Source organism: Arvicola amphibius, chromosome 11 (genome assembly GCF_903992535.2).
Source record: "Arvicola amphibius chromosome 11, mArvAmp1.2, whole genome shotgun sequence".
Classification (NCBI taxonomy): Eukaryota; Metazoa; Chordata; class Mammalia; order Rodentia; family Cricetidae; genus Arvicola; species Arvicola amphibius.
In genome coordinates this window covers 116,068,158-116,190,053 of record NC_052057.2, presented here as the reverse complement: position 1 = coordinate 116,190,053, position 121,896 = coordinate 116,068,158, and the positions used below count along the sequence as shown (strand labels likewise).

Sequence of the window (121,896 nt, the reverse complement as noted above, 5' to 3'; positions counted from 1 at the left end):
GAAGCGATGTAAAGGGAAATTGAAAACATTCTGTGGCTTCCTCAAATGACAGTCCTGGGCTCCTCATCTTCAGCCGTTATAATATGGGGATTGAAAAAGCCAAAACAATGGAGCTGTCCAGTGGGTAAAGGCACCTGCTTCTAAGCCTGATGACCTAGGTCTGATCCATGGGACGCACAGGATGGAGAGAAAATGGACTCTGTAAGTTTGCCCTCTCTTTCACATGTTCCCCATGGCAACGGACATGCACGCACACACACAAATACTTATTGTTTAATAAGGGTATGAGTGTCTGTGCACCACATACCTGCCCTATAACTGAGGACAGAAAAAGGTGTCAGATCCCTGGAACTGCAGATCCGTGAACTGCCATGTGGATGCTGGGAATTGACCCTGGGTCCTCTGGAAGAGCAGTCCAACTTTCCAATAATGTTTAAAAATCAGTTGGTAAACACATATGAAAATATTTTCTATTACACAGAGAAACCCTGTCTTAAAAAAAACAACAAAAAAAGATTTTTTTTATATTTAAAAATAAAATCACTAGGGTGTGGGTGGCTGACACTTGTAATAACCCCAAAATAAACGGCAAAAGTTCACAGTTATCCCAGTGAGTGATACATGAGTAATTGTGAATAATGAAAATTTCTAGCATTTGAATTATTGATTCTTGTAATTAAACTGTCTTTGTGAGCTATTGAGAAAATGATTGGCATGTAGAACTTAGCGGGAGTGAAGCAGAAACAGCAGCAGCCATGTGCTGCAGTCTGCAGTCGGCCCTGCAGGTAAGTCCAGACTTTGCCCAGCAGCTTTCCCTTGGCAGTCCATGCATAACCACGAGTTTATATAGAGTAACATCATGTTACTTTGTTGTGTGCCCAACACTGTGCTAAGCATCCTCTTCGGTTTTCTCAGACACACGCAAGGGATTGCTGCTGTGTCTGTTTGATGTAGCTGCTGGGATGACTCAGGTTTGAAAAACTCCAACTGGTAGGTGTGGGTGAAGACCTGGATTCCTGTCCCAGGTCCCCCCCAATGACTATGCCTTCGGTTACTCACCGAGCAGAGATACCTGTGGAATGGAGGGTTTGTTTCTCGGTTTAAAGGTTAGTAGGTTGTTTTTAGTTTGGTTTTTATGCTGGAGGTGAACCCAGGGCCTACCCTGGCTGACTCCACCACTGATCCACTCTCCCAACCAATCACATTTCAATTGGGCCTATTGAACAGCTACTTCCCTTTCCATTAACCCTTGCATTTTCACTGAACCTTATCACAATCTACGTTTTTCTACAGAAAGTCGAGCTTCTATATTTTTTGTTGTATTTTAAATCTGAGGGTGTGTGTGGGGGTGTGTGTGTGCAAATGCTGAGGCTCGTTTGTGGGGGTCAGAGGTCATCTAATGGAGTGGATTCTCTTACATCTTGGGTTCTGGCAATTAAACTCAGGTCATCATCTTTTGTAGCAACTGATTTTTGAATGCTGAGCCATTTGGCAAGCCTGTTCTTTTTTTAAGACAAGGTGTTTCTTACCCTGTGGTCAAGCCTGGGCTGAAACTCTGTAATCCAAGCTAGCCTTAAATTTGAGGTAATTTCTTTACACTACCACATGGCCCTTAGTCATCCATGTTTTCTTTTTGGCTTTTTTGGGGGGGAGGGGTTCAAGACGGGGTTTCTCTGCAGCTTTAGAGCCTATCCTGGAACTAGCTCTTGTAGACTAGGCTGGCCTCGAACTCAAAGAGATCCACCTGGCCCTGCCTCTCAAATCCTGGGATTAAAGGCGGGTGCTACCACCGCCTGGCTGGCTTTTTTTTTTTTTTTTAAGATTAGCTTTATTATTTTTTTAGGTGGGTGTGGGTGTGGGTGTAGGCCAGCAGATAGTGTCAGATCTGCAGTCAAGGTGATTGTGATCCATCCCATAGGAGTGGGTTCCAAACGTACATCCTCTGGGAGAGCAGCAAGTGCTCATAACTGCTGAGCTATCTCTCCTGTCCTGTTGTTTTGCATTTGTTACTTTGAGACAAGGCTTTGGATAGCCCAGGCTGGCATCAGACTCTGTGTAGCTGAGGATGGCATGATCACCTTGTCTCTGCCTCTGTCTCCCAGACCAAGGGTTACAATTGTGCAACACCACCTTCAGCCCTCAGGCCTCCATGTAATTTATGTACAGAAATCCCCTTCAGATTTGAGTTCTCTCAGGCCTTGTGTGTAGATCATTGACATGAACTCAGGCACACAGAAATTCTGGTGATGTCTGCTCACTTCTTTCCCGCCTCTTCCTGAAGACTTTCCAGATGAGTGCTGTATGGACTGTATGCTGAGGCTGGTGGGGCCCGTCATTCCGGTGCAGACCAGTGCTCACAGCTACCCTTTTAGAAGATGAGGCAGGAGAAGGGAGAGCGGAGGTCGCTAGGCAAGAGTCTGGGGATCAGTTGCACTCGCAGGCATAACAGCCATAAAATATTTAAGCTGACACAGGATTGCGCTTGTGTTGTTTTGGAGACAGAGTCTTCTGATCCCAAGCTGGCCTGACACTCACCATATGGTTCAAGCTGGCCTTGAAATTTCTACCCCGTACCTCAGTCACCTAAGTACAGGACTACAGACTTGCACCACCAGGCCTAGCACACTTGATGTTTCCTTGTTTTTTTCTCAGTGTGTCCCTTGACTGTGTGGCACATCTCTAGTGACCAGAGTAGGAACAGCTGTGCCTATTCCTAGTCTGCAGTGCTCATCCGAAGCTCTTCCAAAGATGGGTTGAAAGAGGCAGGTTCAAATCAGTCACGATGGCTATGTGTTCACAGGGGTAAAGTCGGCTCAGAAGTTAGAGATCAAATTGTGAGGCTGTTGTCAATTCATGGGCTCATGTGACTTCTAAAGCACATGACCACCTGGAAACAAGCTCTGTTCAATGTCCATGAGCATCTTCATGTTATTACCATAGCTGTGATAAAATACCTCAAGAAAACTTAGAGGAGAAAGGACTTCTTTTAGCTCACAACTCCAGGTCATAGGTCACCATTGCAGAGAAGTCATGGCAAGGAGAACCTGAAACAGCTAATGACATCTGCCATCAAGAGCAGATACTGAGTAAAAACATGCTCACATATTGGGCTCTCTCTTTGCTCAATAGTACAGAAGCTTCTGCTTAGGGAATGGTGCCGCCCACATAGGAAGAGCCCTCTCTCTTCAATTAATATAATTAAGACAGGCTCCCCCAGGCCTACCTGATCCAGACAGTCCCTCACCGAGGATTCTTTTCAGGTGATTCAAAACGGTATCAAATTGATAATTAAAACTCGCCTTACAACTCCGCACCCTGTCAGCTTGTCACACAGATATGTTTCTTTAATCCATAAGCCATCTCCACTCTCTCCCATCCTGAAATCTCACATTTCTCTCCTAATGTAAAATACAGTCCAACTTCAAAAGTCCCCTTAGTCTTTACACATTCCAGCACCTTAAGATGATAAACTCTCGGAGCCTGGAAAGAGAGCTCAGTATTCAGAGCCTTGCTGCTCCTACAAAAGGACCAAGGTTTGGTTCCCAACACCCACCTGTGTACAATCACATGTAACTCCAGCTCCAGGGTGTGTGTCTGACTCCCTCTCCTGGTCTCTGAGGGTACCTGAAGATACTCACACACACACATGGACATAAATAAAAATAGTCACAAAATTCTTAACTGCAAAGACCTATAAAATAAAAACTAAGTGACAATTTCAACATATAAGGGCACAGAGGAAACTTTCTTGTTCCAAAAGGGAAGAACTTGACATAAAACAGTCACGTCATAGTAAAACCAAAATCAAGCAAGGCAAACACGAGTCCTAACATTCCATGTCCAGCATCTGGGGCATGTGATCTAACTGGCTGGGCTCTAAGAGGCTTTGACAAAAGGCAGTCCCAACTCTCCGTCTCTGCTACGAAAAGCACACACAATTTCTCTCTTAGGCCTTAGCCAGCTCCATGCCAAACTTGCTGCTCTCCTTGTTAACGTCCATGAGTCCTAAGAGCTCCAATAGTCTGCTGTCTCCAACCTTAGCTCAAGCCTTCCCTTTAGGGCTCCACACATGGCGGGAATCTAAATCAAGTGTCTGCCCAGGCTGTGCTGTGAACCCCACCTCCTCAACCTTGCATCTTTCATGCCTTCAAAACCACGTGGGCAATGTTTATGGAATTGCCAGGTTCTGCTGTCAGCTGAACATGTAGCCTCGTCCCCTTACGCCACCGTGGTATTAACTTCTGCTGTGGGCCCTGAGAAAACACTTCCCCAGGCAGCTGATTTTGAGGAGCAGGGAGCTCCTTCAGCTTAGACTTTGTTCCATCTTTCTGAAGTGGAGCTTTGGTGGGGTTGTCAGGACATCCCTCCTCCCATCCCAGGGCAGTTCAGGAGATTTCACTACAAGGATGCTGAGCCCTTTATCAGTTACGGCTACTTCTGAAGAACCAGCCCAGAGACCGTCCTGTCTTAAAACTTCCTCTGTAGTTCAGGCTGGCCTCTAACTCACTCTGTAGACCACCAGGCTGGCCTCTAACTCACTCTGTAGAGCAGGCTGGCCTCTAGCTCAGTGATCTGCCTGCCTCTGCCCGCTGAGCTCTGAGAATAAAGGCCTGTGTCTCTACTACTTGGCCAACCCAGAACTCCATGGTAAGATGAAAAAGCCTAAGGCAAAAGTCACAGTCAGTACCTCTGACTTGCTGGTCACCAGAGTTGTTCTAGTTAACTTTCTGTTGCTGGGATAAAACACCCATGACCAAGGCAACTTATAAAGAAAGAGCTGTTTGGGTTTTGGCTTTTCTTTTATTAAATTTCCTTTCGTTTTTTGGCACAGGTTTTTTTTTTTTTTTTTTTTTTTTTTTAAGGCAGGGAGTGGATGTGAGGGGACAGGGAAAGGAGTGGGAGTGTGATTGGAATACATGATGTGAAACCCACAAAGAATCAATAAAAGTAAAAAAAGAAAAGAGTTTCCTTGGAATTCTGGTTGCAGAGGGCCAGGAGTCTATCATGGTGGGAACACATGGCAGCAAACGGCAGGCACTGAGAATCCAGGTTTGCGTCATCAGATGATTCTTTCTCAAGATCCCCTGCAAGCTTTGCAGAATGCAGTTGATTCAAGACTGAAGTTGTCTTTTTTCCAACCTTCGTGTGTTTAAGTAGATCAAATTAAATCCTTTAATTGGTATTTACATGTAAGCATGCTTTTACCGAACAGTGCACAGAGACATGCTCCTGAAAGTGAATTAATATTGGTAATATTAAAATGCAAACTATTTAACCATATAATGCAATCTTTTCATTAGCGGCAAGCCCCCCTCCCCCCGCTTTGTTGTATGGCAAGTAAAAAGATTTACTGGGACATGTCATTTTTCTCTCCTTTCCCGTTGTAAACTAGAAAATGAAGACAGTGGGGAGCTGGGGTGGTGAGTTTTCTACCACGTGATTCCACCGTCTGTGTTTTGGATGGGGGGGGGGGGATGACTTCTCCCAGCCCCGCCTTATGTTTCCCTTGCTCCAGCAGCGCATTTTCTGTAATTGCCTTTCCATATTTGTCAGAAGTCTCTTTCCTTTTAACATTCAACATGTTTGACAGAAGTCCCGTACGGTTCCAAAAATAATAAAGCCAGTCCCAGGAATAAAATGGCAAGCGGCACATTGGTTTGTTTGGGTTTTGGGGGGGTGCCGACAGTGTGGCTTTGGTTTTGTCAAATTCTCTAAAGTTGTCTTTAGTGTCACATCGTGTGGTATAAACAGAAATATTTTTCTCCACAGTAGCACGAGCAGAGATGTGATTGTTTAATTGTGCAGGAGCGGCAGAGGAGGGCTATCTGTCCCTGGAGGGTGGTGGAGGGTGGCTGGCGTGGGCAGTCATGTGGTCTGCAGGAGACTCTCTCAGTGTGGAGTGGAGAGGTGGATTACACAGACCCTGGGGGTCCCAGGAGGAACGAGAGTTTCCCCATGTGTGATGGATCACAAGAACTGTCCTGGATCCAGTGAAATCCATTTCTCTCCTTGCAGACATGAACATAAAAAGCAACATTCGATTATCTTTTTATCTTACCCGATGTCACTCCTAGTAAAACAGCCAAATTGTCCCGACAATAAATTTCTGGGCTTTAGTAATTAGATGTTGACAAGTTAAACAGATTAGGCTTCCTTTAACAATGTTGTTTCATCCGAACATCGCAATTAAAGCATTACTAAGTGTTCAGGGTGTCTGGGCGCTTTCACCAGCACAAAGAGAGGCTGTAACTGGGGAACTAACAGCAAAATATGTTTTTGTGTGAAATATTTTTAAACCTTCTTTCAGTAGTAAATTGGAGTAAAAAAAAAAAATCCCGATGAGGGAATGTGTCCCTTAGGCACTGTTAGGAAGCATCCCTAGCCAGCGAGAATCCGTCAGCTGATCCACACTGTAGCAGCCTTGTCCCAGACCCGTCCCTGGATGAGCAGGATCAGGATGTGGAGTGACAGCCTGACCCAGAAGCAGGCAGCAGCCACATATTGCAGTCTCCGACCTTCTTAACCGGAGGGTACATCTTTTTCTTTGCTTGTCTGGTTTTCCAGACAGGTTTTCTCCGGTTACAGCCCTGGCTGTCCTAAAACTTGCTTCATAGACCAAGCTGACCTTAAACTCACAGAGATCCGCCTGCCTCTGCCTACAGACTGCTGGAATTAAACGTGTGTACCGCCACGCCGTGCCTGAGTGTACATCTTAAGGAGATACAGGGGCTGGTGAGCACACCATGGTGAGGATGCAGGCAGCCCTGTCCTCCTGTGAGGGGACGGCAGCCCTGTCCTGTGAGGTGATGGTCATCCTGCCCACGATGTCTTCTTAAGAGAAAACTACATTGGATAGTCTTACAGGCAAGGTCACATGGCACAGTATGGAGATAGGGACATCAGAATGTCCTTATGGTGATCACAGCTCAACCCTTAAGAAAATTCTCTTCCGGTCTCTACAGTGAACTTCCACACATTCTTACCAATTATGGGGAGAGCAAGCAAACTAGTGATACCAGAGAAAATGGTCCCTAACTCCATGTGAGTCTCAAGGAGCTAGATGTGGGCAAGATGGGCTTCTGGTTCCCAGACAGCAGCTTCCATTCAGAACCCATGGCCCCAGGATGTCACCCACCAAGTGACAGGCGCGCAGAGATGCAGTTTCCCTTGAACCCATAACACGGACTTTAGGGTACCCGTTAATCCCCAACTCTGGGCATTAGGATGCAGGAGCGGTCGCCAACACTCCCCAGCCCTCACTCCCTGGTCCAGCACGCTTCAAATATCCACGTGGACACGTGATTAGAGGATGTGAGAAAATAAGAGCAAATGGTGCAGGGAAGTAGGAGATGTTGTTGGGCTCAGTGTCACGAGGGACACTTACCTTCATGAAGTCATACACTAATAAATACTCATCAGATCATGAGAGCCAAGTGCATGTGAGCCCCCGATTCAGTGCTTTGGAACTTGGGAAATTAAACAAATGTAGGACATTAATATTGGATTGAAAATTATTTTTTTTGTCCCTGCCAGTCAGTCATAAGGAACTGGAATTGGTAAAATACTCAGGCTCCAGTGGTCTTTTACCTAGAGCATGGAGATCGGAGAGAACAAAGCAGCGAGGGTGGCCTCTGGACAGGCTTGCTAGAGGGGTTCAGCTTTTCTGCAGATTCCTGGGGCTCCTTCCATGTTGCAGCTGTGGGAGCTCTCTGCTCTCTGGGCCTGTGTCTCAGACAGGCCCAACTCAGAAGACCACAGGGCTCAGCAGGCTGTACAATCGCTCCGCTCATCTTGCATTGGTTGGTCCTGTGACACAAGCCCAAGATCCTCTGTCATCACACATTTCCTTAGGAAAGATCCGAGGAAGAAGGTTTCTGGCTACAGCCTTTGGCAGAAGCATCAGTGGTTACAGTCCTTAGGGATGCTCACACAGCATCAACCCCCAAGACAGTGTGAATATGACGGCTTCCACACACAGCACCCACCACTTGAGGGCACGATTGGAAGGGAAGGATTGTACCTCAGACCCAGACCGCCCCCAGTTGCTATCAGTCTGCAAGGAGGCAGTTAGGTTGGCTGTGTGGTCATTCACTGTATCCCATAGCATGAATTCTTTGCAGCACGCTCTCTCTGCGGGACGGTAATGTGGCTATTTTAATTTAAAATTAATTGACAAACATAAGACTACATTGGTCTTCTCCAAGGTAGTCATCTCCACTCGTCGTTAATGCCTGTGCCTACTTAGCAATATTTGAATCACCCCGAAGGATGTCAGGATCTCAAACAAGAAACACGACATGCTTAGCCCACAACATCTTACCATCCGTTCATACTCCTTTCTTCCTGCCCCGGGATTGAAATAATTTCTCCATTGTCAATGTTATTTTCCTCATACTCAGGTGCATTTTATACTGTGCCTTACAGTCATAAAAAAAAAAAATAACGCCAGGTGGTGGTGGCGCGCGCCTTTAATCTCAGGAGGCAGAGGCAGGCGGATCTCTGTGAGTTCGAGGCCAACCTGGTCTACAAGAGCTAGTTCCAGGACAGGCTCCAAAGCTACAGAGAAACCCTGTCTCGAAAAAACAAAACAAACAAACAAATAATAAATAATAAATGCTGGTGAGGAAATGGACAAAAGGAAGCCCTTCTACACTGCTGATAGAGATGTCAACTAGCCTAGCAGAGGTCAGGAGAAAGGTATCTTTAAAAAAATGAACAACAGCGACCATACTCCAGCCCACAACCCCGACTGAAGCCCCCTGCTTTACCAGAGACCATGCCGGTACCCAGAACCCCAGGTAAGCCTATGCTGGCTGACCACAAACACCCTCAGAGCCTGCCCAGCCTCCCCCCCAACAGTACCCCCTCTTCTCACCATCATATCCCAGCCCCAAATTCTGGAGCATCCAAGAGTGACCCCCAACCACAAAATGTTTGTTCTTCAATCTGTCCTGCCTGCAAGACGTGCTAGGGCAAAAGGGATGCAGAACTTGTGGAAGTGACCAATTCATGACTGGTCCAACTTGAGGCCCATGCCATGAGAAGGAGCCCATGTCGGACACTGCATGGACAGCCAGTCCCAGAGGCAGGACAGTGCAGAGACCCAGGATAGAACCAAACATGACTGGAATAAAGGTCAATGAAATAATTCCTAATGATTTTTCCTGCTATACAGATAGACCAGAGACTAGCCCAATTGTCTTTGGAGGGATGACATTCAGCAACCAATGGGAGCAGATGCAAAGACCCATAGCTAAACACTAGACAGAGCAGCCAGGGGAACCCTGCACAAGATGGGGAGGTAGGGGTCAAGGACACCATGAGAACATGGTCCATAGAATCAGGGGACATAGCGGCTCATAGGAGCTTACAGAAACTGAAGTGACCAACCCTGATGGGTCTGAGCTAGGTCCCCTGCATATACCTTATGGTTGTATAGCTTGGTGTTCTTGTGAGTCTCTTGTGAGTAGGGGTTGTCTCCAACTCTTTTGCCTCCGCTTGGGACCCTTTTCCACCTACTGGGTTGCCACGTCCAGCCATGAAATGAGAGTTTGTGTCTAATTTTGTTGTATCTTGTTAGGTCATGTTCGGGGATATCTCTAGGAGGCCTGCTCTTCTTATTGTTGTTTTGAAGGGGAATGGGGGAGCTGATTCTGGGGAGCGGAGAGATGGGAGGAGGGACTAGGAAGAGGGAAGGGAGGGAAACTGTGGCTCAGATGTAATGTATGAGAGAAGAATAAAACTTAAAAAAACTGAACAACAATGAGCTATGCCATTTCTGAGTATGCCAAAAACTCCAAGTTAGCTTGTCACAGAGGCTCTTGCCCCTTTGGGGCATCATTCACTATAGGGAAGATATGGAACTAGCCAAGTGTCCATCAAGAGAAGAGCAGACAGAGAAAAACATCTGCTTTATATACAGAATGGTAATTTTTTTTCAGTAATAAAGAATGGGAAAAATGAGACTAGAGATGCCCATGAACATGAATTAAACCAGTCCCAGAAAAAAGATTTTTGGTGTGCACCACCAAATAGGCCATGTTTAGCAGGTCCTAAGGACTTCCCTTCAGGCCTTTGCGGATGTTGACAGAGTGAGCATAGAATGGAGTGGTCATCAGGGCTCAGGGGTTGGTTCAGCAGGACATCAAGATGATGACATCATGGCGGGTCTGCAAGCTGCACCAGTGTGGCGGAACTGTTCTCGGCTGTGACGCTGCAGCTCTGCCTCCATGACAAGCTGCCCTCTCTAGTTACTATGGACCTTCCGGTTCAATGTTCTCGCTGGCATTGCATCAAAGGCATACACACACACACACACACACACACACACACACACACACACACACACGACATATTTGTGCATATGTATATGTGTGAAATGTATTACTATGTTTCTTTTTCATTATTAGAGATTAAATCAAGGACTCTGTACATGACAGAGAAGCACTCTATCACTTAGCTACATTGCAGACTCACTAGCTACATTGCAGACTCACTAGCTACATTGCAGACTCACTAGCTACATTGCAGACTCACTAGCTACATTGCAGACTCATTAGCTACATTGCAGACTCACTAGCTACATTGCAGACTCACTAGCTACATTGCAGACTCACTAGCTACATTGCAGACTCACTAGCTACATTGCAGACTCACTAGCTACATTGCAGACTCATTAGCTACATTGCAGACTCACTAGCTACATTGCAGACTCACTAGCTACATTGCAGACTCACTTAGCTACATTGCAGACTCACTAGCTACATTGCAGACTCACTAGCTACATTGCAGACTCACTAGCTACATTGCAGACTCACTAGCTACATTGCAGACTCATTAGCTACATTGCAGACTCATTAGCTACATTGCAGACTCACTTAGCTACATTGCAGACTCACTTAGCTACATTGCAGACTCACTAGCTACATTGCAGACTCACTAGCTACATTGCAGACTCACTAGCTACATTGCAGACTCACCTTTAAACTCTGCTGGAAGCAAGGTCTCAGTCACTTAAGTACCAGCTGACCTTGAAGTAACTCCGTGGTCTAAAAACTCATACTTGGTATTCTCCTGCTTCAACCTCCCAAGCAACGATGATTACATGCTTGTGTCAGTGGCCAGCTAAGTTTAACGTATTTCAAAAGATATTTATCAAGGAATCATGTGTGTGTTGGTTTGGGGGATCCCACCCAGGGCCTGTGTATATTCGACAAGTACTATGCCAGTGAGCTATATACCTCAAGCCCCAAGTTCAACTGTCTCTGCTATTGTTTATAGACAGACTCTTGACAGGGACCCAGGCTGTCCTTGATTTCACCATCCACTTCTGCCTCCTGAGTGTTGATCATGGGCATACATCATCCTGCCTGGATCAAGTTTAAGTTTTAATTATACAAATATATTTGACGATACAATCTGCAGAGTAGCTGCCTAATTTAATTACAGAGGTCTATAAAACGTTTTCTGTTTTGATCTTTCTTATACCCAACAGAAGTTACTCGTTAATTTTATGTGTATGGGTAAACACTTTGCTTGCATGCATGTGTGTGGTGGTGGTGCCCATCAAGGCCAGAAGAGGGCGTCAGATCCCCTGGGGCTGGAGTTACAGGCGTGAGTCACCATGTGAGTTCCGGAAGAGTCACCAGTGCTTTGAATCCCTGAGTCAGGGGTTCTCAGCCTTCCCAATGCTGCAGCGCTTTAACAGTGGCCCTCGGGCTCCCTCATGCCGAGACCCTTGAATAAAGTTCTTTGTGTTGTGGTGGCCTCCAATAATAACATTTTAACTGTTACTTCAGAACTGCAATTTTGCTGCTGTTATGGATCATATTGTAAATATCTGTGCTTTTTCCTGATGACCTCTGTGAAGGGGAGTTCAGTTTCAAAGGGGCCATGACTCACACGCTGAGCACTGCTGCCACGGGCCATCTCTCCAACCCCTATCTACTTCTTTTTTAAAAGTTTAGTAAGGGTGAGAGATGTAGTTGAATGGAAAAGCACTGGCCTAGTATACCCAGGGCTCCGGGTTCAGTTCCCAGGACTGCAGGCGTTGAGTGGTTTAGTAGAAACCACTGGTATGTCTTGGTATCCCTGAGAGGAGTGTGTTCAATCCTTCTGCACACCCAGTTGTATGTGTTTTGCTGGGGTTTACAGTAGGTGCTAGGAGCTCTTAACAGCTAGAGAGAGGCAGAGAGTCATTTGGCAGCTAGTTTTTCCCTATGCCACGGAGTTTTTAAAAATCTGTTCTTTAACTGTATATACACACATGCTCACATCTCAGTGATGTGGTGTGAACTCACTGAGATGTGAACACATGTAGGAACATGATGAGGGGACTTGGTCCTCTTCCCCAGATGGCCACAGTGACTTCTGTCTGGCAGAGCACTGGCTCTTCGCTCATCCCGCAGCCTCACCACACCAGTCCTGTTTCTTCTCATTTTCCCTACCCCCACTTCCTCAGCTTTCTATTAACAAGAGATCCAGTTCTGCCTGCCTCTAGGGTCCCTCCTAGCCAATGGAGGACGAGTTTGATTTTGCACGGGGCACTGGCCCATCTGTGTGTCCTGGTTTTCTGTGCTTTCTTCCATTTATGGTGAGGGCCCGGGGAGGGGGCTGCTTCCTTTGCATAGCATGGGCTCCAGCTCCTTCGGGATGAGAGGCTGTTGATGTGGTGGCACATACTTTAAACCCAAGACTGGGAAGGCAGAGGCAGGTGGAATTCTGTGAGTTCAAGGCTTACCTAATCTACATAGTGAGTTCCAGTTCAGCTGGAGAGAGAGGGAGAGGGAGAGAGGGAGAGGGAGAGAGGGAGAGGGAGAGAGAGGGAGGGAGGGAGAGGGAGAGAGACCCTGTATCAAATAATAACTAAGAAATTAAGTTTGCTCATCAGTGGACTTTGAGATGAAAGAATTTATCTTGGATTATCTGGCTAAATCCATGAGAGTCCTTATAAGGGAAGAAGAGAGAAAAGAGAGACGGTGTTAGGGAAATGTGGTATAAGAATAATTTAACTGGCCATCGGTGTTTGAACATGGAGGAAGATATACAAGCCAAGTGATACAGGCTGCCTTTAATTTGGGGAGGCAAGAAAATGGACCAGTCCTAGAACCTCAGAAAGAAACACAAACACCTTGATTTTTGTTTACTGACACTTTGAATCTGTAGTCCTGTTTGATATAATACAGGCTTTAAGTCCTACTTGTGGTAATTTGTAAGAACAGCAATAGAAAAGTACTGTACTGAATAAAAAAAAAAGATGGGGAGCCCATTACACTCTTAGAGCAGAATAATTATAACAATTTAAAGCTAAACACGGCTTTAGAAGCTCCACAGGGAAATACTTTGATTCTACAATACTTTGAAAAGAATTTGGGAAAGAGTATGTTCTTTCCTTCCTTTCTTCCTTCATTTTTCTTTCCTTCTTTCCTCCCTCCCTCTTTCCTCCTTCGTTTCTTTCTTTTCCTTCCTTCCTCTTTCCTCCCTTCCTCCTTCCTTTTTCTTTTCCTTCCTTCCTTCCTTCCTTCCTTCCTTCCTTCCTTCCTTCCTTCCTTCCTTCTTTCTTTCCTTCCTTCCATTTTTTCCCACATAGGCTTGGTGGCGGAGACTGTTTTCAGTTACACTTTGTGTCTGCTAGCTGCCATCTGCTGCACAGAAATATGGGGAGTAGAGGAGCCCTGAGTGAATGATGTCCTAAATGAAATTGTTGACATAGCACGGCCACATTAAGGAATCCTGTGCCTCAGCCCGACGGGAGAGGCCCGGATGGCAAATCCTTCCTTGGATCCAAGTGTGGATGTTGATAGTGTACAGAAATGTCCACTGGAGCTTTCTTATCCTGAATCTTTAAGGTCTGAAGACTGCTCCTACCAAGATTAGCTAAGCCTGTCTCCTTGCTCAGCTGTATGCAATAGTTTGCCTTTCTTGTTGAACTGCATATAATAAACTTTCTAAGACTCTAGGTACTGTGGCTTCTTCATTGGGGAACCCAAGGCCACCTAATCCCAGCTTTTGTGTGCCCATGTCTGTACTGGCTGGTTTTGTGTGTTGACACAAGCTAGAGCCATCAGAGAGGAAAGAGTCTCAGTAGAGGGAATGCCTCCATGAGATCCAGCTTGAAGGCATTTTCTCAATTAGTTACTAATGGGAGAGGGCCTAACCCACGGTGGGTGGTGCCATCCCTGGGCTGGTGGTCCTGGGTTCTGTAGGAAAGCAGGCTGAGCAAGCCAGGAAAAGCAAGGCAGCAAGCAGCACCCTCTATGGCTTCTGTATCAGCTCCTGCCTCCAGGATCCTGCCATTTGAGTTCCTGTCCTGACTTCCTTCAATGATGGACTGATGTGGAAATGTAAGCCAGATAAACCCCTTCCTCCCTAACTTGCTTTTTGGTCATGGTGTTTCATTCAAGCAATTCAAACTCTGAGACAATGTCTTTCTTTCTTCCTTCACTCACTGCCCCCGTAACGTCAACCCCCAGAGTGGTGCAAGGGTACAGAGGAGGCCCCTCCACACTAATTCATTTATTTGCATCATTAGAAGCTCACAGGTATTCTGTGGTTTACAGTCCATTTCCAGCATTAGGTTCTTAACTTGCCCATGTTGGCCAGAAGCAGAGAGGGCTCCTCCATCCTCAGGCATGCTCCCTGCTTCCATCTCTTAAATACTTTTTTTTTTCTTGTTATCATAGGATATTCCAAGTGCATTTATAAATTTGTATGCCCAATCAAGAAATCATGGTTTTCATTGTTTTTCACTGAGCTATACACTTTTCTCCGCTCCCCTTCTCCCTCTCCCCTTCTGCTCTCTCCCATGATCCCCAGCAGGAATCATATTTTTCTAATGAGCTTTCCTTATGGAAAGATGGAATTTAGAGATTGGCATCTGGGCAGGTGTGCTACTGGAGTGTGTTTCTAGGGCATCTTGGACAAAGATGGGAAACATGTACACACAGCTGCATATCTGTGGTGTGCATCTGAACATGCAAATTCCAAAAGCCTTCTGTCTTCATGCTGACACCATGGGCTCACTTTTGCCTTTGAATATTTGCCCTCTTCCTGAGGAATCACTCACTATGTTTTCCTTGGTCAACCTTAAGAAAAGGCAGCTCTAGAATCGCCAGCCCACACTCCCTTTGTACAGTGTGCATAGTTCCTTTTGTCTTTAGCCTAAGCCATGCCACTGTTTCCTAACCCCTTGTATGTTGGGTTTGCTTCCCCACTCTTTCAGAAAGTGTGCTAATTAATGCTCTTTGGAAAGGTAGCTAGGCTCATACATTAGTTTCTCACCTTGCATCCCTGGGGTGAGCATTGGTTTTGGTTGTCTGGGGTTTAAGAAACATGACCACATCTGGAATCTGCACTATAGGAAAATGTGAACTCAGAGTGCCATTTCCTATCCTCTACACAGCCCGATTCCCAGCCCTGACCTGCACTCCATATGCATCCAGTCTTTGAAGGGAATCAGCTTCCAGTTCATCGAGCTTCCTTTGTACAGATGAGTGGGTACATTTGTATTTCCTTGACTTGCCTTACCGTAAGAATGGTTTCTCAATTCATACTGTAAGTCACAGTGGTTCCTAGAGATCAAGCGATAGTGGTGTAGGGATCTATTGTGAGGATGTGTCCATTGTTCAATCTGTCTTATAGGGCATTTCCACTAGCTGCAGTCACTCCCAGCACCACAGGGTATCTTGAGCATACGAGCTTCTGTATTTACTATCAAGGTGGGTCTCAGAAGAGACCTGAATTGCTGCTACAACAGCAATATAAGGGGGCTTTATTATCCAAGTGATCCAAGGACATCTTGCGGGAATTAGTTCTTGCCTTCCACCATGTGCAACCTGGGATTGACCTTAAAATGGCAAGCTTAGTGATAGGTGCCTGATGTGGAATATTATTTTAACTGGGCAAGGGATGTGTTACATTTGTTCATGCTGAGCTATCCTACTTTAACTGTGAAAAGGTGTGTTGCATTTGTTTATTTATGCAAAGATGTGTTGCTGTTTTACATTGCCTACCTAAGGCACTTGATTTGTCTAACAAAGAGCTGAATGGCCAGCAGCTAGGCAGAGAAAGGATAGGTGGGGCACGTGGGCAGAAAGAAAAAGCAGGAGAAGAAAGTTAAAGAACGAGAAGAGAGGAGAGGAGAGGAGGAGGGAGATGTCTGGGGCCAGCCAACACAGAGTAGGACATAAAGACAAAAAGCCCAAGACAAAATGTAGATAGTTAAAATAAATCTGAGCATTCATACTAATAAGAAGTCTCCATGACATGATTTGGGAGCCTGCTACATGTGTCTTTACAAGATGATCCATTTTACTGGTCCTCTGAATCAAAAACAAAACAAAACAAAAAAACCTCAATCCTGTGTAGTAAGGTATACGATGTACGGAAGATTGTACAGAATTGGATCCCATAATCTCGTCGAGAGTGGCACTATTAGGTGTGGTTTTGTTGGAATGGGTATGACCTTGCTGGAGGAAGTGTGTCATCGTGGGAGCTGGTTTTGAGGTTTCCTATACTCAGAATACTGCCCAGTGTCTCAGTTAATTTCCTGTTGCCTGCAAGCCAAGATGTAGAACACTTGTCTACTTCTCCAGAACCATGTCTGCCTGCATGCTACCATGCTCCCTGCCTTAATAATGGACTGAAGCTCGGAACTCTGAGAGAGCCACCCCAAATAAATGTTTTCCTGTAAGAGTTGCCATGGTCATGGTGTCTCTTCACAGCACTAGAAACCCTCAGACACAAAGCTAGTAGGGTAAAAATGTTAATATGGTGAAGTAAATCGACATACCCTTCAACTTACTTTATGTTTAAAAACATTTTTTTGGGGAGGTTCCCAGGGATGAAACTCAGGCCTCACATTTGCTAGGCAGGACCTGTATCACTGAGCTACATCCCTAGACTCCATGTTTGCATTTAAATTTATATAAAATTAAATTTAAATAAGTTATTGTTGCTTTTCAAGACAGGGTTTGTGTGTGTGTGTAGCTTTGGCTGTCCTGGAACTCTGTCTGTAGACCACGCCTGACTGCCTCCCGAGTGCTGGGATTAAAGGCATGAGCCACCACCGCCTGAGTTAAACTTTCTAAAAAAGATTTATTTATATGTGTAAGTGTTTTGTTGGTATGTATTTATGTGCACCACTATGTGCCTATAGAGTTCAAAAGAGAGTATCAGATTCTCTGGAATTGTTGTTACAAATGGTTGTGAGGCCTTACGGGTGCTGGAGCAGAGTAGTAAGTACTCTTAGCTGCTGATCCATCTCCCCTCACCCCCACATTCACATTTAAAAGGTATACAATTTCCTTTATGAATTATCAAATTTCACTTTTTTCTCAGATTTTTGGTTCTTGCCCTTTAATATTTAGGAGCAAGCCTCACGACTATAAAAATAATGAATACTAATATGTATACTGGCATTTCAAGTAAAGTTGCACGTCATGACTTCAAACAAGTCAGTAATGTTTTCTATTATATGGCAAAGGCGGGAGCCATGCTGGGCTGGCTCTATTAATCCCAAAGCCCATCTAAACTGCTTGCCTATCTGCCTCAATTCAAAGAGATTGTTCCTAAGCCAGGAAAAATCATTTTCCCGAAGAATCAGATACATTGTGGTATGGTTTACCCCGCTACCTAACCCTTTGACAAACACGATTACTTTCCTGTTTTAAAGTTTTGTTTTAGTTTTATTAGCTGAGAGATGATGGCAGGCACATGCGGCTCACACTGCATGTCTTCTCTTCCCACCTGCTGAGGCAGTCTCACTTGTGTTACATGCCAGACAGAACATAAATGCCCAGGCAATTCTCTGGGACTAACGTATGGCAGGCAGTTTTGTTTATAAATTTATTTTACTGACCCACATTTTCTGTTAATTGGTTATTTTAGAATGTCCTTAAAAACAAATGGGAAATGTCAGCTGGGTGTGGGTACACACAACTGTAATTCTAGCTAGCCAGGAGACAGGTTGTGAGTTAACAGCCAGCCCAAGATGCAGAGAGAGAGGTTTCAAACAAAACTGAAACAGATTCAGCTGGGTTCAGCTGGACAGCACCTCTATTGTACGGGACTCCTTCATCCAACTGACTCAAGATAGAGGACAAATGGCAACATTGAAGACTCTAATTTTGGAATGCTACATGTTGACCACTACAGTTGTATTTCTTTCCATGATTGATTCTTGTTATTAAAATGTAACCATACATGCTATAAAAATTGATCCAAAAACAAACAAAAGCACAATTATAGTATGAGTCAACGGGGTCCCAACACTACATTAGTTGTAATAGGCACAAAAAGCTAGCAAGAGTGGAGGGCACAGACTGCACTTTCTGTGAGTCACGAAGTGCTCGGGCCATATGCGCACTCCTTGGTGGTCGGCAGTGAAAGGCAGCCGTCCATCAGGTGCCGCTGTCTGTGTCTGGCGGGGACGAGAACACAGGAAATACCGAGTCTTGGTACAGCCATCCTATCACATTTGATTCAGGAAAGAATCGTGGTTAGAGGAGAGAGATGTAAAAAAGCACTTCAGGTTCTGACAAGTTAACAAAGCTGTTAATACATGTGAGGGCCCATGGAATACAGTGGGAGTCTGGCTATCTGGGCTTTTGCTGCGCAACAGTAATGAGGAAGCAGCACCGTCAGTGGACTGCTATGCCCACTCTGAGGGGGAGAGAGCTCAACTAAAAAGGCTCATAAAACTCCAGGTCCTCGTGGCATAGTGGTATATGCCTTTCGTCCCAGCACTGGGGAGGCAGATCTCAGTGACTCTGAGGCCAGCATAGTCTACAGAGAGAGTTCTAGGACAGTCAGAGCAGCACAGAGAAACCCTGTCTTGGACAACAAAAAACAAAACAAAACAAAACACCCCTACAAGTTCTTGCTTCCTTCTCTGTGCCACACACAGCATTTTAACAGCATCTGGTGATTCCCTGTGAGAGCAAGGACAAGCCGGGACAGGGCTGTTGGATCTCTAGGGAAAGCCAGCAGGAGGTAGGAGCACAGGGTCTCACTCCGGGCTTAAGTTCTCCGGACACACATGTTCTTTTGTGCAAGGTGAGAAGCAAGAAGGGTCCCACCAGTGAGGCCTTCTACACCTTCACAAGGGTGACACATTCCGACCTTCTAGGAAAACATGCAGGAACACATGTAAAAGGTGTTAATGGACTATCAAATATATTTTAAAATGTGATCATCATGAAAAGGACACTTTTATACATAGGATTTTATTTTGCACTGCTGAAACAATTCCATTCTAGACCAAGGGAGAAAAAGAAAGGATAAAACCACCACAGAGAGTAAACGACTAAAGCTTTTCTACTTGAACAGGATTTCCATCTGGAGGATTTATTTTCATCACACCCCTCAGAACAGACAGTGAGCTTACCACAGTTGAAAGATTATAGATAGATTATAGATAGATTGCCACTGAAAGAAAAATTTCACACAGTCACTGTCCATCAAGGCCGACAAACTGTCCTGCATGAAAAACATCCTTAGAAATCGTGTGACTGGAAGGGAACATTATTGTGTCTTAGGGAGGGTAAAGTGGCATGGCGCGCCCTCTCGACGGACTCACTCTTGGAGTCGCTTAGTGTTGGGATTTCCCGCTTCCGCCCTTCCCACCCACCACACTGTTTCTACCCAACAGCACTCATTAAGGCAAACAAATCCTTCTGTGAAGCCGTCTCAAGAAATTGTGGACAAATAGCAAACTTTTGGCATTAAAACAGGATAACACACACACAGCCTTTAGTAATACAATAAGCTTATTTTTCTTGGACTAGTGACAAGAAGAGATGAGCATGCTCATTAGCGATGTCAAAAAGTTTACAAGTCAGTGTCCAAGCAATTCCTAACAATGCTTCTGTAGCTTCAAGCTCCGAACAGTGTAGGGTTTATGCAAATGCATTAGACTTCAAGCTTGGCAAATCACACCCAAGCAGGTTATTAAACTATATATACAGAAAGCAAATGATAAATACAGAATTCAAAGAGTCCTTCTGCTTTTCCTTATATCCTTGAAAACTGACAGACCTTCTGAGGACAGTCCTATCATATTAAACATTAGGTAACCACAGATGTTGGGAAACCTAACTACACAAACTGATTTAAAATACTCACCATGACTTTGTAGTGTTTAATACAATTCAGCTCGTAGTCAAGGGCACAAGACAACATTTAACAAAAATAATCACATCAATTGACCTAAAAATCAAATGCAAATAGATATGAATACAATCTCCAAAATCTGTCTTTTTAAGTGAACATTAACCATTTATTCAAAGTTATACAAGAATCTGAAGGATTAAAGTCTCCTGTGACATAAAGCCATTTCGGATAGTTTCATGTCTCAGCTGGGCACGAGGAAAGAGGGGGACAGAGTGCGTGGCTCCACTGGGCAGCTAGCCGGTGACAACAGACTCAACAGCAGCCTCCCCCTGCCTGCTGTCCGCCTTGGTTGCCTGCGTGTGTTGCATTGGTAGCAGCGTGCTGAGGGCCAATTTTAATGCCATTTGCCTAAAGTAAAAGAGACCATAAATAAAATCAGACCCAACCAGGAAGTAGACTAAGTAGATTTTTCTAAAGAATTCACCTAATTCAGAATGATTTAATTTTGCCAACAACTCTAAAAAATATTTCAAGTAGATTTTTGAAGCCAGGTGGTTCCTTGTTGTGAAAAGAAGACAGAGGAAAGAGGCCAGAGCAGAGTGTTACAGAATCAGTCAGTGGAGTTCAGACCACGCTGCCTGTCAGAGTTTCATAATGAAGACATGTAATAATTAGTACAGGGGATGATTATTAAAGGGTAAAAATATCCGAAGTCTTTGCTGCCTGGAGGACGTAAGATCTTCCCTCTAGACAGCATTTCTGCTCCGTGTTGAATCAGCTGTGCAGGCTCAGGGGACATGAGTGTTCTGTGTCGTCAGTAGTTTCTATGAGCCCTGAAGACGTGGCACGTCGCCAGGAACCCACACACAGAGTGGTTCTTTCATTCATCAGACTCACACTCATGTCTTAACCCTCACTCCCTCAAGTGGATTTTACCTAAAAATACAACACTTTGAGAAAAGTAATACAGTAGCTCCAGAAATTAAGCTCTTAAGGAAACTTTGCGTCACAGTAAATCTCAGATTTATGGTGCTTGGCAGTTACTCTGCAGCAGTAGCAGCCTTGGGGCTTCTGGCACTGGCTCCACATGGACAGTGGCTGGTGTGGTTTCTTTTCGCTCTTTGACTCCTCTTTAATAAAAAGCATGCCCTATGGCTCATTGGTTCTGCCCCCCTGCCCCCCCCCCCCGGGCTGCTAGCAACTTCTTGAGGAATCAAGAAGTCAACCTTGGCATCAGGCCAAATAAATAGCATGGCCTGTTGGCTCCTGACAGCACATTACAGTCAAAGCCACAGAAGACACAGCAAAGCAGTCAGCTACTCTAGGAAACCAGACAGAAACAGCATGTGTGCCCTATAAACAGAGGCCCAGTTACTATTCAGTTTATAGGGCATTAGTCTCTGAATGGTGTCACCTTTAAATTAACTCAAGAAGTATTGCCATGTAAGACTAAAGAAAAGATTTAAAGCTGAGCTATTCCACATTAAAAACATTAAGTACTTTTTGGAAAGCCAAGGTGTACAGCTGATTGCCTCGAGTAAGTATAGGCCAAGAGCATCTCTTAGATGTCGTAATACAAAGTAACAGCAATGCTTATGTGAAAGTAACAACATGCTCTATTTGCATAAACATTTTGAAATAAGGATAAACGCAGAGAGGGCAGGGAGTTAAATGAAAATGACAGCTAGAGGACACTCTCAATCATCTAAAATGTCACACTTTATCCTAATCATGTTGACCAATTATGCTCAAAATAACACTAGGGAAAGCCATGCCAACTATTAATTAATTATATGCATTTATTTGGTCTCCTGAAAAATGTGTTTTGCTTTAATAGTCATTTCCAAATTGGGAAATGCCTTCTCTCCAGCCAGAAGAGAGCATGCTGCACACAGGACATGCATTTCCACGCTAGGACGGCATTCCCCAAAGCATAAGCACATTGGGATAAATGCAGGTTTTCTTTACAACTAAGGGAATTTACATTATTCTTCATTGTTTACAATGAATAGTCAGTACCATTTCCTTTAATCAAATTTCATAAAGCCGTCCTCTACTAGAACATGAACACTTAATTGCTGAACTATACTCATCAGGTAACATAAGCACCTGCCTACTGTAATACATGTACCAGGATTTTAGCTAAAGGATTGCTAACTAATGTGGCAAAGAGTGATCAATGCACCCATTTTAGGAAAATTAAACAAACAAAGGCTTCAAATACTAAGTAGAAGTCAACTCAAAATTAATGTCTGGTCAACAATATTTGCATGTACATACCTCATTATTAATGTCAAAGACCCCTTCTTGGATTTTTTCATAAATTTCTTTTGCTGTGTTAATAAATGCCTGAAAAATAAAGTAGAGAAATAGGTCTGTACGATTCAAAATCACAACAGTAAAAGAACATTATATGAAAACTCTATAGGGGACTGAAGAGATAGCATAAGGGTTAAGAGAGCTTGCTGCTCTTCCAAAACACTTTTGGTTCCATAACCCATACGGGGTTGTTCACAACTACCTGTAACTCCAACTCCATGGGATCTGATGCTCTGTGTGGGTGCCCTGCTCTAACCATGCTGACGATGGTGATGAAGAACTCTGGAGGACCAGAGCTGGCTCAGAGGGTAAAAATGCTTGACATAAAACTTGACAATCTAAGTCTGATTCCTAAAAGGAGACAACAAACTGCTGGAAATACTTTCCGAACTCTATAGACAAGCGTGTGTGTGCACACACATACAAAATGTTCTCGAGACTATCATAACATTGGCACACGAAATTATTTCATATCCTTAATACATGACAAAAACCATGATTATCTCAATATAACACAGTGGTCCCCAGCCTCCGTAACACTGAGACCCTTAACACAGTGGTCCTCAGCCTCCCTAACACTGAGACCTTTAACACAGTGGTCCTCAGCCTCCCTAATGCTAGGACACTTTAATGCAGTTCTTTGTGTTGTGGTGACCCCCTAACCACAAAATTATTTTGTTGCTACTTCCTAACTGTAATTCTGCTACTGTTATGAATTGCAATGTAAATATTTGACATGCATCTCCAAAGGGTCATGACCCCCAACTGCTGATCTAAGACAAGGCACATCTGACAGCATCCTCACTGGTGAAGATTGCAAGTTTTTCCTCTAACCTGAGGGAAGCAAAGATGCATGCCAAACCTCATTTGCATCATTAGCTTTGTTGTTCATAACAGCCAGAACACAAGAACAACATGAGCTCTCACCACAAGTGAGTGGAAACTAAAACGTGGGCTAGTGACGTAACACACGTAGCCATCTAAAGGACGAAGGTCTCGGCTACAATATGGGGGACCCTTGAAAACATGCTGCGTAAAACACATATAATTCAACCCCATTTCCATGAAATGTCAGAATGGACAAAGTCATAGACAGAAAATACATTATTGGTTACTCAGGGTTGGAGAAGGAAATGAGAGCAACTGGCAACTGGGGGATTTTCTTGCAGGAGGATGGACATGTTTTCTAATTATTAGACAATGGTGATAGTTGTGCAACTCTGTAGATAATTAAAGCTTACCTAAATGTATACTTGAAGAGTGGATTTTATAAGTGAATCCTATCTCCAAAGCAGAAATGGCTAAGGAGGGGGAGAGTATCCTAATGTTAAGTATGTACAAGAACCCAACAACTAGGTATCTTACATGTGCCAATATGTTTGCACTAGCTGACTTTAGAGGCACTGCTTCTGCCATACTATGGAGCCTGAACGACAGAGTCAGAGGCAGGCCAGGAGATGGTGCAGCAGGACAGAGTGTTTGTCAGGAAGACTAAGCACCTGAGCTCAGTCCTGGGAACACAGTTCAAAACCCAGATGTGGTGGCCCAGCTCTCCAACAGTGAGACCAAAGGGAGGGCACATCACCTGGGACTAATGTATGCAGCACAGTGGCAGAAACTCACTTGTGTTCTCTCTCACAAACATTCTCTATCAATAAATCTTTAAAAGAAAGAGGAAGAGAAGGCGATTCAGATGGTAAAGGCACACTGTTCGTGGAACAGTTCTGCCCTCTCCTACCCAGTTCACTACTATACTATATTCAGAAAATTAGTGTATGAGAAACTATTCACGAAATTAAGTCTGTAAATTACCCACAAGTATCCTATGTTTATGTAGACTATTTAAGGTATTTTATGTAAATATTACCAGTGCTACAGAGGGCATACAAATTCTGGTAGAGTCTAAACTATCAGATTTGAGGGAAAAATAGATTAGAGTATTAATCAGTATTCTGCAGGAAGGCATCTTCAAGTGGCATCTGATGAAAATTCATAGGTTTCTTCCTGAATCACCAGTACAGATTTGATGGAAAAGCTGAGAAGCAAAGCGCTCATGGAGAGAAAAAAATCATAACTCCCCTCTTTTCAACACTGGAAACATTTGACGGCTGAAGTTGCTATCATAGCTTTTGTTTCCCAATTAACAGGACTGATACGTTTTCACCTTTAAAAGCCTCACCACGCCTGAAGTCATCGCTCTACAACAGCTCAATTACTGCACCAAGCCACCCAGTCAGCAAAGGAGACCGGAGTGGCTGTGCCAGGGCACAGAGGCATGGATAGGCACAGATTCTAAGTGGCTGTGTGAATCATCACAGAGGGTCACGAGAATTTACTGCAAAATGAGAAGGATTAATCACTGATGATCACAAGGCACAGCCTGCTTTTCATGTGTGTCCTGGTATTGCAGTGGTGGGAGAAATTTTAATGGAGATGGTTCAATGGTTAAGAGTACTTGGTGCCCTTGCAGAGAACCCAGGTTCAATTCCCAGAACCTATATGGCAGCTCACAACTGTTTGTAACTTCTAATTCCAGGGGATCCAGTGTCCTCTTCTGACCCCTGCAGGTATCAGGCACAGACACGGTAAACATATACACATTCATGCAAAACACTCATACACTTAAGAATAAATATATGTTGAAAAATTCTAATTTTACTCTTCATTTCTCTTCAGTTGTCTTGGGTATTTTCCAAGTGTTGGTTCATACTGTCAATCTGACAAGATTTAAAATTACCCAGGACACAACCTCTGGGCAGGCCTGCGAGGGATAATCTGGACTAGGTTAGACTCTGGGCAGGCCTGCGAGGGGTCTTCTGGACTAGGTTAGACTCTGGGAAGGCCTGTGCGGAGTTATGTAGAGTAGTTTAGGCCCTGGGCAGGCCTGAGAGGGGTCATCTAGATTAGGTAGCTGAGGTGGGAAGAGCCACCATGAACTGGGCAGCACCATCTTACGGGCTATTATTGTGAACTGAATAGAGGAAAGGACATATACACAGCTGCAGTTTGAGTCTCAGCGAGCACCAGATTAAGCTTATAGAGCATCAGGGCTGCCTCAAGCTTCTATCCCCTAAGACCCCTGCGAGAATGCACTTCCACACTGTGCGCCTGAATAAACCCTTCTGTCCTTAAGTTGCTTTTGTAAGGCAGTTTTTCCTAGCAACACGGGAAGTAACTACAAACATAAACAGCATTTTTGGCTTTGTTCTGTGTGTCAGGGTCCCACTAGGCAGTCTTGCTTGTCTTGTGATTCTCTGTCCAGCCTCCTGGGACTACATTCAAATGGCACAGTGCCTGGCTGAACTATATATCTCTTTGAGGGAAAATTCATTTAAGAACTTACTAAGAAGAAAGGGTCAAGCAACAAGGAAAAACTGATATTGCTACTGGGCAAAGATTAGCTGAGAAAATGACGACAGATCCATTCTCTGTAAAGCAATGCTCTGCACATACGTGCTTATGAACACAGACAACTTCCTTACAGCCAGTGGATTTGGAAATCCGTGGCTTCTGTGCAGAGCACCCAGATTCAGCACTGGAATCTTGCATGCTCTCCATCACCAGTCTTTGATTAATTGCTACAATCAGTCCTTTACATTCATTTTCTTCATTAGCCATTCATTTTCTTGTCTTCTACTTCAGGCACTAACCTTTCAACCCTTGGCAGCAGTTAGCTGAGTGGTACTAGAATAAGGCAAGTTTTCAAGGGCTGTGCAGGCAGCACAGATTAAGTATGTAAACCACAGAGCATGATGGATGCAGGGCTGTGGTGGCAGCTGGAAGAAGCGTGCCTAGCGTACACACTACCCTGGGGCTGATCCTCAGCACCACAGACACTGGGTATGGTGGTCCCTTTAATCCCAGGACACGGGTGGTGGAGGCATGGAGATCAGGAGTGGAAAGCCATCCTTGGCTTTAGAGTGGGTTTGAGCCACAGACAGACAAACCAGCCAACCAACCACCACCACCAAAGCCACTACAAATGGGGCCTAGGGTCAGGTACAAGCTCAGCTAACACACAAGCTGCTGTGCATCGCACACACCACTGACAAGGGCATCTGGTAAGTGTCGAGCACAAGATACAAACAAGAAAGAACATAGTTTCTGATGGTTGGGAGAATCTGAGCACAAGAGCTCACATTTTAGGCCAAGGTAGTTAAGAAAAGGGGCTTCCTGCATTAACTGATAGAAGCTGAGTGCTAGGTGACAGTGGGTCCTAGCCGACAACATGCATAACATTCTGAGGGCTGACTGGAGAGAGGCAGGGGTGTACAGCATATTTTTATTATGGCTTTACAGCTTTTAAGTTAAAACACCGAAAATAGTCTTCAGCAGACTTACATTGATTTCCTGTGTACCATACTGCCACCTGGTGGCAGGACAGAACTGACACCATCTGCTAAGTCTGACTTCAGAAAAACTCTTCAAGTACCCTGAGCAAATGCTAGAGAACAAGCAAATGGCCTGTAGTGTCCCCTTTGAGCTGGGAAACATGATGCAACCAAAACTGTTGTTTAACCTTCTTCTCAAATGTTAACAGCAACTACATGTATCAATTTGCCTGTGCTAATAACCATTAATTATGAAGTGCTTACTATGGGTAAGTCACTACACTGAGTATTTTATATAGCTTTATATTGTTCCCTAAAAGAAATTCAAGTTATGTTTAAAAAAATTGAAAATTTAAACTTCTTTGAAGAAAGCTTATGGGTTTGGGATGTAATTACGCCTCTGAAACTAGTATACCACAGACAGCAGAACCAGGTTCTTCTGGTTCAAACTTTAGCACCATCCCTCACTAGTGTGTGGCTTGAGATGCACTGCTCTACAGGAGAAACCCTGCAAGTACTGCAGAGTGAGTGAGTGATGGGCAATGCTCTTCAGCCAATTAAATACCTTGATTAAGTACAAAAAATATTAAAAAGTAAATCAGCTGCAAATCATGCATAATGTGAGTCCTAAAGGGTAAGACACACTGAGACAGGACAGACAGATATTGACAGGGTAGTCCTATAAAAGCACTGGGCAAATTTTACTATTATGGAGCTTAAATAGAGACCTCCTATGAATTCTGTTAACTTTATCTGGATCCTGTGTAATTTACTCCAAGAGGCTTTCAAACCCTAGTAAAGGCAGTGCTGCTGGGGCCACTCTGGGATGAGGTAGAGGACGGACAACCACTGGAGGCTAGAGCCAATCCGGATGCCTTAGCTTGTTCCGGCTTCCTGCTTTCCACAGTGGCCACACTACTCTACATCCCAAGCAGCAGTGGAAAGGATCTTTTCTTCACTAGCATTTGCTCCATCTGTGCCATGAAGATCAAAACAGAGCACTGTAAGTCAAGGTACTCCTTTCCACAACTCTAAGGGTTTCCCTGCTTTTCTAATTTCTAATTTTCTAGGCAAAATGAATATATGGGAGAAAAAGAATTAACAAGTAGTAAAAAGACTAAGAAGAAAACTGGGCAGTGGTGGCACTCGGGAGGCAGAGGCAGGTGGATCTCTGAGTTTGAGGTCAGCCTGGTCTACAGAGTGAGTTCCAGGACAGCCAGAACTACACAGGGAAACCCTGTCTCAAAAAATGGAGGAGAGAGAGAGGAAGAAGAAAAATTAAAACTACTCGGAGACTCCCAACCTTCCCCAGGTGGGGAGGAAGAGCCTTACCTACCGCTGGCGGGCATGGGAACTAGACAGCTTCTGTGAAACTATTATTGGAGGTTTCTCAATACGCTAAAAACAACTACTATATGACCCAGCCAAAGGACTCCTGGGCATATCGCAAAGTCAGATGTACTTACTTACTTGTATGAATGTTTTGCCTACATGTATGATGTGCACCATATGCATTCCTGGTGTCCAGAGAGGCTCAGGAAAGGGTGTCAGATGGCCTGCAGCTAGATCACAAATCACTTAGGCCAGCATGTGGGTATTGGAAATAGAATCCAAGACCTCTCTCTACAAGAGCAATAAATGCTCTTAATCACTGAGCCATCTCCCTGGCCTCCAAAGAACTCCAAGTTTCTACCAGAGACACTTGCACACCAGTGTTTATGCCGCACTGTTCACAACAGCCAGGTAATGGACCGCCTTAGATGTCTACCAACAGAAGAATAAATGAAGAAAATGTGATACACAAATGAAATTTTACTTAACTATGAAGAAAAATAAAATCAGGACATCTGTAGGATATAAATGTTGCTTATATAAAATATCTGGATTCAGAAAGTCAGATTTTGTGTTTTCTGCCGTATGTAGAAGACTGAGAGTAGAAAGTGGTCTTCAGTAGGGGAAAGAGAGATAGAATACATGTGACACAAAAGCAGGATGGGGAACCTAAAGCCTAACCCCAGATTTGGTGTGTACACATGTGCACGGGCTGGCAGTGGGGGAGACGCAGCAAGTATCATAGAGAGTACTCCCTAGGAGACCAGACCCAACCATATCCTTGAAGAGAAGCATTTCAAAAGTCAGAGCACTTCTGTGGAGGAGGAGATACACTTCACAGATGATTAGTTCCTACTTTAATAGAGAGGACATTGTGGGGTGCTGGCAACCGAAGGGCCTTGGCTGTCCCCGAAGCTCAGAGTGTGGGGACACTACAGTTTTAAAGAGATGGAGACTGAGGATCATTGTTCACTTTTTGGAAGAGCTCAGGCAACAGTGTAGGAGACTGGAAAATGAAGACAGGAAGTCTAATGATGAAGCCACAGGCGGACAGTAATAGTGATTCATGAACTGGGGGACTCGAGGGGTAGAGGGGAAACATGCAGGACAAACTGGAGGCTGGACTAGAATGGTGAGGACTCTAGGTCAGTGTCACCAGTCTAGGGCCATGGGTCTGAAGAACACTCATGAAGAGCTCTCTATAGGAGCTGAACTTACTAACCTAAAACAGTAACTAACTAAACTGGTGTTGACTCAAGTGGAGCCTGCAGTGCAGCGGGAGTCTCGGCAGTCTGCACAGTCTCAAGGGGGCCGCACTCGTCTAAGACAACCCATCTTTACAGAAACACGGAGACACCTCAATCAGAAGACACAGTAGCTTTGTGCTGTCAGCACATGGAGTCAGGGGGAAAAGAATGACGTACTGGGCTGTGTTAACAGATTCACAATTACCTCAAATACTTAGAGAACTAAGAGGTTTTACTCTATCTATCCCTAGGCTGCCTCAAACTTACAGCAAACCTCCTGCCTCAGCCTCCTGAGTGCCAATATTACAGGCATGAGCAACCACACCTAGCTTCTTCAGTAGATTTCTGTTGGGGAATATTATTTTAAGATGTGCTGCTTTTGTTTAACTATGTGAAGCTGTGATTCTTTGCCTGCCTAAAACACCTGATGGCCTAATAAAGAGCTGAACGGCCAATAGCAAGGCAGAAGTAAGGATAAGCGGGGCTGGTAGGCAGAGGGTAAAAACAGGAGAATCGGGGAAGAAGAGGACATTAGGGGCCAGCCATCCAGCTACACAGCCAGCCACAGAGAAAGAAGGAAATAAACATACAGAAATAGAGAAAGATGAAAGCCCAGATGTAAAAGGTAGTCTAGATAATTTAAGAAAAGCTAGCAAGAAATAAGCCAAGCTAAGGCCAGATATTCATAACTAAGAATAAGCTTCCATGTGTGATTTACTTGAGAGCTGGGTGGAGGACCCTCCAAAAAGCCAAAAGAGTAAAGCATCATACAACAGATTTCTCCACAGTGGGCTCTCAGGCATTAATACACTACTACGAATTCTGGTTCTTGAAAACAATGAATATTACATATGACAGCACTTTAAGAAAAGACCCTCTCGGGGCTGGAGAACTGGCTCAGAAGTTAAAAGCATTGCCTGCTCTTCCAAAGGTCCTGAGTTCAATGCCCAGCAGCCACATGGTGGCTCACAACTTCTGTGAGCCTTCTTCTGGCCTGCAGGCATACACACAGACAGAATATTGTATAATAAATAAATAAATAAATATTTTTTTAAAAAAGACCCTCTGAATAGCTGACAGCATTACTTGGACATTACTGAGAGCGTCAACGATGAAATATTAGGGGAAAATAGAATAAGAAGGAACTTGCTGAAACTGATTTTCTTAGTCAGGTTTCTTATGCTGTGCTAAATGCCATGGTCAAAGGGAAAGAAACGGATTTCTTTCCTCTTACAATTCAAGTAGCAAGCAGCCCATCACCGAGAGGAAGTCAGAGCAGGAACTCTGAAGTAGGATCTGTAGCAGAGACCACAGGAGAGTGCTGCTTACTGGCTTTCTCCCATAGCTTGCTCAGCCTGCTGTTTTTCTTCTTCTTTTGTTTGGTTTTTGAGATAGAGTTTCTCTATGTAACAACCCTGGCTGTCCTGGAACCTGCTTTGCAGACCCGGCTGGCCTCGAACTCACAGAGATCCGCTTGCCTTTGCCTCCTGAACGCTGAGATTAAAAGCATGTGCTACTCAGCCTGCTTTCTTATACAACTCAAGGCCACACCCTCAGGGGTAGCACACATTACCAGCGGTAGTCAACTAAGGGCCTAAGGCCCATCTATATCCATCATTAATCAAGAAAATATATTACTGATTCGCCTACAGGCAATCTCATAGAGGCATTCTCTCAACTGAGGTTCCTCTTCTATAACTCTAGCTTGTCAAGTTGACAGAAAACCAACAAGCATCCTTAACTTTATAAGAGCAATGAACTCTTATTATAATCTGCTATGTGAAAATTATAACTTGGAAAATAAATGCATGAAGCCAGTAGTTTGCTAACAAAGACATGTTTGTAATGAAGAAAGCTTCCCATGTTTGTGCATAATTAATAATTATATAATATTTACATTTATATCTGTGTGTGTATGTTAGTATGTGATCCCCCTTCACTTCTCCTTCTCCATAGACACACCTGAGAAATTTTTACCTTCATAAGTAAAATCTAATTTAGACATAATGGGGCCTAACTTTTGTTTTCATCCTCTTTATAAATTAACTTGAAAGTATTGTTTAGGTGCTGTTTTAAATTTAAAATTCTATTTAAGAAAGATGGCCTCAGTTCTGGTAAGAGCAAAACAGTTGGCTCATCAGAGACTATTACTAAAGAAAACACATACACACAGAGTGCTGTTGAAGAATGATGCTGGGGCACTTGCACTGAAAACAAGTACAGTAAGCAGGGGAGGACATGGATCCTTGGAGCAGCATCACGAGGACGAGTTATACTACGGAGGTTACTCACTGCAGCATCCACGTCAGAAACATCCCACTGAATAGAGCGGATGCTGTCTTTGCTCCTTCTTTCAGGCCATCAGGGAAATAAAGCACTTTATCAAAATCATAGTCCTATTACAGAAGGTCACATAAAACTCCTAAGTGTCATACTTAACACCATTTCCTAACTTAATAATGTGAAAAGTAAATTTAGTATTCAACAACTCATAAAGTTAAAGTATACTTTAACCTTTATAGCCTACTAATAATACTTTATAAAGGACTAAATTTAATTAAAGTCAGTTATTACCATTTTTAAAAACGATTTATATTTTGTGCGTTTAAGTGTTGTGCCCAAAGAGGCCAGAATACGGCATCAGTTCCCCTATAACTGGATTGATAGATGTTTGTTAACCACCACGTGGGTGCTGGGAACTGAACCCAGGTCCTCTGAAAGAGCAGCAAGTGCTCTTAACCTTCAGGTGGTCTCTTTACTATCAGTGACCTCCTCAGCCACAAAGTTGATTGTTATTTTCTGATCAGTCTTTCTGACACAATTGTCAACTTGTATAAAAGTGTATGAAGAAATATAGTCACCTAATATGGCTTTTCCTTAGTTTTCCCAATGGTGGCTTCCTAGAAAACCATAGCACAACGTTACAACCAAAATACCCAAATCAATAAGAAAAGATTATTGCTGGAAGGCTCTGTGGTAGTTGAGTAAGAATGGTCCCAAAGGCTCATATATCTGAATGCTTAGTCACCAGGAGGTAGAACTCTTTGATAGGATTAGAATAAGTAAGATATGTCCTCGCTGGAGGAAATGTGTTATGGGGGTGGGCTTTGAAGTTTCAAAACCCCATTATCAGGCCCAATCTCTCTCTCCTGCTTCCTGCAGATCAGGAAGCAGAAGTCTCAGCTACTTCTCCAGCACCATGTCTGCCTGCCATGTTCCCCACCATGACGACAATGGACTAAACCTCTGAAACTGTAAGCTAGGCCCCAATTAAATGCTTTTCTTTTAGGAGTGCCTTGGTCATGGTGTCTCTTCACAGCACTAGAACAGTGACTAAGACAAACTGTTAACTTTTGTCTTTTTATAGCCACATGCGCTTCCTCCCATGCAACACCCTCCTGGGCCCTGGTAATGACTCATCTTTCTATGGACTCTAATTTCATCACCTCAAGGAAAGGGGGCAGGAGGAATCACACAGTTACTAGGCTTGGTGTGTGACTTCAGTGAGCTCAGGTGCCTGGAGGTTCATCCAGTATTTTCATATATCAACTGTTTTTCCCATTTTATTTTTTACTAAGGAAGTTTTCTTAGACCCAAAGGCACCAGGTTATTTCTACCTTGGGACTATTATGAATAAAGATGTTATGAATACCAGTCTCTGGTTTTCTGTGTAGATACTTTCTCCTGAGTAAGTGCCCAGGAGTATGACTGTTAGGTTGTCTGGTAACTCCATATTAATGTAGACTGCTACAATGTTTTCTAGGGTGGCTGTGTCACTCAGTCCCACCAGCCACGTGTGAGTCACCTAGAGTCTCCGTTCATTCCCCACCTGCATTTGGTGCTGTCACTCTCTCTCACTGGGGTTATTTTGGTAGGTGTAGTGCTATCTCCTCGAGGACAAGGTCTCATCATGGAGCATTATCAGGCCAGGAACTTACTCTGTAGACCAGGCTGGCCTTGGTTCAGGGATCCGCCTGCCTCTGCTTCCTGAGTGCTGGAACTAAAGGTGTGATTTTAAATCCAGTTGAGATTTTAAATTTTCATAGTGTAGATTATATAATCTTTTATCACGTCTGGGCTTAAAGAGTGATTTCTCTTGGTGTACAGAGCTGACTTTTTAAATCCATAACAATCCTTTACAGTTCTGGAAGGTCAATTTATTAATTTTTCCTTTTAAGAATTATTCCTATGTGAGTGAGAGATTATTCTTTTGAGGCAAGTATGCCTAGGTACCAGGTGTCCTGCCTTTTTCTCTGTTTATCTTTTGATAAACAGTTGAACATTTTATACTTGATTTTATTGTCCACTCCCAGGACCTGCCTTCCCCTCAGCAGTGCCCTTTGTTATTAGGTGGTCTCATCACTGACGTGCCCTGCGCCTTTGTTAAGTCAGCTGTATCTGTGAAAAGATTTCTAAGCTGCAGAGGTTTAGTTCATGCAACCACGGTGGAGAGCAAGATGGTACACTGGCAGACACGGTGCCAGAGAGCAGTGAGTCTGCATCCAGATCTGCATGCAGCAGGAAGAGAGTGGGCCTGGTGTGAGAGTCTGAACCTCAGAGTCCACCCCCAGAGACACGCCGCCCTCCTACAAGGCCTAACTTTCAAATAATGCCACTCCCTATCAGATTACAGGGGCCATTTTCTTTTTATTTTTTTTATTGAGCTATATATTTTTCTCTGCTGCCCTTTCTTCCTCCCTCCTCCCCCTTTTCCCTCTCCCATGATCCCCATGCTCCCAATTTACTCAAGAGATTCTGTCTTTTTCTACTTCTATGGGGGCCATTTTCATTCAAACAACCACAGTTATCACTAAGAAGCTAAATATTCCCAACAAGGAACATACTATGTTTCTCCATCTACTTAGATCTTTTACTTTATTAGTTTTTGAGGTTTTCCACACACAAACACTTACACACATATTTATTTTTGTGTGTGTTTGGTAATATGCACATATGGTGTCACCATCCTCAGTTGCTTTTCCACCTTATTTTTTAAGCTTTTTTTTTTTTTGAGATGGATTTCTCTATGTAGCCCTGGTTGTCCTGGAGTTTGCTATGTAAACCAGAATGGCATGAAACTCAGAGATCCTCCTGCCTCTGCCTCCCAAGTGCTGGGAGTAAAGGTGTGCTCCACATGCCCAGATCCATCTTAATTTTTTGAGACAGTACCTCTCACTGAGCCCAGTGCTCACCTGGCTAGATTAGCTGGCTCCTGGGATCTGCCTCTTTTTATGCTCTCTCCGCCCCCAAAACTGGGGTTGCAGGCATGTTTGACAGTGTCTGACTTTTCTATAGGTCTAATAATTTGTACTCAGGCCTTCTGTTTGCCAAGTCAAGCACTTTACCCACTGAGCCATATGCCAAACCTATACAGACTTTCAGTTTACATCTAAGCATTGATTTTTTTTGTGTAATTATAGGCAGTTATTTCAATTTGAAGTTCATGTTTCATTGCTAGTATATAAGAGAAATATAATTGATTTTTGTGTTTATCATGTATCTGCCAACCTTGCTAAACTACCTTAATAATTCTAGACTTTCACCTTGCAAATTTCTGGAGATTTTCTCACTGATGTAATTATGACACTCACAAATACACTTTTATTTGTTCTGTTCTGAGCTGCACATCTTCATTTTTTTCTAATAATGGTGTGCAGGCTAGGCCTTCTGTCAACAAGTTCAATAGAGCAGAGACAGGTATTTTTTCCCTGTTCCTGAACTAAGGGGCATGACATTCGTTTTTTTTTTTTTTTTTTTTTTTTTTTTGTAATGAAGGCTACCATTAGCTTTAGTTGTATGTGATATGTGTGTGTACACACTCTTTAAAGATTTGAGGAAATTCTCTTCAATTTTATTTTCTGAGATCCCACCCCCTCTAAAAGAAAGAAAGAAAAGAAAAAAGTAAAATGCATGGTTGAGTGATGAGTTTTATCAAATGCTTTCTCTGCATTAATTGCTATGATCTGGTTACATGATTCAAATTTGGATGCCAAAATTTGCAAGCACCAATTATTTTAGAGAAATTCATTTGGCCATGATTGTATACATTTTATAAATATGCACATACATGTATACATACTGAAATTCTACTTGCTGGGATTTTGTTGAGGACTTTTGTCTATGTCTGTATAAAATATTAGTCTGTATTTTTCCTTTACTTGTATTGTCTTTGGTTTGGTGTAAGAGCAATGTTATTTTCATAAAATAAAAAGCAAAGTTTTACTTTGTGCTTTCTGGAAGACAGTCTAAAACTGTCTTCTTTATTTATTTCTTTAAACATTTAGACTTCCCCAAACAAAACAAAACAAAGCAATCTGGCCATACAGATTTTTTCTGAGGATGCCTTTTTTGTTTGTCGATACAGGGTCTCTCCCTGGCTGTCCTAGAACTCACTATATAGACAGGGACCTCAAACTCAGAGTTCCACCTGCTTCTGTCTCCTGGGATTAAAGGTGTGGGTCACCACGTTTGGCTCCGAGGAAGCTTTGAAATTATAAGTTCAACATCCTTAACAGTTTAAAGGACTACTCAAATTAGTTACTTCAAGAGCTTCTGCAGAGCTGAGCACATGAAGTTCCTGAACTGTGGTGGTGGTTTCAACCTTCTTCCTAGACTATGAGCTATACACTTCTGCATCTACTGCACCGGTTTCCCTAACAAATAATTCCATGTTTTGTCTTGTTAGGTTAATCATAGTGAAAAATATGCAGGCAAGAAACTGCAGCTCTGGCAAAGACCATCCACAGTTCAACAATTCTTGCTAGCACTCACCCCAGCACAGCTCTGGATCCCACAAGGGAGTCAGAAGTCTGTATTGGCTCAGTGGTTCCTACGTTCTGGGTTTCCCAGGACCATATTTAAACCTCTCAATGTCACCAAATGACTGTGGGATATTTAAGTACTGTTAGATATGATCACAAGGCTGAGGATACAAGGGCTGAAGAGCGAGGAGCAGGATAGAGAGAAACTGGTTCTTAATGATGTTGCTGGGCTGCTGAATCGTGTCCAGGAACCACTCTATCTGAATTTACAGGAATGGGTGGGTTGAGATGGTTTGCTTAAGAGAAACTGGGTCACTTCATCTATGTGGGTATGACTATTTACAGCACTCTCTTATCTTTTGTACCTCAAGATCTACAGTAAGCCAGTCTTCTGTTTGTTACGAATGCTGGTAGCTTTGTGTCTCCTGGACAGTCTTGCCAGAAGCTTGTTAGTTTTATTGATGCTTTAAAAAAAAAAAAATCCAGCTGTCTGCTTCACTGATTTTTGTTTTCAATTAAGATTTTTTTTTTCTTTCTCCCTTTCATATAAGATTATACTACAGGGGCTGTAGAGATGGCTCAGAGGTTAAGAGCATTGCCTGCTCTTCCAAAGGTCCTGAGTTCGATTCCCAGCAACCACATGGTGGCTCACAACCATCTGTAATGGGGTCTGGTACCCTCTTCTGGCCTGCAGGCATACACACAGACAGAATATTGTATACATAACAAATAAATAAATAAATAAATAAATAAATAAATAAATAAATAAATAAATAAATAAGTAAAAGATTATACTACACACCCCAGATTGGCCTTGAAATGATTATCCTCCTGCCTCAGTCAGGGAAGTTATTTGCCTACTTTTTTTTTTTTTTTTGGGTTTTTCGAGACAGGGTTTCTCTGTGGCTTTGGAGCCTGTCCTGGAACTAGCTCTTGTAGACCAGGCTGGTCTCGAACTCACAGAGATCTGCCTGCCTCTGCCTCCCGAGTGCTGGGATTAAAGGCGTGCGCCACCACCGCCCGGCATTTGCCTACTTTTTATCTTTATTTTCTTTCTCTCTTATCTTGCACTGAGCTCTTAAGGAAGGATCAGGCTTGGAGACCTTTCCTCCTTCTGTGTGCATTTACGCTATCCATCATCTCCTACAGGGCTGCTTCAACAGTTTGCCCAAATCACCACACTACAGTTGCATTCAAATTTAGTTCATCGTGTTTTTTGTATTTTGAGAGCTCCTCTTTGACTCATAAGATTAGAGCCATACTTCATTCATTTACAAGTGTTTCCAGCTATGTGCTTTTGAGTTCTAGTTAAATTCTACTACATGGCTTCAGTACTTTAAATTCTATTTTTTATTTTATGACCTAGTATTTTGTCTACGGTCTGAAGGCCCTTAAAGGAGCTTACATTTTCTAACATTAATGTGGACACAACTAGTTCTCCTTTCGGTTGTACCAGTTTCTGTCTTAGGTATCTTTTTTTTTGAGACAGGGTTTCCCTGTAGTTTCTAGAGCCTGTCCTGGAACTAGCTCTTGTAGACCAGGCTGGCCTCGAACTCAGAGATCCTCCTGCCTCTGCCTCCCGAGTGCTGGGTGCCTTAGGTATCTTAAGCTATGTCTGGTAAATATAAAAACTTCTACGTCTTCCTGATGAGCTGACTTATTATGGAGTATATCCCCCTTTGTCTCTGGCAATTATTATTTTTTTGATCTTATCTTTACTTCATCTGTTACTAATATAGCCATTTCCACTTCCTTTCCTTCCTCCCAAGCCCCCAAGACAGGTTTCTCTGTGCAGCCATGGTTGTCCTGGAACTCACAGAGATCCGCCTGCCTCTGCCTCCCAGGTGCTGGGATTAAAGGCGTGCGCCACTACTGCTCAGCTTCCACTTTCTGTTATTAATGTCTAAATTAATTTAATTTTCTTAATTACTTCAGTTTCAGTCTCCCTATAATGTTATATCTGAAGTTTCTTGTAGGTGCCTTGTAGCTGAGATATATTTCTCTCCCCTTATCTCTATCTTTTGATTAAGTTTTCTATTAAATATTATTGACAAATAAAGCCCAAGTCTATCACCTGCCCCCCACCCCCACCACCTTTCTCTCCTTTCCATCTTTCCTGTGTGTATGTGTTTTACCAGGGCTCATTATATTAGGCAAGAAATTCTACCATTATGCCAGTTCTCTGAAAAGCCTTTATTTTGAAATAGTGCCGCCCCTAAATTATCCGAATTGACTATGATCCTCTTGTGTCAGCCTCCCAAGAAGCTGTGATTATAGGAATGCATGACCACACCCAACTTCCCCGCTTCCTTTTGATTTAAACATTTGTTAAACTTAAAGTTGATTTATATAGTTTCTGGTGTCTCTTTATAAAATCTTTCAAGTACAGCACAAGTATTATACCATACATACAGAATTGACCACTGTCTACTAGGGCCTTTGTTTTAACAAACCTAGTAAAGTTTAGAGACCTTCCTTTCTGTAATGTCCCTTCATCACCTATGGGCTAAGAGATTTCCAGTTGCCTACACTGATAACTACACTGAGCAGGCCGGGTTGCTTCAACCATCAGACACACTTTATAACACTCAGCAGTGTGTCATATTCAGCTTTATTTTTTGCTGTTTTTCTTTCATTACAATGCTCTGAGATAGTTTTTCTTTTATCATTTCATTTCCTATAGACATTCTTCTACGGTAGATCTGCAGTTGACAAACTTATTTATCTGACAATGCCTCGATTTTTCTTTCATTCCTAAAAGTCATTTGTGGTAGGTAAAAGATTCTAGGTTAACAATTCTTCCTTTTATTCAGTTCTTGAAAAACATGCCACTTTCTTCTGGTTCCCAGGAGTTCTTTTGAAAAAAAATCTTAAGTGTATGAATGTTCTGCCTGCATGTACACATGTGGACCACATGTGTGCAATACTCATAGAGGCCAGATAAGGAAGTGGGAACCCCCTGGAACTGGAGTCACAGATGACCGTGAGCTGCCACATAAGTGACAGGAACTGAACCCTAGTCCTCTGCAAGAGCAGCAAGTGGTCAGAACCTTGGAGGGTTTCTGATGAGAAATCTGCCTCTGAACTGCTGTGTCCCATACTCCAAACACCCTGCGGTGTTGTCTCTCATTGCTTTGAAGTTTACTTTTTCTTTTACTTTCAAGACATTTGACCATTCAGAGCTTTCGTTGCTATGGATTTATTTGGTGTTATTCTGTTTGGTTCAGCTTGGCTTGATTCTGTATGTTCCCTGCTCCTACCTTCATAATGTGTGAAGTTCTCAGTCATTTTGTTTGTTTGTTTGTTTTGAGTATCTTTTCAGAGACACATTCTTTCCCTTCTTCTTTTAGGACTAATGATACACGACTACTTTTGTTATAATCCCACATGTCTATTTGGTACTATTCATCTTTACCCCCAGCCTATTCTTTTCCTGCAGTTTTGAAACCTCTTTGGAACTTATTTTTTGGGATGCCAGGGTTCAAAGCCAGGGTTTAATGCATACGAGGCGAATGCTATATACCACTAAGCCAAATCCCTAGTCTATCTCTGCAGTTTAAACTGGATACTTTATATTGTTTAAAGAAGATTTGTTTCTATGTTATGTATAGGTGCTTTGCCTACTTGTAAGCCTATATGTAACATGCATGCACTATGTATAAAGGCCAGAAGAGGGCAGCACATTCTCTGGAACTGGAGTTAAAAGGTTGTTAGCTGCTACATGGATGCTGGCGATTGAATACAAGTCTTCTAGAAGAGCAGTGAGTTCTTGTCACCCCTGAGCCACCTTCCCCAGCATGAGCTTCTGTTGTTTAATCATGTCATTGCTATTTCTTTTCTCAATCACACCCCTATCAGACTTACTAATTTCAATTACTATACTCTTAGGTTCTAAAACTTTTTAAATAGTTTTTGGTGGTCATATCTCAGGTTTACTTATGTAAGCATCATGTACCCTGGCTTCATGCAGGTAGCAGTCAGTCCTGGGGTGACACCAGTCCTCTACCCACTTACAGAGTCTTCACGTGACTAAGCCTGAGCAGGAACTAAGAATGTTGGTAGTTCATACTTCTCAGGTGTGGTGGGTAATGCAGGTATGCTGACTGAGCTTATGACTGATACCCTGTGGAGTCCAAGAGCTTTAGCACCCCCGTGGGCTTTATGAGACACACATCTTATGACCTTGTTGGCCTGTACCTCCTTCACTCTTGGCATATGCACATTCCTCAGGAACTCGGGTCCAACTCTTTAAATTAAAGACAGCTAAATTTTTATGACTGGGTCCATTTATGCTACTGTAATGTGTGTGCTATGGTTCTTGAACTTGGCTACACATGCTGCATAACCTGCTTCTTCCAATTCCTTAGCTAAAACTTTAAGACATTCCACCTCAGTAATTCTCTTTTCCATCTCAGTGGTCTTTTGCTTTCGTTTCAGGCAGGGTGTTACTCTGCATCCTACGCTAGCTTGGAACTCACTCACCAGTCCACGCTGGTGATCACAGAAACTCTATTCCAGTCTGCCGAGCACTGCAATTACAGGTGTAAGCCACCACACCCAACCTCTCTTGCTCATCTAGCATAAGACCTTCCTGGTCTAGGTATACAGAGAACCTTCTACTAGAACCTAGGCATATGAGGACTATGTTGTGAGACTCAGGACTGCATTTAGGCTTCTACTTTGGTGGGCTTCCTCTGACACTGCTCTAAGTGGGAAATGGTGGTACCATTTCTTCACTGCTAAGTAATGCTAGGAAAATCTCAGTCTAGTGCAGGTGGATATGGCACCTCTTTTTTTCTGTAACATAGATATCTGAGTAGTGAATTTTTGCCCCCCCCCCAGATCTATTTACTTATGTACTTTATGTATATGGTGTTTTGATGCATGTACAATTGCATACCAGAAGAAGCATCAGATCCCATGGGACTACAGTTACAGATGGTTGTGAGCAGCCATGTAGGCCCTGGGAATTGAATTCTGGACTCTGGAAGAGCAGCCAGTGCTCTCCATCTCTCTGGCCTCCTCTTGTTTGTTTTTGAAGTAGGGATTCACTACGTAGCAGACTGGCCTGAAGAACTGGTATTACAAGTGGGTGTCACCACTGACTTCTGTCCTTCCCTCCTCCTTTCTTTCCTAGCAGTACTGGGGATCTAGCCCAGGCCCTGTGCAAATCAAGCACTTTATCATGCCCTAGCCTAGAACAGCACCCTATGGCCCACAAATCCTCTAAGAACTCTCTGTTGCATCAAGGTGTTCCTTCTGGGACTCTGGCTTCTTTTTCAGTTGTACTTGGCAGCAGGAGAGATTAAACTGGTCTATTTTCTCAGTAGCCGAAGTTAGACACCAGGTCAGTCTCAAACTCATGCAATTCTGAGTCAGCCTTCGAGTGCTGGGATTACAGGCATTAGTCACTATGCCCCACTAGAGTCTACCTTTTTTAGGTCACAATATAGTCACCATCTTAAAGTACTTCATCATAGTATGCTTAGCTTTTGGAAGGCAAATTAGTTTTCATTGTTAAGGAAAATGCCACTTTCTTATAAGTAAGGCAAATTCTTGCTCAGATAAAATTTAAACAATTAGTCTATAAATCATATAGATTTTTTTGTGCTGCTCATCTACTCCAGGAACACAGTATTTATTTGAATTCTCAACCAACAGGAAAACAGCAACTTACACAATGGACACTGTTTGTTAATTAAGAAAAAAGTACACAAAGGCATCAGAGACAGAATTAGAAGTCTAAACTTTTCACATAAATCAAAGCCTTGTTATGTGACCTCACGGTGTGATTCTTCATTAATGCAGATATGCTTCAGATATCTTGAAATCCTTCCCCACCAAAGACTGGCCTTTATGATTTCAAATACAATACCACCAAGAGAGGAGATGCTCCCTGAAGGGGATAGCTTCAGATATATGTGTGTATTTCTACTGGAACACACAGAAAAGAGTGGAAGAGATTTCTCACCAGTGTTCTGTGTGAAGCGAAGAAGTGTGTTACCGAGCTGTAAACACTGCCCCTAACAAGCACTAGTTAGCTGGAGGAAACGCATTTAGAATCATCACAGGGTACCTCACCAAGTATAAATAAGTGTATCTTACCAAGGAAGACGTCTTCATTGAATAAACCAGTGCCACAGAATTACTACAGTTAATTTTTGAACTCAAGGGTTAATCAGAAGAGCACCAATTATTAATATTTACTAATGAGATACTATGTTTAAAGTGCTATGCTAGGTGATGCACAAGTCCCTTTTCTTGGCTATACTTAAGACAATGAGCTTTTCCAGACACTGTTTTCCTGGGTCTCTTTCATTTCTATAAATTGTTCACACAGGAGGCAGGACTTCAGCATTACTTCAAGTAAACTGCTTTCTTAGTCTCAAATTTCCTCTTTTGATAAAATACAGACTATAGTAATTCTGTTCATCTATGTATAGATGTATATCCAAATAATATAGCATAAAAATGTGTCCAGAAAACTAACAGTTCGGACTGATTAGATCAATAAAAAGTATAAGGTAATGTAATTTTCACCCATTAAAGACAGCAGGATTCTCACACAGAGCTCACAGATATTCTGACACATGCAGGCTACAGGGCTTCAGAAGACAATGCAAGAGCCGGACAGAAAATACATGTCATAAAGATTTAAAAGAAAACCAATTGTTCTATTTTATTATATTCAACAACTACTAGAAACTTAAACTTACAAAATAAAGACCAGTCAATACAATGTTGAGGACTATGGAATACAAAGCCTGCAGTTCAGGCAAATGGATGAGGCCCCTCATTTACTTACCTCTTCTACATTGGAAGCAGTCTTGGCAGAAGTTTCCATGAAGATAAGTCCGTGCTCTCGTGCAAAAGCTTCACCTTCTTCTTTTTTCACTTCTCTCCTGGATTCTAAGTCACTGAACACAGGAGAGAAGGAGTCAGATTAGTAACTAACCCAGTTCAAAGAGGAATCAGTCAGCAGAAAATGCACCATGGGACTCGACAGTGACCGTTTCTTCAACAATTGCATACATACATAATTAGCTGCATTATTCATGATGTTGTGAAGGTCAAAGTGCTTGAAGTACATTGCCTACTTTCAAGTGACTGAATTCCGGCAGAAAAGTATTCCAAGTCGGAGTTCCAGAGAGTTAATGCTGAGAGCAGGAGCGGGAAGGCAGCTAGAGGACAGCGCTCCATTTCCAATGCAGTGGCTACCAGAGCAGAAGGTCACTCGGCTAAGAGTAAGTTTCAACAAGGAAGGCTAGCCTAATCTCCTCATCCACCAGCCACAGTGTCGGAGTTTCTAAGAATGGAATCAAAATATCTGCCATTCAATTTCGCCAATTTGTAGGAAATCCAGAGTGTTAAAGAAATACGAATTAAGATTATTTATCTTGGCTTAATTCTCACAGCAAAATCACTGGGAGATGGGTAGGGACAGAAAGCTAAGCTATGAGGCTGGTGTCTCCTTGCAGTTTTTTTTTCTTTCATAAAGAACTCGCTTAGTGAAGGAAGGAGTTTCTTTAAGCATACTTTATTATAAAAGTTCAAAACCATTCCTAGCACTGTCTGTGTAAATGCATGCACATGGTTGGCTGGTTGACCTGCTTTACTGCCTTTCACTCAGCATAATTATTCTGAGTATATGTCAATAGTTCATTCCTCTTTATTAATGAGTTACATTCCTGGTTTTGCTTCTGGGCCACCTCACGGTGACTAGTTTTTTTGTTTTGCTAACAGCTTCTGCCACAGTGTAGTTAAGAGCTACTGTACTGTTGTAGACCCAAAAAGAGAGCACTGAGCAATCTAATGAAACTTTTTCTCACGTGAATTTGATTTTCAGTCAGGCATTTTCTCATAATAACAATAAAAGATGACTAAAGTACTAATGCAATTATAGGAGCCTTATTATAACCCTTGCTAAGCATGGTGGCGCATACCTATAGCCCCGCATTAGGAAACTGGCAGAGGTTCACTGAAGTTCAAGGATAGCATGTTGTCTATAGAGTAAGTGCTAGCCCAACTATAGAGACTTTGTGAAAAAACAAAACAAAAACAATCAGACAACACCCCATTCAACAACACATAACAACAAAACTCTTAAAATCTATTAGTAAGACCAGTAGATCTTCCATTTTTTTTGGAACTATGTCAAAGTTGCTATGGTTAGATTACATTTTCACATAAAAAAATTCTAAAAACATACTGTAACTAAACCCCTTAAAAATCATAAAATTTTGGTTGGGGTTAGAATAACTTTTAAGACAAATGTTGAAGAAACTATTATGTTTCATAAGCATGGTGGCTCACGCTTGTATTCCCAGCATTTGCAGGGTGGAGAGAGGAGAATAAGAGTCATTCCTGGCTACAGAGTGAGTTTGAAGCCTTCTTGAATGTGGTGGTTTGAAAGAAAATAGCTCCCAAAGGAAGTGGTACTATTAAGAGATGTGGGCTTTGTTGGAATAGGTATGGGTTAGTTGGAGGAAGTGTGTTACTGTGGAAGTGGACTTTGAGGTCTCATATATGCTTAAGATACCGCCCAGTGTGACCTACCACTTCCTCAGCACCTTCTCCAGCACCATGTCTGCCTGCACACTGCAGCCTTTGAGCAGACATGCTTCCCGCCATAATGATAATGGATTGAACCTCTGAAACCCTAAACTGCTACCTGAATTAAATGTTTTCCTCATAAGAGTTGCTGTGGTCATGGTGTTTCTTCACAGCAACAGAAACCCTAATAACTAAGACAGTGAGGTACACGAAACTTGGTCGCAAGACCCGTGAATGTGGCATACACTCTCCAGTCTGTGCAAAACAGTTACAGGTAGATCTGCAGCAATGCTACAGTTTAATTTCTGATTCTGATAATGTGATCCTCATCTATTTTACTTATTTTCCAAAAATTAGTTTTTGGAGCCATGCATGACGGTTTACCCCTGTAATCTTATTACTAGGAAAGTTGAGACAGGAGGATTGGCAGTTGCACAGTAAAGACCTTGTTCTCAATCTCCCCAAACAAAACCACTAGCTTTCAATGTCAATGTTTGCCTGTTCTTTCTTATGCTGGTATTTGTTTTAAAACAGGGTTTCACTGTGTAACCTGGAGTGGCAAAGGCCGGTGATCCTACTGCTTCAGCCTTCTGCAGACTGGGACTGTAGGCACATACCACCACACTCACCCAGGTTCTCACTTTGATAAAAAAAAGATATGATTCCCCCCTAATATATACATTCAGTGTTATAATCTCCCTCTATTGTCACCATATTTCACGTTTTTCAAAGACTGCAGAGACAGAGGTTTATTTGTGGAAATGGATAATAACATAACAGTTGCAATGCTGGAGGCGTGAATTACAGTTATCAGCCTGTGAATAGTCTTCACTGTTCATCAGTCTGGAAATTCATCTGGTGGCATTCCTTATCTGACTAGCGTGGTACTCTGAGTTCTCTTTTGGACTGGACATATATCTAACTGGTTTCTTCACTAATTAATGAAATAAAAGCTTTAACAAGTTTGTTATTAAATGAGTCAATTTTTTACTTTTCTAAATATACTATCTGCTTACAGTATATATTTTGAAACAAGAACAATCTGCAGATTCTCACCTTTCCCCCTCCTCCAAATCCAATCCTCTAGCTCATCCCTAGCTCTGCAGCAGACCACCTGCCAAGGCCACCTACCCCCTCTACCCCTATCTCCAGTGGACTATACAGATCTTCCTCCAAAGCACCCTCCCCTGCTTTGTCGCAACCCCCAACTCCAGGAGGCATCCTGGAAAGGCGCAGGCCTCCAGTGAGGGAAGCAGGTGGCTATCTGCTGTTCTTCACCCCTCCCTCTACACTCAGACTCCAGCCCCAGGTCCGCAGCAGACCATCTGCTGCAGCCTTCCCTCCGTTCAGCTCCACTCCCAAGGAATGGTGGAACGCCCTACTTTCCTCTCTCCTCTGGACCCCTTCAGTCCTCCACTAGCCCATCCCTATTCCTAAGTGTCAGGTCACAATACTGAGAAAGACATTTTACTTAGAACCTACAGCGGCCACATCTAGCAGAATCCCATAGTAATGGCAACACACAGCCACCACACTTTCCTAAGACCAGAGAGGGAAACAGGAACCAAGGAACAAAACCCCACCAAACAAAGACAAGACCAGATATCAGCACCTATGATTATAATCTTATCAAACCCAGTCACAAAGACCCTAGCATAAAAACACAATAATAGCCATGCCAGTATGTGACCACTAGAGCCCAGCAACTCTACCACAGCAGACCTTGAATATTCCAACATAGCTGAAACAGACACAAAAGACCTTTAAAAAGCTTTTATGAATATGACAGAGGTCCTTAAAGAAGAAATGAACAAATCTCTTTAAAAAAAATCTATGAACACACAAACAGTTGGAGTAAATAAATAAAACTGTTCAAGGCATGAACATCAAAATAGAACCAATAAAGAAAACCCAAACTGAGGGAATTCTGGAAATAAAAAATGTAGGAACTCAAACAGGAATCTCAGAGACAGAATCTCCCCAACAGAATGCAAGATATGGAAGAGAGAATCTCAGACATTGAAGACACAACAGAAGAAATGGGTATCTCTGTCTAAGAAAAATTTAAATCTAAAAAACTCCTAGGAACAAAACTTGCAGGAAATCTGGGACACTATAGAAAGAAACCAAATCTGAAAATAATAGGAATGGAGGAAGGAAAAAAGACCTATATAGGTCAAAGGCACAGAAAATAATTTCAGCAAAATGATAGAATAAATTTTTTCCTAACCTAAAGAACATGCCTATAAAAGTACAAGAAACATATAGAACACAAAATAGGCTGAACCAGAAAAGAAAGTGCCCTTGGAACATAATAATAAAAATATCGTATATACAGAACAAAGAAAGAACATTGAAAGCTGCAAGGGAAAAAGACCCAAGTAACATATGAAGGCAGACCTAACAGAATTAAACCTGACTTCTCAATTTCAATGGAAAGTATAAAAGCCAGAAGGTCTCTAACAACTTTAAGAGATCCCAATGCCAGCCCACACTGCTAAACCCAACAACACTTTCATTCACAATAAATGGAGAAAATATACATTCCATGATAAAACTAAAGTTAAGCATTATCTGTCTACAAATCCAGCCCTACAGAAGGTGCTAGAAGAAAAATTCCAACTTAAAGAGGTTAACCACACCTAAGAAAACACAAGGAAGAAAGATTCTGAGACCAGCTTTACTGGTAGATAAGACAGCATATATAAGTGACTGTCTGAGGGTTCAATTGCTGTGAAGAGACACCATGACTACAGCAACTTTTATAAAGAAAAACATTTAATTTCAGTGGTCTATAGTTTCACAGGTTTAGTCCATTATCATTGTGGAGGGAATCATGGCGGCATGCAGGCAGACACAATGCTGGAGAAGGAGCTGAGAGTTCTACATCTTGATTCACAAGCATCAGAAGTGAACTGTGATACACTGGAAATAGCTTGAGCATAGGAGACCTTAAAGCCCACTTTCACAGTGACATACTTCCTCTAATAAGTGCTACTACCTTTGGGGGTATCTTCTTTCAAACCACTACAATGACTAAAAATTCCACCAGGGAACTCCAACAGCTAATAAATAAAGTAGTTAGATACAAAATTAACTCAGAAAAAACAGTAGCCCTCCTATATACAAATGTCAAACAGAGAAAATCAGGGAAATAGTACCACCTGTCATAATAGCATCAAGTAATATAAAAAGTATCTTGGGGTAACTCTAAACAAGCAAGTGAAAGACTCATACATTTACTGAATAATACTACTAGTGCTTTAGAACTAAGAAATACATCTAACTAATCTACTAATTACTATATTAACAGATATGATGACTATTTTAAAACGAGAAATATTTTTCTGAATTCTGTACAGATACTTATTTTTATTTTTAACTGTTTTAAATGAATGGGACAATACAATTATGAACATGTTATTTTTCAAGTGTTTTAGAAACAGGATCATGCTATGGAATGATTACTGCTTCAGCCTCTCAGATTACTGCTATGAGCCATCACACCCAGCCTAGTATGGATACCTTAATAGTTGTCTTCCCAACAAATCACTGCGTTTTATTTTATTTTGTTTTTTGAGGTAGAGTCTCACTAAGCAGACCAGGCTGGACTAAACAGAGATATGCCTACCTTTGTTGAGTGCAAGAATTCAGGAAACTTCCTGGGGCTGTTTTTAAAAAGTGTACCTTTGAATAAATCGTATCTTAAATAACAGTAAATTTTGGGACTGGAGAGATAGCTCAGAGGTTCAGAACAATTGTCGGCTCTTCCAAGGTCTTGGACTCAATTCCCAGCATGAACATGGTAGCTCACAGCCACCAGTTCTAGGGGGCTGATGCCTTCCCTTGACCACCTTGGGCACACACATGGTGCATGTAAACACATTCAGGCGAAACACCCATACATATAAAATAAATTAACTACTAAATAGCTAAACATAATGGTAATATCTAAAGAAATATCTTAGGATATAAATGAAACTTTAAACTTAAGAAGCTAGTACCTTCATGCAGACAAATCTACAAAAGAAGCAGTCACAACTGTAAGCACAATGTTCACCATGAATGCAAGTTAAGCTCTAGGTCAGTTTTTTTACCTTTTATTTCCAATAAGCATGATGACCATATTGGAATTGGAATGCTGACGGGCATCTTCTAACCAGGTTGTCAAGTGGTTGAACGTGTCTCTCCTAAACATAATGAATGGTATGTAATTTCAGTTTTCAGTATTTCTCTTCAAAGTGCACAATCAACAGCCTACACACACCCAACATTAACCATGTTAGCCATAGCCACTTATGAGAACCATACTTAAAGCAGAAAATTTGGGTTTAGAGCTCACTGATAACATTTCAGTTAGGATAAACACAACTGTTAGTATAGTTTAGAAGTTCCAGTGACTATGTAATACTATCAAGTTGGTCAATCCGGGGGATTATTTAAATTAAGCTGCAGACTTTGAGAATAAATTTAAATTTGATTCAAGATAGAGTTTTCAGGGTGAGTAGCTAGAGCATAAAGGTAATATACCATTGTTACAGGTAACCACTCTCCTTGTACAGAGATGAAAACGTGACAATACTCACCTTGTAATATCATACACTAGTAAAGCCCCTGCTGCACCTCTGTAATATGACCTTGTGATAGAGCGAAAGGACTCCTGCCCTGCCTGTGAAAAACAAAAGGTTGAGAAGTCTCCTTAAAACAAATATCCTTTACATTTTCATATCACACCTACACCACACACGGAGAAAAGGAGGTCATGAAGAGAGGAGAAAACTTCACCAGTCTTCGGAAAGAGACACACAACAGCACCAGTGCCAGTCACCAGGATGCACAGGCGGCCATTCCCACTACCCTCCCACCCCCAAACAAGACCCCTAACCTTTTTTGGCAATCCCTGACAACCCAATTTACTGAATGGCTTCACAATACATGAATCATTATTAGAGCACAGAATGGACTCCTAGCAACTAAGCTCTGAAGACAAATTTGAAAGGAAGCAAATAACCCAGAGCCTCACATTTGAATTCAGTAACCCACTCCCCAGGGCAGCTGTTGACACTAGAATAAATAAAGCCCATTGTAAATAAATGATGAATGACATCTTTACGCCCACCATCTGCTGGTGGAAAGGTTGTCAGAAGGCCAAGGATGCAGATCTGATCAGTTATACCATAAACTGCAGAGGGCTTTCAACAGCTTCAGGATGGAATTCTTTGAGCAATCATTTTATGAAAAACAGAAAAAGGTTCTGAATTGAATTTATATAATTTTTCTTCATACAATCAATTTTCTCTGCATTTGATATACAATGCCTGTCAAGAGGCAACCGGATGTAAAAGTCATCTTTATATCCTGTGAAACAGGCAACAGAGATTATATGTCAAATTCAATAATTTTCTATCTTGTGGTATTAACATTCTACTAAGAAAGGATGGGGAAGGCTATGAGTATAGCAGTAATTTTGTACTGCTATATATTAAATATATTACCTTGAAAAATATTCAGAGTTTCCATGTTCTTAGTCCTGATTTTCTGATGTAAACATAAAATCTGTCACATTTTGCTTTGTTCTAAAATGCAGTCAGTCAGTATGTTCCAGCATCTTCTCTTGTTGACCCTCCTAGAAAATTCTCCTTCTCGAATATCTTAGTGCCTAGAACTGGGTCTTGGTATTCATGTGGCACTCATTGAGTAAAACTGTATACCCACATGTCTCAGCTACACGCACAAAATGGTTAGTATTCCACTGCTCATAGCAGACACACTTCTCATTCAATGACAATAACTCCCAGATCTCAGTTAACAAGTCTTCCCCCAGGAGCCAGTTCTAATAGTTAAATGTTTTATGCTGAATGAGAAGACAAAAGGCATTGCACGAAAAAAACAACTTGTACAATCAGCCTGTTCCTTTCACATAGTTTGAGGTTAAAAACAAAACAGAATCTAGAAAATCAGCCAATTACAGGGGCTCATGCTGTTATCCCAACACCTGGGAGGCTGAGGTAGGAGGAGGGCTGGGAGTTTAGGCTAGCCTCAGCTACGTAGGAGGGCATGCCTCAAACATAGCAAAAACAAAATAAAACATAACAAAAAGATCCTAGATGGGCTTACAGGCGCATTTACTGAGATGTGTGTTTCAACTCTATTTAACAATGAAACTGGGAAATCTCTTCAATTGCTTAGCGTGGGAAAACTATATCTTTAAAACATTCATTTTATTGTGAATCATGTATATCGTGAAAAAATTGTATGGCAAATAATACAAAAAGGGTATGTATTACAATTTCAAAACAAAAGTTGTGTGGCTGGTGACAGCTTAGAAATGTGAAGACCAGAGTTCAGATACCCAGCACCCACGCAAAGCTGACAGACTGCCTATAAGCCCAGTTGTTGGTAGGAAAAGACAAGGAGATTCCCAGGGCAAGCTGGCTAGCTAGATTAGACTAATTGCATCCCGCTCCCAGTTCAGCGAGAACCCTGCCTCAGTAAAGAAAGCAGAGAGCCATCAAGGAAGACATTCAGCATCAACCCTTGGCATCCTCATGCACACACGTAGGCACATGGATGCTCCAACACAGGCACCTATTCAAACTTGTATACAAAAACTGCAGGCAAATATACATGTAAAAATAAAGTCCCATTTAAAACAGCAAAGAAAATCACTCTTGAAAACAGTGGTTCCCAACCTGTGGGTCACAACCCCTTTTTGGGGCACAAATGACCCTTTCACAGAAATCCTGCATATCAGATGTTCACATTATGATTCATAACAGTAGCAAAATTACAGTTATAAAGTAGCAATTAAATAACTTCATTTTAGGGGTCACCATGAGGAACTATATTAAAGGGTTCCAGCATTGGGAAGGTTGAGAACCACTAGCTTTAGAATGATTTCTTTGGAACATTCTGTGGAATGAATAAAAATAAACATATTGATAGAAAAATATTACTATAAGCAAAAATGTCAAACTTCAGCTCAGGCAAGATACAGTCAAAAGGAAGTAAAACTAAGCATGAAAGCAAACTTCTATAAATTATCCCCATTCCTCTCAAATTGCTTTGCAAATAACAGGTTCCCAACAGTAGTAACTTGTATAATTTGCCATTTCACACTGAAGTCACACAAACAACAAAAACACATCACATTCAAAGACTACCAATACATCTTTGTACTTTATCATGTTCTAATAAGCAATTTTTAACTCGTAAGTTTTTTGGGTTTTGATACCTAACTCACAACAGAAAAGTATGAGAACACTCTGGCATGATCTCTGGAAATGGCACTAGCAGCTGTAAAATCCATGTGGCCTAAAGTGTCTTATTATGGCTTCTCCAATTATAAACAAACATACATACATTAATGGCATAAAACTAGCCCAATGGTTGGTTAGTTCTCTTGATCATATTAAAGCAAAGTAATCTAGTTTTAAAAAGTAGTTTAATACTTAACGATCTAAATTCTAAGTGAACTAGGAAATACACGTCCTCTTCATAACTAAATAGGCCAGATTTTTGTAGTAAGGGATTCATGATAGGTAAAACTATAAAAGGGAATGACAATTTAATCCATCAGTTACCACTCGCTAAGTGAACTGTACCACCAAAAAGCAAAACCCAATCACATGGGGTAAACATGGGAACTACAGACCAGGAATTTCAATTAGTTCACAAAGCAGCTGACTTAACAAACAAACAAACAAAACAGCCAAATATCTAACTATGTAGGAGGGGCAGAGAAATGCAGGGTAAAGTAGGAGCAAAGGGAAAGTCAGCCAGAACTGATACTTGATAAGCTAATTCAAAACTAAAACATAGCTAAAGAGATTGCTTGTCTGGTAAAGGCATTTGTGACACAAATCTGACATTTGAGTTTGATCCCCAGAATCTACAAGAAACAAGACTTGGTGGCTTGTGTCTGCAACTCCCACAACAATTGTCTGGAAGCACACAAAATGGCTAGCCTAGAGTACATAGCAAGTTCCAGGTCAGCCAGGGCTACAGGGTAAGACCCATCTCAAATGATTTCATAAAGTTGAAAAGAGGCATTCTGCATGAGTAAATAAAAGTGTTCAGAAGCCATACATTACTAGGCAAAAACCCTAGTGCCAGGATGGCCCGCCTCCAAAGGAGCTATTGGGTCAGAAAAGCCCCTGAAAGAAGACAAGCTATTGCCACAGCTGTTGGCTACCCAACATAACTAGATGGCAAAACCATCTACTGCTAAAGATACCACATGCTTCGACTGTAGGACACAGTTACTGAGCAGTAACTAGGCTGGAAGCTGCCTCTCTACTGGCTGGCCCAGTAGCAGAAGGTGTTATCTATCATCCCCTTCAATGTTTGGGAAAACTGCAGATGATGGGAAGGGAAGAATATCAGAGCTGGAGGAAGAGGTGGAGTGCTGTGTGTACCTTCTCTGGATGTGGCACTGTACTCCCGAACTCTCAGCAGCTGTGGCTGTCAGCACACGACTGCAAAGACTGAACCTACTATATAGAGTGGGTAGGACTCACAAGGCCCCATCTGTCACTAGGATATAAATGTAGTCAGTGGTTGCTACGAAGAGAGACGATTTCTTCACTGGTATAGCTACTGGTAAGGTGCTAACGCTCCTGTAAGCAGATCCTTACTCAGGCTCCTGCCAGCAACCTCAATTAAACTCAGGGTGCTCCCTGCTTCCCTCTCCCTCACACACATAAATGGAGATATTCAACTACAGGGGTTGGTGAATCCAACAGACCAAGCCTAATTTCTTGAAGAAGAAAAAAGAGACACTATAATTAAGGCAACTCATGTAGAAGAGGAGTTTACTGGGGTAGGGTTAGAGCGCTAGTTCACGTCCATCACTGTGAGGAGCATTGGCAGGTATTCAGCAGGCATTCAGGCAGGGCACTAGAGCAGTAGCTGAGAGCTTCCATGTTGAGACAACAACCATGAAGGAAAGAGAAAGAACTAACTGGGAATAGCATGGGCATTTGAGATGCTAAAGCTTACCCCCAGTGACACACCTCCTCCAACAAGGCCACACCTCCTAATCCTTCCCAAACATAGTCCACCACTGGCCTCTAGTTCACCATACAGTTCATACAACTGAAGATGATCTTCAGTTCCTGATCTTCCCACTTTCACCCCCTGCCCAAGTACTGGGATGGCAGGTGTGTGCCACTGTGCCCAGGCTTTCCTAGCAGTTTTGATTGAAGTTATGTTGGCCAAGAAAATCTAAATCAAAGTGTTGGGCCAGTAACAACTCAGCTGGTAAGGTGCCTGCCACACCAAGTAAGAGGAGCTGAGCTCAGATACCTAGTCCTCATGTACAAAACTGGGTATGGTGGTATGTTTATGACAATGGTACTTTAGGGGTAGAGAGGGATATGGACAGTGGAGCCCTGGCTCTCACTGGCCAGCATAGTACAACTGATGAGCTCCAGACTCTGACACACAAAGAAACCAATGTGGACCATGACCAAGAAAAACACCTGACAACGACCTCTAGCATCCCCCAATACACACATGTACATCATCATGTACATATATCATATGCTGCGCTAAGACTCTTTAGGCTCAAAGAGGAAAGTCTTAAGAAATAGGTAAGTCAGCTCTCCACTGACGAGGGGTGAGAAGGTCTAAGAATGCACAGTCCCAGGGGGAACTCCAAGACGGAGCAGACAGAGTCAGTGTTTATCATATGAATGACAGCTGTGGCACACATGGGAAAAAACAGGAAATCACAATCCCACAACCACCTTCAGCAACTCGCTTGGTCTCGGCGATGCAGGCTTAGACTGGGTATTTTCTTCGATTAATTTCTCAATAGCTTCTGCACTGTCAAGTGAAAAACTAAAACGAGTGAATAGAAGAAAACAGAAATGGGTATATGATAATTACATCCCCTGTATTTCATAAAGTCTTGTGCCAACTCGTGATTTAGCCACTTACTTGTATGAAACTCCAGCTAAACACACCTCACACTTGATACAGAAGGAGACTAGGGACTCCAGTATGTTGTACTAAGCAGATAGAGAGATGTTCAAAACTTAACACTATATCAATCTGTGATGGAGGAGTGTCTATGTGTTACTTTTATTATTAATAAAGATATTGCCTTGGCCCTTTAAGAGACAGAAAATTAGGTAGGCGGAATAGACAGAACAGAATTGTGGGAAAAAGGAAGCAGAGTTGGGGAGACGCTTCAGGCAGTCGCCATATGCAGTCGCCATGCTTCTCTCCGAGATGGACGCAGGTTAAGATCTCTCCTGGTAAGCCACACCTCGTAGTGCTATATAAATTACTAAATATGGGTTAAAGCAAGATATGAGAATCAACCAATAAAAAGCTACAGATAAGGGGCCAGTATTTAAATGAATACAGTTTCTGTGTAATTATTTTGGGTCAAGCTAGCCGGGTTGCGGGACACAGCCCGCTGCTCCATTTCTACAGATTGGCGCCCAACGTCCTTCTACAAATCTGAGCTGATTATTTTTGCTTTGGGAAAGTAAGATGAACATTCACAAGTGCTGTATTGTTTATCCTAATAAATAAACAGCTTATTAATATTATTGTAAGATGAGGATATAGCTCAGTGGTAGGACACTTGCCTAATATACATAAAGTCTTGTAACTTTATAAGCAATGAAAGCAAAAAGCCTGAGTATTTACTAAGTTTCCCAATTTCCTTTTAATGTAGCACTAACTATACTGACACTCCATAAAAGTTAAGTGCTCTGTGGTCCTTTTTAAGTATATAGGGGTCTGAAAACTGCTGCCTTATGGCATTCACTGTAACTTCCTTTCATGCATCTAAAAAAAAATCACTCATAAAAAATTTTTAAGAGCCGGGCGGTGGTGGCGCACGCCTTTAATCCCAGCACTCGGGAGGCAGAGGCAGGCGGATCTCTGTGAGTTTGAGACCAGCCTGGTCTACAAGAGCTAGTTCCAGGACAGGCTCCAAAGCCACAGAGGAACCCTGTCTCGAAAAACCAAAAAAAAAAAACCAAAAAAAAAAAAAAATATTTTAAGAAGAAAAACCAGGTTACTGAGTATACTGCTGGAGGGCTCACAAAGCTGGGCAGTAACAGACTAGTGTTTGCAGTTTCAAATCATTTGCTTATTCTGAGTTCATATTAGGAAACATCACTTCAAACTATCTAGATGACATGTAATATTTGCTCATCAAATGGGGATAGTGATGGAAATAGGATTATTAAGTTAGGAAACTTCAAGTGATCAGGATGAATCAAACTTAAATTAGTAAATGAAGCTTCTAGGATAAATAACTATATAATAGTGGTATTTTTATTTTACATCACATTTACTTTTTTATTTAGTTCGGTGATTATTTTTCTTAAAAATATAATTTCTGGGGTTGAGAGTAATTGCTGCTCTTCTAGAGGACCCTAGGTTTGGGTCCCAGGATCCACATGGCAGTTTAGAACTGCCTGTAACTCGACTTGTTCTAGGGCAGGCGATGCCCTGTTCTAGCCTCCACGATGAATACTGCATGTGGGTGGTGTACATGTACTCATGCAAATTCACAGAGACACATACACATCAGTAAGCATGTAAAAGTGCACTACTAGCCACATACACATCAGTAAGCATGTAAAAGTGCACTACTAGCCACATACACATCAGTAAGCATGTAAAAGTGCACTACTAGCCACATACACATCAGTAAGCATGTAAAAGTGCACTACTAGCCAGACCACAAAGGAGTCGCTCGGATTGTCTGCCAATCCTCAGTTCTTGCCAGCACATCCACATAGCGAAATCACTAAATAATAAGAAAAATCTTATCTAGTCCATTTCATTTCAGGGCTGTAGAAATACTATGTCTAATATATTTAACATTAAATAAGCATGCAAGGTACTTTTATAAATGCTACACTTACGGTATCCCAGATCTGGAGTTTTATCTGTTTCCCATCAATCGTTATCATTCGAGCACCAAACTCTACACCTGAATAGAACAGAAAATAATCTGTTAAGGGACTAGTGAAATACTTTACATTCAACTACTAAAACACAAATGTTTGTTCAGGATATGTGATAAACAAGCTGCTAACCTTGGAAAACATAGAAGCTGAGTCAGAGGTACTCTGTGAACTTGCTATCACTTAACTGGAGCCACCTGACTCTAGATAGTTCAACATGGGCCAGGAGTGACACTCAGGCCTGTATTCCCAGCACCTGCCATGAGTTTGAGGCCATCTAGATTACACAGCACCGTTTAAAAACAAATTACAGGGCTGGATTGGAGGCATGCGCCTTTAATCTCAGCACTTGGAAGACAGAAGCAGGTGGACGACTGAGTTCAAGGGCAGGCTGGTTTAGAGTTCTAGGATAATCAAGGCTATATAGAGAGATCATGTCTCAAAAAATAATTTACAATTACAGTCAGGCACGGTAGCACATACTTGTAATCTCTTGTAATCCTGACACTGGGAGGCTGGAAAATAAGGAGTTCAAGGCCAGTCTCAGCTACATAGTGAGAGACCTTCCAAAGAAAACAAAACAAAGAAAAGCCCTCTACAATCCATCTAGCTGTGACCATGAGGGTGAGACAGAAAGGTGACCTGCCCCCCATGATATATATTCTATTCTTGGGTTGCATACCATCAACACATAGGAACTTGGTGATACTCATGCTTTTCGGGCTCAGTAATACTGGCACGCTAGAGAAAAGAGACCCAGGAGTTATGATGGACTAGAATAAACAATGCAAAATTGAAAAATTATGCCACAGAAAATATAATAGTGTTTATACATCTGCTCATCTATGCACATATGCATATTCATAGCATATGTACTTTTTCATCTGTTCTCGCTACAGACATACATAAAACTATCACCCAATGGCACAAAAGCCCTTCAAAGAAGCCAACAGATAAAAAAAATTTTATTTACTATGTATGTGTGCATGTGTGTAAATAGACATTTTGTGTGTGTATGCGTGTATGTCACAGAGTGCATGGAAAAGATCAGAAACAACTTCCAAAAGGTATTTCAACCACTTGAGTCCTTGGGATCAAACTCAGGTTGTTAGGCCTGGCCGCTGAGCCTATAATCACAGAAACACTTCATAGTCTACAAAATATACTCATATTCACACAAAAAGATTAAAACTGACAAGATAATGATTACTTTTTGTTGTTCTGTTCCTCAAACTTGGTAAACAGTAAGCTGCACAAAAGCCAGGGTGCAGAGGAAAAGATTCTTTAACACACCGAGATGGAAACCATTTGGGATGTCTCAGGCGTCTATTCACCTAAGAGAGGTGTGTATTTAGACATGTGGCTTGATATACACAGGGGGAGAGGGGTCTAATGACAGAGTTCAAGGAAGATCGTGTAAGAACTGGGTATAGTAGTGCAAATCTTTAATTCTTTCACTTGGGAAGCGAGACAAGAGGATCAGGAGTTCAAGGTCATCCTCAGCTACGCATTGGATCTAAGACCATACAGGACTATATGAGACCTTGTCTCAACAAAACCACCACCACTATTAAAGAGGAAAGGAGGAAAATAAGAGGAGAGACAGGTGGAGGAGGGGGAAGAGAAGCAGAGACATCAATCACAGTAGATAATTTTTTGTGAAGAATTTTGTTCAAATGAAAAAAATGATTGAAAAGAAAACAGCCATAAATAATAATCACCAAAAAAGGGAAAAGTTAATGCTTGCTGTGAGAAAAGAAGAATCGCTAAGGCGGGCGGGCGCCTGTGCATATGTGGTTAGGATCTCCGAGGAGTAAGCAAGTAAGCAGTTCCTAGGCACAGTGCTCTTAGGTGGGGCTGCTGGGAACCTGTGAAAAAGTTCCTTGACTTGCCCTTTTTTTCTGAATGAAATACAAACCAAGGTAATCAAACGGAAGTGAAAACAGGAAAAGTACTGCATGGTTAAATACAAGAAAACAGGCTGCAGTTTTCCAGATGAATGGAAATAAAGTACGACTATCAGGAAATACAGAAGCTTCCCCTGAAGCTGGTGTCTAAGAAATTAAAAACAAGACTTGTTAGCATGTTTTTCTCCATCCCTGTCTAATGATACACATGCAAAAATGGAGCAGATAGTCAGATTCAACCTATGTTTGTTTACAAAAGCAAAAGGAAACGAGAGGGGACAGGAGGGCAGAGTGCTCATACGATGAAGTTAGCCTGGTATGCAGGGAAGTGAGCGGATGAAAAGATGGTGTAACCAACGGGTTCCAGGTGGCACTGGAAACCGAGCTGGAAAGATGAGATGCACGAAACTGAAATTCTTGAGGGGTTCTAGACTTCAGTATGAACAAAGTCCTGGCTGTGACTGGCACACGAGGCAGCTGATATAGAGGATCCAGGCTCACTGTAGAGGAGGAAGGAGGGACTGAGAGACTATGATGTGTGCTTGTGCTCATGGCAGACCCAAGTAACCGTGTAATCGGTATTTACATCACTGTTTAAATTTCCATATCACATTGATGATGGTGGTCCAGGCAATCCTCTGGATTGTCAATATAATTCTGTTATGAAGCTATTTACTTTTGGTTGTGAGTCTAGCCTTTAACGGCTGAGCCATCTCTCCAGTTCATTATAAAGCTATTTATAGACAGCTGTTTCGGTTCATCTTAACAATTCTCAGAGACAGAGGATAAACTATATATAAGGATATTGTCTAACTGTGATGGATATTTTGGTTGTCAACTTGACTACATTGGGAATTAACTAAAACCCAAAAATGACTGGGCACACCTATGAGAATTTCTTCTTCTTCTTCTTTTTTTTTTTTTTTTTTTTTTTTTTTTGCCTGTCCTGGAACTAGCTCTTGTAGACCAGGCTCGCCTTAAACTCATAGAGATCCATCTGCCTCTGCCTCCCAAGTGCTGGGATTAAAGACATGTGCCACCACTCCTTGGCCCTGTGAGGGATTTTTAATTGGATCATTTGAAGTGGGAAGATCCACTTCTGATCTGTATATTTAAGGTGTAAAACACACCTTTAATCCAGATCTTCTGAAGTATGAAGATCCACCTTTAACCTGGACCACATCTTCTGCTGGAAGCCTATTTAAGGACAAAGAAGGAAGCCTTACTCTTTGTTTCCTTGCTCTTGCCCTCGCTAGCAAGCCCAATTCCTTACCGGCATTAGAGCCTACTTCTTCAGGATTCCAGCGTATACTTAGGATTGACTGAGACCCCCAGCCTTGTGGACTGAACAACTACTGGATTCTTGGACCTTCTGTTCATAGCCACCCATCTGATGGATGAGCCGGATCACAGCCTGTAAGTCATTCTAATAACTCCCCTTTATATACGTATGTGGAGATTCATTCTAAAGAACCCTGACTAATAAACTAACCCAATCTTTTATTTCCTCTAATTCCCTAACCTTTTACTTTCTTCTATCATTTAATATTTAACAAAAGAAAGATTTTATTTATTTGTGTGTAAATGTATGGATGTGTGGGTGTATGTAATATATATGCAGGTATGCATGCCTGTGTAGGCATGGAAGTTCAAAGACAGTGTCAGACCCCTCAGAGCTGGAGTTTCAGGTGTCTGTGGGTACTGGGATCCAACTCTGGTCCTCATGACTGTACAGCAAGTACTCTTAATGATGGAACCACCTCTCAAATACTCTATCATTTAACACTTTCTTGGTTGCTCTGGATTATCTATCTATCTGTCTGTCTCTCTGTCTGTCTGTCTGTCTGTCTATCTATCTATCGATAATTTTTTTGTAAGAGACATCTTGCTACATAGCCCTGCCTGGCCTGGAACTCACTATAATGACCATGCTAGCTCTGAACTTGTGGTGAACCTCTTGCCTGTTTCTCAAGCACTGGGTTTACAGGAGCATACCATCATGCCTGGCCATCAATATATTTTTTCAAACAAACTGTGACTCTCTAAAATTCTTAGTTTTTTTTTTTTTTTTTTACTCATTTTAAATTTGCAGTTTTGCATACTGACAAAAAAGTAGTAGTAACACTATGCAAAATAACAATAATTAACACTGGAGGTCTACTTGTTACTAGTACCTACCTCATTTACAACCTCATACTCTGCTGACGGTCCTGGTTAATAATTACAGCAAGCATGCTGGATTTGCCACACTGCAGGGCACTGTTCCTATGCTTTACACTTACTGTTCATTTCCTGATCACAGTAACTTGGTGGAATTCTTAGTGTTACTCTCACTGTAGAGACAGCAAGGCTGAAAATACGGAGAGGTGAAGCAGTTTGCTCAGTTACTAATAGACTTGACTTAATTCCCAATGAGTTCCTACCATGATGCAGTACTGTCTCTTAACAGTATGATTCATAATTAAATTTAATTAAAATTTTAAGTAGTTTTGCATTTTAACCCTGTATGAAAAGTTAGTTAATATCTATTTTTACTATATGTATTTCTAACATGTACTGGAGACTAAATTTTGTACAACAAACCTAGTTTCACTGCTTTCATACAGTGGACCCACTAGCACACAGCACAAAAGCGACTGAAAACATTAAATGTTGTGTTCTTTTCTAAAACTTACCAATTGTGAGGTCATGCACTGGCTGGAACCTCTTGTCTGTAAACTGTAGCAATAAGCACGATTTACCAACACCTAGAAATTAAAAAATGAACAAATAATCAGAGGAAAATAAAACCCACAGAAATTAAGACTGACCTTACAAAAGCACAGAAAAGCAGCAGCAAGGGTTTCTGCTGCTGTCATCCCGTCAGCCAGTATTCACAGTTCTCGAATTTTTAAAATACCCTTTGCCCTTCCTTATTCATTAGTTTTCCACGCCAAGGAGGCTGGCACATAAACTTCTAGAATAGCAACTAGGTCTTAGCAGTTCCTACCAAATCACCACCCAGGAAGCTGGAGAAGACGTGTCCTTTCTGTCATTTACAAAATGAGGATTAGAATGCATCCATATCACAGGGCAGGGAAAACTAAATCAGCTAAATTATAAAGCACTCAGGACACAGAGTAACTTTAGAACTCATTTATTATTCTATTTAACTAAAAAGTCAAAATCCAACAGATTTTTACAACACTTCACTTCTTCCCTCCAAGCTCCCTCTTAGCTGTGCCACCTGAGTCCTTTCAACACTACAGCAGTGTCCCTTTCCTTTAAAGGCCGGGCTCAGCCTTTGCTTTAAGTCCTGAGAACTAGCCAGCCCTTTTCAGCTCATGTTTATGCTTCTCTTTGATCAGGTCCTCTTCTTCAGTGGACAAATTTTCAAGAATCTCACATTCAAAACATACCGGTGCCTCTTAAAGAATTTAAAGACTAAGTTCTTTGCAAAAAACTTAGTCTGTTTCAGCAAACTCAGAGCTGCCACATGTAGCAGTCAGCTAACCCTCCCTCACCCTCAGCTCTATCTGCGATGGCTTCAGAGAAAGGGGAAGTCTAGAGCAGCAGGACTTGGAGAGTGCAGAAAGGATGGGTGTGTTCAGAAGGCAAAGACACTACTTTTTTTTTTTTTGCTTTCCTTAGCAAACAAAACACTACTGCCCCCTCCCACTGCTCCCTGAGCTCTGTGGAGCCAATCACCTCCATTCACAAAGGCCTTTCTTCCATTAGCTGGATGTGATCTGTAATGGACTTACTTTTATTTCTGGAAAGGCATTTATTACTAACATTAATGTCTACTATCGTTATTTAAATGTCTGTTTTCATCATTTTTATAAAAAAAGTTCCTTGGGGACAAGATCTGAAATGTATTCATCTTTCCTTCCTCCAAAGCACCTGATGAGGTAAACACTACTGTGCTGTGTATGTGCACACATGTGAAATGTGTGCCATGGCGTATGTGTGTTATAGCAGGGCAGCTTGTACAAGTCACCTTTCTGCTCCCTCCCACCATGAGGGTCTGAGGCATCAAACTCAGGTTAGCAGGCTTGGTGGAAGGTATTTACCTGCTGAGTGTTAACTGGATAATCAATCCTACACCTTAAGGCCTTGAGTTAGGCATCACTTCCTCTCTCCATTTAACACAAACGATACATCTAGCAGTGCTGCTATCATCAAGTCTGTTTCTTCTCTTTCCCTGCCCTGGTTTATGTAGCACAGGTTGGGCTTGAACTCAAAATACTCTTCCAACCTCAGCCTTTTACTTTTCTCTCTTTTAAACCCAGGGTTCAAGTCTGTTCCCTCTGTAGCATATCGTACTGTGAGAACCGAGTACCTAAAGACTATGTCAGTAGTCAGGCTAAGGTGGTTTGATGGACTAAGATCCCCACTCAGAAAGGTCTCCACAACTCCAGAATTATTCCACCCAACAAAAAGCAGAAAACAGTTTGGACAAAACTATGCCCAAATTTCCAAATATTATTTATAAATTTTTGTTTACACTTAAAGGGGGATATGCTATAGAGATGAATATTTTGCACTGGTATGGATTTTGGTTTACTGATACAAATTTAAGGTCAATTTTGTTATATTTATAGCTCTGCTCTTGATTAAGGCATTGTGTTTATCCAGCTCATTTAAAAATGTAATGTATAATTAACAAATACAGGTTAACAGGTAATCATCTATAATAGTCAAGCTTGTAGTCATGTTAGTTAGCTTTTCTAGATGTACAAAGATATATTTCAGATAGGTAAGTAGTCTTTAAACCTTTCAAATATTAACAGAATATAGCATTTAAAATGTTTTAAGAACTTAGGACGTTTCATGACAATGAGACACATCTGCTCCTGGCAGCACCAATCTACTTCAAGAGGATGATGGGCATCAAAGAGGCTTCTTATGGAGTTTGCTAGCCATTTGGACAAGAAACTGTTCTTGCCTGGCCTGCTTGACATTATGTTGTATGTACTGGACATGCAGGACTCACAGAAAACTGACTTCTGAACTTGCCTAAAGGTAAGACAGTCCTTTAGGGTTCCTGCTTCATGAAAGAGTCTGCCAGACATTCTACAGGACCCAGAAGAAAGTGACTGACAAACTGCCAATATAGGCAAAACTGTCTTTGAAATTTTTTGTTTCATGAAAAAGTCTGCTAAATGCTACGGGCCTGTAGGCTGCAGATGGATGCCCCAATGTTTCAGAAGAATTTTGGGTGACTGTCCAGGCAGCAAGATGTCTCTGTCAATTCTAGAGTTTCAGAAGTTGCTTATAATGCACTTATAATACTTATAACTTAGGTAAAATTATATCCTTCTGGAGTCTTTGATGGAGTTGAAGAATAGACAGTTATAAGTATAGTATAGTGTTTCTTAGTTATGATTAAAGATATATAGATATAAATATTGTAACTATAATTCTTGCTTGATAGCTGTTTTGTTATATGTAATTTTTACTATGTTAAAGTTAAAACCTTCCTTTTTAATTGGACAGAAAAGGGGAGGTGATGTGGGATTCCCCTCTGTTTGATGTTAATATGTTTTATTGCCATTGGTTAATAAAGAAGCTGCTTTCGGCCAATGGTTTAACAGAGTAATGCCAGGCAGAAACTCCAGAGATATATAAGAGAGTAGGTGGAAGCCGGGCGGTGGTGGCGCACGCCTTTAATCCCAGCACTCAGGAGGCAGAGGCAGGCGGATCTCTGTGAGTTCGAGGCCAGCCTGGTCTACAAGAGCTAGTTCCAGGACAGGCTCTAAAAAAGCTGCAGAGAAACCCTGTCTCGAAAAACCAAAAAAAAAAAAAAAAAAAAAAAAAAAAAGGAAAAGAGAGTAGGTGGAGTCAGAGAGATACCATGTAGCCACCAGAGAAAAAAGATGTCTGTGTGCCAGTACCGGTAAACCATGACCGTCGTGGTAATATATAAAATAATAGAAATGGGTTAATTTAAGATTTAAGCGTTAGCTAGAAATATACTTAAGCTATTGGTCAAACAGTATTGAAATTAAAATAGTTTCTGTGTGATTATTTCAGGTCTGGATGGCCAGGAAACGAATGTACAGCCTCAGCCAACAACTGACCACCCTGGAAATAAAAAAAAAATCCAACACATAGCTAATCAAAGATGTCATCCATACTATTTTTGTTATGATTCATGATAAAATAAATCAGTTATGAGGAATCTAGAACACTTCTCTTTTGCTTAATTGAAACATCAGTTGGGCAGCCTAAGTGTCACATTCCTGTAAGCCCAGTACCTGGGAGGCCAAGGTCAAGGCAGCAAAACTGCAAGTTTGAAATCTGCCAGGCTACATAGTGAAATCATATCTCAAAAATAATAGAACAGGAAAAAAAAAGTGTGTTCTACTATAGACCTCTTAAATAAAAACTAACCGAGTTAGGAAATAAAGCAAAGGAAACAACACAAAAATGTGTTCAGCTGGAACCTCCCCATGACCTCACTCCTCCCCTATTCCAAACCCCATCCTTCTCAGAAAGCCCTCCAAGCAGTGGTTCTTCCCCCTGGAGTTGCTCATGACCATGCCAATAGGGTATTTAAGCTCTAGTCCTTAGCCCTGCTATGTGATTTCTCCTCCTCCCTCCCATGCCTCAATTTTGAGGAGCCTGAGAGTCACCTGGGGCAGTTCTCTCATTAAACCTGGTCTTTTTGATTTGGCTTGATCTGGCCTATTGCATCAGTGAAGAAACCCACTACCAGGGATCCAAAAATACTTATCAAAGTGGACGTAAGGTTCCATTCCTGTAATCTCAGAACACAAGAGACAGGGTAGAAAGGATCATTAAGGTCTCAAGGTCAGCCTGGGCTACACAGAAAGACACTGTCCTGAAAGTAGCTTAAATAAAATTTTTTTACATGATGCTATGGAAAAAAGGTAGATATATATGTGCAATATTATTACTATGGAACAAAATCTACTGCACATGACCTATAAAAATATGTTACGTGATAAGCAGTTTGTCACAAAATTAAAAGCTGTAAGCAAAGTAAGCTATTTCATGTAATTGACAGATTAGGCTAATAAAAAACAAAAGAGTAACAAAACCAAATTGCTGAATTAGGAAAATACAGCCTAGGTAACTAGTCCACATAAACAATTAATGCTAAGGTTAGCTTGCTGAATTTAAGAACATGAAATGTGCAGGAAGTTAAGGTTAAACACCCTGAGACTCTGTGAAAGTCATTAAGTAACATTTATAAAATTGCAAATGCAAATAGCAGCTGATCTGGAAACCTGGCTTCTGACACAAATGCACAGATTACCAATAAACAACACTGAAGACAAAAGTTTAAGTGGCTGGGTGTGGTGACATACATCTTTAATCCCAGTGCTCTGGAGGCAGAGCAAGCAGAACTCTAAATCTGAGGCCAGCCTGGTCGACAGAGTGTGTTCCAAGGCCACATAGTGAGACCTTGCTTTAAAACAAAACAAAACAAAACAAAACAAAACCCAAGGCCAGGCACCTTTTATCCCAGTTCTTGGGAGGCAGAGGCAGGTGGTTCTCTGTGAGTTTGAGGCCAGCCTGGTCTACAGAGTGAGTCCTGGACAGTGAGGGATAGACACAGAGAAAGACTGTCTTTAAAAAAAACCCACCAAAATAAAACAAACAAACAACACAAACACCAAAAAACTAAAACAAAAACTAGGGAACATCTGTTTTTGGCAACCTGGCATCCTGAGTACCCTTCTCTGATCTCTCTGAAAGCGAAACCGACAGGCTGTCAATCAGCTGCTGCTGCTCAGAACCAGGAATCTTGGGGCAGGGGGTGGGGGCGGGGGGGGGGCCTTGAGCAATAATACCAAAGGTCATTTGGATAACAGAGATGGAAGAGCCCAACAGAAGTCACTGGGTGTGCCCAGCATCTTCTTAAGCAGGCTGTAGTCATACCATGAATCTGGTTGTGTCTATCTTCCCTGATCTTGTCCATTTTGAAACTTAGTTCACAGAATTTGCAAGAAGGTAGTAGAACTATCTAAATTTTTCAACTAAAATCTTGTTTCAACAAAGTTGGTTTCTAGTAGATAACACAGAAGTAGACTATGAGAAGCAGAAACAGATTTATATGATTGAATTACATAGAAATTAAAAAAATAAGACTTAAATGTAGTGTTACAGAACACCTTAAAAGTACAATAATAGTAATATTGCATAATTCTGTTGATGAAATTAGGATACAAACATCAAAATACAATTATTTAAATTTATAACTGACAGCTCTTTATGCTATTTATTTTTCTACTAAATGAAGCAAAGTTTTGAGTAGAAGTGATTGGGGCCATGCACACTTTTACTTCCCCCTTTGAAATGGAAGGAATGATACTTTAATCAAACAGATGGGATAGCTTTTTATTATTGGATTCATTTCTACAAAATAGGCCTGCAGACTATAGAATAGAATGCAACTTCATTCTTTCAAAAATGAGAGAAATCCTTCATGCAGTCTCAGGATTTCTATTGCTCTGATAAAAACACCATAAACAAAAGCAACTTGGGGGAGGAAAGGGTTTATCTCTTGTAGTCACCATCATCCAGAGAAGTAAGGGCAAGAACTCAAGGTAGGAACCTGGAGACAGGAACCAGAGCAGAAGCTGTGGAGGAGTACTGCTTAATTAAGGCTTTGTTCCCTCATGGCTTGCTTTGTCTTCTTTCTTATGGTACCCAGGACCACCAGCCTAGAGGTGGTTCCACACACAATGGGCTGGGCTCTCCCACATCAATCACTAAGAAAATGCACTATAAACTTGCATTTATGGTCGCAATCTTACAGTTTTTCTCAACTAAGAGCCTTGTTTCCCCAAGTGATGTTTCCTTAAGTTGATATAAAAGTAGCCAGCACAGGCAGTAGCATCAGAGAAGTAAACAGAGAAGTTCAGGTAAAAGAAGGTAACTACTGTGTGTCTCTGATTTCCTGAAGACTAGTGAAAACTAGAATATCTTCCCTATCTTGAGTGACTCATGAAAACTTTTTTTTTTTTTTTTTCTGGTGCCTGTCCTGGAACTAACTCTTGTAGACCAGGCTGGCCTCGAACTCACAAAGATCCACCTGTCTCTGCCTCCAGAGTGCTGGAATTAAAGGCTGTGAAAAGGTTCAATCACTGCCAGGCTGAGTACAAAAGATATCAAAACCAAAAGAAACTATTTTGTGATTAACATGTGATCTTGTTTTCTTAAAGTTAAGTGGTTTGAAATCAGCAAACTAAATAACCTTTTTGAATAGGAACCCCCCCCCCCAATTTAATTCTAGGAGGCTCAACGAAGGGGACAATTAGCTTTAAGTACCATTATTAGTAAACCACTTTGCCATTTATAAGGCACCTGTACACAGTTTTACATCAAGCTCAAAAAACAAAACAAAAAACCCAGTAAAGTCAGCTAAGCTTGGCATTACATGAGAAAACAGAAGATGAAGAGGTCATACAATGGAGACACCATACCAATCAAAATCTTCTAATTATAAATAGAGACTCTTGGAAAATGTTCAAGAGTGAGGTCTAGGTCAAAATAATCAAAGATGGACTTGTGATACCATTTGACTTCTAGATGCATAGCAATTATTGCTAAAAATGGACTAAAGCCAAAGTCTTTTACAAATTTTATTTAATTAATAGTAATTATCTCATTTTGAGATAATGTCTTAATATATTCAGGCTTGCCTGGAACTTCCTATACACCCCAAGATGACTTCTAACTCATAATCTTCCTGTATCAGCTTCTTAGATGTTGAAATTACAGGCATATGCCAACATACCAAGCATGAACATACTACTTGCACTAGCATACCAGAAGTAAATAAACAGCACACTTAACTGCCACTTGAATTTCAAATACTACTATGAAGTTAGAGAAGAAATGGGTGTTTGAACAAGCATTTGGCAGACATTATACCAATTTTAGAGAGAACTGAGAAATTTAATGATTTAATTCCACAAGCAGTAGCCATATCAATGTTCTATAATGCACAGGTGACAACACATCTTGGGAAATTTGGCATTCATATCGCTTCTTATGTGGGATGTGCCTCTATAAAGGCTCAAGATGGGCATGCATGTTTGTCATCTATGTCTTGATCCTTTCCTATCTGACTTAGCCAAATGGAACCTAATGGCAGAAATAAATTCAAATTCTTCAATGATTGCAATAGATATGAAAACACTAAATTTTTCAAATTATAGACTCAAAATGAATTTTAAAATATTGCAATAGGTTATATTAAAATTACATATAGGAATTCATAACTAGTCAAAATGTAAAGAACTGATCATAAAGTAAGTACCCAGCCCCAACTGATACATCTACAACATAATCCCTATTGCTAAGGCTCAGGGGTCATCACCAAAGAAGGGAGTAGAAAGATTGGTAAAAGCTAGAGACAAAAATGTCTGCTGGGAGACACTGTCTTCTATATATAACAGGAGCTTATCCATAAAATTTTAACAATTTGTTGTCTAAACAAGATCCGAATAATACTGCCAGCTGAAATGCAAACGAAGATGGGAACATTCTCACAAGACTCATCTATGCTTAAGATGAAGGAAACTAAAGGTGAGAGAGAGAGAGAATAAGTCTTCTCCAAGGACAAGCCTAATTGGTTATCTAACACCAAGTGCTCAGCTCTAAATATATACATAGGAGCAAAACTAAATGGATCCAGCAGGTTGTACATATATTTATGTATGCATATAATATGTAATGAAAATAATTAAATATAAAGTCTGAATCTGAAAGGGAGTTGGGGGCACAGAAGGAATTAGAGAGGAGAGGAGGGGGTGGAAATGACATGGTAATTCTGAACTCATATATTCATAAATTTTACTTAAATTATATGTGTACACACACACACATTCTATTTTTAAAAGATATGCACTGACATCACCACCCATGACTTGGAGCTATACTAGAGAGCTATAGTAATAAAAAGAGCTTGGTATTGGCATAAAAATAGATATGTGGATCAATGGAATTGAATCAAAGACCTTGACAATCCACACACCCACGAACACCTGATTTTTGACAAAGAAGCCAAAATTATACAATGGAAAAAAGAAAGCATCTTCAACAAATAGTGCTGGTATAACTGGATGTCAACATGCAGAATACATAGATCCATATCTATTACCATGCAAAAAACTCCAGCCCAAGTGGATCAAACATAAATCCAACTGTAACTACACTGAACCTGACAGAAGAGGAAGTGGGAAGTAGCCTTGAAAGCATTGACACAGGAAGCTACTTCCTAAGTAAAACATCAGTAGCACAGATGCTGAGAGAAACAATTAATAAATGGAACCTCCTAAAACTGAGAAGCTTCTATAAGGCAAAGGACATGGTCAACAAGACAAAATGGCTGCCTACAGAATGGGAAAAGATCGCCACTAACCACACATCTGACAAAGGGCTGATCTCCAAAATATATACAGAACTCAAGAAATTAGTCATCCAAAACCAAAGAATCCAATTAAAAAATGGGGTACAGATCTAAAGAGAGAATTCTCAGCAGAAGAAACTCAAATGGCCAAAAGACATTTGAGAATGCTCAACATCCTTAGCCATCAGGGAAATGCAAATCAAAACAACTTTGAGATACCTACCATCTTACAGCAGTTAGAATGGCTAAGACCAAAAACAGTGATGACTGATAGCTTATGCTGGAGAGGATGTGGAGTAAGGGGAGCACTCTCCCATTGTTGGTGGGAATGTAAACTTGTACAGCCACTTTGAAGATTAGTATGGCGGTTTCTCAGAAAATTGGGAATCAACCTACTGCAAGACCCAGAAATATCATTCTTAGGCATATACCTAAAGGATGCACACTCATACAAGGACATTTGCTCAACTATGTTCATAGCAGCATTATTTGTAATAGCCAGAACCTGGATACAACCTAGATGCCCCTCACCTGAGGAATGGATAAAAAAAATATGGTACATTTACACAATAGATCATTACTCAGCAATAAAAAAATGGCATCTTGAATTTGCAGGCAAATGAATGGAAGGAACTAGAAAAAAGCTATATTGAGTGAGGTACCCCAGACCCATAAGACAAACATGATGCACATTCACTCTTAAGTGGATATCAGACATAAATAAAGGGTAACTACCTTACAGTCCAGAACCCCAGAAAACTAAGAAACAAGGAGGTCCCTAAGACAGATATACATGGTCGTCCCTGGGAAGGACAATATTTTATACAACAGCCATTGCAAATAATTCATAATCATTTTCCTCAATCTGTAATTTACCATTATATGGCTGATATCTTACTAGCTGATTTAGAGGCAAATACCTTAGAAAAATGCTTGAAAAAGCAAAAAAAAAATTTTGCATTGTTGGGGATTACAAATTGCTCCTGAAAAAAATACAAAGAGGAAACTCTATTAATTATTTAGGATATAAGATAGGTTTACAAAATAGTCAACCACAGAATGTACAAATCAGGAGAGATTGAGAACTCAATGATTTTCAAAAAGTTCTAAGAGGGGATTAAAAACTTGAGAGCTAAGTAATTTTTTTCAAAGCTTACAAGTTATAAGGATTTAAATAGTTCAATAAAATTATCAGCTGAGACTAAGAGGCAATTGGCTTAGGTAGAAAAAAACTACAAGATGCAAATGTGGTTCACTTGAATCCATAGCTTGATTCTATCTGGGTTAAACTACCTTCTATGCATTTTGCTAAAGGAATTTTTATGCAAAGAGAAGATAATATTTTAGAATGGATATCTTTGCCACACAGAGTAAAAAATTAAAGAACTATGACTAAAGGTTTCTGAATAGAATATGAAAAAAAATGAGACTTCATCAATTAACAGAAATAGACCCAGCAAAAATTGTAGTTAAGTTTTTACTAGTGCTGAAATTGCCTCATTATGAACAAAAAAATGAACATTGGCAAAGAGCTTGTAGTAATTTCTTGGGAGATTAGAACAAATATCCCGAAAGCAAGAGACCAGTTTATAAAAAGAACTAATTGAATTTTTCCTCACAGAATGTGAGCAAGAATTTCTGGAGCCCCTACATTCTACAATGATGCAAATAAATCAGTAAGGGATATAAGTCAGAAAAATTAAGTAAAGTGGCTCAAAGTCCCTATGAGTCTTTTCAAAACTCAGAATTATATGCTATTTTTATGGTACTATTAGATTTTCCAGAACCTCTTAATATAGTTACTGATTCTCAATATGTAAAAAAGATTTTTTTACATATAGAAGCCACTGAACTTAGATAATTTAGGATTAACTTTGTCATTTATTCAATTACAAGAAATAATCAGAAATAGAAACTATTCCTTGCATATAACATGTATCAGATCCCATTTGGGTCTACCCTCTACCACAAGGTAATGATGAAATTGTTCAGCTACTGATAGGAAATGTGTTGGAAGACTCAGAATTTCAAAAGAAACACCATGTAGCAAGGGTTTAAAGAAAGATTTTTCTATCACTTGACAAGTCAAGGAAGTTAGGAAATGTCCTACTTGTTCTTTGTATAACCAAGCTCCACTATCTGCAAGAAGTATCCCAAAGGGTATTCAAGGAAATGAAATTTGGCAAATAGATATGTTTTATTTTGTTGAGTTTGGAACATTAAAGTATGTGCACCATACCACATATACATATCAGGATTCCAAAGGGCAAAGCTTCGAGCTCTGAGAAGGCTGATTTTGTAATCACAGACTTTTGAGTTATGACCATTGAGGGAATACCTGTATAAACTAAAACTGACAATGCCCCAGCACGTGTCTCTAGTAAAATGAAACAGTTTTTTGCATATTATAACATTAAGCATATTACAGGTATACCACACAGTCCTACAGGGCAGTTATAGAAAGATCTAATCACACTCTAAAAGATATTTTAATTTAAAAAGGGGAGATAATAAAGACCCCCAGGGATAGAATGCACAATGCTTTATTAACTTTAAATTTGTTTTGTTTTGGTTTGTTTTGGTTTTTCGAGACAGGGTTTCTGTGTAAGAGCCCTAGCTGTCCTGGAACTAGCTCTTATAGAACAGGCTGGCTTTGAACTCACAGAGTTCTGCCTGCCTCTGCCTCCCGAGTGCTGGGATTAAAGGCATGCACCACCACTGCCTAGCTTAATTTTAAACTTTTTAAATACTAATAAGTAAGGAACCATAGTTGTGGAGAGACAATGGCTAGTAGGGAAAAAGAGCCAAATTAAATCAGCCTGTATACTTTTAAGGATGTGTTGACCTCAGAATGGAAACCAGGATAAGTGCTACATTGGGGAAGAAGTTTTGCTTTTGTTTCCACAGGAGAAGAAAGGCTATGGATACCATCAAGATTGGTTAAGATTAGATTTGAACAAGAGAGACCTCTTGATGAGAAGAGGTAGTAATTCATCAAACAGTGTGGCTATTCAACCTGCCAAGAAGGGAAACTCCCCAGAGTTAAGGTTGGGGCATGGTTTTGTTTTTGTCTTTCCAAGAGAATAAAATCATGGAACTAAGGAATCTAAAGACTACTGGACAAATAAAGACATCTGAAGAAGGACAAATCATCCAGAAAAATGCCCCCCACAAAGAGTAAAATGGCCTAATGGCATGGCACTATTCTCTTGCCATTAATCTCTTTAAAACTCTTCTTAAGGTATAAACATTACCTCTAAATTTTTAAGATTATATGTACTTAAACCTTCTGCTGTGATATTAATGGTCATATAGAGTACTAACTAACTAATTCTAGAAATAAGCTTTATCTAGCTTCCTGTATGTGGTTTTAGGCTTGAGTCTGAAGGAGGCAACTAAGAATTAATATACAGTGGTCCATTAAGCTCTCTGCTATCTGATGCATATGACCATTTAAAGTGTTTAACTTTTCTGCAGTGAACCATTCCTAACAGAAACCTTTGAAGTCTCCAAAAGGATATTGTGGCTCAACAATGATGAATCCACCTGGATTGTTCTAACTCTAGTAAGCTGAAAAACACCACCCAAAAATCATCTGTGGACTACAAACTGCTCAGGACAACTTCAAAGTGGTTAGCTAAGAGGGCCCAGTCTCATAAACTACTAACAGGACTTCAGATAAGCTCTGCACTTTCCCACCACACAGAGACTGGACAACAGGCAGCTCTCCCAGGACTTGAACATTATATCCCAATTTTCTCAGGGTCCCCTAAAGATGTCATTGTCCATAGACAGTAGGAAGTAATTTTAATAAAATGATGACCACATTCCCAAGAGGTGGGTTGTGTGGTTTTTGATCTTTGGTGATTTTATAGATGTTTGACATTGTTTGGCGGGTTAATTGCAGGTTGTTTTTGGTCATGGTCAGGGAGAAAACTAAACAAGGGAGGTTTAGATTCTAGGATCCCTTTCTGAACAGAAAAAAAGGGAGATATAGGAATGACTGAATAAAAGGGTAGGTTATGGGATCTACTTTTAAGCTAAAATAGCAACTACTAGTCTCAAACATTTTACATTGGTATATGTTTCTACTCAAGATAATTTTGTATACTGATAAAAATTTGTTTATTTTTGTTCTTTGTGTTACATGTTTTATGTCTTGTTTAAAGTATTGTACTTATGTAGCTCATTTAAAAATGTAAAGTTCTAGTCCTTGAAAGCTATTTAGGATAATAAAGAAACACAGGTTAGTAGTTAGTCAATCTATAACAATCAAACTTATAGTCATGTTAGGTATGTTTTCAAGGTCAATCAGAGATATATTTTAAATAGACAGTCTTCAAACACTTCAGAGATCTACAGAATATGGCATTTTAATATTTTAATAACATAAGGCTTTTCATGACAGTGAGACTTGTTTGCTCCTGGCAGTACCAATTTACTTCAAAAGAGGATGATGGTCATTGAAGAACCTCCATATGAGGCTTGCTATCATCTGTGGCAAAGTTAGCTACTGGGCAAAGAAACTGCCCTTTCCTTGACTGCAGACAGTATGTTGTCCAAACTGGACAAGCAGGACACAAAAGAAGCCAACTGCTGAATTTTGCCAAGGCAAGGTAGTGCAGTCCTTCAAAATTCATGCTCATTGAGTAGTCTGTCAGATACTTTAGTCCCACAGGCTGAAGAAAGATGCCCTAACGTTATAGAGGAACCTTGGGGTGACTTTCCAGACAAGTAGATGTCTCTGTTATTTCTTAGTTTCAGACGTCACTTGTTCTGCACTTCCTGTTTATTCAGTTAACAGTATGTCCTTCTCAGGTATCTGAAGGGGTTGAAGATTGATAGTTATAGTTACAGTTTTCCTTAGTTGTGATAGAAAAAAATTAGGTACAAAACTTTGTACTCACCAAACTAGGATAGATAATAAAACATTTTCTCTGAATTTGCCAAATACTAATGGACTGGACATTGTGTATGTATTTTTTTTCTTCTTTTTTTCTTTTGTTTTTTTTTTTTTTTTTTGAGACAGGGTTTCTCTGTGTAATGTTGGTGTCTGTCCTGGAACTTGCTCTGCAGACCAGGCTAGTCTCAAACTCACAGAGATCCATCTGCTTCTGCCTCCCAAGTGCTGGAATTAAAGGTGTGCGCCACTACTGCCCAGCATGAATATATTTGATAATTGTTTTTATTATATGTACTTTTACTATGTTAGAGCTAAAATATTTCCTTTTTATTTAGACAAAAGGGGGAGGTGCTGCAGGACAATTTTTCTTACAGCCATTCCACTGTGCTGATAAAGCCATCTTGAGGCAGTTATTAGCTGACTGGGATTAGTCATAGAGTTGTTGGAGAGTTGAGGAAGTTTGCTAGAGAGGGATGGGAAGAGAAAAGAGGGATTTCCAGGTTTGGTGGATAGGGGAAACATAAAGAGAGGGTCAGCCATTTGACTCTCCACTGTTCCTAAAATTTATCAGGTCTTTATCTCAATTTCTGACTAATGAGTTTTTATTATATTGAAACAATTTAGGTATCATTTCACACAAATACCTCAAGGATCAAGAAAAAAAGCAATACTTTCTCAGTAAACAAACACCCACTTGCAGTTTTTCTTGGGTTCTATAAGCCTATTTTTGGTAGTATTAGTTTTAGTGTTAATATTATTTTGAAACAGTGTTTGACTACATAGCCCAAGCTGGCTTCAAACTCACAATAAACTCAGAATGTCCTAAAACTCCTGATCCTGCCTCGATGTCAAACCTTCTGGGATTATGGGCATATTGCACCCTGTGCTGTGCTACCACCTTTACAATTTAGTTCCTTTACTCAGCTAGTTGAAGAGGGTTTCTATTTCTTGTAACCATTTAGGTCTGTCCTAAAATAAAATCCTGAGTTTTTGTAGGAAAAAAAAAATCACTAGCGGAAGCTAGGTAGACAGCTCAGCCAGTAAAGTTCTTGCCAAACAAGCATGAGACCTCATATGGTGCCAAGTGTCTGTAATATAACGCTGAGGCAAGGGCAGGGAGAAGCAGACAGCAGAGATAGAGGATCCCCGGAACTCGCTGGCCAACCAGCCTAGTCAATAAACAAAACACAATCTCCCAAGAAAATCTTAGGTGAAGAGAGATGAAGACATCCAGCACTAACTTCAGACTTCAACATGCAGATAGGTAGATGGATGGACGGATGAACCAAGATGAACAGATACAAAGGATAAAATGACAGTTAACAAACCATCTTTATATAAGGAAGCTTATACACATCATCTAGATAAAAAAACATGGAAGCAAAAGAAAACACAACACAGGCTAGGAATGCTAAAGACAAGCCATAGCAGATTATTAAAAAGTACCACTTGGCCATAAATATGCAAGGTAAGCAGAAATGTCCTGGGGCAGGGGAGCTGGTGAAAGAAATTCATGTATTAAGACACATAGAGGGCAAAATGTTTTTAAATCTATATTATTTGGACACTAGGCAGCATGGTCAAATCTGGGTTGGTTTTTAAAACAAATAGGTAATTACAGAAACATTCAAAGAAACAAACAAAGTGAGGATGGGTTATTACCATTTCTTACGCAATTCGCAGCCACATATTTTGAATGAGAAAGGCGCTCACTGGTGTCTACTTTGAATAGTTGGCACTCAGTTGGTGGAATTCTTTGAGAAGGATTAGATTAGAAGGATTGTTTGAAGAGGTATTTGAAGGGGCAGTGCTCATGAGCTCTCTGTAAGGTCTCAGCTGTTTCTGCTACCATGCCTTTTCTCTGTCATCACGAACTTTAAATTTAACACTGAGATAGAAGCCCAATTAAGCACTTTCTTTTATAAGTTGCCTTGGTCTTAGTGTTTTGTAACAGTAATAGAAAAATATCTAACACACATATCTAATCTAATGTCTTCATTCCCATGTTATAAAGGCACTAAGACTCAGAAAATTTGCACAGTAATAGATGCAGACGTCGAAAGTCCTTGATCCTAACTTTGGACAGACCTACTCTGCCCTGACTGTACACTGTATTTTCTCTTTAAATAGAGGACTATGCAGCACTCAGCAGCACTCTACAAACCAAGAGATTAGCAGACCCACAGCAGACAATTTGATTAAGGAACTTAGAAGAACCAAAAGAATCTGCACAACACAGGGGAGAGTGCAGACTCTAGAGTCAGAAAGACCCAGGTTTAAAATCCAGCTTAGTCAGTTATTAGCAATGTTGTGCTACGGCAGCTTCTCGTTCCCCAACTAAAAAACAGAGTCTCTCCATGGATGTTATTGCTCAGACACAATGAGTTACCACACAGAGAGACTGCCTTAGACAACCAGTTACAGCAGCTGGGCACAGTGTTAAATGCTTCTAAGTCCAGCAGTTGGGAGGCTGAAGAAGGGGGACTGCTGCAAGCTCAAGACCAGCCTTGACTACATAGCGAGACCTAGAAAGAACCAACCAACCAAGAAAAACGAAACAAAAGTCAAGACCTAGGGAAGAAAAGGTTATTTTTGTTATCCAGTTGAACCCAACCTAATTACATGCATCTTTAACAGTGGGGACTCCTCAATTAACCTGAGATGAGAAGACACAAGAAGATTTAGAAAGATAGGACACAGCCCAGGGGTGGCACACACCTTCAATCCCAGCACTGGGGAGGCAGAGGCAGGTGATGCTTGAATCTCTGTGAGTTTTAGGCCGCCCTAGTCTACAAGATGAGTTCCAGGACAGTCAGGTTTGTTACATAGAGAAACCTTTTCTTGGAAAAACAAAACAAAACAAAAGACAGGACACGAGAAAAATGTGGACAACTGTCCGTTACTATCTTTTAAGAGAAAGAAGAATCAGTGCCCCTCCCTCGTGTTTGTGTGTGTGTGGTTATTATGCATATATGAATAAGTAAAGTTGGGAAAAGCCCTCAGATGACATCTAGCAGAGACAGGAATAGGAGCCCCATAGCTACAGCTATTGGAACTAAGCCAACAACCTGAATGAGCAAGGACTCTCCAGAACAGAACATAGTCTTGCCAAAGGTTTGACTTTTGCCAACACAGACACGTCATACACCTGAACTGTAGAATGCTAAGATAAATTTGTCTTCTTTGAGCTGCTAATTTTCTGGTAGCTTATTACAGTAACAACAGAAAATTAATATATCCTATATCCTTCATTTACATAAAACTCAATTTCTGTGCCCTTTACTATTTCTGCAAATGAAAAATAATTTGGTAAATGCCATGCTGCCTGCCCAGCAAAACCTACACATCACATTTATCATTCACGACAGTACTGACTGTGCCAGGCACCATCCTGCTCCTGCCTTCAAGAAGTTGGCTGCAATAACACAGCCATCAATATTCACTTTCTCTCTCTCTTCCAACTTGGTCCCAGACAGTCACCATCAGCTATACCAGAAGATGAGAATATTTAAGATAATTGGGAGAAACCTAAGTTTTTTGTTTTGTTTTTCAAGACAGGGTTTCTCTGTAGCTTCAGAACTCTCTGTAGACCAGGGCTGGCATCAAATTCACAGAGATTCACCTGCCTCTGCCTCCAGAGTGCTGGGTTTAAAGGCGTGTGCCACCACCAGCGAAACCTCCTAAGCTTTATCAAAGCTATAAAAAGCAAAACTGAGGAATCTTGCATGGTGGTACACCCCTTTAATCCTTGCACCGGGGAAGCAGATGCACGCAATCTCTGTGAATTTGAGGTTAGCCTGGTTATAGATCAAGTCCCAAGTCAGACAGGCCATATAATTATCTTTCATTTCTCAAAGAAGAAAAACCAAAGGTAAAACTGAGGTAGAAGAGGGATGCCAGGTCACTAGATATCACAATATAATAGACAGTCTGAGTTCTTTGTTCTACCATGTACTAAACATAATTCCTTCTAAACAACATAGCTTGTTTTTCTTTATATGTAAAATAGAAACCTAGCAAATTTGTTGAAGGATTAAAAGATAAGAGACTCAATGGAACAAACCAGCATTCAGAGACAAGAGGATCTGAAATTGAGGCCAATTTATGAAACAAAATGGAGACCATAACTATAAACAAAACCTCCAGGTGGTGCCAAGTGGTTCATGAGGATCATTTCAACATCATCCTTCCCCACACCAATAAACAGAACCTGCCTGGGCTATGTGAAAACTGTCTATAAAAACAAACAACAACAAACCCAAAACAAGATCCCCCTACCCAAGAAAAATTCAAAACAAGGACTAAGGACTAGATGATCCTGTAATCCCAGCACTGAGCAGAAGAATTATTTGAGGCCAGCTTGGGCTATTTAGTGAGATTCTACCTCAATAAATAAATAAGCAATAAAATAAAATAAAATAAAATAAAAAATTTCTCAAACCAAGGGCTAAGGGTAAACCACATGGCACTGATATTACGTAGAAACTATAAACAGCGTGAAGAATTTTTTATGGCATCACTAACTAGAAAGTGCTAGAACACTAATGTGATAGACAAGTCCACATAAACCTAGTCTTGCTATTCCTTAGGGAATACTCAAAAAAAAAAAAAAAAAAAAAGCAAAACAAAAAACCCAAAACAGAAAGTCTATCAGCAAGAAAAGAAAACCAATTCAGAAAATCTATTACAAACAACCGCCACTGACCAGGATCGGTATTTTAAAGTACTACTGCTGCTAACAAAAACTTTTAAGAATAAAAAGTCATTATGGAACCAGCAAAACATCCTCAGAAGAGAAGATCCAAGTACGGGGTCTGAGTAAGAAACGGGTGCAGGAACTAACAGGAAGTGACTATCTGGCTGTGGCAACACAGGGACTCCAACATCTTTTTGGCAAACATCTTTTACTTACAAGCAAAGAACAACAGCTAAAATATAGTCCTTCTACAATAGTCCATTTTAAAGCTTGTAAATAAGCAAAGTGATAAAATTAAATGGGAAGGTTTAACAGAAAATTAGAACTTAGAGACAGTCTTGGAGGCCCTGTCCTTTACTGCAGAAGGACAGGGCCTCCAAGACTGAGGATGAGCAGAGACACGAGAGGGCACAAGCTTTGTGCATGGCAGTATAGTAGCAACCCATAAGGTTTGTTCAAGGACTGATTATTGCTAACTGAAAACTTTCCCCAAACACTCAGTGCCATGAAATCACCAACTACAGCAAAACTGATAGGCATTTGGAAATTTGGTGGGAGCACACACACAGGGCGGAGAACACCTGGACCCTAATAAGTACAATGTTAAAACTTATAGGATAAACAAATAAAACACTACAATACTGAAATTTAGAGGATAGCTGGACATGGTGACACATGCCTATAATTCCAGCACGCAAGAGACTGAAGCAGGGGGACTCCCACAAGCTTGAGGCCAAAATAGGCCACACAGTACCAGGCCAGCCAAGATCCTGTCTCAAAAACAGCAACAAAACCAGAAAGTACAGAAACCCTCATTTCACCAATACCAGCTTTCCTAATACAAGCTGAATTCCCTCCTCTCTAGAAATAACTGTTAACCGCAGGGTTTAGGATTTTCTGCATATATGCACAATATATGGTCCATCCTGAAGTACAGAGCCACAGAGAACACCTTTCTACCCTCAAGAAGTACATAAGCAAACGCAGATGCCTATACAAATACCTATAAAAATCAGTCTGGAGTTAGCATCAGAAAAAAAAATGATACAAATTGAGAAATATAATCCAGAAAATAAGTAGTCAGTACTAACTGGAGGACACTGGCACATATGAGGTTAAGATAAGCTGATTCTGCAAGCATTTGGAAGACCTGGGCAAGGCTTTTATTAAAATAACAAAATTTCATAAGGAAAGACTGTGGCAGAAGACAGGCCAAGCCAGAGGGAGGAGGAGGGATCAAGGCAACCTTCAAAAACTAGCCTTTGGGCATCCCAGGCAAGAGAAGGAGATGCAGTAGGAAAGAATGCCAAGAGAGCAGGCAGGTACTTTAGAGTTCACTGAGGGTCAAGCTAAAAAGGCAAAGGCATGAATGAGCAGGGGCTTGGTCCTGACACAGGTATTTCAGGAAATTAAGTTCATGCTAAACTGTACTAGTCGAAGAGGAGTGTGGGCAAAGTGCTGCTCTACAGCCCAGTGTCAAGCATCAAGTGCCTAAGCTAGGTCAGAACAGAATGCCAAGAGAGGAGTGCCTTCATTTAAAGCACAGAAACTGTTGTGGCATGGGTACAAATGTCACCAGAACAGAGCACCAGCTCTCTCACATCTGTAGCCCCATTATTCCCTGCATATTGCTTTATCAATCCACAGGAGATCCCCAGAAAAAAAAAAAAGACACTGTGCAAATTCTAAACCTAATTTTCGCTACTGCTGAAACAACCAAGTAATCAGTCATTTCTGTTCCTGGCTACGATATCTCCAATTTTATTTTTTATATCTCAGTGGTCTTAGATTCCTCCTTTTCCAAACAGTTTAGAAAATATGGCTTTACCCAGTACCTTGCATAGAAAACGATCAGGTTTCTGTACACTTACACACACACACACACACACACACTAACCTTGCTGAAAAACTGTATTCACAGAAGGAAGATTTTATTTTAGGCAGCAATCAACATACTTCCAGTTACTTATAGAACCTACTGCATTACAGGGCCACCTCAAGTTGCTTCTACATCGCCGAAGTTGTGCAAAGGGTCCAGGGTTGTGCAACAGTCACCACTGAAATCAGACTCCGGTGTATTAATAGTTTTAACACCTGAACAAGCTTTAGGCTTATTATTAGATTCGAAGTGTGGCCCAAATCGCAGGTATTCGAAGTATTTCATAAAGGCTTGTTAATTTGTTTGAGAAATGTATTAGGATCATATCTTTAACTGAAAATTGATTTTTTTTGCTTCAAATGCACACGAGGTCACCTGAAAATCAGCAACTGTGACTTGACACAACTGGAAAAAAAAAGTCTTATCACGGTATGCTCACGCCCTGATCACTGACCCGCCTTGCATTACTATCAAATCCAATAACCCCAGCTTACACGTGGCAAAAGTCGCCAGGGCTCTACAATGCTTTAATGACCCCGAAAGGAACAGCCCAGCCATCAAGTCATGTGATCTGACTTATTCGGACTTGGAAGTTGAGAACGTTTAAAAAAAAAATTCTTTTAAAAATAATCTCTCCGTAACAGGCTGTCCCACTTCAGGGTGCGCCTTGCGCAGGCCTAGGCGGAAGCGTGCAGATCGGGGAGGTGGGACCGGGGACAAAAATCCGGACCGGGGCCCGTCACGCTCTGATTCGCTCGGCTTCCCTCTCCCTCCTCGGGCTGCGGAGACAGTCCAGGCCGGGGTCCCGGGCAGGACCGCCCTGCTGTCACCCTCTCCTGGAGCCGCAAACGGCTGTCCTGGGCCCGGCTGCAGCGGGCCCGGGCCGAACGAGGAAGGCCCCAGCCAGGCCGCGGCCGCTCGCAGCGCCCACGTCATCAGCGCCAGCACTGCGGAAATGGAGCGGCGGCCAGGGGACCGAGGGAGGATGGGAGGAAGGGAGGCGCCGCGCCGTGCCGCTCCGCGCCGCCCGACCCGCGCCCGCCGCGCCACCGCCGCCGTTTGCCCCGCCTGCCCGCCCCGGCCCGCCACAGCCCGCCGGCGGCCTCACCTGTGTCGCCGATGATGATGTACTTGAAGAGATAGGCGTACGCCATGGCCGCGGCCGCTCCGTGCCAGGCTCACGGCTCCTCCTCCCGCTGTGCGCCTCCTCCGCGCCCTCACCGGCGCCGCTCGGCCGCGAACCCGGGCCCCGCCCGCCGTCGGCCGCCGTCAGAGCCAGCAGCAAGGACCCGAGGGGCAAGAGGGACGAACTGACAGCGCCGAGCGCGGATCGCAGCGGCCCAGCCCTTCGGAACAATAACAGCCGCGGCGCCTCCGCCCCGCCTCCGCGCCGACCCGGAAGTGCTGCCGCCGCCGGCGCCGCCGGAGGAGAGGGGAGGAGCCGGGGCCGCGCCCGCCGCTCGGAGCCCCGCCTACCGCGGAGCCCCGCCCCCGCAGCCCCGCCCCCAAGGCCGGGTGCCGGGAGGTCGCCGGGAGACCGGAGCCGGCTGGGGTTCCGCCGCCGACCCGCGTGACGGGAGGCGGAGAGGGCGTTCGGTGCGGGGCAACTCAATCGGGCGGAAGTAATCCTGGTACGTCCCTGTCACGGAATACTATGCTGTTCGGCTGCTCCTACACCTATGTAAAAACCAAAGCAAATCTGCATGAATCTTCAAGTAGATGTCCATGTCCTTGTACAGCAGACCATGATTCTAAGCGCTGTGTAATGTGGCTTAATCACGTTCTATGTATGTATTGTATGAAACACTGAAGTATGTGCAGAAGCAATATGAAAAGAAACACCTGATATTAAGTTACATGATGGAATTGGGGGAAAGTCTTAATTTTCACTGGTTTTGTGTGTGTGTGCAGTTTTGAAGGTTTTTTGTTCTGTTTTGTTTTGTTTGCCTTTGTATGTATTCTGTGTATATTGCCAGTAGTAGCAACTAGAGACAGACCCATTTCTTAAAACGCCCAAGCTTTGAAGAAGGTAGAGGACAGAGTTAAAGTATCTGAATAGTTTTTTAGAGAAATCATGTCTGAACCAGATATAAGTAAAAGTGTACCAAACGGAGAAAGGTTACTACAAGCCAGCCATACATTTATAATCAGCACTTGGGATAGAGGCAGGAGGAACCGGAGTTCTAGATCATTCTTTACTACCGGGGGAGGGAGGGTGTCTAGCATGAGACCCTGTCTCAGAAACGCGTATCCCTCAAATAGCTGAGCAGATAAAGCACTTGCCAAGCAAGCCTTGCCTTACTGTCTGAGTTCCTTCCCTGGAAACCACAGTGGAGAGAGAAAACCGCCCACACATGCGCACGTGCGTGCGTGCGCAGTGCGCACGCACACTCATGCATAAAGAATAAGCAGAACATTCAAAATTCATAGATCCGTTCGGAGAATTTAAAGAATTGTATAAGGAAGCTAATTTAATGGCTCAAGCCCTCTTCACTGGAGGAGGAATGAGTGGGGTTTAGTGACCTGCTTTCTGCTAACTGATATTCTCTCCCTTTGGGAATCTGTTATTTTTTTGATTACGGTCGATGTCATCGTGCTAGAATGGCTGTAGTTGGTTACTATAGCATTTGCACGGCTGCCAAGCAGGGACTCACTAGGTTTTGCGGCAATACTTGGAGGTGGTTTGTCCAGGTTTCAGGGATAGGACAAGAATTTGACATGCAAAGTTACTGGAATTGAAACTCCTATAGAATGTTTATAGAAGCCTAGCCTCCTTTGGATTCAGGAATATTCCCCTGGAGGAGATAGCTCATCAAAAAAGTTGTCTGTGCCAGGCCACACAGGGCCTTGTATGTCAAGGTATATACATATAGAGCTGTATACAGGAGATACAAGGGAAATTATGAAGGGGAAGAATTAGGTGTGCAGAAGAAAAAACACAGAAATATATACATAGCTTACAGGCAACTTTTTTGTTAGATTGTTTTGTACATCTATGACTGTGGGCGTGTGTATACGATGGCACGCCAGTAGGTCAGCTCGCAACTTCCTGGAATGGTTTTCTCCCAAAACATGTGGGTCCCAGGGATCAGACTCAGACCGCCAGTCCCAGAGGCAGGTGTCTTTATCTGCTGAGCCTTCTCCCCAGCCCAAGCACTTGGTTTACAAATCTTCCTCCGGGCCTCAGTTCACTTCTCTGGAAAACGTGGGTGATAGGCACTTTGAAATATCAGTATATGGGCTGGAGATAGGGCTTCCTGCACACGCGTGAAGACTTGAGTTTGGACCCCCAGTGCGGGAGGTAGACACAGACTGATCTTGCTGAGCGGAAATCCAGCTGAATTAGCAAGCTCCAGGTTCACTCAAAGACCCTGCCTCTAAACACAAGATAAAGAGCCATTGAGGAGGACACCCATTCTTGGTCTCTGGCTCCTGAGTCATAGATGCACATGCACCCTCAAACACATATACATGTGTACACATGAAAGCAAAATGAGCTGAAGATCAAGTAAGAAAATATGTGTGAAAGAATTAAAATATTTTAAACATTATAAAATATAAGGCTTAGGGTTGCAGCTCAGTGATGTAATGCTTGCCGGCAAGCTTAAAGCTCCAAGGTCCCATTCCCAGCACTGTAAGGTTTTATTATTTATTTATTTATTTATTTTGTTTTTTTCAAGACAGGGTTTCTCTGTAGCTTTGGAACCTCTCCCGCAACTAGCTCTTGTAAACCAGGTCCGCCTGCCTCTGCCTCTCGTGCTGGGATTAAAGGCGTGTGCCATCACCACCTGGCCACCTGGCTTTTTTTTTTTTGGTTGCACTGTAAGAATTTTAAAGGTTTAAGTTGTGTGTGTGTGTGTGTGTGTGTGTGAATATATGTCATGTGTTTGATGGTACCTGAGGAGCTGAAGTTGCAGAAGGTTATGAGCTGTCTGAAGTGGGGCATGGAAACCAAATTCAGGTCCTCTGGAAAAGCAGCATGATCTCCTGCTAAGCCATTTCTCCAGCCCCAATTATTATTATTATTTTACTAAAAGTATGAAATTCTTAAGTGCTGCGTTCTCTCTAAAAGCTACTTTAAAGAAACAAAGATCAAATTCCTACAAGAGTTCATGTTTGAAGTCAGTTTGGAAGATGGGCGTGGTGGCACACATCTGTAACCCTGCACCTGGAAGCCTGAGGTAGAAGCTTGGGTTGGAGGACAGTCTCAGTTACATAGCAAGACCCCAGTCTCAAAAGGAGGAGGCATTCTTCCTTCTGTGTCTCTTTTTCTGCCATTTATAATATTTTGTTTTATTTTCTCCAAACATATACATTGCTTAAATCTTCTTGTTAGTAGAGATACAAATGCATGTCACATAAATGCCATTTAAGGTATTTTATTGGCCTATATAAAAATAAAATGTATTTTTCAATAAGACTTCCCCAGACTAAGTGGTAGTAGACTTCCTGGGATTTCCCATCAAATCTGATTTTCAGCTACTTTTGTTCTCTTGGGAATGAGTCCCAGTAGCCTCATCTCTTAGTCTCGTATCATACACAGTGGTTTGAAGATCAAAACTGTAGGATTTACAGTCTATTATAATTAAATTTGTATCCTTAGTCAGCGTGTTCAGATAGATAGGAAACTTTCTTCTATGGGTAAGCTATTCTGATACCTATAAATTGATACTTAAGTAATAGAAGGTCTAGGGAAGGCCATAAGTGCGTGGATCAGGAACATTCAATATTGGAATAACAGCAATTTCATTTCTATAAGACAGAACTTCATAAATATTTGAAATAATGATTAGTAAAAATTTAAAAGTGAGTTAAAACCAGAATAATAGCTTTTCCACCGTGACTGTGTGTAAAAAGCAGTCAGGAGATGGTCTCCTGTTGGATTCCAGCAGACCTGAAGTGAAGTCTGTTTTTTCTAATGACTAACTGACCTGGAAAATCTCCTCTTGGAACCTTCTATCTATTCTACAGGGATAGTCTAGCTGCTCACATGCCACGATTACTGCAGAGAGACGCAGATTCTAAAAAGTACAAAATAGCTAGGAGAAAACAGGCATACGTACTATATTGCACATGTATGATTCTCTACAGTGTATCTGACTATAATAAGAGACCTGCTTCTTCATTGAGGCTGAGGCAGGAGACTATTTCCAAGCTGGGTTACATAGTGAGAACCCGTCTTCAAAATAACAGCAGCAACACTGACTGCTACAGAACCTTTAGTTTTTATTGATTGATATTCTCTCTCTCTCTCTCTCTCTCTCTCTCTCTCTCTCTCTCTCTCTCTCTCGTGTGTGTGTGTGTGTGTGTGTGTGTGTGTTGTGTGCACGCATGTGTCAAGGATCAACCTCAACCCCAGATGTCTTCGGGCTTCATCCACTTTGGTTTCTAAGAGACAGGGTCTCTCACTGGGACCTGGTGCTCATTGGTTCAACTAGACAAGCAGGCAGGAAGATGCAGAGATCTGCCTGTCTGCCACCCTAGTGCTGGGATGACAGTCACACCACTTCTGAAATAGGTGGTAAAGACTGAACTTGGGTCCTCATGATTCTGTGACAGGTGCTTGGTCAAATAAACTATCACTCCAGCCCATTCTACAGAACCTTGTAACATCAAAAAAGGCTAATTTATGCTTATTTTATGCCTTGTGTATTGGTATTAGCAGACATCAGACCTTCCAGGTTTTTAGACCCCTCTCCCATTTCCTTTTTAAAACTGTCTTCTGTAGATCTTGGTGCTGAGGATTAGACCATTGCCTCATCCATGCTGAGCATGGGCGCTATTGCTGAGCTGTCTCCCCCAGCTGCCCACTGCTGCATCATCTTGAATATGTTCTGCACTTTGGGTTAAACTCTAGAATAGTCCTTGATTTGGAAGACTGGGGTTTACGGTGCTGTTTATGAGGAACACACCTTATGTGTGTTCCAATGAGTTTCCTTTTCTCTCTTTAAAGATAGCCATGTGTCCATAAAGAGAGACCCACCTTGTCTCTATTTGCAGGACAAATGAGAAGCTAGTTTTGTCCCTGGGGAGGTGGACCCAGAAAGACCAATAGCCAAAGACAAAATAAATGTTACAGACAACTGTGACGTCACAGTTCAGCACTCTTCGCTCTCCTCTCTTTACTGAATAACCCTCTCTGCTTCAAACAGTCTCAAGATTCTCAACATATGGAACAAGAGGAAAATGACCCCAACAGAGTCAAAAATCCTGGTAGCTTGGGGAGAAATGGGTATTTCTCCTCCAAATTTTCAAAAATTCAAAGAAAACACATAATTTACATAATCCAGACTCTGTGTATATTTCATCTTTACGTAGCTTATTTTTTCTTAACTCCTTTTAATCTATGATTACGGCTTTTTTTTCTGCTACTGCTGAATCAGGAAGACCTCTCTTAAAGGATCTGCAGCATGCCACCAGCAAAATGCTGGCTACCAAGAAGCCATGTTAATCTGTTCTTTTGTGTCTAAAATTACTTTTTAAGCTTTCTCAGGTTTTACATGGATTTAACTGGCAGACCTTGGAGCACCAATTTGTTGTATAAGGCCGCTTGTTTGTTCCTGGCTGCTCAGCCCCGAAACGACCACACATAAACTATATTAATTAAATCACTGCTTGGCCCATGTTTGTCCATCACAAGGAAACAATGTATGTTTTAGGTTCACAAAGATATATTGTGTCTCTGGAGACTGCTCAGGCTGGTACATGTGGTAAATCAGTCCCAGAAACTTGATTTCTCTGCACATCTAGTGTGGCTCCATCCTTCAGGAATAGACTTGCATTAACCTGCTTTAGGAGCCTAGTGGATGGTCAAGTAGCAAAGAGAAGTCGCTGTCCCAGACATCAGGATTTGTGGAGTCCCTGTGGAGTCAAGAGCGTGAAGGGTTTAGAGACTAATTGAATAGAGCATGAGCAAGCTTTCCTCTCCCCTTTCTGCGTTCCTTCCCCATTACCTCCCTTCATCACTGTTCTATAGCTGTGAAGAAACACCATACAAGGCCAATTGTAGAGGGAAAATAAAACATAAAATTGAAGGCTTGTTGACGGCTTCAGAGTTTTAGTACATTATCATCATGGTGGAGAGAGTGGCAGCAAGCAGACAGGCATGGTGCTGGAAAAGGTGCTGAGAGCTTTGCATCCTGATCCACAGGCAGCAGGGAGAGAGAGAGAGAGAGAGAGAGAGAGAGAGAGAGAGAGAGAGAGAGAGAGAGAGAGAGAGAGAGAGAGAGAGAGAGAAGAGAAACTGAGCCTGGTGTGAACTTTTTTTTTTTTTTGGGTTTTTCGAGACAGGGTTTCTCTGTAGCTTTAGAGCCTGTCCTGGAGCTAGCTCTTGTACACCAGGCTGGTCTCGAACTCACAGAGATCCGCCTGTCTCTGCCTCCCGAGTGCTGGGATTAAAGGCGTGCGCCACCACCGCCCGGCTGGTGTGAACTTTTGAAACCTCTAGAGTCTACCCCAAGAGACACACTCCCTCCAAGAAGGCCATACCTCTTAATCCTTCTCATTTAGTTCACCTGCTGGAGACTAAGCATGCAAATATATGAGCCCATGGGGGGCATTCTCATGCAAACCTCCACAGCCTCCCTCTCCCCTCTCTCTTTATTCTTTGCTTGAAATCCATACTGGCATTGAATCACATATGTAGCCTTGGACTTATGCGCCTCATGGTTCTGCCCTGTGGATGCTGGTGTGGCAGGCTCTGACCACCCTCAACTCATCTGCTTTTCTTTGGCAATGATATTTCCGTGTAGAAAATCTCAGAAGCCCAGTGCCTGGAGTTGGTTCACTTGCTCTCCCATGTCCTGAGCACACCCCATTCTCTTGGGCCTGTGAAGACACAATGGTTTTATTCAATACTGGATTGTTAGATGGGTGAAAAAGGTCTCCTGAACTGAGTTTAGTAGTTAATGTAAATTATTTATTTATTATTTATTTGCTAGTCTAGGGCTGGAATGCAGGGCCTTGTGCATTCCAGGCAAATGCTAGAACACTGAGCAGGCTGTAGTTGGGCCAAATACTTCCGTGATAGCCCCGAATGGAGTATAACAGATGTTTATTTATTTGGGGATAAACTCACAGTCAGGGTAGCAATCCACAGTCCTCTGTGTGTCCTGGGAACTGGAACCGAATCCTGCAGAAAAAGGGGCCACACGCATTTTTTGTCTGTACTTACAGCACATGAGACCACACCCAAAGTGGGCCGATATCTTAAAGGTTTTTGGATGACGGGGTTCCCCAACACTAGGCCCAAATCCTGGCCATATCAATTGCAAAAATCATTTTATAGTTTCATTTTTTAAGGTCTTGAAAGGGGCCATCCCCTATTCTGAAGGATAGCCACTTCAGAGATAATAGCGAGTTTGAATTACCTTCAAGTTCTGGCTATGGGCTCCAATCTGGATCTTTAGTTTTGCCAACTTTGCCGAAAGCTCCCACTTTCGTCAATTACTGACACTATGACTTAGCCACATTCTGGAGCCCATCTGTGCCTCAATTTCTTAACCTGAAAAATAGGAGAACTAGCATCAAAATCACAAGGCTAATGTCCAAGGCCTATGAGGTGAGGCCCCTCAGCACATATGTCACCAATGTTTGACATTGCTCTATGCTGTCTTTTAACATCAATTATCAGCAGACAAACTTTCTGCCAGCTTAATAGATGAACACTCATTATAAAGTTCAGTGACTAGGGATGGTGAGCTAGCACAGCAGGTAAAGGGGCTTGCAGCCAAGCCTGATCACCTTAATCAGTTACCCAGATTCACTTGGCGGAAGGAGAAAACTGATTCTAGTACCTTATCATCTGACTTCCACACATGCACTGTGGTCCCTATGTGTGTACACATGTACGTGCACACACACAATGAAATAAAAATCAAAAGTCATATTGTCAATTACAGAGTTGCTTGAAGCCTCGAACACAGAAGCGGTGGTTCAGAATTACACTGGAGAGGTAGGTGTGGTGGCCAAGTCTATAATTTTGTCATTTAGCATGCTGGGGCCAGAACATGGAGAGTTCGAGGGTGGTAACCTGAGCTACATAGCAAGACATTTCTCAAAATAAATAATGGACTGAAAACTATTTTTATGTGCATTGGTGTTCTGAGAGGATACTTTCTCTTTAAAAAAATTAAAAGGGGGAAAGGGAGATGGGGAGGGAACAGAAGGAGAGAAGGAAGGGGAAACTGGTTGGCATGTAAAATAAATTTAAAAAAGAAAATCAGAAGGCTTATTTTATGTATGAGTGTTTTGTCTGCTTGCACGCATGTGCACCCCATTTGTGCCTCATGTCAGAAAAGGGCATCGGATGGATACCCTGGAACTGGAGTTAGGATAGATGGTTGGGAATTACCATGTGGGTGTTGAGAACGGATCCTGAGTATTCTGTGAGAGTAATACATGCCCTTAACTACTAGGCCATAACTTCAGCACCAGATTTTCTATTTTTTAATTAGGCAGTGGAGTTTGGGATGTAGATTAATGATAGAGCATATGGTAAGCATTCTGAAGGCTCTGGGTTCAAATTACCAGGAAGGAAACATTAAACAATACTTTATTTGCTTTGTTTCATGTTCCCTTTCTTCTTTGCTTTTTCTTCTTTCCTTTCTCTATCCTCCGCCCCCTTCCCCCACCCCCACCAGTCCTTTTCCTGAAGCCCATGCTAGCCTTGATTGAATTCCTGATCCTTCTGCTTCTATTTCCTTAGAGCTAGGATTAGTGTTTTCTCTGTAACAACAGCCCATTTAGCTCCCACCCAGTAGAGCTCCTGACCGCTTTATCAAAACAACTGAAGCCAAAGCAAAACGTGAGGGAGCCAATACAGATCATATTGAAGTCATCAAAATATTCCAGACACAAATTTATATCATTCAACCATTTCTCTTCCCTTTTGCTTTGGGGGAGTGGTCTGATTAGATCAGGTAAAGAAAGATGTGTGTGGCAAGTCAGTGCCCTCTCGGAGTCCCCTACACATTCGAGGACAGCGGAGAAGCCCCATTGGAGGTCTAAATTTGAGCCAGCTGTGCTCTCAATGAGACGAAAGGCTGGGATTTACTTTAAAGCCACCCCCTCCCAAATAATTTCCCATCTGATACCATTTACATTTCTTCCCATTTTAATTACGCCTGAAAATTCATGTCCCTAAATAAGATGTAGATGTGCTCTATGTGGTCATTTAACTTCGGGTCGCATTCATTTCTAGTCCCTGTTCTGGCACTCTATGGGACTGCGGGGTTGGGAACTGTGTGTCACTGTATATTTCTGATAGTCCTGTGGCGTTTTCCTCACTGTGGTTATCCTGGTCCCTGGAGGCCTTTATACACCTGTAGGCATTGCCGGCTCCGAGGATTCTGTAGCTATTACTGGAGCAGGAGCGCTTGTACAGGGGCTGTTTTATTCCAGGGACCTGAAGATTTTTCTACTCCCTGCCACCTCCATCTTCCCTTCCATCTCCTGGGTCTTATCTCTTTTCATTGTCACCCTCTTCCTTTTCACTTTATTTGCATTGCCCGAACTCAGTCTGCCGTGATCAGCCTCTTTTTGCTCAAATTCTTTCCACTCATCTTTATCCTTCCTTGCTGCCTTCTTGGCTGGTCGCCTGTCCTCTGGCTTCCGCCTTAGCCAGACCTGGCACCGAAGACTGAGCTCGGCTTGCCACCGGGCTGCTCCTGCTCCTTTTCGTGGCCGCTAGACTGCCTGCTCCTTCTCTTTCTTGTCTGGGCAAAGGCTTCGTCCAGGCTCTGCTCCTCGGTCCCTTCCATGTCCGTGTGTGCTCAGATGAGGGGGGCCGCCTGTTGACGTGGCGCTCGCGGTTTGGATCTCTGCCGGTTGCAGAGTCCTAATTTTTTAATCTTTTTTAAAAACTTTACTGAAAAAGTTACTTAAATGGGGCTGGAGAGACTGTCTGCTATTCCAGAGGTCCTGAGTTCAATTTCCAGCAATCACATGGCAACTCACAACCATCTACATAATGGGATCTGCAGGCATACATGCAGACAGAATAATCATACACATAAAATATATAAATCTTTTTAAAATTACGTAAGTGACTCTGATGACTTCCATGTTCTTCCACAGGTTAAACTTCAGTTAGGGCTATTGAAAGGTGGAATTAACCCCCATCCTATCCACGCTGTCTATGGAGTCTGATTAGGCAGAACCTATTGTTAAAGGGCAAAATTCTAACCTGTTAGTTAAAAGATACTGTTTGGCTTTATTTTTGATTCCAGAATCAGATAACACGTTATTCCATAAAATGCAGTAAATCTTCTACAGAGGAAGCAGGAAGGATGGTTTTCCAGAGCTCGATCCTGGCATGGTGGTCCATGCCTGTAATCCTAGCCATGGTGGGGTAAAGGCTGGAGAATCAGAGTTCAAAGCCATCCTCGGCTACAAAACAAACAAGGAAAAACAGTAGCCTACCCCCACCAAAGTCAAGCGATCATTTTAGCTATTTCCTTACAGGGATTAATATAACAAAGCAATAGAAAAGCAACTGGCTACTATGCCAGGTTATTTTTTTGTATCGGGATTAAAGTAGTGAGAATGTCTTTATCGCCCAGTGGAAACTGGGCTGTCTGGGAGATTTGGCTTCTCTCTCCCTCCCTCCCTCCCTCCCTCCCTCCCTCCCTCCCTCCCTCCCTCCCTCCCTCTCTCTCTCTCTCTCTCTCTCTCCCTCTCCCTCTCTCTCTCCTGCTAATCTATCATTCTCTCTCTAGTTATAGGCTCTGATAAGCAGCTTAGTGTCACGGTGGTCAAGGTGAGGAGGAGGGACTCTACCTTGACTTTCAGCTTGCCCTGTTGAGACCCGCAGCAGGAGGTCAGTCCCAAGAGTTACCTTCTATGCTTTTTATTTAGCCCCATGCACGAGGTGGTAGTACAGATACCACAGGAAGAACATTTGTTTGTTTTTAATGACGCATGCCAGTCCGGAACTCACTATGTAGTCCAGGCCATAGAGAGAGGCCAAAAGAGACATTAGATTCCCCAGAACTGCAGTTACAGACTTCATGAACTGCCACGTGGGTGCTGGGAATTGAACCCAGGTCTTTTGGAAGGGCAACCGGCGCTCTTAACTCCTGAGCCATCGAAGATGTAGTTTTTGAAAGAGGCACTGGGCAAAACACTAGTCGGCGCCCCTTTATCCAAAGACAGTCTGGAATGTTTGGTCGGAAGCATCACCTCAGCTCCCTGGCACCCCTTTATACAAAGAGTCTGGATTGTTTAGTTGGGGGGCTTCACCCCAGCCCCCTGGCATTCATCTTGAAATGTTGGGTGGAAAGTTCCATTTCAAAGCTCCCTTGCCTGGAAGTTGCCTCAATCCAAATTCCACCTCTGAGAAACCCGTCAAACCCCTACCCAGGGAGGGTCAAGACCACTCCCACAGGGACTGCCCCCTAGAGACTGAACACGTGGTCTCCTGGTTTTCCCTGTTCTATCGGTTCTCTGTTTCCCTCCCTGTGTTTTTTTGGGGGTGGGGGCGGCGGGAATGTTGCCATCCATTAAACCTGGGTGTCTTCTAATTTGGTCGGATTTGGTCTGATTGGAATTATTTGCGTTGGCGAAGAGGTTTGTTGGCTAAGAAAAATACTTAACAAGTAGACACTGTGACGATCAAAACGTGGCAGGTTTATCATCTAGAGATAACTACAAGATAAGGTAAGCACTTCCAGGAATTTCATTAAGAGCTCAGGGGCAGCTATGGTACACACCCTGTTGAAGGGTGGATTGGGAGGGCTGCAGACACGAAAAGGCAGAGAAGCGGGACAAGGTATCACTTTGAAGGAAGTCAGCTGTGGAGGACAAGAGGAAACATCTTAGAGAAAGGAACGTCTGTGTTAGCGTGGGGGAGGGTGGGCTATAGGGAAGAGGTCTGGCCAAACTCTAAAGCGCAGGAAAGGGAGAGGCTGGAGGAGGCAGGACAAGAAGGTAAGCAAAGGAATCCATGTGGTTCAGAAGAGAATGTCTTCTGTGGATAAAAGGAAACAAAACCATGAGAAAAAAAAATGAAAGTCTTAGCTTATTTTCCACTTATTAGAAAATACCTTGAAGCCGGGCGGTGGTGGCGCACGCCTTTAATCCCAGCACTCGGGAGGCAGAGGCAGGCGGATCTCTGAGTTCGAGGCCAGCCTGGTCTACAAGAGCTAGTTCCAGGACAGGCTCTAGATACTACAGGGAAACCCTGCCCAAAAAAAAAAAAAAAAAAAAAAGAAAGAAAGAAAGAAAGAAAGAAAGAAAATACCTTGAACAAAAGTGATTTCAGGAAAAAAGGGTTATTTTTAGTCCACAGTTCCAGGCTGCTGACCATCATTATCGGGGGGGGGGGGGGGGGGGGGTCACAATAGCAGAATCTTGAGACAGAAGGTGATATTTTATTTAGGTTTTAACAAATAAAGCTTGCCTGAAGACCAGAGTGCAGTGCTAAGCCACTAGGGTCCAGGGAGTGGTGGGCACACACCTTTAATCCCAGGACTCAGAAGATGAGACAGAAGGGTCTCTGTTAGATCAATGTCACCCTGGGCTACACAAAATTTAATCTGTCTATCAGCTTGTTGGTATTTTTTTCATTTTTGTTGATGTGCATTGGTGTCTGGCCTGCATGAAGGTGTCAGGTGCCCTAAAACTGGAATTACAGACAGTTGTGGGTCACCATGTGAGTGCTGGGAATTGAACCAGGGAACCAGGGTCCTCTGAAAGAACACCCAGTGTTCGTAACGGCTGAATCTGTCTAAAAGAGAAACACAGCTCACACAAAGGTGATCCCAGTACTTGGAATCCCACGCCTTTAATCCCAGCACTAGGGAGGTGGAGACTGGAGTGGTATGGCTGGGGGGCGGATATAAGTTGGGAGGAGACAGGAGCTCAGGCAGCCTGAGGTTTGGTGGAGACAGATAAGAGTCTGGAGATGCAATCAGAGGACAGGATCTTCAGCTGGTTACCCTGCCTCTCCAGTCTAGAGGCTGAGAATTTTGTTAGCCCTCAACTGTTTCTTATTTAGCCCAGCCCATTCAGTGGTGCCACTCCCTTTGAGGGTGGGACTTCCCACCTCACTAGCCCAATTTAAAAAAATATCGCGCAGGCAGGTCCATAAACCAAGCTAATCTTGACAGTCCCTCCTTGAGACTTTCTTCCTGATTGATTCTAGCAAGCTGACATGATCAAAGCAAAGAAAGAAACACACAACAAACAAACAAACAAATCAAAACTGATGTTCTGAACAGAAAGTTATGATACTTTGAAGTACAAATGTCTTTATTTATAGGTCCCAGGCTGGGATAACCTGAGCTGGGAGGAGAGAGAGAGGAGGAGGCCAGGTGCAGCCCAGCACTCAGAAGGCAGAGGCAGGAAAACAGAGTGGCCCCCCCCCAAAAAAGAGGCTAGAGAGATGGTGCCTTAGTTAAGAACCCTCGCTGCTGTCTCAGAGGTCCCAGTGTCAGTTCTCAGCACTCACATCAGGTGGCTCATAACCATCTGTAACACAAGTTCCAGGAGACTTGACACCCTCTTCTGGACTCTGCAGACTCTGCTTGTACATGGTACACATACAGGCAAACAGGTACACAGGTGTGCATGTGAGATGAATTATGTTTTTTGTTTGTTTGTTTAGATTTTTGTTTTATGAGACAGGGTTTCTTTGTAGCTTTGGAGCTTATCCTGGAACTAGCTCTTATAGACCAGGCTGGCCTCAAACTCACAGAGGTCTATCTGCCTCTCTCTGCCTCCTGAGTTCTGGGATTAAAGGTGTGTACGACCACCACCACCGATCTGAATAAATTTTTTTTTTTTGCAGGGTGGTGGTGGTGAATGCCTTTAATCCCAGCATTCAGGAGGAAGAGGCAGGCAGATCTCTCTGAATTCAATGCCAGCCTGGTCTACAAACTGAGTTCTAGAATAGGTAGAACTGTAACACAGAGAAACCCTGTTTGGAACCCCTGCCTAAAAAAAACTAAGCAAAAGCAAGCAGACACAAATCCCATGGAGTTACACTGTAGTCACAGTGGTTACTATACCTCTGTGTGTGTGAGTGTGTGTGTGTGTGTGTGTGTAGTGGCATGGTAGGGCCAGTTAAGCAAGTACGTGTAGCTGTCCCTCTGTGGGATGGTCTCCAGAAGCAGCTGTGTGAGCACATGAGAGAAAGGTTTAAGTAGAAATCTCTGCTTTCTGTCCCTGTGAGGTTGGTGGTTCAAATGAACATGGTCTCTAGGCAGAAAGACTTAGGGCTTAAGTGCTCCACCCCCCTTTTCAAGACAGTCTCAGTGCTGCTGGCACTGGCATTGAGCTAGCTCTGTAGCATAGGATGACGTTGAGCGGATCCTTCTTCCCTGGGCTTTTCTGTGGTGCTGGGGACCAAGCCAAGTCCTGACCAGTGACTTACCAATTGAGCTTCAGGCTCAGGCCAGGCTTAAGGGCCATAAAAGGGAGGAGTCAGGTAAGGTATTTGTCTTGTTAACAATAGAAAGCCCAGCACTGGGAAGTTACTATTTACTTTCTTTGCTTCAATAATATGGTAAATTGCTGGGTCATTCACCTGAAAAAGCTCAAGGATGCCTGAGTGATTGCTGCAGGCCTCACAGCTGCCTTCTTGAGAGGCTCAGCCTGCTTCTAGCAAGCACTTCTTGTCCAGACTGGTGATGGCCTCGCTGAGGAATTGTATGTTTAAATACCACACACAACCCTCCAGGGCTGAGTAGCTGTTTCTTTCAGGTTCACTCTATCCAGAGTATTTAGCATTGTGCACAGGGCTCCCCAGCAGACTTTTCCTTACATCTCATTGGTCCAGATGACTTTCTTATCATGGACCATTTCTTGCAGCAGAGAAATTTCTTTTGATAGTTGGTTTACCCACTATCAGGTAAACTGCTGAACTCATCTTTGGCAGAAAGCACAACTCACTCTGGGGAGAAGGCATTCTTTGGTTGGAAGCAAAACACTGGCGTGCAGGAATGAGTGGGCGTCTGGGGGTTGGTGAAATGATTACAGCAGAGTTCAGGGATGATAAATATTTTAAGGTGCATGGGATGCTCGTGCAGAGGGAAGAACTGAGCAGCTCCAAATGTCAGTTGAACCCGTTGCTAAGAAACACCCTGTAGGCAAGAGACCCACTCTAGAAGGTAGCCCACTAGCTGCCTGGAGGAGTCTAAACTAATGTCTAGAGAGAACATAAGCATACAGGGAAGGCAGCCAGCAGCAGCCACTGCAGAGATTACAGATTTTGGAAGACAGCATCCTGGAGTTTTAATCTTGGCTCTGCCCTTTTGAGCTGTGTGATCTTGGGGAAGTTAATACGCCTTGAAGGCCTTGCTTTCTGGGGTAATAAACATGCGTACTATACCTACTCATGAAATTACCAAGAGGATCAATGGATAAGAGACTATAGAAGACCCGGGTCTGTAGAAGGGGCTGAGAGCATATTGCTTTGTTTCTTCCCGCTCTCATGGAGATTCCTTTAGGTTGAGTTGTTTTATACAATGCAGAGCGATCAATATCTTGCCATTTGCAACATTTTTTTTTGAGGCACTAAAATCTTCTAATGAGGGCATGAGCCATCCTTCAAACCATTAGATTAGGAACATTACAGATGGTCTGAGCACAACGAGTTCATGGCACAGATGGCTCATAACAGCAAGTCTATATTAGCAAGCAAAACCAGAAATAAGTTTTAGCTCTGGGCTTTCATCCTGCTATTACTACACACAATAAACGTGTATGTACATGCATTTATATGTTTGCCTTTCTATGTGCTTCATATAAGCTACATGACTTTTCTTTAAGGTATCGTCTTTCCTTCTGACACAGGCATTTGCTCATCTGGCCTAAACTGAGCTCACATTCTGTCAGATTCCACGCAAAGTCTTGATTCCTTGTAGGAAGGCTTCTAACACCTCCAGACAAGCAGCTTCTCTCAGGCTCCTTAGGTTTCTGTTCTCACGGTCTTGTGTTTGTGTGGTTCATTGTTGTTTCATACTAACAGGTTTCCTGTAACAGGATAATATGTTTCTCCACCGAGGCAGAAAGGCAGATCACGCCAAATTGAAAAAGTAAAAGATCGGGTTTATTTGAGCAAAGCAACTCCTGGCTGAGTCCTCCAGCCTCAGAAATTGGGGTTGAAGAAGTCATGCACCCGAACTAAAGCAGGGAAGTTATATAGCCTACAGGTAAGGAGTGATGATGATGTTGTGTGGCCACCACAAGCTGGATTTGTGTCAAAGTATGGTCAGAACCTGACAGCTTTAGCCAGGGTCTTAGGCTACTGGCAACTTCAAGGGAAGAGCTGCTATAGCTACCAAGAATATGGAACTAGAGCCAGGCACACACCTTTAACCCAACACTTGGGAGGCAGAGGCAGGAGGATCTCTGTGAGTTCAAGCCCAGCCTGTTCTACAGAATGAGTTCCAGGACAGGCAGGAATTTGAAATCCTGTCCTGAAAAAAATGAGAGAGAGAGGGAGGGAGGGGGAGAGAGAGAGAGAGAGAGAGAGAGAGAGAGAGAGAGAGAGAGAGAGAGAGAGAGAGAGAGAGAGAGAGAGAGAGAGAGGAATGAGGCTTTCTGGATCAAGCAGGAGTGAACTAAAGGCTCCAGCTGACCATATACCGCTCCAAATATTTCCTATGATTCTTGTGGTTTGTCACAAGAATCTTGTGTTCTTTTGGTGTTGGCTGGTGTGCTGAAATAGGTTATAAGACTGGTAGATGGTGCTGAGTGCCTGCTAGGAGCTATCTGGGATTGCTGGCCATTGCTGTTGGGTTGTTTTTCACAGGGACTTACATGTGGTTGTTGGGCTTCCAAGAAGAAGCAAAGATTACTGAATACAGAGTAAGTCAGACATAGGAAAATCTTCCAAAATCAAATTCTTGGAGAAGGAGATTATACTACTATAGAAAGGCAGGCTGTATATAATGGCCACACCCTGGACTTATGCCACACAACAGTTTTGAATACTTGGGACAGAATTGGAGAAATAGGAAAGAAAATTGAGTTACTTACTACATTTATACAGAGCCCAAAGGAAGTTTTTATGGTTTTTTACAACGATTGACATCAGCAGTAAACAGAATAATACCAAATTCAGAAGCCAGACAAATACTAATTGAATCTCTGGCTTTTGAAAATGCTAATTCTCTATGCAAGAGCATAAATAAGGTATTGAAGGTGAGGTCATCCTCTTAGGAGGAATGGATTTGAGATACAATTAATATTGAATCTCATGACCATGATGATGCAAGGATAGGAGAGGTGATTTCCATAGGTTTGAGGAAAAATCGAAATGTCAAATGTTATAATTGTAGCAAACAAGGTCACCTTGTTCCTAGAAACAATGTTTTTCTAAGAATAATCCATTCAGAATGCCCCTCCCTTCTGGATTATGCAGAAGGTGTGGCAAAGGGAGACATTGGACTAATAAATATAAGTCAATGAGGAATATTCAAATATTCAAGGTAATGCTTTGCAGTCAGAAAACTCCATGAGGGGCCTCTTTTAGGCCCCTATGCCAAATCCAGTTCAGTCATTTTCTGTCATTATACTGGAACATTCTTCCCAAAGCAATTAGAGGACCTAATGCCTATTGTAAGAAACCATACTGCTCTGGGCAATAGAATAGCTATAGAAGAGAGAACAAAAAATTCAGGAGAAACCATAAAGCAAATATTTTGACAAACTTCAACAAATGAATAAAGACCAAAATTAAAAATGTGAATAAATGACATTGTCATTGAGGGTCTTGTAGATACACGTGTGGATGTAACAACAATTTAATTAGAATCTTGGCACCCAAATTGGCCTCTTCAAGATGTAAATGTTCAATTTCTAGGGATTAAAACTTTATCTCAGGTAAAGAAGAGCATGAGCTGGGTTAAATGTATAGGGTCAGAAGGGCAGAGAGGAATATTAAAACCATATGTGTTTAACATAGCAGTGAATTTGTGGGGACATGACTTGTTACAGCAATGGAATACTCAAATTAACATTCCCCCAGTCTTAGAAACAAACCATAAACTGACATATGTTTCTGGAGAAAATGTTACAAGATATTATAAAGAACAGTCACCAACCACTCAGGTTATATAAGAATGGGGCACAACAGCTGCTGATATTTCAAAGGCACAAACAACCCTACCTTTGAAATGGTTGACAGACAATAGAGAAATTGCAGGCTTTAGAAGAACTGGTACAGAAGCAATTAGATGCATAACACATTGAAGATTCAATCAACCCTTTGAACTCTCCTGTATTCATTGTTAAAAAGAATTCTGGGAGATGGAGAATGTTAACAGATCTAAGAGCTGTTAATAAGGTGATTCAACCAATGAGCTCTCTACAATCTGGAAATCCTCTGCCCTCTCTATTACCAAAAAGATGGCCTCTTATAGTTAATGATTTAAAAGATTGTTTCTTCACTATACCTTTACAAGAAGAGAGAGAAAAATTTGCTTTCACAGTGCCTACTTAAAATAATTCTCAGCCTGATTAGAGATATCAATAGAAGATACTCTCACAGGGAATGTTAAATAGCCTCACACTTGCCCATATTTTGTAAGTCAGTCATTGGCAATGATACATAGATAATTTCCTGAAACTATAGTTTATCATTACATGGATGACATTTTGCTATCTGATTCAAATGTAGATACAAATGTTTGAAGAAGAAAATTTTAACTTGTTGGGGATTACAAATTGCTCCTGAAAAAATGCAAAGAAGAGATTCTATTAATTATGTAAGTTATAAACTGGATTTACAAAATAATTAGAGCCCAAAATGTGAAAATTAGGAGAAATGATTGCAGACACTTAATGAAAGATTGCTAGGAGATATTTCCCATCTATGGTGCACTATTGGGGTAGGTCCTGATGACCTGAATAACTTAAACAAATCCTTAAATGGCAACAAGGACTTAAATAGTCCCAGGGAATTATCAGCCGAAACTGAGGGAGAATTGGCTTTGATTGAAGAGAAACTACAGAAGGCACAAATGGATTGTGCATCTGAATCTTAACTGTATTCTGGTCATATTACCCTACAAACATCCCCCTATAGGAATTTTAATGCAGAGGGAAGATACTATCTTAGAATAGATCTTTTTGCTACTAAACTGACTAAAAAATTAAAACTTTTGTGGAAAAGTTCTCTCAGTTAATTCTAAAAGGAAAACTGAGACTTTGTCAATTAGCAGGGAGAGACCTAGCAGAAATTATAGTGCTTTTAATAATGATGACATTGACAAATTATGGGAAGAGAGTGAACCTTGACAATGAGCTCATAGTAATGTTTTTGGAGAGAATAACTACAACTATCCCAAAAGCAAGAGAATTCAACTTATAAAGACAACTAAATGGACTCTGTCTCACATTGTACTGGACACACCAATAACTAGAGAGCCTACATTATATCTTGCAAATAAATCAGGAAAGGCAGGTTACAAATCAGAAAATTTAAGTAAAGTAGATTAAAGCCCTTATGATTCTGTCCAGAAGTCAAAAATGTTATGCTATTCTCATGGTACTCAGGGATTTTAAAGAACCTTTCAATATAGTCATTGATTTGCAGTATGCAGAAAGAGTTGTTTTGCATATTGAAACTGCTGAGCTTATACCAGATGATACAGAATTGACTTACTTATTTTAAATATTAATTTATTTATTATGTATACAATATTCTATCTGTGTGTATACCTGCAGGCCAGAAAAGGGCACCAGACCCCATTACAAATGGTTGTGAGCTGCCATGTGGTTGCTGGGAATTGAACTCAGGACCTTTAGAAGAGCAGGCAATGCTCTTAACCTCTGAGCCATCTCTCCATGACTTGACTTACTTTTTATTCAGGTAAAATAGGAATCATCCCATATACATAACACACATCAGAAATGCAGAAATTAATCAATTATTTACTGGAAATGTGCTGAAGGCCTCAGAATTTTATAAAAAAAATCATGTCAATAGCAAAGGTTTAAAAAAGGACTTTTTCATAACATGGCAACAAGTCAAGGAGATGATAAGGATATGTCCTACTTATTCTTTATACAACCAAACACCCCCTGCAGGAAGTAACCCAAAGGGTATTCAAAGGAATTAAATCTGGCAGATAGATGTGTTTCATTTTATAGAATTTGGAAAACTAAAATATGTACACCACACCATTGATATGTTTTCAGGTTTTCAATGGGCAATTGCTTTGAGTTTGGAAAAGGCTGATTTGGTAATCACACATTTGCTACAAGTTATGGACATTATGGGTATACCTGTATGAATAAACACAGGCAATGCTCCAGCATATGTCTCTAAGAAAATGAAACAGACTTTTGCTTATTATAACATAAAACATATTACAGGTATACCATATAATCCTGTAGGGCAGACAGTAATATAAAGGTCAAATTAAACTCTAAAGGATATATTAAATAAATGGAAAGAGATGATAAAGACCCCCAGAAATAGCATGTATAAATGAAGCATGAATAATAAGAGTTCATAGACATATATTGGGGTTCAACCTGAAGATCAGAAAAGCAAAGCAGCCAGACACTGGCTCTTACCTCTTCCTCAAACTGAAATGGTGATCCTGCCTCCATGAATCCTCAGAATGAGACTGAGTTGAGACCTAGCTCCTCCCATCATATATTCCTCTCTAGTGCTGGCACTAAAGGCATGCACCATTGCTGTCTGGCCTCTGTGGTTAACTAGTGTGGCTGGTTTACTCTCTGACTTTCAGTCAAACTTTATTGATTAAAATACAAATGAAATATCACTACACATAATTCTTTATTAACCTTGAATTTTCTACTTGCTAATGAGAAAAGAACAACAGCTGCAGAGAGATATTGGATAGTAGAAAAAAGTACAAAATTAAATCAGCCAATATTCTGTAATGATATACTGACCTCAGAATGGTAACCAGGACATGTGTTACATTGAGGAAAGCGTTTTGCTTTTGTTTCCACAGGAGAAGAAAAACTATGGATACCATCAAAATTGATGAAGATTCAATTTGAACAAGAGACACATCTTAATTAAAAGAGATGATAGTTCATTAAGCACCATGGCCATTTAATCTAAAACTAACCTATAAAACTAACAAATGTTTTTCATTTGATCAGTTATAACATTCCAAAAGAGAATCTCCCCAAAATTAAGATCAGGGAAGGGTTATGTTTTTGTCTTTTCAGGAGAATAAAGGTATCCAGCTAAGAAATCTGAAGACCACTGAACAAGACCATGAGACATCTAAAGAAAAATGATAAGTCATTCAGAAAAAAAATGTCTCAAGAAAAGTAGTATATTGGCCTATTTCTATATCACATTACTGCTTGGCCAATCACTTAAGCATATTGCTATCTAGCTCTTATATCTTAAATTAACACATATCTATTATTTTGTATTTTACCAGGAGGCTCAGTTCCCAGGTGTCTGTCTCCTTTGACAGCTGCAAGGCATCTCATTGACCCTGCCTACTCTCTCCTCCTCTATCTGCTTGGAATTCCTGCCTTGCCCTATTCTGCGCTGCAATAGGCCCAAAGCAGCTTCTTTATTAACCAGTGGTATTATTCACAGTATACAGAGGGGAATCCCACATCGCCCTCTCCTACTTCTTTCTCTTCTCTAATCCTCTCCCTCTTCCCTAATTGATACCCTCAGTAACTATTTTCCATATTAATTAGTTTCCTCATTGCTACAATCAAAGTTCAACAATAGGAGGAAGATGGGGGTTTCTGGCTCACAGGTTGAGGGTGTGGTCCATTGTGGCAGGAAAGGCATGGTAGTAGGAGCTTGAGGCAACTGGTCACATCATGTCCCTAGTCAGGAAGCACAATAGAGAGGAGCATTGGAGTTTAGCTTGTTTTTGCTTTTTCAGCAGTCCAGGACTGACTACATAGGGGATGCTCCCCACAGTCAGAGTGGGTCTTCCTACCTCAGCTAACCTGATCTAGAAACTCCTTCACAGACATGCCCAGAATTTTGTATATTAGGTAAGCCTCATCCTATTGGGCTGACAGTCAAGTTAATCATCTATTACATACTCTATCACATGCATTCTTTTTATACTCTTAAGTGTTTACTTGTTTTTTTGATTTCCTATTTTCTTCTTATTGTTTTTGTTTGGTAGTGGTAAGGGAAAAATTCAGGATTCAGGGCCTGTGCATGCTAGGGCCTGAGCTACATTGTCAGTGTGGGATATATAATTTATAAACCCTGCAGTTGGGGCTTGAGTATCATATTTCTTATTTTCTGTTTTTACCTCTGTGTGTGTGTGTGTGTGTGTGTGTGTGTGTGTGTGTGTGTGTGTGTGTGTGTGTGTATATGTGTGTGTTTGTGTGTGTGTATGTGTGTATGTGTGTGTGTGTATGTGTGTGTGTGTGTGTGTGTGTGTGTTGCTGTGGCTTAAACTCAGGGCTGCACAAAAGTATAATGTTTGAACTCACTGTTACTTTTCTGTTGCTGTGAAGAGATACCATGGCCAAGGCAACTTATAAAAGAAAGCATTTAATTGAGGGCTTGCTTATAGTTTCAGAGGGTAAGTCCATTATCATCATGGCAGGGAACATGGTATCAGGCAAGCTTGGTACTTGAACAGTAGTTAAGAATTGACATCCTAGGCTGAGTGTGGTAGTGCACGCCTTTATCCGCAGTACTTGGGAGTCAGAGGCAGGCAGAGCTCTGTGAGTTTGAGGCTTGTCTGATCGACAAAGTGAGTTTCAGGACAGCTAAGGCTGTTATACAGAGAAACTCTGTCTTGAAAACACACACACACACACACACACACACACACACACACACACACACACATGAGTTTACATCCTAATCCTCAATTTGGAGATAGACAGAGATTGGGCCTGGAGTGGTTTTTGAAACCTCAAATCTCATCCTTAGTGATGCACCTCCTCCAACAAGGCCACACCTCCTAATTCTTCCCCCCCCCCAACAGTTCCACCAACTATGAACTGAGCATGCTAACACATGAGCCTATCTGGGCCATTCTCAAACCACCACATTCAACCATCACCTAATGCTTCAAAAAGTATTCAGCTGACATGTTGGCGTGTGTTTTTAATTTCTGTGTTAAAGCATCATTTATGAGCTCTGCCCATAAAAGGCTTGGTTTGTGTGCTGGCTAGTTTTATGTCAAGTTGACACATGCTATAATCATCTGAGAGGAGGGAACCTCAGTTGAGAAAATGCTTCCATAATATCAGGCTGTGGGCAAGTCTGCCAGGCATTTTCTTAATTAGTGACTTACGGTGGAGGACCAGCTCCATTGTTGGTGAGGATACCTCTGGGCTGAGAGTTCTGGGTTCTATAAGAAAGCAGGGTGAGCAAACCAGTTAGCAGCACGCCTCCATGGCCTCTGCACCAGCTTCTGTCTCCTGGTTCCTGCTGTTTGAGTTCCTGTCCCGACTTCCTTCACTGAACAGTGATGTGGAACTATCAGCCAAGTAAACCCATTCTTCCCCAAGTTGCTCTTTTACTGGTTGTGGTGTTTCATCATAGCAATAGCAATCCTAAGACAGCTCGTAGAGACAACTGTAGACTATTTTATACTTTGTACTATGGTTTGATGGGAAGTATCTCCCTGTTTTCAGCATCCCATCTGATTTGAGGCGTTCCACTGCTCACTTCTACTGTCAAGGAGCCATTCTGCCATCTTTTCTTTTTTTTTAAAGATTTATCTATTTATTATGTATACAACATTCCTTCCATGTCTGCCTGCAGGCCAGAAGAGGGCACCAGATCTCAGTACAGATGGTTGTGAACCACCATGTGGTTGCTGGGAATTGAACTCAGGACCTCTGGAAGAGCAGCCAGTGCTCTTAACCTCTGAGCCATCTCTCCAGCCCCCCTGCCATCTTTTCATTATGAAATGGTGAGCCAAACCAACCTATCTTCCCTTAAGTTGGTTCTCAAGTATTTTATGATAATAGTGATGTTTATTTACTAAGACTATGTTTCATGCCATTAAATATTTTCTACAGCTTCTATTCTGTTTTTGAGACAAAGGCTTTATACTATAGTCCAAGCTAGCTCAGAACTATGGAGGTCAGGCTAGCCTCAAAGCCTTGCAGCCTCCCATATCAGCCTCCTGCCATATGTCCAGTCACCAGTGTTCTTGAGTGCATTGATATCTCCTTTTTATTCATCACAGTGTAGTATTCCTTTTCGAGGACAGATCATACATTATTAATTCATTCATCAGGCTAAGGACAGTTGAGTTGTTTACAGTTTGGTGAGATCATAAATAAAGTGGCTATAAATATTTATGCACAGGCTTTTGTACTAACCTACTTTTTCTTAAGAAGTGGATAAGCTTTTTTTTTCTCAAAGCATCCCAATATTTTGCTTTCCCTCCAGTAATGTAGAATATCTTAATTTGCCCCACTTTTCCATAAGTTTTTAAAAAATCAAAGATATTAACTGTTGTTTTCGCCTTGGCACAGTGACTGTGTTTTAATCTACAGCTATTTCAGCCAGGAGTTGAGTCTCCACAGTCATGGGCCTGCTTTTTTAGCAGTGGACTGGCTGGAACTCTGTCACCACACTGTCCCTGCTGCTAAAGAGGGATCTAACTAAATCTCTACTTTTTTATGTATAAATAAGATTCAAAGGTTGGGGTGAAGACCTGCAAGCTCAGAGTGGCTGAGTAACGACTTGCTAATCCTCTCTCTCTCCTTGCTGGCGTCCCTGAAAACCTCTGAGAAGCCTGTATTTCCCCTTGGCCAAACCAGGAAGAGCTGCTCCGCTCCAAACCCCACTCTACTATACTACTTCCTGTGTCCATTTCTCCCTCTATGACTCTTTTTTTGTCAACTAGTTATAGCATGAATAATAAAAACCCAGAGACAGATATTGGGGTTCAACCTGAAGGTCAGAAGAGCAAAGTAGCCAAGCCACTAGAGAGCTCTTACCTCTAAGAAATCCTCAGACTGAAAGAAATCTAGCGCCTGTCTCATCTTGCCTTATATTCCTCTCTAGTGCTGGGGATTAAAGGTGTGAGCCACCATCACCAGCTGGTTCTGTACCTGCATTGATCTGGTGTAGCCCATGGTGGCCTTGAACTCACAGAGAATCATCTGTCTCTGTCTCCCAAATCCTGGGATTAAAGGTATGTGATGTCACGGCCTGGCCTCTGGTAGCTTAGTTTTACCTTCTGGTCTTCAGGCAAGCTTTAATTATAAAACATAAATAAAATATCACTATACCTATTTGCTGACTCAGCCTCCTGACCCAAGTTTAGTTTTATTTAATCAACGCAAATACAAACTTGGGGTTCACAGTGTGATCTAGTATCTCCAACATTTAACTAGCTAGGAGTGCTTGCCTTTTATGCTGACACTCAGGAGAAGAGGCAGGTAGATCTTTATGAATTTAAGGCTAACCTGGTATACACAAGTTCCAGGACAACCAGGGCTACTTAGAGAACCCTGTCTCAAAACAAACAAACAAACAAACAAAAAAAAAGCCTCAACTATTCTATGGACAACCTAGCTAGGGAAGCCCTCAAGGTTCCCCAAATGATGCCGGCCTCTGCTGTTGTCCACCAGAAGTAGATGCCGCGACCCATTGGTGGAGATGCCGCACGCTTTGGGGGTAGCACACAGGGACGTCACGCTGGGGTTGAGCTGGAATCTTCCTCCCTGCTGGCTGACTTTCACAGAGCTGGAAGGGGCTGTGCAGCTGCTGGGGGAAAATTGTTATCAGCTGTCCTACTCAGCCGTGGACTCTACACTGCCACTGTTGCAGCTGGACCACAGCTTTTAAGGCATTCTGACAAATCCCATGTATATAGAACACTGACTAATGTCCCTTCCTTTCTCTCCCTTTCCCTCTTTCTTCCCTTCCTCCCCGGCTTCCTTCTCCTCCCTGTAAACCCAGCTGCTGGAAGTGTGGAGACAGGAAGACCCCTAGGGTTTCCTAGCTGTATTGGCAATCTCAGGGAGAGAGGTGGGGTGTGACTGAGGAAAACCCTAACATTGGGCCTCTAGCCTTCATATGAACATGTGCATACACATACTCACATACTGGCACACATATGTCTACACACACACAAACACTCTCACACACATAGAAGCAAAGGACAATGTAGGAGTTGGGAAGGAGTGTCCATTTGTAGCAAAACGTGCACATAGCTCACACAAGGCTCAGGATTCGATCTCTGGCCTGCAATACAAACACCAGCCGCAAGTAGTAAACAAAACCCGCTTTGTCTGGGAAATAATGTACTTTCTGGACATCTGGGAAGCTGCAAGTTCACAGGTCTATGATACCTGGTGAGCCCTTATCAGCGCTGGTGTTCAGGAGATCGCCTGACACGTTCCTACCCACAGATTAATAATGCACAGGCCCTAGGTCTTCGAGATTCTCCACGACAGGTTTTCAGGGTTTGTTACCGACCAAGCACTGCTTCACATGGACTGTGTGTGGTGATGTCAGTCACCCTTTACTCCGACGAGTTCGTTTCCTTTAAGATCTCCTCACTTTTTTGCTATTTTCTAATGCTTGACGATCTTCCCTTGCCTTCCCATGCCAGTGAGTCATGACCAGCCAGGAAGGTGAAAGCAAACATTCTTAGTTTTATCCTGGTGTGTCTGCTCCCATACTGAGTTAGGGGAATCACTGTCCCACCTGCTCCCCTGTTCTGTCAAGTGCCTGACTTTCCGATTAAAATCAGAAGGTGTTATGGGTACCAGACCAGCATGGAAAAGATTAAGCTGCTTCTTTGTCTAAACATCCTATTAATCAACAGAGACAGGCCACCAGCCTGACAAGACTCTACCCATAAGCCCTTAGAGTCTGCTAGAACTTCAGCCTCAGGAATCATAAACACCTCCAGATTGCAGGCACTCTCAACTTGTTTTCAGCTTCTTGAAATCTGCCCTGGTTCCTGACAGATGCCATCCACGACTGACTCAGAATTCCCACAGGAGATAGCTGCCGAGCTTGCCTTCAGGCAGAGAGCCCTAGCCAGCAGTTTGGGAGCTGGGGGAAAGAAATAAAAAATGTCCTTAAGTCAGCATTATATTTTATCTGGGAGTTGGTGGCTCATGTCTGTCACTCCAGCAGTGGGGATGCTGAGTCAGGATAGTGATTTTCAGGCCAGCCTGGGATACAGTGTCTCATGTCTGTCAGATATACTAGACCTATAGGCCAAAGTTGGATGCCCCAGTGTTGCAGAAGAACTCTGGGTAACTGTCCAGGCTGCCAGATGTCCTTGTCATTAGGTAACATTACACCCTTCTGGGATCTTTGATAAAGTTAAAGACTAAATAATTAGACTTAAAGTTGTCTTTCATTATGATAAAAGGTAAATTATGTATAAAACCTTAGACTAACAAAGATAAGATAGTAGAATATTTTCTCTAAATTTACCAAATACAAATGGACTAGATATTATAAATATAGTTCTTGTTTTACTACATATAATTTTACTATGGTAGAGTTAAAACCTTTCTTTTTCATTAAGACAAAAAGGGGTGAAATGTGGTATATTCTTTTACACTGTGTAAATACATGTCACTGTGATTGGTTTGATAAAAAGCTAAACCGCCAGTAGCTAGACAGGATTTTCAGAACAGAGAGAATGCTGAGGGGCAGAAGGGCAGAGTCTGAGGAGTTGCTGGCCAGATGCAGAAGAAACTGTATGGGAAGTACATAGATGAGGTAAATGAACCTTGGGGTAGGATATAGATAAATAGAAATGGGTTGATTTAAGCTATAAGAGCTAGTTAAACAAGCCTAAGCTATTGGCCATGCTTTCATAATTAATATGAAGTCTCTGTGTGGTTATTTGGGAGCAGCTGGTAGGACATAACTAACTGAGAGTTCTGACAAAAAAACTCTGCCAACAGTTCAGACAAAAATTGAACAGAGAAATAACAGAACTAAAAAATATTATGACTCAAAGGACCAAACAGATACCTATAGAACATTTCACCCAAACACAAAAGAATATACCTTCTCAGCACCTCATGGAACTTTCTCCAAAATTGACCACATACTCAGTTACAAAGCAAGTCTCAACAGATTCAGGAAAATTAAATAACACCCTGTATCTTACCAGACCACCATGGATTAAAGCTGTATTTCAACAACAACAGGAAGAGCCAAAAGCTTATAAATTCATAGAACATAGCAACTCTCTACTGAATGATTTCAGTGTCAAGGCAGAAATAAAGAAATAAAACACCTAGAATTCAATGACAATGAATGCAGAACATAAGCAAACTTATGGGACACAATGAAGCAGTGCTAAAAGGAACATTCATATCACTAAGTGTCTTCATAAGGAAATTGTAGAGATCTCTACTAGCAACTTAACAGCATACCTGAAAGTTCTAGAACAAAATAAGCAAATGCACCCAAGAGGAGTAGACAGCAGGAAATAATTAAAATGAGAGCTAAAATCAATAAAATAGGAACAAAGAGTTGGCTCTTTGAGAAAGTCAACAAGATAGACAAACCCTTTTCCAAACTAACGAAAAGAGAGAGAAAATCCAAACTAACACAATCAGAAATGAAAAGGGGGATATAACAACAGACACTGAGTAAATCCAGATAATCATTAGGCTTTACTTGAAAAATCTGTACTCCACAAAATTGGAATATCTTAAAGAAATAGACAATTTTCTTGATAGATACCACCTACCAAAGTTAAATCAAGATGAGATAAACAATTTAAGCAGACCTATAACCCCTAAGGAAATAAAAGCAGTAATTAAACGTCTCCCAGCTTAAAAAAAAAAAAATAAAATAAAACTCAGGGTCAGATAGTTTTAGTACAGAATTCTACCTGACTTTCAAAGAAGAGCTAATAACAATGCTCCTCAAATTATTCCACAAAAATAGGAACAGATAGAACATTGCCAAATTCATTTTATGAGGCCCCAGGTCACCCTGATACCCAAACCACATTAAGACTCATCAAAAAGAATTCCATACCAATTTCATTCATGAACATTGATGCAAAAATACTCAATAAAATACTTTCAAACTGAATCCAAGAACACATCAAAAAGATTATTTGTCATGATCAAGTAGACTTCACTCCAGAGGTGCAGAGATAGTTCAACATATAAAAATCAGTCAATGTAATCTATCATATAAACAAACTGAAAGAAGAAAAACCCAACAAGATCATCCCATTAGATGCTGAAAAAGCCTCTGACAAAATCCAACACCTCTTCATGATAAAAGTCTTAAGAGAGATGAGGGTTAGATACAAGGTATGTACCTGAACATAATAAAGGTGATATACAGCAAGCCTACAATCAACATTAAATCGAATGGAGAGAAACTCAAAACAATTCCACTAAAATCGGGAGCAAGACAAGGCTGTCTATTCTCCCCATATCTATTCCAGCATAGCACCTGAAGTTCTATCTAGAGCAATAAGACAATTAAAGGTTAAGGGGATACAAATTGGAAAGGAATAAGTCAAAGTACAGCTATTTATTTGTAGATTATATGATTGTCTACATAAGTGATTCTACCAGGGAATTCCTATAGCCAGTATACACCTTCAGTGAAGTGGCTGGATACAAGATTGATTCAAAACAATCAGCAGCACGCCTATATATAAATGATAAATGGGTTGATAAAGATTCAGGGAAACAGGACTATGGTGTTTTCAAAGAGAGTGGCACTAACGAGAGGTGTGGCCTTGTTGGAGGAAGTGTGTCACTGTGGGGGTCGGCCTTGAGGTCTTCTGTGCTCAGGCTACACCCAGTGAGACAGTTCACTGCCTGTTGCTTTTGGATCAAGCTGTAAGGACTGCCAGCTTCAGCACCGTGTCTGCTTGCATGCTGCCTTGCTTCCCACCATGATCATAGTAGACTAAACCTTTTAATTATAGGTGGGCCACCCAATTGAACGTTTCCTTTATAAGAGTTGTCGTGGTCACAGTGTCCCTTCACAGCAACAGAAACCCTAAGAAAGAAAAACGCCCTTCACAAATATCCACAAATAATAATGAAATATCTTAGGGGTGACTCTAAGTAAGTGAAAGACCTGTATAACACGAACTTCAAGTCTTTAAAGAAAAAATTGTAGAAGATACCAAAAGATGGAAAGATTTCCCATGCTCATGGATTGGTAGGATTAACATAGTAAAAATGGCCATTTTACCAAAAACAATGTACAGATTCAACATAATCCCCATTCAAATTCCAACACAATTCTTTACAGACCTTGAAAGAACAATACTCAACTTCATATGAAAATACAAAAAAACTCAGGATAGCTAAAACAATCCTGTTCAATAAAAGATTTCCAGATGTATTTTTGGTTGTGAGCCTAATAAGATTTCACCAATGCCTAGCCACAAACCCAGCTCTACACAAAATTCTAGAAGGAAAGCTCCAACCCAAAGAAGTTGGCTACAGCAACAAAAACACAGACAATTGATGGTCTCATAGCAGCAAATACCAAAGAAGGGAAAAACACACAAATTAACATCACCAACAATGAAAACTAAATTAACAGGAGATAGCAATCATGTTCATTAAAATTCCTTAATGTAAATGGATCAACTCACCTACAAAAAGGCACAGGCTAACAGATTGGATACAAAAATAGAATCCATCCTTCTTCTGCATACAAGAAGCTCATCTCAACCTCAAAAACAGACTTTGTCTCAGAGCAAAGTGTCGGAAAAATATACCAATCAATGGACCTAAGAAACAAGTGGGTGTAGCTATCCTAATATCTAACAAAATAGGTTTCAGACTAAAATCAGTCAAAATAGACAAAGAAAGTCACTTTATATTAGTCACAGGAAAAAAAAAATCCATCAAGAGGAAATCTCAATACTGAATATCTATGCCCCAAATACAAGGGCACCCTCATATGTAAAAGAAACACTTCTAAAGCTTAAATCATATATTAAACCCCACACATTAATAATTAACTCCTCTCACCACTGGACAAGTCAGTCAGACAAAAAATGAACAGGGAAATAAGAGAACTAACAGAAGTTATGACTCAAGTGGACTTAACAGACATCCATAGAATATTCCATCCAAACAAAAAGAATATACCTTCTTCTCAGTACCTCATGGAACCTTCTCAAAAATTGATCACATACTCGGTTACAAAACAAACCTCAACAAATACAAAAAAATTGGAACGACCCAATATACCTTATCAGAACACCATGGTTTAAAACTAGAAGTCAACAGTAATACTAATTCCAGAAAACCCACAGACACATGGAAAAAGATTTCCAGACGTAACACCATCCCTGATTTTGTATAGCTACTACAGAGCTATAGTAATAAAAACCAAATGGTACTGTCATAAAAACAGACAGGTGGATCAATGAGATCAAATAAAAGATCCAGACATAAATTCACATACCTCTGGACACCTGACTTTTTTTTTTCCAAATAAGCCAAAATTATACAACAGTGCTGGCATAACTGGATGCCTGCATGTAGAACAATACAAATAGATTCATATCTATCACCCTGCCCAAAACTCAAGACCAAGTATATCAAAGACTTCAACATCAAACCACAAACACCAAACCTGATAGAAGAGAAAGTGGGAAGTATCCTTGAATGCATTGGCACAGGAGACAATTTCCTGAACAGAACACGAACAGTACAGATGCTAAGACTGATAATCAAGAGTGGGACTTCATGAAACTGAAAAGCTTCTGTAAGATAAAGGACACTGTTAATAGGACCAAACAGCAGCCTCCAGAATGGGAAAAGATTTTCACCAAATCCATGTCTGACAGAGAGCTAATATCCAAAATATATAAAGAACTTAAGAGTCTAAACATTAACAAACCAAATAATCCATTTAAAAATGGGATCCATATCTAAACAGAATTATCAACAGAGAAATCTCAAATGGCTGAGAAACACTTAAAGAGATATTCGACATCTTTAGCCCTCAGGAAAATGCAAATAAAAACTACTTTGAGATTCCATCTTACACCTGTCAGAATGACTAAGATCAATAACAGAAGTGATCACTCATGCTGGAGAGGACATGGAACAAGGGGAACACTCATTGCTGGTGGGAGAGCAAACTTGTACAGCCACAAATCATTATGGCAGGTTCTCAGAGAATTGCAAGCGGATCTACTTCAAGACCCAGCTATACCACCTTTGAGCATATGTACTCAAAGGATGCTCCATCCTACCACAACTTCGTTCATAGCTTGCTCAACTATGTTTATAGCAGCTTTATTCAGCCAGAACCTGGAAACAGCTTAAATATCCCTCAACTGAAGAACTGATAGAGAAAATGTGGTACATTTACATGATGGAGTATTACTCAGCTGCTAAAAACTAGGACACCAGAAAACTTGCAGGTAAATGGATGGAACTAGGAAAAAAAATCTTCCTTAGTGAGAGAACCCAGACCCAGAAAGACAAACAGTATGCACTCACTTATAAGTGAATATTAGCTGTTAAGTACAGGATAACCATGCTACAGTCCACAGCCCCATAAAGGCTAGGTAATAAGGAAGGCCCAAGGGGGAACACTTGGCACTCCCCGTGAAGGGGGAATAGAATAAATTTTGTGGGTGGACGTGGGGTGGGAGGGATGGGAACACGAGAGATCAGGTGTGGGGGGGGGGGTAAAGGGAGAGAGAATGAAAGAGACCACTGCAGAAGGGGGACATTTCCAGGTGAGAAATCTAGAGAAACTTGCAAGAATCTATAGGGATGACCCCGGCTAAGATTCCTAGAAGTCGGAGATGCTTATCCTGAAGTGGCCAACTCCTGTGACCTGGCAGGACTCCCAGTGGAGAGACTGGGACACCTACCCAGCCACATAACCTTCAACCTACAGTCTGCCTGCCTCTGGGGTGTGCTGGGATAAGGGAGGCCTAGAGATTGAGGGTCCAGCCTAAGACCCCTACCATGAGAGAGAGCCCACCCCTGATACTTCCTATAGTGTCAGGGCCCAGAGACTGGACAGTCCAGAGACCTAGGGTAGAGCCAAACATGACTGGAGAAAGAATGTCTGTGTAATGATGCCTAATGACACTCTGCTGTACTCACAGACTGGTTCCTACCCCTATTATCATCAGAAAGGCTCACCCAGCAACTTATGGAAACAGATGTAGAGACCCACGGCCAAACATTAGGCCAAGCTCAGAGCATCCTGCAGAAGAGGGGGAGGAAAAATTGTAGGCACCAGAGGGGTCCAGGACATCAAAAGAAAACCTATAGATTCAACTAACCTGGGCTCACAGGGGCTCACAGGGACTGAACCAACAACCAAGGAGCCTGTATGGGACTGACCTGGGTCCACTGCATGTATGTTACAGTTGTGTAGCTTGGTTTTCTTGTGGAACTCCTAACAGTGGGAGCAGGGGCTGTCTCTGACTCTTTTGTCAGCTAGTGGAACCCTTTCCTCATAATAGGTTGCCTTCTTCAGCCCTAATATATGGGGAGATGCTTAGTGTTACTGTAACTCATATGCCCTGTTTTGTTGATATCCATGGGAGGCCTGCCCTTTTCTAAATAGAAACAGAGGAGGAGTGGATGGCGGGGAGAGGGGATTTAGGGGAGAAGATAGAAGAAGAGGAGGTAGGGAAAACTACAGTTGGGATATAAACAGACTAATTAAAAAATATACTAACATAAAGATTAGAATGAAAAGGGAAAACAGAAAGGGTAAAAAAGGTATAATGCTTCTTTTCTGGGCCCTCAACACGTAGGGACTGATGGATCTATGCACAGCAGTGGGCGTGACCTGAACTTGATGCTGCTAATGACTGTGCACTGGACAGCTGTGCTATGTAGACTATAGTTGTCTTCACTTAAGAATCAGGAGCCTCTGCTGGCCTCCCTTTGCTTTGCAGCTTGTGAGTAGGCAGGTTTCGGGTCTCCTGAGGTCACATTCTCTTATACTGGCTGGTAGGTGTGCTGGAAATGTGGGAAGTAACTATGGCATGAAGTCTGCGCAGGGGAAGCACTGTCTTTGTTCTTGAAAGATGCCGACAGTATTAATCACCTTGCTAGAGGGAGGCACTTCAGAGTCCTCAAGCTCTTCAGTGAGTGACAGATGGGTGATGTCAGATGTTGGTCCACCTGCTGACTGCGGCTCGGTGCTGTCAAACTTCCGGGTTCCTCTCAGTTGATGAGGTAGACTCCTGGTTGACGGTGGCAGGAACATGCCTGAGTAGAGCCTCTGAGGCCTGCACTTCTCAGCCTCTCAGGGTCTACCCTTCTAGCTCTCTATATCTGCCTTCCTCTACTATCTATCATGGTGGGGTGAAAGCAACAGAAGTTTAGGTTTTTTCTCTTATTATTCCCTGTTCTCAGATGCAGAGTAGCTCACTGTTAATCAGGAGGATTCTTTTCAACAGGGTGTCTGTTCCTGCCCTGAGTCAGATGTAGAATGCCAATCCAGATTCCTCTGCACTTTTGACCTTCCCACCAAGCACCCACGAAGTCCCCATCTGGACCTCAGACTTGTGAATGTCTTGGGCTCCCTGGAAGGCAGGCTGCTCTCTCTTTTCACCACGGCCACTTGGCTTCTTATTGTGTGGGACTTCTGTTCCCCCTTCATGTGCACACACAGCCAAGCAGCTGGAGTTGCCATTGGCTTGGCTTTTCTGTGAATCTCTTGTCTTTTCTGGGTACTTTCCAGTGGTTCAGTTAGCATCTTTGTGGATTTCCAGAGCTCTGTTTCTTTGTCTTTGGAACAGTTCTTTTCTTCCTCCTTCCCCGCTTTTTCACAGTTTTAAATGTATGAGTGTTTTGCCTGCACATGTATTTACATGTACCACATGCTTGACCAGCGAGGTCGAAGAAGGTGTAAAATCCCCTGGGACTGGAATTGCAGACAGTTCTGAGCTGATACATAGGTTAGGAATTGAAATCAGGTCCTCTGGAAGAGCAGGTGGTACTCTTAACCTCTGAGTCCTTTCTCCATCCCTGCTTTTGTTTTTCTTCTTTCTTAAATGTGTCTGAGGTGCTGGGGATCAAACCCAGGGCATTGTGCATGCAGAGCAAGCATCCAGCTGCTTTCCCAGCCACAGATCTATTCTTCCTTACACAAACTGTCCATCTTAATCAGTTCTTTAATATTAGCATTTTGGGAGGCAGAGGCAGGTGGGACTCTTTGAATTCGAAGCCAGCCTGTTCTACATAGAAAGTTCCAGGCAAGCCCACTGTCTTAGATACTGTTCTATTGCTGTGAAGAGGACCTCAGTGCTCTTAAAAAAGAAAAAATTTAATTGGGGCTTGCTTACAGTCTCAGAGATGTAGTCCATTTCATCATGGTGGGAAGCATGGCGGCACACAGGCAGACATGGTGCTGGAGATGTAGTTGGGAGTTCTACATATGGATTCACCGGCAGCTGGAAGAGAGAGATTTTGGCCTTAGAGCGGGATTTTTGAAACCTTAAAACCCATCTGATTAACATATTTCCTCAAATGATGCTATCCCTTCTAATTCTTTCAAGTAATGCTATTTATTCCCTGGTGACCAAGCATTCAAATATGTGCCTGGGGGGACCATTCTTATTCAAACTACCACAGCTACCTAGTGAGACCTAGTCTTAGAAAAAAATCTAAATAAAACAACAGCAAATCCAAACAAAGAACCTCAAATAGAGGAATTTCAGCTTCTTGGCTTCTCATTTGCACAGCTGTGCTCTTCTGACTTAACCACGTCTTTAGAGCTTTGATAAAGAGACAATAATAGATTTACACACAGGAAGTTTCCAGGGATACTCAGAAAACACTAGCAACCCAAGTTACAGGAAGGCCCACTGCCAAATAAATAACCATCCTAGGTGAGCTCTAGTCCAGGATGGGAATTCCAAGGTAAACTGAATGTCCCAGAATTTTTTTTCTCATTTTTTTATTAAAGATTTCCATCTCCTCCCCTCCTCCTCCCCCTTCCCTCCCCTCCCTTCCACCCATACCCCCACTCCACCCCTCTCAAAAGACAAAGAGCCATCAGGGTTCCCTTCACTATGTTAAGTCCAAGGTCCTCCCAGCTCCCCCTAAGTCCAGGAAGGTGAGCAACCAAACTGACAAGGCTCACAGTGAGCCCATCCATGCTGTAGAGTTCATGTGGGTGGATATGGGAACAAGGAATTATATATCTTAGTTAAGGGAGCCATTCTAGGGTTGGCAGAGACTTGACTTTAGAGGGGTTCCCAGGTGTCCAGGAAGACGCCCCCAGCTAGTTCCTTGGGCAGCTGAGGAGGGGGTACCAGAAATGTCCAGATCCTATTGCCATACTCATGAATATCTTGCATATCACCATAGAACCTTCACCTGGCATTGGATGGAGAAAATGACAGAGCCCCACATAGGAGCACCGGACTGAGCTCTCAAGGTTCTGATGAGGAGCAAAAGGAGGGAGATCATGAGCAAGGAAGCCAGGACCACAAGGAGTGCTTTTACCCATTGAGACGGTGGGACAGATCTAACGGGAGACCACCAAGTCCAGTCAGAATGGGACTGATGGAACAGGGGACCAAACCGGACTCTCTGAATGTGGCTGACGGTGGAGGAGGACTGAGAAACCAAGGACAATGGCAATGAACATGAACTCCCAGAATTTTTTTTAAAGGGGACCACAAACACAAATTGAGATTACTTCCCTATGGGAGACCCCCAAGGGAACTGAGTATTTCAGGTTTTTCCTTTTTCTCCCTTTACCTTTTCTTTTAGGAAATACAAGCTCAGAAATCTCTGTATAAATTAAAAAGCAAACAAAAAAATAGTTTACAGTAAATATTTAAGAGTAGATTTAGATTTAATATATTTGTGTTTTATGTTCATTTAGCTTCTTGTTTGTCTGTATTCATGATAAATATTGATTTCCTGCAATTACTTATGTGCCATGTTGTCTGTTGGTCTAGTTGTTAGTCTGTATCAATGAGTTGATAGTTTTGTTGCATATATGTACTTGTATTTAAGGCTATAATATGGAGGCTTCTGCCTTTTTGTAATCATCTGGAATTTTTCCGTCTAAGAAAATCGATTATTCAGTTTTGATATCTCAATCCAGTCCTAACTAAATTACAGACATTTGAGAGCTAATTATCAAACTATCTTGGAACTTAGGAAAATAAATTCCCCCCAAGAGATATCTTTTTTTTTTTTTTTTGGTTTTTCGAGACAGGGTTTCCCTGTAGTTTCTAGAGCCTGTCCTGGAACCCAAGAGATATCTTAATGTTCAACTGGTTTACTTGGAATAAACATAGGATCTTAATATATTTTGTTCTGTCATACACCTGAATTTAATGCTTCTTTAAAAACTGGTAGATTTGTTTTCTCTTATTTTGAGCACTCATGGGGCTGGAGAGATGGCTTTGTGGTTAAGATCACTGGCTCTTATTCTGGATGACCTAGGTTTGATTTCTAGGACTCACATGGTGGCTCACAACCTGTCTGCAACTCCAATTCCAGGGCATCTGATGTCTTATACTGGCCTCCTTAGGCACTGCATACATATGGTACACAGATATGTTTGCAGGCAAGACACCCATACATAGAAAATAATAAAATGTAAGCCCTCAAATAAAAGTATCTAAATCCATTTTCATTTACAACACTTGCACATGTCCCTAACAAATAAGTTATATTTGCTAATTAGATAAAATAATGTCTCCAGGAATGTTGATCTATGTTTTGCCTGCATTTATGTTTACAACTGTTAGATGCTTAAGATACAATATCTATGGTTTGTTTCTTTTTTTTGTGTGTGTGTGTGTGTATGTGTGTTTTGCTTCCTGGATTTTCATTGTGATACAAATAATTATCCTATTCTTCTAAAAAAAAGTGCTTTTTATTCCAAACTTTTATGAAGAAAGATCAAAGATGATAGGTCTTGTTGGGGGAGACCACTTGGTGGTTCCCAGCTGCTCAGCACCGAAATAATCGCACAGAAACTACATTATTTAAAACACTGCTTGGCCCATTAGCTCTAACTTCTTATTAGCTAACTCTTACATCTTATTTTAACCCATCTCCATTAATCTGTGCATCACCATGAGGTCGTGACCTACCAGCAAAGTTTCAGCAGGTCTGTCTCCTGTGGCAGCTCTATGGCTTCTCCCTGGCTCCACCTCCTTTCTCCCAGCATTCAACTCAGTTTTCCCCATCTAGCTCTGTTTCCCTATAGCTTTGTTATAGGCCCAAAGCAGTTCCTTTATTAACCAATGATAGTCACAGCATACAGAGGGGAATCCCACATCAAGGTCTAGCTGGGCATGGTGGTGCACACCTTTAATTTCAGCACTCCAAAGGCAGAGGCAGGTGGATCCCTGAGTTTGAGGCCAGTCTGGTCTACAGGGCTACATAGAATACCCTTGTCTTCTATCTATACATGTTAATTGTCATTAAAATCCTAATACTGAAGTTTGATAGACACTCATTTCCTCAGTTATTTTATTACTGATATTAAGAAGAGACCAGAGAAGAAGAAAGATAGCAGGACACTCAAACATCCCTAATGCAACTTTTATTTACATTTGGCTTTGGAGGTTTTCAACAACAGAGACCATCAAAAGGCACAGGGGAAATGGTTACAGGCTGAAAATAAGCCTCATTGATGGTCTTAGCTGCAGGGAATAATACATTTTCCCAGGCAAATGAACCTACTCGCCCACCACAAATAACCCCAGGCAGAAGAAAACAGATTCCAAATGGGCCAGTGCTTGCCATAGCTCTGGAACCGGACACTCATAATGCACTGCCCCCAGTAAAATCCAGATGTAAGATAGATCGTCACACAATACACATACAACATGGTACTCAAACACCTCATAAAGAAGACTGTTCTGTCTTTAGTGATCATCCTAGGATTAGGCATAACACTTTATTGTTTGATAGATTGTTTATGCAGCTTGGCATTTCCAGTCATGGCCCCTGCTCTTCTGGGTACTCATCAAAAGAAGACCCTCCACACTCCAGACTCAGCCACTCTTATCCTACCTCACCATCAGAAAGGCTGAGATTTGCCGTCCCTGATAGACAGTTTCTCCATCCCTGATCAATCTAAAGAAGCTCCAGAAAATAGATCCTTGATCATTACGAGTGCAAATTAAAGAAGGAGAAACTGAGGTAGAATAGAAACATAGGGGAATTGGGAGGATGCCCTGGGATGCAGCTTGTGTTTCCTGTTGCCTGAGAGCCAGGCATCTTCAACTGGTAATGTAGAAGTTGCCTCCAGACAATGCTCAATCCTGAAGGATGTTCAAAACAACTGTTTAAGTAGGACCAGAACATTTGTGGCCTTGGATTTAACTGTGTTGGGATGCCTCTTTCATCCCCTAAATATAAACAATACAACCCATAGAAATATGTTTATAGGTTCACTTACCAAAGGAAATTATTTAAGAATTTAAGAAAAGGGAAATAAGTAAACCAGTACAGATATTTTGTCCTAATTTTTTTAACCTTCAGCTAATTATATGTTTAATTTTTAAAGTTTGTTGTAAGTTATATCCTTTGAACAATGCAATTTACCAAACCCCGGCACACACACACACTCTCACACACATACACACACACACACATACACACACACTCTCTCTCTCACACACATACACACACACACACTCAAGGCATACACAATACACACATA

The 121,896-nt window shown here is 41.8% G+C and overlaps 1 protein-coding gene across 1 annotated transcript; it reads right to left on the bottom strand.

Moving 5' to 3' along the window:
- Nucleotides 1–19,204: 19,204 nt before the first annotated feature.
- Nucleotides 19,205–82,740, bottom strand: Rab2a (RAB2A, member RAS oncogene family). Its single transcript, XM_038347513.1, has 8 exons — nt 82,450–82,740; nt 61,171–61,242; nt 56,547–56,614; nt 49,239–49,321; nt 48,750–48,842; nt 42,905–43,016; nt 22,390–22,458; nt 19,205–20,517 (listed from the first exon to the last, which is right to left on the bottom strand). Exons 1-8 carry the CDS (start codon nt 82,493–82,495, stop codon nt 20,422–20,424), a joined length of 639 nt encoding a protein of 212 aa, XP_038203441.1. The 5' UTR covers nt 82,496–82,740; the 3' UTR covers nt 19,205–20,421.
- Between the last annotated feature and the right edge of the window lie 39,156 nt (nt 82,741–121,896).

Excerpts from the sequence above, each read along its gene's own strand:
- Rab2a (XM_038347513.1), bottom strand. The coding sequence starts at position 82,495 with ATGGCGTACGCCTATCTCTTCAAGTACATCATCATCGGCGACACAG. Across the intron at positions 61,243-82,449 it reads CATCATCATCGGCGACACAG|GTGTTGGTAAATCGTGCTTA; the intron begins GTGAGGCCGCCG and ends TTTAATTTCTAG. Across the intron at positions 20,518-22,389 it reads TCTTTGACATTAATAATGAG|GCAAATGGCATTAAAATTGG; the intron begins GTATGTACATGC and ends CTTTTACTTTAG.